The 140,288-nt window shown below is 49.5% G+C and overlaps 3 protein-coding genes, 2 long non-coding RNA genes, 2 other non-coding genes and 1 pseudogene across 12 annotated transcripts in view; 4 read left to right on the forward strand and 4 right to left on the reverse strand.

Annotated features, from left to right (window-relative positions):
• Positions 1–2,393: 2,393 nt before the first annotated feature.
• PARP16 (poly(ADP-ribose) polymerase family member 16) lies at positions 2,394–22,536 on the reverse strand. Of its 5 annotated transcripts, none has more exons than XM_073877204.1 (7): positions 21,613–22,531; positions 11,738–11,875; positions 9,311–9,517; positions 6,470–6,641; positions 4,922–5,063; positions 3,731–3,809; positions 2,394–2,550 (listed from the first exon to the last, which is right to left on the reverse strand). In XM_073877204.1, exons 1-7 carry the CDS (start codon positions 21,784–21,786, stop codon positions 2,530–2,532), a joined length of 933 nt encoding a protein of 310 aa, XP_073733305.1. In that variant the 5' UTR covers positions 21,787–22,531; the 3' UTR covers positions 2,394–2,529. The 5 variants fall into 5 exon arrangements, with proteins under 5 accessions (XP_073733305.1, XP_073733304.1, XP_073733307.1 ...); XM_073877203.1 differs by having other exon boundaries at positions 3,731–3,812; positions 21,613–22,530; XM_073877206.1 differs by having other exon boundaries at positions 2,394–3,812; positions 21,613–21,917; positions 22,392–22,421.
• Positions 22,537–33,217: 10,681 nt separating this feature from the next.
• Positions 33,218–33,336, forward strand: LOC112833494 (U5 spliceosomal RNA). The gene has a single exon (XR_003210646.1). It is a non-coding gene; the product is annotated as a U5 spliceosomal RNA (small nuclear RNA).
• A 7,530-nt stretch (positions 33,337–40,866) lies between these two features.
• LOC112833493 (U5 spliceosomal RNA) lies at positions 40,867–40,982 on the forward strand. The gene has a single exon (XR_003210645.1). It is a non-coding gene; the product is annotated as a U5 spliceosomal RNA (small nuclear RNA).
• LOC141370014 (uncharacterized) lies at positions 40,868–70,084 on the forward strand. Its single transcript, XR_012373672.1, has 4 exons — positions 40,868–41,019; positions 51,201–51,319; positions 69,312–69,675; positions 69,790–70,084. It is a non-coding gene; the product is annotated as an uncharacterized lncRNA (long non-coding RNA).
• On the reverse strand, positions 56,614–57,160 carry LOC112833441 (methionine-R-sulfoxide reductase B2, mitochondrial pseudogene; annotated as a pseudogene).
• Positions 70,085–72,689: 2,605 nt separating the features above from the next.
• LOC141370013 (uncharacterized) lies at positions 72,690–80,493 on the forward strand. Of its 2 annotated transcripts, XR_012373671.1 has the most exons (5): positions 72,690–72,748; positions 76,195–76,297; positions 78,733–78,809; positions 79,188–79,231; positions 80,359–80,493. It is a non-coding gene; the product is annotated as an uncharacterized lncRNA (long non-coding RNA). The 2 variants fall into 2 exon arrangements; XR_012373670.1 differs by lacking the exon at positions 72,690–72,748 and having other exon boundaries at positions 75,928–76,297.
• On the reverse strand, positions 78,178–118,486 carry IGDCC3 (immunoglobulin superfamily DCC subclass member 3). Its single transcript, XM_025884232.2, has 14 exons — positions 118,411–118,486; positions 115,607–115,912; positions 86,356–86,500; positions 85,918–86,048; positions 85,344–85,481; positions 83,895–84,053; positions 82,572–82,737; positions 82,037–82,284; positions 81,691–81,855; positions 81,229–81,420; positions 80,989–81,093; positions 80,339–80,477; positions 79,966–80,185; positions 78,178–79,694 (listed from the first exon to the last, which is right to left on the reverse strand). Exons 2-14 carry the CDS (start codon positions 115,878–115,880, stop codon positions 79,464–79,466), a joined length of 2,313 nt encoding a protein of 770 aa, XP_025740017.2. The 5' UTR covers positions 115,881–115,912; positions 118,411–118,486; the 3' UTR covers positions 78,178–79,463.
• Positions 118,487–121,191: 2,705 nt separating this feature from the next.
• IGDCC4 (immunoglobulin superfamily DCC subclass member 4) overlaps positions 121,192–140,288 on the reverse strand; it is a 38,218-nt gene continuing 19,121 nt past the window's right edge. The window contains exons 6-20 of the mRNA XM_025883824.2: positions 137,995–138,150; positions 136,782–137,195; positions 136,091–136,255; positions 135,412–135,549; positions 134,360–134,530; positions 133,116–133,352; positions 132,862–132,963; positions 130,734–130,917; positions 129,862–129,989; positions 127,977–128,147; positions 127,585–127,722; positions 126,752–126,857; positions 125,812–126,040; positions 124,882–125,043; positions 121,192–124,146 (exon numbers count right to left, since the gene is read on the reverse strand). Coding sequence (XP_025739609.1) covers positions 123,736–124,146; positions 124,882–125,043; positions 125,812–126,040; positions 126,752–126,857; positions 127,585–127,722; positions 127,977–128,147; positions 129,862–129,989; positions 130,734–130,917; positions 132,862–132,963; positions 133,116–133,352; positions 134,360–134,530; positions 135,412–135,549; positions 136,091–136,255; positions 136,782–137,195; positions 137,995–138,150 — 2,912 coding nt within the window. The 3' untranslated portion in view covers positions 121,192–123,735. The remainder of the gene's footprint in view (positions 124,147–124,881; positions 125,044–125,811; positions 126,041–126,751; positions 126,858–127,584; positions 127,723–127,976; positions 128,148–129,861; positions 129,990–130,733; positions 130,918–132,861; positions 132,964–133,115; positions 133,353–134,359; positions 134,531–135,411; positions 135,550–136,090; positions 136,256–136,781; positions 137,196–137,994; positions 138,151–140,288) is intronic.

Below are 140,288 nucleotides of genomic sequence, written 5' to 3' on the forward strand. Positions count from 1 at the left end.
GTGGGAGTTCTACTTGCCATCCCCTCCCCAAACTGTCCCCACTGACAGTGGCATTAGTGACAGAGGGTTGATGGGGTTGCTTTCACAAGACCAAGGCAGCTGGGTCTCCCATGTGAGGTGGCTCCAACTGAACCGCCATCTGGTCTTCTCTGCCATCAGCCACCTGCTGAAGCTCTTGGTCCTGAAGGGGTTTGTCAACAAGGAGACTGCTTCTTCCCGCTTCATGAAAAAGTGTCTGCAGTGTGAGCCCCCCTGAGCTCCCAAACCCCAGCACCCAAACTTGCCCTTCCCTGGAGCTGGCTGGCCTCTGGGGTCCGCATTAGATGTCAAGTTGGAGCTAAACAGAACTCTTGAGTCTTTGTCTCCTTCCTACCTCTCCATTCCCAGCTACCCAGGGATCTCACACTATCCCCCCTTACCCTGGTCCAGGGTTGACTCATCCATTAGGCATAGTAGGCACAGGGCCTAGAGTCCACATTATAAAAATGTTTTAATTTCCTTTAAAATCAGAAGGAAAAAACAAGCTTGTAAGGGGAAGCAAACATTTTAGTATTTAGTAGTAACATATTCATCTTTATACCAACACAATCATAAAACATAATTTTTAAAAAATATTTTATTTATTTGAAAGGCAGAGAGAGCACAAGCAGCGGGGAGCAGCAGAGGGAGAGGGACAAGCAGACTGCCCGCTGAGTGCAATCCCAGGACGCTGGGATCATGACCTGAGCCAAAGTCAGAGGCTTAACCGACTGAGCCACCCAGGTGCCCCATAAAATATAATTTTAGATCTTTTTTATTGAGGAAGGAGTCCAGGAAGACAAAAGGGCCCGTGAAGTGATAATGTAGTTCTGCCTTCATCTCCCTTTCTGTTCATTTCAACCCTCGAGACTCCAGGGATTTCCTTCTGCCATATCAAAATGTACATGTCCAATGGCCCCCACCAGCCTAGGAGGTCCTGGAGGATAGGACCATTCTTCATCCATCCTCATCCATCCTCATGCCCCCCCCCATATGCTCAAAGCCTGCCCCATGCTCACATCAGGTATTGCATTGACTCTGGGGGAGGCAGGGGGAGGGCAGAAACCTCAGGAAAAAAGAAAGGCTAGGTTTTAAAGAAATAGTGCCTGAGAATTGCTGGAAACTGCACATTTCACATCTATGCAGTAGGACTTTGTCCACATCCCCTGTGCTGAACTCTACTGAAACTGTTCCCACCAAATTTGCCAATGATCTCCAACTTGGTAAATCCAATGGACACTCCTCAGGCATAATCTTGACTGCTCCGCAGTGTCTGACACTGCTCAAGACTTCCCTTTTGGCTTCCATGACACTTTGCTGTCTTGGTTTCCTCCTATTTCCCTGGACATTGCTGCTAGGTCTCCTTTGCATGCTCATTCCCTCTGCTGGGCCTTAAAAACTAATAATAGCAGCTGAAACACACCAGCTATTTGCTCTGTGCTGAGCCCTACTGTGTCAGTTCTGTTAATCCTCAAAACCATGCTAAATCTATTCTGCAACCACTAGCCAGAGTGATCTTCCTGGAAACCAAACCTGATCCTACCATTTCCTTGCTTAAAACCTAATGGCTCTCCCTGACCCTCAGCTCTGATGGTCTTGCGTGACCTGGCCCCTGCGTACCTCTCCAGCCCCATTGCTCACCACAGCCCCTTCCTGTGTGGCCCTCCTGCTTTTAACTTCTCCAGCGAGAACTCTAGGTCTTTACATGTACTATTCCCAATGCCTGAAACACTGTTCCCCCACCTCTTAGCCTAACACCAATGGCTCTGTCGGGTTTCAGTTGAACATCACCTTTGCCGGGAGCCCAGGGGGGGCCGTCGAGGATGATGGTTATGAGGATCACACTGAAACCTGTCCAGCGCAGCTCCCAGCTCTGTGCCACTTCCTATGACCATGTAGGAAGGGCAAGCTAGGACACTCTTCAGGACTTCAATTTCTCATCTGTTCTCAGGATTAAAGAAATCAGTATCTGTAGATGCTCTGCAATGCCACATGTGTCATCTCCGTACTTCCTGACCCCAGATGAAGTTGAGGCTCCCTGCCAAGTATTTCCCAAAACTTCTTTATAGTATAACCCAACCTCCTTCCTGGGAATGCCTGTCCATATCCGCACCTGGCCAGACCTCAGCTCCAGGAGGGCAGGGCATTTTGACCTTGATCTCGTTCCTATTTCTTGTGCCTGGCACACAGTAGGTGCTCATATTTGTTCAATCAATGACTAGAAATCTAATACCTACTAGATATCCCGGTGATACATGCTGTCAGCAAACTGCTACCTTGAACAGGGAAGGGAAGAGAGGATAAGATTTTTAGCAACAGGGCCCACACGGCAGCCTCTCGCTGAGGCTGAAAGCAGTCACAAAAAGACAACTTGGTAATTAGGAAAATACCTTTATTATTTTTGAAATGTTGTCATATTCAATGTAAAAACCATGATAGTGGCTTTTTCGCACCTTCACAGATTATAGAAAACTGACTTTCCACCTTCTTCACACAAATGTACCCCCCAAATCAGACAGGGCTCCATGATGGCTGAAACAGGGCAGGAAGGAAGGGCAGAGAATCAGTGAGGACAACTGCAGCTCCCCTGGGAAGCCAGAGGCCTTCTCTGCACTTTCAAAGCCCAACTTGAGTCCCAAAGACCTGCGACCCCTGCAAGGGAGGCTCAGTCCATGCACATTTGTGGCAGCCCACAGGAGGCCTGTGGCGTGGCACTTGTGGCTCAAAGGCCACAATCAAGGCAGCTTCGTGAGAATGAGAACAGGACGTAGGCCTGCGGCGCAAATCCCTTTCTCTAAAACATGGCCAGGAAAGAGACTACAGGCACTGGCCAAAGAGTGCTCTAGGTTTAGAAATCTCCCCTTTTACTCAGCTCCCAGACATGAATTTGTCAAATAGCTATTAAAAAAAAAAAAAACAACACCAGAAAACAAACGTGTTTCCATTTCAGCTGTAATCAGCAGTTGGTAATTTTTAGAAAAAGATGACATGAGTTGCTCATTGTCAAGTCTGTCTTTTTTATCAGGCCTCTAGCTCCTTCCTTTCTCATCCATGGTTGGGGCAGGGGGGCAACAGCTGTAGCAGAAGGCTGTTTGTGGATTTGGGAAAACTGCAAAAATGTTTTGCACTCACGTACAAAGGCTGACGGAATTCAGAAACGATCCCACCGATTTTTATGAGAAACAGGACTGTTCCTCTTGGGTGTCTCAAGTCAAAACAAGGCAACCGCCTAGTGATTTATAGTCCCCACTACACGTATTCCACCTTCCAGAAGGCATTAGAGAAAGGGCCAACGTCTGCCAGGAGCGATTGTAAACATACCACTGACAGCTTGGACACTTTGTTTTTAAATGCAGCAGGACTTTTTCCTTTGGCCCTGGCAGAAGAGCCAACTCCCTAGGATTGTTTAGGAAGGAGCAGACAGGAGGACTCCCCTGAAACCTCAGAGTGAGGGGACTTGTGGTCCCCACTGACCAGAGTGTGGCCGGGAGCATCATCAAAGGCAATCAATACGTTTATGGCATATGAAAATTGTCCTGTGGTCCCCAGCTGGTCCCCAGACTCCACCTGGTTGGACAGGGGGCATGGGGGGTACAGAACAGGTTGTATTGTAAGGCACGTGGTCAAGGAGGCCCCCACACCAGGCCCAGAGGGATTATCTCTTTGCACGATTCCAAACGTGTTGGAAAGCTGAGGAATTGATGGCACTCACAATAAGCAGCAACAGCAGATACAGGGATAGCACGACCGTAAACCAATGGCTGGAAAACCAGGACAGCTGGCTGGAAGGCCTGCTTAAGGGGGGGAAAAAAGGGATGTTGGCGAGAAGAGAAAACCATTTTTTTTTCTAAGCGTATGCAACAACTTCTGGCTCAAAGATGAAATGATGAATTTCATCCTCTGGGTGAGCCATGAAATGAAGCTTCGTGCGTGCTCCTTTGCTCAAAAAATCTGGGGCTATTTGCCCTGGCACTGACATGTCTTTCACCAGAACATTTTCTAAATATACAAAGACAGCTATGCAATGAGCTCATCCTGATTTTCTCTCCTATGGCTCCTCTTGTACCTTTTATGACCCGTCTCTCCTTCGGCAAGACTTTGGTATCTAGAAGAATGACCTTGCTCGGGGTGTCTGCCCAGATGGCGGCAGGTGGCAGGTTATTTAGCAAAAGTCTTTTCACCGTGAGACACGTACAGATATCAGTCGGAGCTGGGGAAATCCTCTTTGGCCCACTGGGTGATGATCTAAAGCGTCCAAGTGTGCACTACAGAGACACTCCAGGGAGAAGTGGGAAAGGAATGGAAATTGCAAGTAGAAAAAGCCAGAGGGTTTCAAACCAAAGGATAATGTTCCTCAGACTCAGGAACCCTATACAAATTTCCCCACAGTTGGGCCGGGGGAGGGGAGGATTTTACCGGTTTATGAAATCTTGAAGTGTGGAGACCACTGGAGTGGGGTGTACTAAAAGTGACCCCCTTTCCTATCTGACCTCCTCCTCTGCTGCTCGTCCCCATCAGAAGCTCTGCCACAGACCCAACCATGCGACAGGATCTCAAAGTGACCCTTGACCCTGGAGAACCCCACACATCCCCCCACTACTACACTGCTGAGCTGGGAGGAGGCATCCGCCATGGCTCTGAGGGGCTGACGGTCTCATCTGCTGCGGAGTTACAAGTCTCTCTCTTCCTCACTAGGAACATACAGTCCCTCTTAGGGCCGGGACCACATCTCCTCAGACCCTTCTTCCTCACCCCTCGCCATGCGTAGCGGAGTGTTTTATACACTTCACACACAGCTCAAGTCTGAGGCTGGGGGCAAGGGAAGCTGATAACGGAGAACCCGATATCGGAATGCAGCTTTGAGGTGCTGTCCTGGGCCTCTGGCGGGGACCGCCCTCCTTACCTGCTGGGCTGCTTCTGCGAGTACACCAGCAGGTACTTCACACGCAGGAGCTGGTTATTGGTGACCACAAAGTACTTCGGGGGCACGTCTCCCCCTTCACTGTGTTTGATTCTCGCTCTCCTGCGATCTATCTCCTTGGAATCTGAATAAGGAGAATTAAGTACAGCTTTACTGGGGGGACAGTCAGTAATAAGAGGAGCAAATTATGAGTAGAAACAGGTCGAGCCTCCTGGTTGTGAGGGTGGAGAAGGCCCAGCAGGCTGAGGAATGGTCTGTGTGTACGAAGCAGTGCTAAAAAAGTAGGCGAATCTGACAAACCAGAGAAAGAAACAAAACAAAACAAAAACACAGGAAAATAGTAGGGGATACAAGGGGGAAAAAAACTGAGTTGGGAAAGCAGAGGGAAGAAGCAGATGGATGGCCATAACAACAACAAAAAAATGATCTGGGCTTAGGTACAGGACTTGACCTCAAATGAGTCTCTTAACAGGCATTTTAAATTAACCATCCAGATTTTTGAACTTCTTAGAATTCTTATGGTCCACCCTTTGTACCGAGACTTGTTTAAAAAACAAAACAAAAAACCCAAAACTTTTTAAAAATAACGTGATGAAGCTTTACAAAACCAACCAAACAAACAAACAAAGCCACGTGACAGTAGACACTGCAAGGTTTTGTTCTGATGTTTAAGGTCTGAGTTCGCAAACTTCCTAAGAATTACAAATGCACATATTCGCGCTGCTGAGTTTGGAAGGGTGGTGTCAGACCTGGGCCGTTCCTCGGGATTCCGGTTGTTTTACATTAGAGGCCAGGAACAGACAGTTTTCCCAATTCTCCTTTTCTCCGTGGAACCAACAAGTCGGTTCTGGAGGCTAGAATAACAGTTCTGTGACTCTTCTGCCTCTGAGGGCCAAACATCAGGGCGCACAAGGCAGAGACTCCAGGGAATGTATCAGAGTGGACTGAGGGGGTTGGCTAGTCATCCGCTCCCCGGAGAGCCCGGGATTTACTCCCCATGGCTTCAGTTGTCTCCCACGTCCTCTGGGCACCCACCCGCGCACACACCAGAGTAGCCTGGAGGGACAGGGTCTGGATCCACGTCTTTAGCTTCAGTTTAGCAAATACCTACTGAATGGCAAGTATGTTCCAGGCTCTCTGCAGATACCAGGTGCTCAAGGGTGACTGAAACCCAGTTTCTGCCTTCCAGGAGCCCACATTCTGGCCTCACATGCTCACTTTTGTCTATGGAAGCTCACCTCCTCCCCAGAGCTTTCCCTGAGCGCTTGGACCCACTCTGATTGAATGCACCTTCCTCTCAGCTGCCGCTGCGGAGCTCATCAGCCCCTCCCCTGGCACTCTCTGTCCACCACCTCATAGTAAGTTTATCTTTTCCACCATGTGTCCCTAAGGAGACTGCTCACTCCTTGAAGGCAAGCTCCTGTCCCAGGTTGCTTTGGACCCAGCCCATTCCTTGGCAGATGGGCCAACAGCAAGAGCCTGTACGTTTAAGAGGCCTGCAGCCCGGGTCCAGGCCAAGCGCTTACTCACCCTTCTTCCTCGTTTGGCACTTGACATCTGGATGATCAATGACTTCACACACAGCGACGCAGCTGAGGCTGGGGCCGAGGAGGCTGCGCTGCCATCCGAGGCCATGGGGGCTATAAAGGAGGGCCAGGCTCAGGTCACTGGTGAGGTAGGTGCCTTCCCCAAACAAGGACGTCTGGAACGGCAGAGGTTAACAAAGAAACAGGGCCGAGTGAATGTGAAGTTGGCACAGCAAGAAGACACAGGTCTTTCTTCAACAGAACTGTAAACACAAAATTCTCAAGCCTCTTTTTCCCCCCGGGAAAAGGCAGATAATGTCAGCTCCTTCTAACACATCATCACAGAGTTATAATTGAACACATTCCTATCTGACGACAGTTGAACTGATTGTGGATGTGCCCGCCTAGCCTGGCAAGTTAGTGATCAAGGTTGAGTGAGAAATACATAGGTGTAGGAGTCCCAACAGATCTGAGTTTGAATCCCGACTGTACCTCCAACAAGCTGGCAAGTTATAGAAACTCTCCGGGTCTCAGTTTCTACACCTACAAAACAGTGATGAGAGTACCTCCTTCACAACATCATAGGTGAGGGTTCAATGAGATAATGTACATAAAGCATTGAGCTGGACACCTGGCACATGAGAGGAGTGGCATGTACATCACAATATATTAGTAATTCCTGTTACACGAATGCATTTAGCATGGTTATACGGACTGCCCTGCAGAAGCAAAATCATGCACTTATGCACAGGGAGGGGGGTCACACTTGAGGGTGGAAGGGACCTAAGTCGTCATGTGGAAAAGAAATGAATCTCAGACCAGGAAGTGTAACCAAATAAGGCAGGCCTGTATTAGGGGCAGGGTAAGTATTACGCTTTGTGTGGGTGTCAACCAAGAAAATGTCCAAAATCTAGGAGGCAGGTCCCTAGTGGTAGGGTCTAACTGATGTCCTCCATGAGGAAGCATGTCAGGTGAGACAGAATGAGCTCAGGTGATACACCTGCAGGCTGAGGCTTCAGCAGGCATAGCAAACACATCTTTTGCCCATGGTAGACCATGGCAAAGGGTCAATAATCAACCATGATGGCCAACATAAAAATATCAATTTTGGCACTCAGTCAGACTGACTCAGAATCCTTCTCATTTCAGGTAGTGGCTACCAATGGATGGAATTTGAAATTCAAGTCGAAATTCAATTGCTATCTTTGGGGCTGCAGTATCTGTATCTGTTGAGTGAACTCAAACTACTCACTGAACACCCTAAGCTTGGGAACTGAGAGATGTACTATTCAGTGGCACGAGGCTTCCACAATTCTAAGCTGGTTCGGTGAAGCTTAGGGGGAATGAAACAAGCCTTTGCTTTACCTTTGGGAAGCCCCTTGCCAAGTTAGGCAGTGTCCCCATGTCTCAGAAGCTGACACAGACATTCTCCAAGGACACTGGATGTCATCTGATCTGACTCCACATCCATTCTAAGCTCTGGCTGCCATATATACACAGACTACACCCCCTCGACTCAAGAACCTCAAGCAAGACTGCTCATAAGACTGTGAGCAGAGGCACGAGAGAGTGGGAAAGGTGGGGTATCTGTACTATGAAAATAATCTCACAGCTTCATCTGGCAAGTAAGCTCCCTTGAGCAAGCCCCTCACTGAAAACCCAGACAGAAGTGGCTAACAGAGCATCAGCTTTATGAAAGGACTCTGACAAGATGCCTCTAAGCAGCAACTCCCTGGACAGTGACATGAAGGTTTGCTGTACAAGCCTCTAATCTGCAGGTGGCTTCTCCAGGCAGGCTCTGCCGTGAAGCAGAGGCCCCCTGGATTCCAGTAGCCTGGCCATAATAAGCAGCTAAGAGCCAGTATAAACAAGCCCATCATCCTACGCAAAACCCAACTGCACTAATCAGCTACAGCGGTGTTGGAAAAGTCTCTCCAGCCCTGGGGCTGCATCGGCCACAGCTGAGCCCATGGCTCACAGAACCAGCCCCTCCAACGAGACAGATGCTGGCATGACTGGGGGGAAGGCCGCAGCCCTCCGACTACCCCAGAGTTCCTCTCCATCCACCTATGAAAGCAGCCACTGCTTTCTTGGGAGTCTAGTACGGGAAGAGCCCTTTGCATATATGAACTGTCTGAATCCTCTCAGCACACCCGAAGGTGGGTAATGACATCCTATTTTACAGATGGGGACACTGAGGCTCAGAGAGGTTAAGGAAATCTGCCCAGGACACAGAGCTGCTAAGGTGGTCTTTCCTGGCTCCTAGGAGGCTCTCCTCCCAGGCAAGTGCTTCTCAAACTTCAGCGTGCATACGAGTCACCCGGTGAGCCTGTTTACGTGATCCTGATCAGGTAGTCTGGGTGTGCCTGAGATTCCATCTGCCGACAAGCTCTCAAGTGAAGTGGATGCTGCTGGGCCAGGGACCATGCTGAGTCACGAGGATTGGCTACACACTGGAATCACCTGGCTTTTAAAGCATACTGGTATCTGGGCCCCACACCCAGAGATCCTGATTTAATTGGTTTGGGATGCAGCCAAGCATTGGGATTTTTAAAAGCTCCCCAAGTGATTCCAAATGGGCAGCGGCTGGGAACCGTCTTTAAATCAATACTTCTCAAACTGTAATCAGTACAGGAATCACCCAGAGAGCTTGTTAAAATGCAGGTTCTAATTCAGAAGGTCTAGGGTGGGCTCAAGATTCTGCATTTTCACAGGCTCCCAGGTGCTGCTACTGGTCTGCAGACCACACTCAGGAGTCGCAAGGCCTTAGTGAACCTCTCCCCCCAGCCCCCACCAGCAAATGCCCCAGGGTTCTGACCCCCACGTCAGCAGGCTTAGGCCCCACCTTGTTCAGGTGGCAATGCAGCCCATTGTGGATGATGGAATGGAAGTTCTCGAGGCGGCTCCCATGGAAGGCGTAGATTAGGTCTCGTTCTCCTTTGGTCTCATAAAATTTGGCGTTCGCTGGGTTGGAGTATTCAATTTCAAACAGGAAGTCCGGCACGGGGACAGGCGTGTGAGGGGCACCAGTCAGCTTTTGGATCTTTTCGAACTTGAAAACACGTAGGAAGTCGCAATTTTATTTGGGAAGCTGGTAAGATGTGCTGCCAAAATGGCCTTCTAAAGCTTTGGGCTCCTATGGGCTCCGTTCATGAGAACAACTAGTTTCATGAGAATACAGACAACAATTTATAAATAAGCTCAGAGCTTATAGCTCAAGACTGCTTCCCTCTAATACTGTTTTTCCCTACACCAGGCTGTGAAGCATGAACTGCTCCTTCTAACTAAAGACTACCTCTAATTTTCATAACAACATCACATCCATTCCCTGCGTTCCATCTTTACAATAATCTCAGGAGGTAGAAAGGTGTGATCGAGTGCAAAAATGGCCCAAAACTTTTGCTCCCATTCTTGTCCATTTGCCCCTCTGTAAATGACTCTGCAGGCAGAATTCCGAACTCCATCAAGAGGTGGCATCTACTTCTCTGCCCCTTGAATCTGGGCTTGGCCATGTGACTTGCTCTGACTCTGGCAAATATATAGCAAGCAGAAACTTGGAAAGGGCCTCCTGCTGCGAACCCTTCACTACCATGGGAACAAGCCCTGCTAGCCTTCAGTAGGATGAGGGCCTCACAGCGGAGGCCCCCACCACAGCAGCCATCCCAGCTGAAGACCCAGACGTGTGAGGCTACCCTAGATCATCCAGCCCCATCCAGAACAACAACCCAACTAACCCACTGAATCATGAGAAACAATCAATGTTGTTTTAAGCCCTAGGTTTGGGGGATGGTTTGTTATGCAACAAAACCTAATTGGTAGGGAAGAGTAAGCTCTTCCTGAAGGGCACTAATCCTTCTCAGGGCAGAGACCACATCATTTGGGTGATTTCTCAACAGTAAGCCAAAGACCAAAGCCAGTCTATTTTCTCTGGGTTGTGATTAAATGAGAAAAATAAGGACAATGTAACAGATAGGTTTATGTTGCTGTCAGGTTGCCGTGATCCTTTCTTTGTCCTTTTTTGGAGGCCATCCTCCTTTTTTTGTGGCCATCCTGTTTTCTGTATTAAAATATCCTTTTATAAAGTGATGACACATGGCAACCTAATGTCCTTACTTGGGCACAATAAAAAGCTGATAATCCTCACTCCATATGGTGCCAACACTCCACATTTGAACGAAATTTAACTGACCCATAGTTAAAAGTCAAGGAGCCACTGCCTTATCTACTTTACCTAGAGTACCCAACATCTAGTAGATGCTTGATACCCATATGAGGAATGAATAAATCTTAATTTAGTTGGTGACAGAGGTGAAACCCAGAGATCCTCTGAGTGAGCAACCCAGCCTGGACGTGAATATGAATCCCCTGACTCCCACTCCAGGGCTCTCTGTGTTACTGACCCTTTACAACACAGGTGGACGCCCCTGGACACTAGAATCTGAAACACCCAATTCTATGCCACTTGAGGAGGACTTTTGTCTTTAGCAGGAGCTTGTCAGATTAAATGCTCTTAAATTGAAATTGATGAACAATACCAATAAACCCCTGCTGCTTCTCCGAGGAAAGAGCACCGGATCAGGGATCTGCCATCCCATGCTCCGAGGGAGATCCTGGCCAGGCAAGGGAAACCAGATTACGGAATGTCTGGTCTGTGCCAGAAACTATACTGGGGGTGTCACACATTCTACCATAGCTCCCCTCCGAGGTAACTATTAATATTCTCAATGTACAAATGGGGAAAAGGAGACTCAATATTGGATGGAAGTGGGATTTGACCCCAGAGCCTGAAGTGTTCCATTAACCAAGTTCTACCTCTCTGTTTCCTGACAACCGGATGAGGCCAGTGTTCCTTAAGGTGTGGTCAAGGGCCCACCCTTGTTGGGTTTACCTGGGGTGCTTATGATACCCAACATTTCCTGAGCCCTTAGCATGTACCCTAAGGCATTCTTCCGGCAGGGAAGATTCACTCCGTTCTCACAGCAAGTTCCCTGACGGAGGTATACCATTGCTATCCCCATTTTACAGATGAGGAGACTGAGATACTGAGAGGCATCTGGTGGCCTGCTCCAGGTTCACCATAACGGGGAGAACACAGCTTTGCACTGCCGGCATGCGAGTTCCTGAGCCCACTCCTGACACAGAATCAGCACCTCTCGGGACAAGGTCCAGGAATCTGCATTTTCAGCAAGCTTCCCAGGCCATTCTGGTGCACGAAGAGGTTCCAGAGCCCTTCAGCCCTAGGGATCTGCTGTCCTATAGACCAAAGTCTCACCTCTGACTTCCCTGCACTGTGGATCGTCAGGACCTTTGAGGATAAAATCCAGCTCACCAGGTCCCTGGCCCGTATGTCTTTGTCTCCAGAGGACTGGAGAAGGTCTTTCAGGTTGGGTAACTTGCTGGCATCTGCAAGCTGAAGTGAGGAGAAACCTCCATTAGCAAGGATCCTGAACAGAATGATAACCGGGGGCCCTCTGGTGGTGAAGCAAGCAAATTGCATGTCTTTCGTGTTTGAAGGAATTTAAGAGGGAAAGAAAGGTACAGCTCTGGGATCCCCCTCCCAAATACCAAACTCCAAAAGCTCTGAACCCTGAAACGTTGTTTCATAACCCATTTGGTACAAAACCTGACCTGAGCCGCTGTGAGGTTAGTTTAATCTTTACCTATCCCACTTCCTGTTAACCGCTGATGTGATAACATTTTGCTGCAGGAATATTAATGTCTGATTATGGGATACTGCCGCCTCACTGGAGATGTGGCAGAGGGAGAAGCAGGTTTCCCCCGAGCAGGGAGCCCGATGTGGGGCTTGATCCCAGGACCCTGGGATCATGACCTGAGCCGAAGGCAGACGCTTAACAACTGAGCCACGCAGGCACCCCTGATAAGGGACAGAGGACCCCTATTTACAGATAGCTACAAGGTATCTATAGCTTTTGCTCGGAAATTACAACTCACTAGAAGGCAAGTCTCTCCGGCATGGCATTTAAAACACTGCAGCCGGGTGCTGTGTGAACACAGCCTGGGTTGGACCACCTCCAAGCTTTGCTCATTCAGTCCCTTGGGGTGCCCCTTCCCCCACCTCTACTAACCCAGGCACCCCTCTCTCCTCTAAACCCCTAAAACTCTCAGTCCCAACACTCTGTCCCCAGTAGAGCCACGACTCCTGGAGGCCAAGGACCATCTTGGGTTTTTCTAACTCTCTTTCCTGGATGTAGAGGAAAGAGCAGACAGATGTGGGTTTGAATCCCTGCTCCTTAGCAAAGAACTGGGCCTGGCTGCACCTTAGTCTCCTCTGGCACAGAATCCCCACCGAGTCCATTTCCGGTCGCCAAGAAGATGAAAGACGGTCACAGATCTATCCATGCAAATTTCTTTTCTTTTCCATTTCTCTAGAAAGTTGGCTGTTGCTGACCTTGGGGGTTTTATTTCCTAATTTGGTAGCTGAAAATCAGCAACATTTCAGGACTACTTTATTCCTATCTGTTTCCAAAGATTCAATCACTAGCCTCGGACTTTTTTTTTTTTTTAAGATTTTATTTATTTATTTGACAGAGAGATAGAGAGCACAAGTAGGCAGAGGGAGAGGGAGAAGCAGGCTGAGCAGGGAGCCCGATGCGGGACTCGATCCCAGGACTCTGGGATCACGACTCCAGCCGAAGGCAGACGCTTAACTGAGCCACCCAGGCGCCCACTAGCCTTGGACTTCTAACAGAACTCTCTCTACATGCCTTGTGGAGCATCGGTGAGGATCCAGTTAAAAACCATGAATGGGGCACGTGGGTGGCTCAGTCGGTTCAGCGTCCAACTCTTGATTTCGCTCAGGTCGTGATCTCAGGGTCCTAGGATCCAGCTCCACGCTCAGTGGGGAGTCTGCTTGGGGATTCTCTCCCTCTCCCCACACTCATGCGCTTTCTAAAATAAATCTTTAAAAATACATACATACATACATACATACCATGGATGTGTAGATGTGTAAATGCTCCCAGGACTCTGGGATCATGACCTGAGCCAAAGGCAGATGCTTAACTAACTGAGCCACCCAGGCGCCCTCATTTCACTTTCAAGCTACTCTGAAAAATAAATCTGCTCCAACAAGTTAACAGGATTCTTCCTCTTGAGTAAAACCTGTCTGCATTTGAGCAGGGCCTTTTGGGAACCAGGCATACAAGCAGGGCTGCCAGATAAACAACAGTCTGCCCAGTTAAATTTGAATTTCAGATAAACAACAAAATCCATTTTTTTTTTAGTATAAGTATAACCCATACAATATTTGGGGCATACTTGCACTTTCAAAATTATCTGTTGCTTATCTGAACTTCACATTTAACTAGGTGGCTTCTACTTAGTTTGTTAAAGCTAACAACGCTTCCTTTAACAAGGCCCTTGGACATGTGGTCTGGCCCCACCTCTCTGCCTAACAGCCCCTCTTACCAGAAACTTCCCACCTGCGGCGCCCATGCTATTCCTCAACTGCCCTGTGTCTTTCCTTTATGCTTCTGCAGCTGCCCAGCACATTTCAAGGGGTCTTCAAGGCCAGCCTAAGGTCACCTGCCCTGTCCCTGACCACCCATGATCTCTTTACTCCCCCAGCTCTGTGCAGAACCCCATGTTGGTACTTGGCTCTCTGGGGCCACCTCAAATCTGGTTGGGACAAGCACCACCTGAGGGCCAACCACATCTCACGTATCCTGGAGACCCAGCAACTGGCCTAGAACCTGACACAAGGTTGAGAACAAAACAGTAACAGCTACTATTTATTGAGGCCTTATCATATACCAGGTGCTGGGCTAAATGCTGTGCATGCGTCATCTCATTTTATCCTCCACACAGCCTGTGTTAAAGGGGGAGGGGACAGGTCTCACGGAAGTACAGCACCTCGCCCAGGGTCGCACTGCTATTCGTTCAGTGGCAAGGCAGAGACGTGAAGCCAGGCGCGCCTGACTCCAGAGTCCGTACTCTAGGATCCTCTCCTACCAAATCAAGGAAGAAATGTATTTATTTTTTTTTAAAGATTTTATTTATTTATTGACAGAGAGAGAGAGACAGCTAGAGAGGGAACACAAGCGGGGTAGCGGGAGAGGGAGAAGCAGGCTCCTGGCTGAGCAGGGAGCCCGATACGGGGCTCGATCCCAGGACCCTGGGATCATGACCTGAGCCGAAGGCAGATGTTTAACGACTGAGCCACCCAGGTGCCCCTATTTGTTTATTTTAAAGGTTTTAAGTAATCTCTACACCCAATGTGGGGCTCAAACCCACAAACCCAAGATTAAGAGTTGCATGCTCCACGGACTGAGCCAGCTAGGCGCCCATTCAATGGAGAAATTTATAATGGACATTATACATTTTAGCCCAAAGGAGCAATTCTGACAGAACTTTAAGAGGCTGCTTGGGAAACTTACCAGGTATGTTTCTGGAGATTCCCCTCCTCCTCCCCGCCAAATAATACAACTAAGACAATTACTGGCTGAACCTAAGCCCTGTCAAAGGTCCAGAGAAAGACGTATGTCACTTGTAGTACGGAGCGAGGTCAGGAGGCAGAAAACCCTCCATGCAGACAAGAGTTAGAAAACCGCAGTTCAAGAAAGTGGAAGGCATTTACCAAAAACTTGACTGAGGAGAACAAGAGCTCAGGAGGAAGGAAGGTATTTCTGGAGGTTTGTGGAGAAGGTGGAGGGAAGGGTTTATGGAGTGGGTAGGACGGCAGTGGTGGGGAGGATTCTGGGAGGCAGAGCAGAAGGCAATCCCAGTGGCACAGGCAAAAGGTGGTCCCAAGCTCAAATGCCCTCAGAGCCAGAGAGTCATGAAAATGAGCGTGGGAGGCATCTAGGAGAGAGTGGTGAGGACTGCGTTGAACTAGACACCCCTGGCCCAACAAAGGGCCCAGCCACCAACCCCCGGCTCCAGCTGGTTTCTGCCCAAGGGTGCCAGGTTCTAGCCAGGCTATGGAGGCTCAGATGTTTTTCTTTTCAAAAGAAATCAGCAACCCGCTACCCCCCTTTTTTTTTTAAATTTCCCAGTTTCTAGAAGGCAAGGGGGCACAAATAAAGCCCATCATCCCACAGACCCCCCACTTCCACAGCCTCTGCTCTAGAAATAAAGAAGTATTCAGTTGGAGAAGGGGTCAGGGAGCCTAGGCAGGGCATGACCAGGGGGCAGGGCTGGTCTCTCAGAAAAGAGGTAATTTGAGTGACTGAGAGGACAAGGGGAAGGAACCAGGAGGGGATGAACAGAGGAAAGAGAAGACCAATGACTGAGCAACTCGTGTCCTTGCTTTGAGTTAGGAAATGACAGGACAGCCCAGTGGACGCTCTGCAAACACCCAGATCCCAATCTCCTCATGAGGAGGCCCAGGAATCTGTGTTTACAGACGTTCCCACAGGTGCTTTTTATCACCAGGAAAAGGTGGGGAGGCTCAGGTTTAGATATTAATTAATGTTGCTCAGTCGTTAAGCGTCTGCCTTCGGCTCAGGTCATGATCCCGGGGTCCTGGGATCGAGCCCCGCATCGGGCTCCCTGCTCGGCGGGAGGCCTGCTTCTCCCTCTCCCTCTGCCCCTGCTTGTGTTCCCTCTCTGGCTGTGACTGTCAAATAAATAAATAAAATCTTAAAAAAATAAAGTAAAAGGGCAGGCCGCAGGAAAGAAAGAACACCTGAAAAAAAAAATCCTTGCCTAGGAAGATGCCAGAGGTCGCAATTACTAGTTGTGGGGGGAGGTGCTAGAAGGGAATGAACCAAGGTCACCGGCCTCAGGAACCAAACTGATAAAGTGACACCTGGAACAGCTGAGTGCGTGTGGGGTTGGGGGCAGATATACCTTGCTTTGTACAAACCTAAGGTCTGAACATCCAGATTCATTAAAACAGACTGGGGGTCAGAGTCTACTTTATAAGAGAACTCTTCACAAAAGCAGTCATTGTGGGGTCCATTTAAAGGAATGGTTCTCTGGCTACATGCCACCATTATCTGGGAGCTGGAGGGTGGTCTCCCGCCAGCACATAGACTGGCTAGCTGATGGCGACAGAGATGCTAAGAGAACCCCTATCACGGAGTTAAGAAGATTAAATGAGTTCCATGTAGAAACAGTTCAGAAGAGTGCCAGGCAGGTAGTAAGGGCTATTAGTATTATATAAGCATTAGGTACTGTATTACTATTAATCAAACACCGCCTCTCTCCTGCTCACCAATTTGATAAGGAAAAGCCTGCATTTCTGGGATGGCTGGGAAGGAAGGAGGTAGTCTGTACTGGAAGGATGATCCCACCGCTGGGTTCTCCATATCATCGTCCTACAGGCTGAAACATCTTTCTAGCCACATACCCACCAACAGTCATGCCACATACCTACGTCTGATCCAAATCTTTTTATATCTGTATAAGCCTTGCTTAGAAAGGTTGGTTACCCTTTGAGCCAGCAATTTCACCCTTTGGAATTTATCTCAAGAAAATAACTAGAGATATAAATAATGATTACTGTACAAGGCAGTTTATCATAGCAGTATTTATAAGAGTAAAAATTTTTAAACTGTAAACGATCCCAGAAGGAGGACTCCTAACTGCTGGGGGTAGTAGAGACAGAGAATAAGGTGGTGAGATGAGGTTCTACTTATGTCCTAAAGGATTAAGGAGAGTTTGTCTGGACAAAGAGGGGGATGGAATGGAGAGGACAGGCATTCCCTGGGGTCAGGACAGAGAGAAGCTTATTTATGTTTTAACCCAGACATTGGGGAGTCAGCTTGGCTAGAGAGCACAAGCCACAGACCAGAACCAGAAGAGTCGATTAGTGCAGTTCAGCCCCCCAAATAGTAGATGGGAATGGGGTAGGCTAGATACAGTGCTTCTCAGACTTTACAATGCACACATATGCCCAAGAATCTTATTAAAATGCAGGTATTGGGACGCCTGAGTGGCTCAGTCGTTAAGCGTCTGCCTTCGGCTCAGGTCATGATCCCAGGGTCCTGGGATCGGGCCCCGCATCGGGCTCCCTGCTCGGCGGGAAGCCTGCTTCTCCCTCTCCCACTCCCTCTGCTTGTGTTCCCTCTTTCACTGTGTCTCTCTCTGTGAAATAAATAAATAAAATCTTTAAAAAATAAGATAAAATAAAATAAAATAAAATGCAGGTATTGATTGGGCAGGTCTGGGGTGGGGCCCAACATTCTGCATTTCTAACTAGCTCCCAAGTGATGCTGATGCTGCTGGTCTTCAACCACACTTTGGATGGCAAGGGGCTGGAATTAATACAAAGGAGCCATTCCCCCTGACCTCCTATTCCCAGAAAGGGTCTCCCAGCTAATGGTAAACCAGAGCATGATGTTTTCCAGGGAAAAAACAAAACAAAAAACTTAACAGCTGTGACACCAGTGACAAGATTCTGTGTAAAGCGACTCGGAAATAGGAACTGTGCCCAGGATAGCTCAACCTGAGGTTCAGTGGTCAAGGGTCAGGGCTACTGGACATCCCGAGAATCTTAGAGATTCTCTGACCTAATAGGAGCTTCGCCAACCCTCTTCCCAAGGAACAAGGTTAGAAACCCTCAGTCAGAGGCAATCAGCACATGCCTAATTTGATTCCTCAAACATGTGATAAGCACCTCTCAGGCCAGACCCTGGGAATACAAAGAACTCTCAGTGCAAAATTGAAGAGCTGACTCAGAATGGAAATGTCCTCCAAACCAGGGGACTGAGACACGATTTGGGGCTTTGGGGGCTGTGACAAAATAAGGCGAGAGCCATGCCTAAAGCCAAGAGCTTGGTTCAATAGGGGATGTTCTCAGGAAAGCCACAGTCAATAAAGTAATTCAGCCAGAGCTGTAAGTTTTGGAAAGGGCAACACAGGTGTTATAGGGGTGTGTGATGACAGTGGAGAGAAAATGAATTAAAAATGGCTGAAAACGATACAGTGTTTCACATTATTTCCAAGTGCTTTTATTTAACAATGAGAGACTTTTTAACAGCTCCATACCTTCCTTCTTCAGTAACCACAAAATAATCCAGAAGGCCAAGTCTGGACCTGATTCCCTTTTCTCGAAAAGCTAACTTTTGAGGGTCCTCTGGCTGGCTCAGTACAGCACAGGACTCTTGATCTCAGGGTCATGAGTTCAAGCCCCACGTTGGGGGTAGAGTTTACTTAATAATAATAAAAAGCTAAGCTTTGAGTCAGATACAGGTCCAGATACCAAGTTCTCTTCATCTTTTCTCTAGTTCATGTAACGTGTGGCAAAAACCTAAAGTATATTTATTTAAGAATATGTGGTGCAGGAGGGTGGGGGGATGGGTTAGCCTGGTGATGGGTATTAAAGAGGGCACATTCTGCATGGCGTACTGGGTGTTATGCACAAACAATGAATCATGGAACACTACATCAAAAACTAATGATGCAATGTATGGTGATTAACATAACAATAAAAAATTTAAAGAAAAAAAAGAATATGTGGTGCATGCCCCCAGCAGACATTGTGCCAGGCCCTGCTTGGTGAGCGGCCTTCTCCAGGGAAACTGCTTGTTAAAACCATGCCTACACACAGCCAAGAAGCTGTTCAGCCTGGGCTAGCTTCCCTTACAATGGTGCCCAATAAGGAATATGGTGCCAGAACAGGATGGGAAGAACCTGTCCATGTTTCTCCAGTGGCCCCTGGGAGAAAGGGTGCCCTGGCTAGAACTGGCACAATAAGCCCCATGCCTGGACAGTCTGTCCCTATAAAGGAGTGGCTATTTGGGGTTACCTGAATCGCCAATGCTCTCCTAAGAGGTTATAGGTGTGAGAGGAAGGAAGAAAGTGCCTTCAGCTGAGAGCACTCATACCTATGGGGGGATGTGGAATAGGGGGGCACTTTTACTTTATCGGTACCATTTGTATTTTTTATCACAAAAATATATCCAACCATTGTTTGCATAATTAAAAATAAATTTTTAAAAAGGATGAACACATCAAAACAATTCCAAAGCTCCCTTTGCTTTTATCCCATATTCGTCAAACCTGATTGTTTGCCAAGAAGACCTTCCAGCAGGAAAAGAACACATTGAGCATTCTAGTCCATTTGGATGTTTCTTGGTAAAAATTAATAAGGTGCATTGTGGGGCACCATCTCTGGTGAGTTTGGTCCTGCTGACCCTAATCTCTCCTCCTCTGTCTACCCCTCCTGAAACAGATCCCTCTCTCACCCTGCCACCCCAGGGGTCTTTCAGAAATGCATCCTGGGGGCGGCTGGGTGGCTCAGTCAGCTAAGCATCTGCCTTCAAGTCAGGTCATGATCTCGGGGTCCTAAAATAGAGCCCTGCATCGGGCTCCCTGCTCAGCAGAGAGTCTGCTTCTCCCTCTCCCTCTGCCCACCCCCCACTTGTGCGCTTTCTCTCTCTCTAATAAATAAAGTCTTTTTTTAAAAATGCATTCTGGATCTCCCCAGTGCCCTCCTCTGCCCAAGGGTAAAATCAACACATCTTGGCAAAACATGCCCAGCTCTGTGTGCTCTGGTCCACCTCATCTCTTCCTGTTTCCCTTGATAGCCACACTAAAGCACAGACTTGTCTTTCTTGATGAGCTCCTGGCTTTCTGCCCATCCTGCTACTCCTCCTGGAATACCCCTTTCCTGCTCTCTGCTCCTCAAAAATCCTCCATGTCCCTAGGGACTCAGCATGGCATCAGCCACGGCCCCTGACCCCAGTCCACTGCCAAGGACTGGGATTCTGGCTCTGGGTTTCCATGTTGTATATACAGGCTTACCCCATAATACAGCTGAACACACTGTTAATCTCTCCTTGGGTCTTTAATTCTGTACCCTTAGCACCTGGCCCACAGCAGACACTCCATAATCTTCTGACAAAACTGAAGGATGTTTCCTCCCCAAGGCTCTGATATCACAAACTCACAAAACTGAATATCTGAATTTTCAGAACCATGGGGGAAGTCAGTTGGCTCATCTTTCTCCAACCCCTGCTCCCTGCACCCTGAAATGCCTATGCCCTGTGGTCAAGGGCTGAGGTACCCTCAACACATCCCTGGCCTGGGCTGCAATGGACCAGGTAAGGGTCAGGAGGCTGGGCCTTTGTCCCTAGACCTCTTGAGAATGATAGCAAAGAGGGAATCCAACCCTGACCACCTCATCAGAGAGAACTCTAAACATCTGTTGATTCTAAACATCTCCCTTAATCTGTTAACATGATTCATAACATTCATTGATTTTTTTTTAATGTTTAACTAATTTTGATTCCTGGGATAAATCCACCCTGTTAATGGGGAATTATTCTTTTTATACATTGCTAGATTCAGGATCCTAATATTTTATGGAGGATTTCTACATTTATACTCATGAGTGACACTGGCCTATAATTTTCTTTTCTTATGTTATCCTTATCAGATTTAGATCAAGCTTACATTAGCCTCTTGTTCAATACTCTGAAAGAATTTTACACAAAGTAAAACTGGAAGCACGTATTCCCCTGGTATGTTTGGTAGAATTCGCCAAGGAAACCAGGTAGGTCTGGAGTTTTCTTTGAGGGAAAATCTTTGACTACTCATTCAATGCCTTTAATGATTACAGGGTATTTTGATTTTCTATTTCTTATAGAATCAATTTTGGTAAATTATATTTGTCTAGGTAATTCCAAATATTTGAATTACAAAGACACCTGATATCTGGAATGCTGACCCTGAGGTGAACTCTAAGAAATTAAGTGCCTTGTGAATCATGGGAGAAGTTAACAGCTGACAGGCGGACTGTATGTTACAATTTATACAAGTACTGCCCATATATCATTTGAAGATCAAGGTCTGGGTGGCTTTGGTGATTTTTGGTGTCTGATTACTTGCAAAGGGATGAATAACTTCTTATTTAGCAGAAGCATCTGATTCAGATCAACCCCTACCCCTACTGCTTGCTGGCCATGCTAAGAAATTCTGTGGAGGCCTACGCACCTATCGAATTCTCACTTCATTCCTGGGAGTCACTTGTCACTAACATGAGGAAGCAGAGGCCAAAAGCCTTGGGAGTGTCGATCTTAGGGTGCGGGTGAGTGTTGTGAGTTCGTGGAAACCTTCCCTAAGGCCAGGCTGGGAATGTTAAGTCTGGGGGCTGGCGTGTCTTACCACTACGGGTCCACCAGCCACGCGGCCTGGGACGCGGAGGACAGCGTAGGAAGGGGTGGAGGCAAGCACACTCACCAGGGCCTCAAAGTCCTTGCAGTCGTGGCGGGCATAGGACGCGGGGAAGGGCCGCAGCACCGAGTCGCGCTTGTAGCTGTGTAGCGCCGAGGCGAAGAGGCTGCACCGGAGGTCGGCGGCCAGCACGTCGCGGCCCGCCGCCTCCCTGACGGCCGCCCAGCCGGCGGGCTGCATCCCGGGTGGCTGCGGCGCGTTGCTGGGGGAGACGCGCCCGGCAGGGGCTAGGGCCGAGCCTGCGGTCAGCACGGAGCTGGGCCCAGGGACAATGGGCCAAAGGGACCCGGGTTCCCAGGCCCGGGGTGGAGCTAGGCAGAGGGATGAGATGACAGGGGTGAGAACGTGCTGACAGGCGTCTTCGGCTGGGGGCCGGGCCTGGGCGCTCGCTGTCCGGGAAGACCGGCCGGTTGTGAAGAGGGGACCCGGCCGGGACCTCGGGTCAGCGTGGGAGGTTGGGCCTGGGGATAATGGGGCCCGGAGGGGGGGGTGTTCCAGGCCTCGGGGAGGGGCTATGACATGGGATGAGACGACAACGGCGGGAACGTGCTGATACGTGTCCTCTGCAGGCGCCTGGGGCGGGGTGGGGGGGGCACTGCCAGGGGGAGGCCGGGGAAGAGCCCCCTCTCCGCGCCGGGCGAAGCTGCTGCGCCGCGCGTGCCTTCCTCTTCCGCCTACCGCCCCGCACCGCCGAAGCCCCGGCGCTCGCCCGGCTGCCCCTGGCGCCGCCTGCGTTCCTTGCCCGCCGGATGGACTCCCGCGCCCGGCTGCGAGCCCGGGCCTACCTCCCCTGGCGGCCGCGCTCCCCACGCTGCTCCGCGCTCCTCGCGGCCCAGCCGAGGGCCCGCCCCTTCCCGCGCCCGCCCCCTCCCTGGCGCCGGGTGTGTCCGCCCTGCGGGACCCGACGGGATCGGGACGCGAGGCGTGCGGCCCGGTGGAGTCGCTCACGCCGCTGCGTGCCGTGGTCGCAGAAGCCAGGGCTGGGAACGGACTCAGGCGCCCTTTGACCCACCCTTGGAGTTGCCTTTGTCCCCAGCTCCGCGGGCTGAGCCTGCTTGTCTCGCCTGGGAAATTGCGATGACCTACCGCCTCCCTCCTGAACGTTTCCCTCAAAACGGACTGCGCAGAAGGAGCCGTTGAACACCCAGGGAAACTGCTTCTCAGCGTGCTGCACTGCTTGCCCAACGTCCCACAGCCAGATGGGGTGAACCTGGAATTCACATCCAGATCTAAAAACCAAAAGACCTGTCCTCTGTTTCTTAGCCTTCAGAATTCACTGCATCGCTTCAGTCTCTGGCCTCTCAGACAAGGTGTCAGCAAGATCCTTCTTTGGGTTCCTCTCAGAAAGAGAGCCTGGAGAGACAAATAATGGGGGAGGCCAGAGGGGAGGTTGACCTAACCCTGCAGAAGGTAAGGAACTAGACTCCCATACCCTCTCCCAATTCACAACCCCATTAGAGGAGACCCCAGTTTGGCCTCATGGTCACCTGGAAATCGAAACACAGGTAATTGCTAATTCCTAGACCAAGAAGCCCCTCAAAATCCTGGCCCCCACTCCCACACCCCAGCATCTTCTGACAGAGGAACTTCCCCTCCGGATTCCCCGTCCAGGCTGAGCTGGGCTCTGGCTTCAGAGAAGAGGTGGTCCATGACTTTGGACTGTACGTATGACTTTGGGAGGAAGAGCAGTAATACTGGACCCCTCCCCACCGCCCCGACACCACAGGGCTTCCTAGATCAGGCAATGAAAGCGGACTGCTCCCAGGAGTCCACATCAAACCCCTGGTTGCTATGAGGCCCAGACTGGTGCAGACGCACGAACAAGTGTCTTGGAGTCTCACGTTCTCAGACAAGACCCCTGGTGCCCCCAGGACCTCGTGGGACCCAGGAACTAACATGGCTGCTGAAGTTCAGGCCCAGAAAGGCAGAGCCGGCAATAGTGGGACAGGAGACCTGGCAACCTTCCTTTATTCCGCTTCTTCACTGTGGCCTCTTAGACAAGGCCAACTCCTTGGCCTCAAGGATTGTTGGATGAAAACATGGAATTTGCTTTTCTGAGTATGTTTTCTCACGCATGAAATGAGAATCATAGTGAAACACCCACATCCCAACGGGGTGTGGGACCCACTCTGGGGATGCAATGCTCAGGGTCTGGGCACTCTACAAAGCAAGCTGAGTTATCACTGTGTTTATTTTCTTTCTTTCTTTAAGTTTATTTATTTTTTAGTAATCTCTACCCCAACGTGGGCCTCAAACTCACGACCCTGAGATCAACTGAGCCAGACAGGAGCCCCTGTTTATTTACTTCTTATATTTTTTAAAAACAGCTTTATTCACCTGAAACGAATATAACACTGTATATTAACTAACTGGAATTAAAATAAAAACTTAAAAAAAAACAGCTTTATTGAAGTATATAATCCACAGCCCATACAATTCACCCATTTAAAGTGTAAAATTTAATAGTTTTTAGTATCTTCACGGATACATGCAACCATCACTGCAGTCAATTTGAAACATTTTCATCACATTGAAAACAAACCCTATGCAGTTAGTACTTGCAGTACATGAGCATGGGATGTTTTTCCATTTATTCAGATCTTTAAAACTTTTTTCAGCAGTGTTCTGTAGTTTTCTGATTATAAGTCTTGTGCTTCTTTAATTAAATTTATTCCTAAATATTTCATTCTTTCTCATGGTATTGTGAGTGGAATAATTTCTTAATTTCATTTTAGAGTGTTCATTACCAGTGTAGAGAAATATAATTGCTTTTTATATATCAATCCTATATCCTCCAAATTTACTGAACTTGTTTACCAGTTCTAATAGTTATTTTGTAGATTTTTAGGTTGTCTATATATAAGATCCTGTCATCTGTGAATATAGTTTTGCTTCTTTCTTTCCAGTTCAGATACTTTTTATTTATTTATCTTGCCTAAATGCCCTGACTAGAACCTCCAGTACAATGTTGAATGGAAGTGACAGCATATATTTTGTCTTGTTTCTGATCTACCAGGAAAGCATGAATACTTTTTTTGAGCATGATGTTAGCTGTGGGTTTTTCACATATGCCCTTTGCCAGGTTGAGGAAGTTCCCTTCTATTCCTAGTTTGCTGAGTGTTTTTCTCATGCAAGAGTGTTGCACTTTGTCAAGTACTTTTTCTGCATCTATTAGGATGATCGTGTGGGTTTGTTTTCTTTTATATAAGTGTATTACATTGATTTTCAGATGGTTAAACCAACCTTGCATTTTGGGGGATAAATCCCGCATACTTAGGTGCATGATTCTTTTTATATGTTGCTGGGTTTAGGTTTGCTAGCATTTTGTTGAGGACTTTTGCATCCATATTCATAAAAATATTGCTCTGTAGTTTTCTTGTGATGTTTCTGTATGGTTTTGAAATCACAGTAATACTGGCCTCATAGAATGAGTTGAGAAGTGTTCACTCCTATTTTTTGAACGGATTTGTGAAAAATTGGTATTAATTCTTGTTTAAATGTTTGGTAGAATTCGGCAGTAAAGCCAGGCGAGTCTGGGCTTTTTGTTGTGGGTAGTTTTTGGTTTTGGTTTGGTTTTTTTACTAATTCAATCTCTTCACTTGTAATAGGTCTACTCAGATGTCTATTCTTCTTGAGTCAGTTTTGATAGCATGAGTCTTTAAGAATTTGACTATTTCACCTGTTATCTAATTTATTGAAATACAATTGTTCATAGTATTCTTCCATAATTCTTTTCACTTCCAAAAGGTAGGTAGTAATGTCCCTTACTTCATTTCTGATTTTAGATTTTTTTTAAGGTTTTTTTAAAGTAATCTCTATACCCAATGTGGGGCTCAAAGTCATGACCCCAAGATCAAGAGTCATATACTCTACCAACTAAGCCAGCCAGGCACCCCTGATTTTAAATGGGTTTCTTGTTTTGTTTTGTTTTGTTTTAATTTTAGAGAGAGAGAGCATGAGTGGGGGGAGGAACAAAGGAAGAGGGAGAATCCCAAGCAGACTCTGAGCTGAGCGCTGGAGCCGGATGTGGAGCCCGATCCCCTGAGATCATGACCTGAGCTGAACTCAAGAGTCAGATGCTTAACCAACTGAGCCACCCAAGCACCCCTTAAATGTTTGAGGTTTTTTTTTTAAGATGTTATTTTTAAGTAATCTCTATACCCAACATGGGGCTCAAATTTGCAACCCTGGGATCAAGAGTCACACGCTCTCTCAACTGAGGCAGCCAGGTGCCCCTGATTTTAAACATTTGAGTCTTCTTTTTTCTCAGTCAGTCTAGCTAAAGGTTTGTCACTTTTGTTGGTGTTATCCATGAACCAGCTTTTGGTTTCATTGTTTGCTCTATTATTTAATAGTCTTTATTTCATTAAGTTCTGCTCCAATCTTTTTATTTCCTTCTCTCTGCTTGTTCAGATTCTTTTTTGAGTGTGTTAAGGTGAAAATTTATTACTTTGAGACCTATTCATTTATTGTTTTGAGACCTTTTTTCTTAATGTAAGCATTTATATCTATAAATTTTCCTCTAAGTACTGCTTTAGGAAATTTGTAAGTTACACATTTACAAAATTTCCTCTAAGCACATGGGATGTACAGCTGCATCCCATGAGCTTTGATATGTTGTATCTTCATTTTCATTCATCTCAAAGTGTTTTCTAATTTCTCTTTTGATCTCTTTCTTGACACATTAGTTATGTAGGAGTGTGTCATTTAATTTCTGCCTGTTTGTGAGTTTCTCAAATTTCTTCCTGTTACTGATTTCTAGGTTCATTTCATTGTGGTCAGAGAACACTGTTGTATTCTATCCTTTTAAATTTATTGAGCTTTGTCTTCGGGCCCACCATACTCCTATCCTAAAGAATGTTCCATGAGCACTTGAGAAAAATGTATATTCTACCGTTGTTGGATCAAATGTTCTATATAGATGTCTATTAGGTCTAGTTGGCTTACAATGTTTTCTTTTCATTCTTTTTATTTTTTTAAGATTTTATTTATTTTATTTGACAGAGAGACAGTGAGAGAGGGAACACAAGCAGGGGGAGTGGGAGAGGAAGAAGCAGGTTCCCTGCTGAGTAGGGAGCCTGACTCGGGGCTCAATCCCAGGACCCTGGGATCATGACCTGAGCCAAAGGCAGACACTTAACAACTGAGCCACCCAGGCGCCCCTACAATGTTTTCAAATCTTACATTTCCTTATTGATTGTCTAGTTGTTCTAATTTTGAAAGTGGAATATTGAAGTCTCTATTATTGTTGAATTGTCCATTTTTGTTAGTTTTTGCTTCATGTATTTTGATGCTCTATTAGGTGCTTATTTGTTTATAATTGTTATATCTTCCTGATGGATTGGCCTTTTTTAAATTATAAAATGTCCCTATCTCTAGTAACATTTTTTTTTGTTTTAAAGTCTATTTTGTCTGAAATTAGGATAATCATTCCAGCTTTCTTTTGTTTGCTGTATGTGTGGTATATCTTTTTCCAGCTTTTCTTTTCTTTTCTTTTTTAAGATTTTATTTATTTGAAAGAGAGAGAGAGAGCACAAGCAGAGTGAGTGGCAGGCAGAGGGAGAGGGAGAAGCAGGCTTCCTGCTAGCAGGGAGCCTGATGTGGGGCTCAATCCCAGGACACTGGGATCCTGACCTGAGCAGAAGGTAGAAGCTTAATGAACTGAGCCATCCAGGCACCCTCCAGGTTTTATTTTCAATCTATTTGTATCTTTGAATCTAGCATGTCTCCAGTAGACAGAATATAGATGGATCTTGTTTGTTTGTTTGTTTGTTTGTTTTAAATCAAGTCTGACAATCTCTTCCTTTTGGTTGAATTGTTTAATCCATTCACATTTAATGTTATCATTGATATATTTGAACATATATTTAACTTTTTGTTTTCTATGTGTCTCATAACTTTTATGTTCCTCTATTCTTACTTTTACTGGTTTCTTTTTGCATTAAATGAATATTTTCTAATTTAGCATTTTAAGTCCTCAAACGATTTTTTAAGTAATTTCTCTAATGATTTCTCTAGGGCTTACCATACATACCTTAACTTATCAGAATCAACTTCAGATTTTTACTAACTTAATTCCTGTAATATATAAAAATGTTGCTCCTATATAGCTCTCTTTCCTTACCCCCCTTTTGTAGTCTTATTGTTAGATCATACCTATAAATGTTACAAGCCAAACAAAACATTGTTATCGTCATTACTTTATATAATTTTATGTCTTTTTTTTAATTAAAGATTTTATTTGACAGAGAGAGAGAGATAGCAAGAGCAGGAACACAAGCAGGGGGAGTGGGAGAGGGAGAAGCAGGCTTCCTGCGGAGCAGGGAGCCCGATGTGGGACTCGATCCCAGGACCCTGGGATCATGACCTGAGCCGAAGGCAGGTGCTTAACGACTGAGCCACCCAGGTGCCCAATTTTATGTCTTTTTAAAGAAGGTGAGAGAAGAAATGAGAACAAGTATATATTTATCACTTTTGTTATAATATTCTTCTTATCATTTCTGGTTGTCTTTATTTATTCTTCTGGATTTCAGTTACCATCCGGAGACATTTCTTTAGCTCAATACAGCTTTGCTTCCACACAAACTCTATGTGCTCTTACTGGCAAATATATTACATTTCTATGTGATAGATCCAACAATACATTATATACATGTTGTTTTATATAATTGCTTTTTATTTTTTTAAGATTTATTTATTTGAGAGAGAGAGAGAGAGAGCATGAGCAGGAGGAGGGGTAGAGGGAGAGGGACAAGCAGACTCCCTGCTGAGTGGGGAGCCAGAGGCAGGGCTCAATCCCAGGACCAAGAGATCATGACCTGAGCCCAAGTCAGATGCTTAACGACTGAGTCACCCAGGCGCCCCTCCTTCATTTTTAAAATACAGTTTTGTTGGATACAGGAATCTAGTTGGCAGTTTTTTTCTTTGAGCACTTTTTCTAGAAAAGATTTATTTATTTGAGAGAGAGAGAGAGAGCATGAGCAGGAGGGGCAGAGGGAGAGGGAGCGAGAATCCCAAGGAGACTCCATGCTTAGCATGGAGCTGGGACTCGGGGCTCGATCTTACAACCCTGAGATTACGACCTGAGCCAAAACCAAGAGTTGTATGCTTAACCGACTGCACCACCCAGGTGCCCCTTCTTTGAGCACTTTGAACATGTTATCTTAGGGCCTTCTGCCTGCCATTGTTGCTGTTAACTTCATTTGGGTTCTGTTGTAAGTGATGATTTATTTTTCTCTTGTTGCTTTCGAGATTCACTCCTTGGGGCGCTCGGCTGGCTCAGCTGGTAGAGTTTGTGATCTCAGGATTGTGAACTCAAGCCTCATGTTGGGCATGGAGACTATTTAAAATAAAAATTAAAAAATATATATATATTCCCTCCTTGTCTTTGGCTTTTGGCATTTTTACTCTGATATGTCTGTTAGTGGATCTCTTTGAATGTATTCTCTATGGAATTCACTGGGCTTCCTGGATATGAAAATGACTGCTTTTCTATAATTTGGTAAGTTTTCAGCTATCATTTCTTCAAATATTTTTTTCTGCTCCTTTCTCTCTTCTCTCCTTCTGGTACTCCCATTACACATATGTTGGTGTGTTTAATGGTGTGCCACATTTCTCTGAGGCTCTTAATTTTTATTCATTGTTTTCCTCTCTCTTCTTTGGATTACATAATCTCTATTGATCTATCTTCAAGTTTGCTAGTTCTTTCTTCTGCTAGTTAACATCTACTATGAATCCCTGTGGTGAATTTTTTCATTTTAATTACTGTACTTTTCAACTCCAGCATTTCCATTTGTTTATTTTTAGATAATTTTTATCCCTTTATTAATATTCTCTATTTGATGTAACATTGTCCTCATACCTTATTTTACTTCCTTAAACATATTTGTAATAGCTACTTTCAAGTCTTTTTCTGTTAAACTCAATATCTTGTTGCTTTCACAGGCAGTTTTTGTTGACTGTTTTTTCCCCAACATATAGGTCATACTTTATCTGTTTCTTTGCATCTCTCATAATTTTTTGCTGCAATGGCAAATCCAGGCTATCACCTGTGCCTCTGACCAGCCAACTATAAATTGGAGGTTCTCAGGACCCCCCCTCCTCAGACTTGATTAATTTGCTAGAATGACTCACAGAAGTCAGGAAAACAGTTTACTTACTAGATTACTGTTATAAAAAGATATAACTCAAGAACAGCCATGTGGAAGAGATACATAGCCCAAAGTATGTGGGAAGGGATGCTTTGCATACTCTCTGTGGGTACACTGCTCTCCCTTGCATCTCCCTTGTATCCACCAATCCTGAAGCTCTCTGAACCTCATCCTTCTTGGGTTTTTATGGAGGCTTCATCACTTGGGTACAATTAATTAAATCATTGGCCATTGATTCAACCTCCAGGCTCCTCTCCTCTCTGGAGGTGATTAATATCATATCAGTAGTGATAAATCATAAATCATGTACTCTTGAAATGAGGTGATGAAAATGGCAATATATCTATGTAGTTTTCCTCTCAAAAACACATTACCCCTTGGGGCGCCTGGGTGTCTCAGTTGTTAAGCGTCTGCCTTCAGCTCAGGTCATGATCCCAGCGTCCAGGGATCGAGCCCCACATCCGACTCCCTGCTCAGCGGGAAGCCTGCTTCTCCCTCTCCCACTCCCCCTGCTTATGTTCCCTCTCTTGCTGTGTCTCTCTCTGTCAAATAAATAAATAAAATCCTCTTTAAAAAACCACATTACTCCAGTCTAATCATGAGAAAAACATCAGACAAGTCCCAGTAAAGGGAAATTCTACAAAATATCTTACCAGTATGCCTCAAAACTATCAAGGTCATCAAAACAAGGAAAGTCTAAGAAACTTACAGCCCAGAGAGGACTCTAAAGAGACATGAGAACTAAATATAATACAGTATCCTGGAGAGGATGCTTGAACAGAAAAAAGATATTAGATAAAAACTAAACAAATCTGAATAAACTATTGATTCATTAATTATAACAAGTGTATCATACTAGTAATAATATGTTAGTGATGGGGCAAATCTGTGTGCAATATATAGAAATCTCTGCACTATTTTCAGATCTTTTCTGTAAATTTAAAACTTTTCTAAACAATAAAGTGTATTTAAAAATACATGATTGCTGGGGCGCCTGGGTGGCTCAGTTGGTTAAGCGGCTGCCTTCGGCTCAGGTCATGATTCTGGAGTCCCGGGATCGAGTCCCACATTGGGCTCCCTGCTCGGCGGGGAGTCTGCTTCTCCCTCTGACCCTCTTCCCTCTCGTGCTCTCTATCTCTCATTCTCTCTCTCTCAAATAAATAAATAAAATCTTAAAAAAAAAAATACATGATTGCTGAATAGAGTTCAGGCTATGAGGCTATGACCACAGGGATGATTTATCATAGAAAATCTGTGAATGTAATTTTCCACATTAATAGATTAAAAGAGAAAACTTACGAGTATCTCAATACCATCCTGTACTACAAGAAAAAAAATCACAGCAAACCCGGAATAGAATGGAACTAGCTTAACTAGAAGAGTTTCTAGGGGAGCCTGGGTGGTTCAGGGGGTTAGGCATCTGCCCTCAGCTCGGGTCATGATCCCAGGGTCCTGGGATGGAGTCCTGCATCAGGCTCCCCACTCAGTGGGGAGTCTGTTTCTCCCTGTATGCCTCCCCCTGCTCATGATCTCTCTCTCTCTCTCTCAAATAAATAACTCTTAAAAAAAAAAAAAAAAAAGGAAGAGTTTCTACCAGAATCCTTTTGAGGCCCAGTACAAAATGAAGATTCACGACCTTTGTTCAAAATTACTAAGAATTTATTTTATTTTATTTTTTAAAGATTTTATTTATTTATTTGACAGAGAGGGAGAGAGACAGCTAGAGAGGGAACACAAGCAGGCAGAGTGGGAGAGGGAGAAGCAGGCTCCTGGCTGAGCAGGGAGCCCGATGCGGGGCTTGATCCCAGGACCCTGGGATCATGACCTGAGCTGAAGGCAGATGCTTAACGACTGAGCCACCCGGGCACCCCAAAATTACTAAGAATTTTTTTTTTTTAAAGATTTTATTTTTATTTACTTGACAGAGAGAGAGAGAATGGGAGAAAGCACGAGAGGGAAGAGGGTCAGAGGGAGAAGCAGACTCCCCGCTGAGCAGGGAGCCCGATGCGGGACTCGATCCCGGGACTCCAGGATCATGACCCGAGCCGAAGGCAGTCGCCCAACCAACTGAGCCACCCAGGCGCCCAAAATTACTAAGAATTTAATGAAAGCGACTGCAGACCTGGGGTCTTATGAGCACAGGGTACCTGCATAGACCCTGCCCATGAAGCCCCACCTATCTACAGCAAAGTTCACACTTAATGGTGGTCCAATGAAAGCTATGACCAGAATAAGAAAAAGATACCCACTATCATTGCTTCAGTCCAATGTCTCTATTAGATTTCCCAACCAGTTAAATCAATCAAGAAAAATAACAAAAAGTATAGATTTATAAGGGAAAACAAAATTGTCACTTTCAGATGATATGCTTGTCTACATACAACATCCAATAGAATCTACAATCATTAGAACCAGAGTTTAAGATTGCTGAATGCAAGAGTGAGAAATAAAAGTCAATCGCATTACTATACACCAATAATAAGCAATTATGAATTGCAATTTTTAAAAATCTGTATTAGTCAAGTACCTGGCTGGCTCGTTGGTGGAGCAAGCAATTCTTTTTTTTTGTTTGTTTGTTTGTTTTTTAAGACTTTATTTATTTATTTGAGAGAGAGAGAGAGAAACAGCATGAGAGGGGAGAGGGTCAGAGGGAGAAGCAGGCTCCCCGCTGAGCCGGGAACCTGATGTGGGACTGGATCCCAGGAGTCCGGGATCATGACCTGAGACGAAGGCAGTGGCTTAACCAACTGAGCCACCCAGGCGCCCGGAGCAAGCAGTTCTTGATCTCAGGGTTTTAAGTTCAGGTCCCACCTTGGGTATAGAGATTACTCATGAATAAAATCTTTAGGGACACCTGGGTGGCTCAGGTGATTAAGTGTCAGACTCTTGATTTTGGCTCAGGTCATAATCTCAGGGTGGTGGGACTGAGCCCTACCACGGCACCAGGCTCAGCATGGGTGTCTGCTAGTCCCTCTTCCTCTGCTCCCCGGCCCCCTGGAATAAATAAATAAAACACTATACCTTGGCTAATTGAATATAAATAAAAATAAATAAATAAACTCTTTTTAAAAATAAAACAAATCATACTCAAAATCCCAATGTAGGAACAGACAAAATCAGAATGACTTTAGTTGACCAGGACAAAATTTAGATGTCAGGGAGCTGACTCTTCGCTTTGGCCCTTAAAGGTGCCCCAGAGCAATGTTTTGAATACTAAGACTTCCGGAGTCAGTAGAGGGAATTAGCCTCATTTGCATACCCATAATACACTGCGAACAGTATAACTGTTTTCAAGTAAAAAAAAATTTTCTTATTTGTCTTAGAATTCTAAGTGTGAGGATGTTATTTTCAGAATTCCTGGGGTAAGTTTCTGCAGGCACTAACTCCTGTGACAAATAGCCACCCTCAACGTTTTAGGAGTTACATTTTGCTGAAAAAATGAGTTAGGACCTTTGCTTTTCATACTCTGGTTTCTCTTCATATCGTATAAATCTTTCGCCTTTTACTAAAGATTTCCGTGGAGAGAAACAATTTTGAGTCTTAATTCAATTTTTTGTAGGCCTTGTTTTTTCAATGGGCGTATCTGTAAAGTTTAAAAAAAGATTTAAGTTTTATTGTGCGATTATCAACCAGTTATAACAAAGTTCTTTAATTTGGTGCTTAAAGTCGTGTCTTTTTTTGTGCGGGCTTTATGCTGTATGTTTTCACCTTTGTTTTGTTTTTATTTCCCTGCTTAGCATGGTTTTGTTTGTTTGAGTTTCATGGTACTTTGCGAGAAGTTAGTAACTTTTCTGCACTTAGGAGGTTTTGAATTCACAGTGTACGTACCACACGCCTTGTGGGTTGTGAGTAATTTTCTCAGTACAGTATCTTCTCTAGCCCACGGAGTGAGACACTAAAGCTGACTTTCGGTGGTAATCCAACCCCAACTAATAAAGTATATAGAGAAACCTAAAGATTTATTACGAGGAACTGGCTCACGAAACGAAGGAGGCGGAGAGATCTTAGGATTTGCTATCTTCAAGTTGGAGGCCTAGGAAAGCTGGTGGTGTAGTTCCAGTTCAAACTGGAAAAACTGAAAAGGAAAGGAGACAGTGCTGTAAGTCTGGGTCCAAGAACCAGGAGTGCCAAAGACCAAGAACAGTAGAAAATATGTCTCCCAGCTCAAGCACAGAGAGCAAATTTGCTCTTCCTCTGCCTTTTTGTTTTCTGTTTGGACTCTCTGTGCATTGGATGATGCCCGCTGCGATGATGAGGGTGATCTTTACTCACTCTGCTAATTCAAATGCTAATCTCTTCCAGACACACCCAAAAATAATGTTTACCAACTATCTGGGTATCCCTTAGCCCATCAAGCTGAAATACAAAATGAACCATCACAGGGATTCCTGGGTGGCTCAGTCAGTTAAGCCTCTCTGCCTTTAGCTCAGGTCATGATCCCAGGGTCCTGGGATTGAGTCCCATATGGGGCTCCTTGCTCAGTGGGGACCCTGCTTCACCCTCTCCCTCTGCCTGCTGCTCCCCCTGCTTGTGTTCTCACTCTCTCTCACACAAATAAATAAAAATCTTAAAAAAAGAAAAGCAAAACAAAGCAAAACAAAAATCACAGCCACCTTCACCTCTGAGTTACATCCTCATAACCACTCCCACGTTGGAAGCCACTCTGTGCTCTCTTGACCATCCATGGACCCAGAGCACCTGGACTGCTTTTCTCCTGACCTCGTAGGCTCGGCTTGCTTGTCTCTCCTTGGGCAATAACTCCTGCCCGCTGTCTCCTTCCTGGGATACTTCCCTCCAAAGGCTGACAGCCAGGACAAAACATTCATTTAAACCCAGAGGAAATGGATACTCAGAATGGTGGAGATCACAAAATCAGAGGGGTGAATCTGGGACTACCATCCATCCTGCCTTTCAGCCCCAAGAATTCTTCACATTGCTTTAAGATTTTGCTCTCAGATGCCTCCAGATTTGCCTTTGGGGTAGGTACTCTGTACTGGAGTATGGAGCAGGAGGTGATGGTGGGGGCTATGGATGTGGGAGGCTTTGACCTAACTACAGAAGAAAAAGGACTGGATCACCATCTCCTCTCAACAGTTCAGTCCATTGATCAAGTGGAAAACCTAAGCCTAGAACTTGCTGGATCCCTAGCTCTGCACTGTCCAATATGGAAGCCAGTGGCCATGTTGGCGATTTATATTTAATTAACTAAATAAAATTTAAAATTCAGTTCCTCAGACTTACTAGTCACATTTCAAGTGCTCAACAGTCACGTGGGAGTAGTGGCTGCCATTTTGGACAGCACAGAACGTAATCATTTCTATCACTGCTACCCTAGGTCAAGAAGCTCCCAACATCTACACCCCAAGGCAGGAGTCACTAAACCACCTCACTTCCACAGGGCAGCTGGGCTGGGCTGGGGCTTAAAAGAGAGGTGGCCAGGGTGACTGACTTTAGGAGATCTACGGTAGACCCCTTTCCTGCCTCCTTTTCACTTAATTGCCCTTCTCGCACCTCACAAAGTAAACCTTTTCCGGTCATCCACCCTAACTTTACCAAGGCGCAATGCTGGAGGATGTAAAAACTTTCAGGGCTCCCAATAAATGTCAATTTGAAATATTTACATCAATTTGGAGGAAGGAAATGAATCTGGACAACAAATTCTTTTGTATATTTTTAAAAATTCCTTTTTTTAAAAGATTTTATTTATTTATTTGACAGAGTGACACAGCAAGAGAGGGAACACAAGCAGGGGGAGTGAGAGAGAGAGAAGCAGGCTTCCCGCTGAGAAGGGAGCCCAATGCGGGGCTTGATCCCAGGACTCTGGGATCATGACCTGAGCTAAAGGCAGACACTTAATGACGGAGCCACCCAGGCGCCCCATATATATTTTAAAAATTCTTTTGCAAATTAATAGATTTCCAAATCTTTCCTTTCAACAAAATTTAAGGACTTCATTTGTCACTAATAGTTCATTATGTGATAGTGAGTGACACCGTTGAAACTCCTTCCATCCACTGACTTATGGGAACAAGATTTCTTAGGTTACAGCTATAAAAAAGAAAAAGAAAAAAAAAGCATTGGAGAGAAACCCTGTCTTTTCTGGCCATAAGTAACATGCATCCATTTAATTAAGAAATGTATTTCCAATAAGATGACACCTTTATGTTTAATAATTATCAAAATTTGTAGTATGTTTATGTTGTATGGATCAAGTATGTAGTACTAATAATTGCAATAATAAATTAATACCGAAGGAAAACATTAATGCATAGAATTTTAAGTCCAATGTGGAAAATGTTTTATTTTATTTTTTTCAAAGATTTTATTTATTTATTTGACAGAGAGAGTCACAGCAAGAGGGAACACAAGCAGGGGGAATGGGAGAGGGAGAAGCAGGCTTCCCGCCCAGCAGGGAGCCCGATGCAGGGCTCCGTCCCAGGACCCTGGGATCATGACCTGAGCTGAAGGCAGATGCTTAACGACTGAGCCACCCGGGCACCCCAACGTGGAAAATGTTTTAAAATTCAACTAATATACTTATTTTGTCATAGTGAAATATGACTGAGTTATCAATAAAACACTTTCTGGTATAAAAATATTTGTATTAAATTCTTGGTGAAATGGAAGTAGAAAAAAGTTTGAGAAGAGAAAGGAATTAGGTAAGCAAACAATTTTTCAAGTTTTTTTAATTAAAAATATTTAATTTTTTAAAATAGGGGACCCCTGGGTGGCACAGTTGGTTGGGCGACCGACTCTTGGTTTCAGCTCCAGTCAAGATCTTGGGGCTGTGGGATCGAGCCATGTTGGGCTCCACACTCAGTGTGGAATCTGCTTGAGATTCTCTTTCCCTCTTCCTCTGCCCCTCCCGCTCATATGCGCTCTCTCTCTCTCAAATGTAAAAATAAATCTTAAAAAAAAAATTATGATGGTACTTATCAAATCTCTTGGGCATTTATCTTCCATTGACTACATTTTAAAGTGATATAACAGCTTAGAGTATCAGTATTTACAATGCACAAAATATCTATTTAAATGTATGATATTGTAAGTTATCTTATGGAAACTATACGTATGATCTTTAAAGTGTGCACAAGGAATATGTATTTTCAAACTTCTTTTAGGAGCTATAAGAGCAAAACGTTGGACTCCCTGACCTTTTTTTTTTTAAGATTTTATTTATTTATTTGAGAGAGAGAGAATGAGAGAGAGAGAGCACGAGAGGGAAGAGGGTCAGAGGGAGAAGCAGACTCCCCGCTGAGCAGGGAGCCCGATGCGGGACTCGATCCTGGGACTCCAGGATCATGACCTGGGACTCCCTGACCTTTAACAGGTGGGCCTCCCGGCAGGAACTGAACACTAAAGAGAAGCAGCGCCCCTATGTGGCCAGTAGAGAGGCTGCAGCAAAAATGAGCAAGGAGTCCTAGAAAGAAGGTAAATCTGGGGACAAGAGCTGAGACCTAGAAGTTTAATCCAACTTCCACAGGAGAGTCTCTCTCCACTGCACAATCTGTAAGTGTTAGGTGTTGCTCCTATGCTCGGACCTGCCACTTGCAGCTGTGGCGCCTGGGATCTGACCACAACAAATAGGAACCAGAGAACAATCTACAAGAATACGCAAGGATGATTTAACAATCTCTTGATGCAGATCTCCCCTGGAAGAGATTGGAGCAAAACCATTTAACAATAATCCCATGAATGCAGAAAAAGTAATAAATTCAAAATCTCTTTCATTATACATACATACATATATTTAATCCGAACATACTAGAAATAGAAGGGAATCTGCCCAATCTAATGAAGAATACCAACCAAAATGCCACATGTAAACAAAGTGTTGTAAATTTTCCCTTTAGAGTCAGAAAGAAGGCAAGAATCAAAATTTCAAGCAAAAATTCCAATTAAAGCTTTTTAGGATCTTTATTTTTTTTGTTTCTCAGGTTATATCTTGTATTAAATATCAGTATGAATTGTTGCCAGGAATGGAAGTGCCAGCCACATCATAAACAATGAAATTGAAACTCCTTTTGCAATCAGACATGGGTTCATGCTTTGGATTCAGAAGCCCTGGGTGCTGCATGAGTTAACTTTCCTTGTGGTTCTCTAACCAGTGAAAGCTGCGCAGGACCCTTCCATAATGAAGCAGAGAAAAGTCCAGAAGGTGAATGTCCTCTAAAGCTTAGGAGCAAGGAAACATTCTTCAAAGCCTTCAGAATTGCTCCTTTCCTGTTCCATTAGTGCCTGAATCCCTGGACAACGCCTGTGAGCATAACTCTTACCATAGAGTGGGAACTTTGCATGTTCGTGGATCTCTAACTTCCCATTACATTGTGAAATATAAAAAGCATGCAAAAAGTATCAAAATGGGGGCACCTGGGTGGCTCAGTCCTTAAGTGTCTGCCTTCAGCTCAGGTCATGATCCCAGCATCCTGGGATGGAGCCTGAGTCAGGCTCCCTGCTCAGCGGGAAGCCTGCTTCTCCCTCTCCCACTCCCCCTGCTTGTGTTCCCTCTCTTGCTCTCTTTCTCTCTGTCAAAAAAAAAAAAAAAAAAATTAAAAAAAGCATCAAAACAAATGTGTGCGTGGATGAACCCAGCAGACATTATTCGTAAAGTGAAAGCAGCCGGTCACAAGGGGCCATAGATAGTCTGTTTCCATTTATATGAAATATCCAGAACAGGCACTTTAGAGATAGAAAGTAGATTAGTGGTTGCCAGAAGCTGGGGAACAGGGAGTGTTTGTGTATGTGTGTGGGGGGAGAAATAACTGCTAATGGGTAGAGTTTCTCTTTGAGGTGACAAATTGTTCTAAAATTAGATTGTGGTGATGATTGCACAACTCCAAATATACTAAAAACCATTGAATTATACACTTTAAATGGATGAATTGCATGGCAAGTGAATCATATCCAGTAAAGCTGTTTTTAAAATGTAGGACTTTTTATTTTATTTTTTTTATTATTGTCTTAAGATTGTATTTATTTGACAGAGAGAAAGAGGGAGAGCACAAGCGGGGAGGAGAGGCAGAGGAAGAGGGAGAAGCAGGCTCCCCGCCCAGCCGGGAGTCTGATGCCGGGCTTGATCCCAGGAACCAGAGATCATGACCCAAGCTGAAGGCAGACGCTTAACCGACTGAGCCACCAGGCGCCCCTGTAATAGACTTTTTTAAAAAAAGATTTTATTTATTTATTTGAGAGAGAGAATGAGAGAGAGAGAGAGAGCATGGGGGGGGAGGGTCAGAGGGAGAGGCAGACTCCCCGCTGAGCGGGGAGTCTGATGCAGGACTCGATCCCGGGACTCCAGGATCATGACCCGAGCCGAAGGCAGTCGCTTAACCAACTGAGCCACCCAGGGGCCCCTGTAATAGACTTTTTAAAAAAATTAAAATGTAAAATTTAAAATACATGTTACGTATGATTGACTAGTTATGAGCAAAGGAATCAGCAAAGTCGGGAGAAAAGTGCCAATTTAAAGAAGGTGTCAGGGGCGCCTGGGCGGCTCAGTCGTTAAGCACCTGCCTTCGGCTCAGGTCATGATCTCAGGGTCCTGAGATCGAGCCCCACATCGGGCTCCCTGCTCCGCGGGGAGCCTGCTTCTCCCTCTCCCACTCCCCTTGCTTGTGTTCCCTCTCTCGCTGTGTCTCTCTCTGTCAAATAAATAAATAAAATCTTAAAAAAAAAAGAAGGTGTCAAAGTTGGGAAGGATAAAATTTATAAATATAATCAGCTAGAAAAAACAAAAAGAGCTGCAATTTCCTTTCTCAAGGTTGTTCAGTTACCACAATAGTTAGGGAATCCTTGCAGGTGGGTCAGATCTAGTAACAGCACCACAGAGGAAAGAACAGCACATTTTATTTTATTTTTTTCTTGGGGGGGGTTCTTTTTAAAAAATTTTAAATTCAATTAATTAACATAGAGTGTCTTATTAGATTCAGAGGTAGAGTTCAGTGATTCATCATGTATGTAACACCCAGTGCTCATTCCATCCAGTGCCCTCCTTAATGCCCATCACCCAGCTACCCCATCACCCCACCCTCCCCTCCAGCAACCCTCAGTTTATTTCCTATGATTAAGAGTCTCTTATGGTTTGTCTCCCTCTCTGATTTCGTTTTGTTTTATTTTTCTTAGGTTCGTTTCCTTTACTAACCAGAATCAAAAAGCACATCAAAGAACAATATATACAGAACAGCACATTTTAAAAGCATACTAGAAGGGTGGGGTGCCTGGCGGGTTCAGTCCAAAAAGCACCTGACTCTTGATCTTGGGATCATGAGTTCAAGCCCTACAATGGGTATAGAGATTACTTTAAAAAATAAATAAATAAACTTAAAAAAAAAAAAAGTAAAAGCATAGGATAAAGAGACACGGGATCTGAAACTGGAATACAAGATTTCATCTCTCAGAGCAGCAGGTGGGGCAGGAAACCTGAGGCCAAACATGCAGGCTCCAATTTTAAACAGGACCCTGACAGGAATTTTTCTCAAACGGCAGACAAAGATGCAGAATGGTGAAGAGTGTATAATCTGCAGGTGCACTGTTAAAATGGGACAAACAAACAAAACACCCGTGTGCCTACCTCGCAGCTTACGAAAAAATACAACCCTGTGTGCTCTTCCCAACCTTACCCCTCCCCACTGAAGGGAGGAACCACTGTCCTGATTTTTATATCAAACACTTATTTGTCAATTTTCTCTTATTCGAATTAATGGCAGTCTTTACTCGACAGAAACCAAACTCAGGTGTACAAATATATAAAACATAAAACCCGAGTCTCTTATCAATAGGGCGTTTAGATACCAGTCAGCCAACCCTCTGCTTCGCCCCGTAACGGTGACGCCGAGGTACAGCGAGAATACTAACCTATTTCCCTAACCGAAAGAGCCGTGACTTGCTTATTTGCATACCCACAGTGCACTGCACACGGTACAAGTTTAATACAAGTCTAAAACAATAAAACTTAAAAATTCTTCCACGTATACATCTTACAGTTAGCTCTCTACTTACAAAGTAACCTAAAAATTTTTTATTCAGGCACTGAGTCTTGCGATTAATTAGACACCAACAGTGTACTAGGAGGTTATTTTAACCGAGACGTGAGTTAACAGTCTCTAATCATATGCTCTGGTTTCTCTTCAGATCGCATAAATCTTTCGCCTTTTACTAAAGATTTCCGTGGAGAGGAACAATTCTGAGTCTTAAACCAATTTTTTGAGGCCTTGTTTTAACAGGGCTTATTTGTGTCTCACAAAAAAAAGAAAGTTTTTTTGCGGTGGAGTATTATTTTTCCAGCGTTTAGGGACTTTTGTAGGACGTTTGAGAGCGCTTTGTATGTGGATGGTTTGTCTTTGGTAGAACTCCATTTAAGAGTTGCTTTTTTTTTTTCGTTCTTGATTGTCAATGAAAACGTGCTGTTGATTACAAGAATTCCTTATTTTTGTCATCTACTTTTTTAATTATGTGGGGGCTTTTATTCGCGTGTTTTGGGGTTGTTGGCTTGAAACTCAGGAGTTCGATCGTTTGGTTACGTGTGCTGGCCGTCTCTTTTTACTTATGGCTCATTTGTCAGAGTGAAGCTTTCTTTTGTCTTTTTCTTTTCTTTCACCTATGTTCATCTTTTTTTTTTTAACTTCCACGTACGAGAGAAGTCATGGAGTATTTGATTTATTTTGCTTAGCATTGATACTGTCTGTCTAGTTGTATCCACATGTTTACAAATGGCAGGATTTCGTTCTGGGTTTAAAATTTTACAAGCCAGGGGTGCCTGGGTGGCTCAGTTGGTTAAGCGACTGCCTTCGGCTCAGGTCATGATCCTGAAGTCCCGGAATCGAGTCCCACATCGGGCTTCCTGTTCAGCAGGGAGTGTGCCTCTCCCTCTGATTCTCTTCCTTCTCGTGCTTTCTCTCATTTCCTCTCTCTCAAATAAAATCTTTAAAAAAAAAAATTAAAAATAAAAAAATAAAATTTTACAAGCCAGTTAAATAAGGAAGGCTCTCTTGCTCTCTAGTCAAGTAGACGCAGGGGGATTTGAAGTTTTTTTTTTTTTATAAAGCTCGTTGAATAATTAAGAAAAGCGTATGAGGTTGATTTAATCTAGTCCAAGATTTTGTTTCAACGTGAAACCAATATAGAAAATTAAAAGTGCTCGCCTTATCTTTTTTGGTGCTAAATCTTCTAAATCCAGTGTGTATCTTGCACTTGATATATTTCAGCTGGGCCTTGCTGCTCTTCAGACGCTCAACCAGCACGTGAAACTAATGACAGTATCGGGCAGCACGGGTCTTGTATTAATTACATTCCCTGAACAGACCAGTTTAAGATCCTTTCTCTCTTCATAGAGATTTGGTTTCTTTCCCTATATTTTGGTTATTAGAACAATGTTACACACAATGTGTGTGCAAGACTTTCTTTAAAGCGTGGAATGGAACCACTGGGTCAGGGCAGGTAAGTGTAATAATTTGTCCCAGGAGTGAATGTACCCATTTCCATCAGTGGCATTTGTGTATTCCCATAGCTTCTCGTCCTTACTGGCCGTTGGTTCACTGACTTTACTTTTTGCCCATCTGGTAGTCATGAAATGGTATCTGACAGTAGTTTTAATGTATATTTCTCTAATTACTTCTGAGGTTGAATATCTTTTTAAAGATTTTTTTTGGCCATCATGGTTTACCTTCATTGAAATGCCTGTACGTGTCTTTTGCCCATTTTTTTTTCTTATATTGTGAATCTTTGTCTTAGTTATTTTGGGAGGTTTTTTAGCAAAACCTCTAGACTCTAGAGACTTATTTTTTTTTAAGATTTATTTATTTTAGAGAGGGAGCACGCGCATGAGCGTGAGAAGCAGAGGGAGAGGGAGAGAGAATCCTCAAGCTGATTCCACGCTGAGTGCAGAGCCTGACGCAGGGCTTGGTCCCACAACCCTGAGATCACGACCTGAGCCGAAACCAAGAGTCTGACACTTCACCGACTGAACCACCCAGGCGCCCCTATAGAGAATTTAAATAGTAATTCTTTGTTGGTTATATGATGCAGGTAACTTCTTTCTGTTTATAGCTTCCCTTTCCATTCTTTTTACAGTGTGTCTTGGTGAACTGGTCTTAATTTTAATGTCAGATCAATTTTTTTCTTCATTCTGATTTGTGCTTTTGTGTGTGTTTTGTTTATTAAATCACTACCTCAGGTTATTAAGGAAATTCTTTTGAAGTTATGTCTTTCATATTTAAGTTCTTGATTCTTGAACTGAATTTTTTCTTTTTTTTTTTTTTTTTTTAAAGTTTTTTTTTTTTTATTGGACAGAGAGAGACAGCGAGAGCAGGAACACAAGCAGGGGGAGTGGGAGAGGGAGAAGCAGGCTTCCCGCTGAGCAGGGAGCCTGATGTGGGACTCGATCCCAGGACCCTGGGATCATGACCTGAGCTGAAGGCAGACGCTTAACGACTGAGCCACCCAGGCGCCCTGAATTTTTTCTTTTGAACTGAATTTTTGTGCATAGTGTGAGGTGTGGATCAATTTTTATCCACCCCCCCGACACCGACAATTGTCCCTCACTTTTTTTCTTTAAATTTTTTATTGTTAATTGCCATACATTACATCATTAGTTTTTGATGTAATGATTCATTGTTTGTGCATAACACCTAGTGCTCCACGCAGAACGTGCCCTCTTTAATACTCATCACCAGGCTAACCCATCCCGCTACCCCCCTCCCCTCTAGAACCCTCAGTTTGTTTTTCAGAGTCCATTGTCTCTCATGGTTCGTCTCCTCCTCTGATTTACTCCCCTTCATTCTTCCCCTCCTATTACCTTCTTCTTTTTTTTTCTTAACATATATTGCATTATTTGTTTCAGAGGTACAGATCTGTGATTCAACAGTCTTTCACAATTCACAGCGCTCACCATAGCACATAACCCTCCCCAATGTCTATCACCCAGCCACCCCATCTCTCCCACTGCCCCCACTCCAGCAACCCTCAGTTTGTTTCCCGAGATTAAGAATTCCTCATATCAGTGAGGTCATATGATACATGTCTTTCTCTGATTGACTTATTTCGCTCAGCATAACACCCTCCAGTTCCATCCACGTCGTTGCAAATGGCAAGATCTCATTCCTTTTGATGGCTGCATAATATTCCATTGTGTATATATACCACATCGTCTTTATCCATTCATCTGTCGATGGACATCTTGGCTCTTTCCACAGTTTGGCTATTGTGGACATTGCTGCTATAAACATTGGGGTGCACGTACCCCTTCGGATCCCTACATTTGTATCTTTGCCTCACTTTTTTTTTTTTAAGATTTTATTTATTTATTTGACAGGGACACAGCGAGAAAGGGAACACAAGCAGGGGGAGTGAGAGAGGGAGAAGCGGGCTTCCCGCCGAGCAGGGAGCCCGAAGCAGGGCTGAATCCCAGGACACTGGGATCATGACCTGAGCTGAAGGCAGATGCTTAATGACTGAGCCACTCATGCGCCCCTCTCTATTTTTTTCTCAAACCAGTCTATTGAAGTATGATTGAATACGAAAATCTGTACTATTTAATGTATACAACTTGATGAGTTTGGAGGTAAGTATACACATCCTTGAAACCATCACCACAGTCAGTGCCATAAACGTTGTGGGTGCTCTATTCTGTTCCTTGCAATACCTAATACATCCTAATTGCTGTGGGTTTATAATACGATAAAACTCGAAATCATATAGGCTTAGTTCTTCTAGTTGGTTTTCTATTCAGGGGTAATTTGGCTATCCTTTGGTCTTTAAAAATGCTTAAAATTGCCTTGTCAATTTCCTTGAAAATCCCTGTTGGATCTGTATTAAACCTGTAAATTAATTAGGGAGAATTGAATCTTCAACTTGTTAATGGACAGAATTTGTCTCTCCACATGTTTTAAGTCTTCTTTATTATTTCAGTAAAATGCTGAAAATGTCTACTAAAGAGGGGCGCCTGGGTGCCTCAGTCGGTTGAGCATCTGCCTTTGGCTCAGGTCATGATCTCAGGGTCCGGTGATGGAGCCCCACGTTGGGCTCCCTGCTCAGTGGGGCGTCTGCTGCTTCCTCTCCCTCTGCCTGCCTCTCTCCCTGCTTGTGCTCGCTCTTTGTCAAATAAATAAATAAAATCTTTTAAAAAAAGGATGTCTACTAAAGATCTTACACCCTTTGTTAATTTTTATTTATTCTATTTTTTAATTTTTTAATATTTATTTATTTGACAGAGACAGTGAGGGAACACAAGCAAGGGGAGTGGGAGAGGGAGAAGCAGGCTTCCCTCAGAGCAGGGAGCCCGATGCGGGGCGCGATCTCAGGACCCTAGGATCATGACCTGAGCTGAAGGCAGACGCTTAACGACTGAGCCACCCAGGCACCCCCTTTGTTAATTTTTAAAGTTACATTTCCTAACTGTACATTGATTGCTCTTGTAGATAAATGTAGTTGACTCTTGGGGTGCCTGGCTGGCACAGTCGGTAGAGCATGTGATCTCAGGGTCCTGAATTAAAGCCCCACATTGGGGGTAGAGACTACTTAAAAAAAAATGTAGTTGACTCTTGTATAGGATCTTATATCTGGCAGTCTTACTTGACTCATTAACTCGAATAAGTTTTGTGTAGATTATTTTGAATTTTCTATTTACAAAATCATTATCTGGGATCTTTTTACTATTTAGATTTATTTTTTTTTTCTTACTGAGCAGTCAGCATATACAATGTTTATTATATAATAAGTAGAAACGAGTTAAGTGGACCATTTTTTCTGATGCCTGATTTTAAAAGAATGCTTTCAAATGATTCTCCACTGAGTTTGATGTGTCTTGTAGGTATTATATACCTTTTATGGGGTAAAGGATGTTTATTTATATTTTCAGTTGACTAAGAACTTTTACTCAATCTATTAAGATATGATCATATGATTTTTCTTTTTTATTTATTTATTTGAGAGCAAGTGAGCACGAGCAGGGGGAGGAGCAGTAGGAGAAGCAGACTCCCCGCTGAGCCGGGAGCCGGACTCAGGGCTTGATCTGGGACCCTGGGATCTGACCAGAGCCCAAGGCAGATGCTTAACTGCTTAACCCACTGAGCCACCCAGGTCCCACCATTTTTTTTTAATTTATTGATTTTTCTTTTAAATTGTTAATGTGGTGGATGGCATTGAGAGATTTCCAAATGTTGAGCGAGTCTCACATTTCTAGAATAAATTTGTTTTAGACAAAATACCATAAACTGGGTGGCTCAACCAACAGAAATTTCTTTCTCAGAGTTCTAGAGGCTGAAAGTCTGAGATGAGGGTGCCAAATGACTGCTGCTCTCCCTGCCCCTCCCCCAGGTTGCAGACAGCTGGCTTTTTGTATCTTCTTCACATGGTTAGAGAAAGAGCTAGTTCCCTGGCCTCTTATAGGGGCGTTAATCCCATTTATGAGTGCCCCACCCCCATGACCAAATTACCTCCCAGAAGCCCCACCTCCTCATATCATCACACTGGGATTAGGGTTTCAACAAAGGAGTTTTAGGGGGGCACACACACACACTCAAGCCACTGAAAAACCTAACTTGATCACATTGTATTTTTAAACATTCTTGGACTCGGTTTGTTGACGTTGTTATTAGACTTTTATATTTAATTTCTCTAGTGGGATTGGCCAGTAAAAATATTACTTTATTATTCTCTCCTTGTCTTGTTTTATTATCTAGGATATAGAAACTCCTCACATGAGCTGGAAAGTATTTTCTCCCCCCGCCCTCTTTTTTTTTTTTTTAAACCTCTAAGAGATTTTGTATCAGGCTGGAATGATCTAGATGTTACTTGAATGTTTGCTAGCAAAGCCATCAAGTTCTGATGTTTTGCTAGTGATTCTTTTGTTATGTGACATTCAGGTTTTCTATTTCTTCACGAGTCAATTTTAAGTTATGTGTATGTGTATATATATTATATATGTGTATACATATACACACATACAAGTTATATACCTATATCTAAGTTATATATCTAAGTTTTTTTTTAAGATTTTATTTATTTATTTGACAGACAGCGAGAGCAGGAGCACAAGCAGGGGTAGTGGGAGAGGGAGAAGCAGGCTTCCCGCGGAGCAGGGAGCCCGATGCGGGGCTCCATCCTAGGACCCTGAGATCATGACCTGAGCCGAAGGCAGACGCTTAACGACTGAGTCACCCAGGCACCCCAAGCATCTGACTCTTGATTTTGGCTCAGGCCATGATCTCGGAGTCATGAGATCGAGCCCTGTGTTGGGCTCTGTGCTCAGCGTGGAGTCTGCTTGAGATTCTCTCTCCTTCTCCCTCTGCCCTTTCCCCTTCTCTCTCTCTCCCTATCTCAAGTAAAATATTAAAATAATAAAAAAATAAAAATTCATTTGGAAAAGAAAATGGTCTGTCACAGTGATACTTTACTACACCTAGTTTCTCATGTTCCACTGGATGTTATTCTTATTTTGCCTTTCCTGCCGGACTAGAAACTTCTGATAGCCTCAGTCTCCTCTTTTCTTGTATGCCCTGGCCTGGACCATGGAATAGTACTTCCAGGAAATGTGGAAGGAAGCAGCAGGAGGAAGACAATCTCCCATTAGGTGGTCTCAAGAGGAGCCAGTCCTCTCTGTGAGAAAACAGACCTTTCTCCCTGCCTGTCTCACAGGGTGTGGTGAGAAGCAGATGAGAGGATGGATACAAAAGGAAAGTGTTTAAAAGTGATATGCAGGGGCGCCTGAGTGGCTCAGTCAGTTAAGCATCTGCCTTCGGCTCAGGTCATAATCCCAGAGTCCTGGGATTGAGCCCCACGTCTGGCTCCCTGCTCAGCGGGGAGTCTGCTTCTCCCTCTCCCTCTGTCTGCCGCTCTGCCTACTTGTGCGTGCTCTCTCTCTCTCTGTCAAATAAATAAAATCTTTAAAAAAATAATAAGGGGGCGCCTGGGTGGCTCAGTTGGTTGAGCGACTGCCTTCGGCTCAGGTCATGATCCTGGAGTCCCTGGATCGAGTCCTGCATCGGGCTCCCTGCTCTGCGGGGAGTCTGCTTCTCCCTCTGACCCTCTTCCCTCTCGTGCTCTCTCTATCTCATTCTCTCTCTCTCAAATAAATAAATAAAATCTTTAAAAAATAATAATAAAAGTGATATGCAAAATAAAGCGTTGCTCTAATCTTCCAAAACTGGACAGTAACACAGAGGCTCCCTGCAGAGCTCCTCCCTGTGTCTTCAGGACAGATAGGACCTTCTCCAGAAAGGCAGAGGCAGATAAGACAAGAAAACACACACACACACACACACACACACACACACACACACACACACACACACACACACACACATGCCGCCGCCGCCCCCAGCATCTGCTCCACATGGAAGAAGTCCCATCGTCAGCCAGGACTGTGGATGCTGCTCTGGCACACCATGTTACTGTGCAAACAGCACCTCAAGGATGCCAAGGACGGGGCCCTCCGGTTAGTGATGATGCCTCATTTTGGGTCTTCAGAGGGTGCAGGGATCCCTCCCTTGTGCTCAGTCTAACACAGAGCTGAGAAAGCCAGCCCAGGCACTCACTTCTGTTTCCTCAGTGTCTAAATCGGCGCTGTTGGGGGGCAAGTCCCCTCACAGCCCAGGACCGTTGCCCCCAGCCCTCCCTGGGATCCTAGCCCAGGGATCACTGGCTGCCTCTTCTTTTTGAGGCCCCCTACAGGATCCCTTTCCCATCCAGCCTTTCTAAGGGCAGCCCAGGAGGGTCTCCAGAACACAAAGGAATTCAAATGACACTCCCCTTTCCAGGACATTGGGATTATTGTCTAGGGGAGCCCCTTCCCTGTCAATAGAGTAGCCTCTTCATTTTCTCAAGGGTATTTTACCTGCTGCAGGGACGCAGGGGACTTTCTCTGATCCTTTCTCTCTCTCTTTTTTTTTTTTTTTTAAAGATTTTATTTATTTATTTGACACACAGAGAGAGCGAGAGAGAGAGAGAGAGAGGGAGAGAGCACGAGCAGGGGGAGTGGGAGAGGGAGAAGCAGGCTTCCCGCGGAGCAGGGAGCCCGATGTGGGGCTCGATCCCAGGACCCTGGGACCATGGCCTGAGCCGAAGGCAGCGGTTTAACCAACTGAGCCACCCAGGCGCCCCCCTTTCTCTCTCTCTTTTAATAGATATATTCAGCCATGTATTAGGAAATATTGATTCGGGGCATTTAAATTCCATTTAGTTGGGGCACCTGGTTGGCTCAGTTGGTTGAACATCTGACTCTTGGTTTTGGCTCAGGTCATGCTCTCAGGGTCCTGGGATCGAGCGCCACGTCGTCAGGCTCCATGCTCAGTGGAGGAGTCTGCCTGAGATTCTGTCCCTCTCTCTCTGCCCCTCCCCCTGCTCGTTTACTCCCTCTCACTCTAAAATAATATTTAAAAAAAAAAGTCCAGTTAACATACAGTGTAATATTAGTTTCAGCTGTACAAATAGTGATTCAACACTTCCATATATCCCCCGTGCTCATCACAACTGTACTCCTTAGTCTCCATCACCTACTTAACCCAGTCCCCCACCCTCCCTCACCTCCCCTGGGAACCATCAATTGTGTATAGTTAAGAGTTTGTTTCTTGGCTTGCCTTTCTCTCACTCTCTTTTCATTTTTCTTTGCTCATTTGTTTCTTAAATTCCACATATGAGTGAAATCATATGGTATTTGTCTTTTTCTGACTTATTTCACTTACATAATACTTTCTAGCTCCTTCCATGTCATTGCAAATGGCAAGATTTCATTCTTTTTTATGGCTGAGTAATATTCGTGTGTGTGTGTGTGTGTGTGTGTCTACACACCACATCTTTATCCATTCATCAGTCCACGGACACTTGGGCTATTTCCGTAATTTGGCTTTTGTAAATAATGCTGCCATAAACATGGGGGTGTATGTATCCCTTTGAATTAGTATTTTTGTGTTCTTTGGGTAAATACCTAGTATTGCGATTTCTGGATCATAGGGTAGTTCTTTTTTTAACTTTTTGAGTAACCTCCATACTGTTTTCCACAGTGGCTGCACCAGTTTGCATTCCCACCAACAGTGTAAGAGGGTTCCCCTTTCTCCACATCCTCTCCAGCACCTGTTGTTTTTTGTGTTGTTGATTTTAGCCATTCTGACAGGTGTGAGGTGATCTCTCATTGTAGTTTTGATTTGCATTTCCCTGATGACGACTGATGTTGAGCATTTTTTCATGTGTCTGTTGGCCATCTGGATATCTTCTTTGGAGAAATGTATGTTCATTTCTTCTGCCCATTTTTAAATTGGATTATTTGTTTTTTGGGTGTTGAGGTTTTTTTTTTTTTTAAGATTTTGTTTATTTGAGAGAGAGAGTGAGAGCACATTAGCAGGGGTAGGGGCAGAGGGAGAAGCAGACTCAACTGCTGAGCAGGAAGCCCCACGCAGGGCTCGATCCCAAGACCCTGGGATCATGACCTGAGCCGAAGGCAGACGCTTAACTGACTGAGCCATCCAGGCGCCCTGGGTGTTGAGTTTTATAGGTCCTTTATATATTTTGGATACTAACCCTTTATCAGATATGTCATTTGCAAATATCGTCTCCCATTCAGTAGGTTGCCTTTCAGTTTTGTTGAGTGTTTCCTTTGCTGTGCAGAAGCTTTTTATTTTGATGTAGTCCTGATAGATTATTTTTGCTTTTGTTTCCCTTGCCTCAGGAGACATAGCTAGAAAAAAGTTGCTGCAGCTGATGTCAGAGAAATTACTGCATGTGCTTTCTTCAAGAACTTTTATGGTTTCAAGTCTCACATTTAGGTCTTTAATCCATGTTGAGTCTATTTTGTGTATGGTGAAAGAGAGTAGTCCAGTTTCATTCTTCTGCATGTGGCTGTCCAGTTTTCCCAGCACCATTTGTTGAAGAGACTTTTTCCCTTTGGATATTCTTTCGTACTTTGTCTCAGCTTAATTGACCATATAACTGTGGGTTCATTTCTGGGTTCTATTCTGTTCTATAGATCTTTCTATTTTTGTGCCAGTACCATACTGTTTTGATCACTACAGCTTTGTAATATAACTTGAAGTCTGGAATTGTGATGCCTCCAGCTTTGCTTTTTTTTTTTTCTTTTCAAGTTTGCTTTGGCTATTGAGGGTTTTTTGTGGTTCCAAACAAATTTAGTTTGTTTGTTCTAGTTTTGTGAAAAATGCTGTTGGTATTTTGAAAGGGATTGCATTAAATGTACAGATTGCTTTGGGTAGTGTAGACATTTTAATATTTCTTCTTCCAATCCATGAGCATGGAATGTCTTTCCATTTCTTTGGCTCGTCTTCAATTTCTTTCTTCGGTGTTTTACAGTTTTCAGAGTACAGGTTTTTCACCTCTTTGGTTAGGTTTATTCCTAGGGTTTTTTAATTTTTTTAAAGATTTATTTATTTATTAGAGAGAGAGAGAGAACAAGCTCTCAGGCCTTGGCAGTAGGATGAGTAATTCTTTCCCCTTGTTCTTCAGCACATTCAGATGGTCTCTGGCTTCCACATACTTGGTCTGTACCCCTTGACCTGGGCAATGGACACAAACAAGAACTCCACTTCCTGGTTCAGCTCGTTCTTGAGCATCTCTAAGCTGTGGTAAGTTCAGTCAGTGATGTTAACTGACTGCTCCATGTTGGGGGGAAGGAGGACTAACTTACTGTTTTTGGTGCAATTGTAAATGGGATTGATTCCTTAATTTCTCTTTCTGCTGCTTTGTTATTAGTGTATAGAAATGCAAGAGAAGGGTTCCTGGGTGCTGCAGTCGGTTGGGCATCTGACTCTTGGTTTCAGCTCAGGTCTGATCTCAGGGTCATGAGATCAAGCCCAACGTTGGGTTCTGCATTCAGCGTGGAGTCTGCTCAAGTTTCTCTCTCACTCTTCCTTTCCCCTCCCCACTGTGTACTCTGTCTCTCTCTGAAATAAATAAGTAAATCTTAAAAAGAGAGAAGTGCAGCTGATTTCTGTACATTGATTTTGTATTCTGCGACTTTACTGAATTTGTTTATCAGTTCTAGCAGGTTTTTTGTGGACTCCTTTGGGTTTTCTATATAGAGTATCATGTCATCTGCAAATAGTGAAAATTTTACTTCTTCCTGCTGATTTAGATACCTATTATTCCTTTTTGTTGCCTGATTGCGGTGGCTAGGACTTCCAGTACTATGTTGACTAAAAGTGGTGAGAGTGGACATTCCTGTCTCGTTCCATAGAGGAAAAGCTCTGTTTTTCCCCATTTAGAATGATGTTAACTGTGGGTTTTTCATATATAGCCTTTATTATGTTGACGCATGTTCACTCTAAACCTACTTTGTTGAGGGTTTTTACCATGAATGGATGTTGTACTTTTCAGACATTTTTCTGCGTCTATTGAAATGATCATATAGTTCTTTTTTTTTAAAGATATATTTATTTATTTTAGAGAAAGAGAGCGTGTGTGCATGAGTAGGGGAAGGGGCAGAGGGAGAGAAGCAGATGCCTCCCTGAGTGCAGAGTCCAATACAGGACTCAATCTCACAACCCCGAGATCATGACCTAAGCTAAAATCAAGAGTCGGACACTTAACCAGCTGAGCCACCCATGTGCCATGAAATGATCATCAGTTTTATCCTTCCTCTTATTGATGTGATGTATTATGTTGATTGATTTGCGAATATTGAACCACCCTTGCAATCCAAGAATAAATTGCACTTGATCATGGTGAATGATTTTTTTAATGTATTGTTGGATTCAGTTTGCTCGTATTTTGTTGAGAATTTTCGCATCTATGTTCATCAGAGATACCTTTATCTGATTTTGGTATCAGGGTCATGCTGGCCTCATAGAATGAATTTGGAAGTTTTCCTTCCTTTTCTATATTTGGAGTAGTTTGAGAATAGGTATTCTTTATTTTTTAAAAATATTTTATTTATTTGCCAGAGAGAGAGGGAGAACACAAGTAGGGGGAGCTGCAGGCAGAGGGAGAAGCAGGGTCCCCGCTGAGCAGGGAGTCTGATGAAGGACTCGATCCCCCAACCCTGGGATCGTGACCTGAGCCGAAGGCAGATGCTTAATAACTGAGCCACTCAGGTGTCCCTGATTCTTCTTTAAATGTTTGGTAGAATTTGCCTGTGAAGCCATCTAGTCCTGGACTTTTTTTTTTTTTTTAATGTAATCTCTTGACCCCAAGATCAAGAGGCACACTCTTCCAACTGAGCCAGTCAGATGCCCCAAATTTGTTCTTCCTAATTTTATTTTATTATTTATTTATTAAAGATTTTTATTTTTAAGTAATCTCTACACCCAATGTAGGGTTCAAACTTACAACCCCAAGATCAAGAGCTGCCTGCTGGGGTGCCTGGGTGCCTGGGTCGGTTAAGTGTCTGCCTTTGGCTCAGAGCATGATCCCAGGGTTCTGGGATCAGGTCCCACATTAAGCTCCCTGCTGAGCAGGGAATCTGCTCCTCCCCACCCACCCCTCCCCCTGCTCATGATTTCTCCCTCTCTCCCTCTCTCTCTCTCAAATAAATAAAACCTTAAAAAAAAAAAAAAAACCTACATGCTCTGCGGACTGAGCCAGCCAGGTGTCCCATGGTCCTGGACTTTTGTTTGTTGGAAGTTTTTTGATTCACTTTCTTTGCTGGTTATCGGTCTGTTCAAATTTTCTATTTCAGTTTTGGTAATTTATATGTTTTTAGGAATTTATCCATTTCTTCTGTGTTGTCCAATTTGTTGGCATATAATTTTTCATAATAATCTCTTATAATTGTATCTCTGTGGTATTGGTTGTTATTTCTCCTCTCCCATTTGTGATTTTACTTATTTGGGTCCTTTTTCTTTTTGATAGGTCTGGCTTAATGTTTATCAATTATTAATTTTTTCAAAGAACAAGCTCCTTGTTTAATTGATCTTTTCTATTGTTTTTTCTTTTTATGTATGTATATAATCTCTGTGCCCAATATGGGTCTCAAGCTCATGACCTCAAGATCAAGAGTTGCCTGCTCTACCAACTGAGCCAACCAGGCTCCCCTGTTCTAGTGCTTTTTTAGTTTCTAACTCATTTATTTCTGCTCTAATCTTATTATTTCCTTCCTTCCTTCTGGCTTTAGGCTTTGTTTATTGTTCTTTTCCTAGCTCTTTTAAGGTGTAAGGTTGGGTTGTTTATGTGAGATTTCTCTTGCTTCTTGAGGTAGGCCTGTGTTACTATATACTTCCTTCTTAGAACCACTTTTGTGGGGTGGCTGGGTGGCTCAGTCAGTTAAGAATCTGACTCTTGATTTTGGCTCAGGCCATGATCTCAAGCTTGTGAGATCAAGCCCCACGTTGGGCTCTGCACTGAATGCAGAGCCTGCAGGGATTCTCTCCATCTTCCTCCGCCTCCCCAACCCTCCTCCACTTGCTCACGTGCTCTCTCTCTCTCTCTCTCTCTCTCTCTCTCAAAAAAAAAAAAAAATCACTTTTGCTGCATCCCAAGGTTTTGTGTTTTCATTTTCATTTGTTTCCATGTATTTTTTTAAATTTCTTCTTTTATTTCCTGATTGACCCATTCATTGTTTAGTAGCATGTTACTTAACCTCTATGTATTTGTGGTCTTTCCAGATTTTTTCTTGTGGGTGACTTCTGTCACAGCATTGTGGTCAGAAAAGGTGCATGGTTTGACTTCGGTTTTCTTGAATTTATTGAGGCCTGTTTTGTGGCCTAATATATGATCTATTCTGGAGACTGTTCTATGTGCATTGAAAAGAATGTGTATTCTGCTCTTTTAGGATGGAATGTTCTGAATATATCTGTTAAATCCATCTGGTCTAGTGTGTCATTCAAAGCCATTGTTTCCTTGTTGATTTTCTATTTAGATGATCTGCCCATTAAGTGGGGTGTTTAAGTTCCCTACTATTATTGTATTATTATTGATTAGTTCCTTTATGTTTGCTATTGTTTTATGTATTTGGGTGCTCCCATGTTGGGTACATAAATATTTATAATTGTTAGATCTTCTTGTTGGATTGTCCCCTTTATTATTTTTTTAAAAGATTTTATTTATTTATTTGTCAGAGAGAGAGTGTGAGTGAACACACAAGCAGGGGGAGCAGCAGAGGGAGAGGGAGAAACAGGCCCTCCACTGAGCAGGGAGCCAGATGTGGGACTCGATCCCAGGACCCTGAGATCATGACCTGAGCTGAATGCAGACGCTTAACTGACTGAGCCACCCAGGCGCCCCATCCCCTTTATTATTATGTAGTGTCCTTCTTTGTCTCTTTTTACAGTCTTTGTTTGAAAGTCTATTTTGTCCAATACAAGTATTGCTACTCCAGCTTTCTTTGAACATCTATTTGCATGGTAGATGTTTCTCCATCCCTTCACTTTGAACTTGCAGGTGTCTTTAGGTCTAAAATGAGTCTCTTGTAGGCTGCATATAGATGGGTCTTGCTTTTTTTTTTTTTTATCCATTCTGACACTCTGTTTCTTTTGATTAAAGCATTTAGTCCATTTACATTCAAGTAACTACTGATTTTAAAAAGGTAATTATTGATAGATATGTATTTATTGCCATTTTATTACTTGTTTTGTGATTGTTTCTGGAGATTTTCTCTGATCCTTTTATATCTTTCTTTCATGGTTTGCTGGTTTTCTTTAGTGATACATTTGGATTTCTTTCTCTTTATTCTTTGCATATTTATTTGTAGTTTTTGATTTGTGGTTACCATTAGGTTTGTATACAACAGCTAATGTGTATAGCAGTCTGTATGAAGTTGATGGTCGTTTAAGCTTGAACCCATTCTTTACTCCTGTCCTCCCCACGTTTTAGGTATACGTTGTCGTATTTTACCTCCTTTTTAAAGTGAGTTCCTTGACTGATTTTTTTTATAGAAATACTCATTTTTACTGCTTTTGTGTTTCCTACCTTCCTACTTTCACTTTTGCTCTTTCTTTTCCACTCACAGAGTCCCGTTTAGTATTTCTTGCGGGGCTGTTTTCATGGTCATGAACTCCTTTAATTTTTTATCTGTGAAACTCTTTATTTCTCCTATTTTGATTGTTAACCTTGCGGGATAGAGTATTCTTGGCTGTGGATTTTTCCCACTTATGCCATTCTCTTCTGGCTTGAAGAGTTTCTGCTGAAAAATCTACCTTATGGGTTTTCCCTTTTAAGTAACTGTCTTCTTTTGTCTTGCTGCTTTTAAGATTTTTTTCCTTATCACTATATTTTGCCAGTTTAATGATAATATGTCTTGGTGTGGGTCTGCTTTTGTTGATTTTTTTTTTACTCAATATTTTATATGAACATGTTAAAACTTAACTTTGTAGCCACTTTTACTCATTATTACTGAAAGCTAACTCCCATTGGAACTTATTTGCCGGTAGAAGGGACGAAACCAGAATGTTCAAGACATTCTAAAATTTTGAAAAAGAATCATGCATCCCATTGATCACCATGTGTGCCTCCCAAATGCTGATCTTCCATAATCCCAGTCCTTGGTACTTCTTTCAATGCTGGGATTGTTGATTACTCTGATCCCATATTTCCTTCCTCTTTTCTCTTGATCCCTCACCTATGTATGTCCACAAAGGACTTAACACCATGGAAAGTTCAGGGTAGTTTTGTAGGAATTTTTGGTTTGTAGTCCATTCGTTTCTTAATGTCCCCAAAGAGCCATGCCCTCTGGTCCCAGGCAAAGCCTACAGAAGTCAATTGGATGGAAATGGCTGCCCCTCTGTCATTCTGTGAAATTCCACCATCCAAGCTGGAGTTGGGGTTGGGTTGATTCCAGGTAAGTCAGTTACAGAAGTTGGGACTTGCTTGGTGCCAGCAGCAAACTTTGCTTAGTTTGGTAGTAAATAAAACAAGTCATTCACATAAACTGAAAATTGAGGGTGTAAATGAAGCAGTGGTGATAGAAAGGGATTCTAAGAGACAGTCAGTGTTTCCTTGGTTTGAACTTCAGGGCCACACTGTTGATGCAAAACCTGTGACCACTAGGCCCGAGTCCATCAGGAAACACGTAGCCAAGATGGGCTTCACACTGCTTGCAGACAACCTCGGTGCTAGTTAATCCTAATGAGATGTCCACATGTCTCCGGATGCCCATGTCCCTTTCATCAGAGCCAGACGCCCCATGTGCCTCCGAAAACTCAGGCCACCCGGTGCCAGAGCAGTACTTTTTTTCGGAACTGAAGAGTGGGCTGTCACAGCACACACAGTGATACATTCCTGATTCCTTGTTATTCAGATAGACCCCACTGAAAGGCGCTTCGGTTCCTTTTTCTCTCGTAACATAGAACTGCTCTGGAGTCAGCTTCTTTTGCCATTCACTCTTGGTGAGAGATGGCCCATGCTTTGGGAGAGACCCTGCATCCTCGGGACCGGCCCCAGCGCCGCCTCTGCCCGCTGGGCCCCCCACTGCCCGCAGGGGCGCCCCTTGAAAGGGCAAACTCCAGAGCACACGGAGCAGGCGTGCCATGACGCCGAACATGGGGACCCCGCAGACTGCTTCTGTTGATTTTGATGGGAGTTCTTTGCCTCCTGGATCTGGGTATCTGTTTCCTTCCCCAGATCAGGGAATTTTTCAGCTGTTTCTTCAAATAAATTTTCTGCCTCCTTTTCTCTGTCTTCTTCTTCTGGAACTCCTATAATACGAATGTTACTACATTTGATGGAGTCAATCTTCATGTCCCATAATTCTCTCTTTTGTTCAGCTTCATTATTTTCCATTATTTTGTTCTCTTTGTCACTAATTCATTCCTCTGCTTCTTCCTGCTGCTCTTCATTGCATCAAGCCTATTTCCAACTTCATTTATTGCATTATTCATCTCTTACTGATTCTTTTTTACCTCTTTTATCTCTGTAGTAAGGATTTCATTGATGCCTTCTGTTGTTTTCTCAAGCCCAGTGAGTATCCTTATGATTTTGCTCTAAATTCTTCATCAGGCATGTTACTTATATCTGTTTTGCTTAGATCTCTGGTCTTGGCCTTATCTTGTTCTTTCACTTGGGATAAATTCCTCCACCTTGGCGTTTTGTTCTAAGTCTCTGCCTTCTTCTCTGTGTTAGAAAAGCCAGTTATGTCTCTTGCTCCTGAAAGTAATGGCTTTATGAAGAAGAGGTCATGTAGTGTCCAGGGCCTAGTACTTCAGGGAGTGTCTCTGGTGTGTGCTGCATGCGATCTGCTGTTGTGTTTTGGCTGCTCTGTCCTTCAGGCCAGTCATCTGCCCAGCTCTACTTGCCTGCAGTGGGCAGTGTTTGGTCCCTGGCCTGAATGTGGTGGCTTTTAACTAGGTGTGCTCTGGCCTGCTTGTGAAATGAGACCTGTCACCACGTCCACCAGAACTTAGGCCCTGCAGAATTCTTGTTGGGAGTTGTGGTGTGGGCAGGGGTTTGTGCAGGTCTTCTGGGGAAGAGGCCCAATGTGCTGCGACTGAGGCAAGCCTGACTGAAAAGGACAGTCCTGCCAGAGCACAAGAGGGGTGGGACCTGGTGTAAGCAAGTTAGGCAGCCAGTGTCTATGCAGCTTCCCTCAGGTGGCTCTGTGTTCATGCTGAGGGCCAGGGGAGGGAAATGGCACCAGCCAGGTCCTTTGTTCCCGGTCTCTCTCTCTCAACATTGCCTATTAGGGGCATGCTCCTAGAAGAGCAAGTAATCTCCCCACTGTGTGTCCCTAGGCTTGATTTCCCCATTGGTCAGGGGAGGGTCTGAGTGAGCTTCCACACTGTATGCCCCTAGGTTGTTTACCTGCCTTCTCTCCAGGAGCAGCCTGGATGCCTCCACACTGGAGCCCAGTCCAGCCTGCCAATACTTTAAAAAACTTCAGGATTGGGGCACCTGTGTGGCTCAGTTGCTTAAGCATCTGCCTTTGGCTCAGGTCATGATCCCAGTGTCCTGGCCCCACATCAGGCTCCCTACTCAGTGGAGGGTCTGCTTCTCCTCCTCTCTCTCCCTCTCTGCCTGTCGCCTCCCTCCCACCGCCCCTGCTTCTGCTTGCTCCCTTTCTCTGTCAAATAAATAAATAAAATCTTTAAAAACAAAAGCAAAACAAAAAACAAAAAAACTTCAGAATTTGAGCCCTGTTGTGGCAAGAAGTCACAAATTTCTTTTTTTTTTTTTTTAAGATTTTATTTATTTATTTGACAGAGAGAGACACAGCGAGAGAGGAAACACAAGCAGGGCGAGTGCGAGAGGGAGAAGCAGGCTCCCCACGGAGCAGGGAGCCCAATGCCGGGCTCGATCCCAGGACCCTGAGATCATGACCTGAGCCGAAGGCAGATGCTTAACGACTGAGCCACCCAGGCACCCCAAGAAGTCACAAATTTCAACCCTTCTTGTTGTCCAAGCCAATGACCATAGAAAAACATTCTCCTTGTGTATTCCCGTGTGCTCTTCTCTCTCTCTCCCTTCTCTACAACCATGGCTCCCTCCCCCCTGCAGCACCATGTGTCTGCACTTCCTACCTTCTTCAATGTGGCCTCTTCTCTCCATTTAGTTGTGGGGTTTGTTCTGGCAGTCTTCAGATTGATTTCTGGGGTATTTAGGATGATTTGATAGTTACTTAGTTGTGTTCATTGGATGCTGTGAGCCTAGGGTCCCCCTACTCTGCTGCCATCATCCCCCTTATGTGATCCTTTCTCTTGATGAAGGGACCAAAAAGCACTCATGTTCAGTCTCCCAGGGCTCCTGTCATATTGTCATCCTTTATTCATTCATTCCACTAACATTTTCAAGACTTCCATCAAAAACACAATTTAATATTTTTTCTCATGAACCCCACATATTGAAAGAGTTTTGCCCATTGCACTTATCAAGTAAGAATTTATTCTTTTCCTATTTGTAATTAATCAAAAACATATTTGACCACCAGCTAGAGTTCTGATCAGCATGAGGAGACTAGGGTGCTCTCTAACGCTGGCCCACGTTGGGGAGGGCGATGGGGAAGGGTACAGTCATGGACATGTAACTGGGTGGGGCCCATGGGTGTGAGAGTGCCTGGTTCCGGGGGCCGCAAACAGATCAGGTTTGGCCACTCACCACTGACAAAATACAAAGGCAGAGAGTGGGTGGCAGTGAAACAAGAAAGTAATTTGTTTCAATGAGGCAACACCAGGAAGACTGGGACTAGCATCTCAAAGGCTGTCTCCAAAGCGCTGCAAATACTTGTAGGTTCATACAAGGAGAAGTATATATGGAGAAGGTGAGACAAAGGTCAGTGAGTACGTGCAGGTGGGCAGTAAAGGTCAGCTGGATCATTGTCTTGGGGTCAATCTTGGGCAAGGTCTTGCTGCCTCAGGGCAGTCCCTATTGCTTGAGGGGGTGGTTTCAGTTCCCATCCAGGGATGCTTTGCCCGCGGGGTCTTTTGCCTGAATTGAGAGATTAGCTGCAAAGAACTTCATCAGTTAGAAAGGACCCACTGAGGTCAGAATGGAGCAGTTGAAATCCTCTGTCAGACGTGTTGAAGCAGCTCCCACCTCTGAGACTACCTTCTCCTCGCTGTGTCCTCAGCCCCAGCCTGGGAACCACGGGCTTCTAATTTGCACCCCATGGGACAGAAGTCTGGGCAATCGGGCTGTAGCAAGAGTGTGAAACTGGGTGGGGAGATGTGTGTTCTCTTCCCAGACCTGTGACCTCCCTAGTCCTGAGTACCCTCCCCAGGGCTTGATTTCCCCATCTGTCAGGGGAGGGCCCTAGTGAGATAACCTCCAGATTTCCCTCCAGGCTCTGACCTTTTAGATGTTAAACCCTGGACTCAGGAGAGTAGAGGTGAGAGTGTGACAGAAACCAGGAGCACAATTGGTAATCAGAACTGCTCCCACTGGTCCGGCTGGGCTTGTCTGAGAGACACTGCTCCCTGTGGGGATGAAAGACAACGCCAGGCCAGAGCAGGGCTGTTTGGTCACACCAAGACGGCCAGGGTGGACATGCTGGAGCACCCCATACACATGCGCACTCATACACACGCGTGTGAACAACATGCACGCGTAAACGTGCATGTGCCCATTCATCTACATGTGCATGTGTATGCACACACACACAAACACACTCATCCCAAGTGCTATATGCTACGCAGCACCAAGTTTGCAGACCTGCCTGCTTCTCTGCCCTGGATCACCAGCTACCGTTTCTTGGCATCTGTCTGGAAGGCTGAGTATGGGGCTTCCTGCTGGCCCAGATATTTCAGCGTCTCTGAGTGGGCTGAGTCCACTGGTCTGCAGCCTGCTTTTCAAGAGCAGACATCAGGCGAGGGATGCAGGCTTTCCTCTGTAACTGTGCTGCTTGGGGTCTCCACTGCTGCTTCCCATTTGGTAATAGCTCATGAATCTTAGTTCTTCTCCTGTATCTGCCACAGGATGACAGAGGCGGGCAAAAAGGGGGCTCGCGTTGCCGATGGGTAGGAGAAGGGGAGTGACGGGGTGGGGGGGCGGTGGATAGACAGCCAGCTGAGGAGAGGAGCTGACTCCATATTGGCCCACCAGGGGGAGACCTTGGAACATTCACATCTGTATCCCTTCATTTACCCTGCACCTCCTGGGCTCAAGAGGGTTTCTGGAAAGGATGAATAGATGCCTAACTAGATGAGGGAGATAAGGACCTGAAGAGACAAAGGAAGGAGGAAGGCAGGTGGGGGAGGGGAGGAGATGAATAAACCTAAACTAGTGGGGACAGGCTTAGGGGGAGCTTTTCTTTTTACATGCTAATTAAAAAGATTGACACTGTGGGGCCTGGTAAGAACACTACATTGCAGACATGGCATTTCTTTTCCTTCCTATTTCCTCTCGAGATGAACTCTGTCCCTGTTATGCTGTGACCCTGGGCAATCTCTCTCTGAGCCTAAGTTTTCCCATCACTAAACTGGGCCTTCCTTTCCCTCAGTGTCATCAAGAGAGTCAAGTGAAATAATGGAATGAGAATACTGCTTTGGGAAACAAACATATGTGCCTAATCGCAGGGATGACATGCACACACTAAAGCTGAGAGACGGTGTGGTACAGTAGTTATGACTCAGGCTCCCAAGTCAGATTGCCTGAGTTCCCATCCCAACTTTTCCCCTTACCAGCTGTGGGACCTCAAGCAACTTCCTTAACTTCTCTGTGCTGCAGTCACTTCATCTGTGAAGCAAGCATGATGATAACAGTATCTGCCTCATAGGTTTAGTGTTAATGTGTGTTGACAGAGGTGCTTGGTCGCTGGTCTATGGCACATAGGGAGACTATTACAATATGCAGTACTACAGTCAAGCCACTAGTGCACTCTGCTGATCTGAGTCAGAACAAAAGAAAAACAAGGGAATCTCAGTTAAAAGAGCTGTAGGAGGGCACCTGGGTGGCTCATTTGTTAAGCGGGTCATGATCCCAGGGTCCTGGGATGGAGCCCCGCATTGGGCTCCCTGCTCCGAGGGAAGCCTGCTTCTCCCTCTCCCACTCCCTCTGCTTGTGTTCCCTCTCTCGCTGTCTCTCTCTCTGTCAAAGAAATAAAATCTTAAAAATAAATAAATAAATCTTAAAAAAAAAAGCTGTAGGAATCTGAAGAGAGACAGTGTTTTATCTCTAATTTAAAATTTTCCCCAGTGCTACGGATTTGTGGACATATGTTTTAGTTTCACTATGTGACCATTTCATTGTGGTGTCATGACTTGTTGCTTTGTGACTTAAGTTTTTTAAACATTTCATTACTGTTCTTGAATAGATAATACATCCACAGGGCACAAAATTTGCAAGGTTGCTGTGACATGTCCTGGCTGAGGCACAGGGCTCATGCATGCATCCGGTGCCCACTTTGGGCAGAAAGAAAGGATGGGGACTTGAGTGGGACCTTGGCCCAGAGGCAGCAGGTTCACTCCCAGCCCTGGCTCCAGGGGCACTGGCCAGTCTGGCTGAGGAGGACTGCAGGGTCAGAGAGGCAGATGGATAGGGACCAGGGGACAAGGAGAAACAAGGACACAGGGAAACGAGAAAGAAGCCAGGTTAGTGTTTAAAAAGAAGACAACAGACCCAGAATGGAGTTGTTTATGCTAAGCCCCAAGTCACCAAACTGAGACTTAATTTACAGTTTTGGCTCTCCTAGAAATGGAATCTTAAATCAGCCAATCAGGAATTACCTGATCAGGGCGCCTGGGTGGCTCAGTTGGTTAAGCGACTGCCTTCGGCTCAGGTCATGATCCTGGAGTCCCGGGATCGAGTCCCGCATCCGGCTCCCTGCTCGGCGGGGAGTCTGCTTCTCCCTCTGACCCTCCCCCCTTTCATGTTCTTTCTCTCTCATTCTCTCTCTCAAATAAATAAATAGAATCTTAAAAAAAAAAAAAAAAAGGAATTACCTGATCAGCACTAGCAGCTAATCTGCCTGATAGATAGACCCCTGTCATCTAAAGGAAAGTGACCTTGCCATATCGAATCTACTTTTTGCTCGTACAACTTCCTTGCTCACCCTCCCTTCTGCCTATAAAAGTGTTTCGTTTTGTACAGCTCCTCAGAGCTCCTTCTGTCTGCTAGGTTGGATGCTGCTCGAATCATTAAAGAAAGCCAATAAGAGGGGCACCTGGCTGGCTCAGTGATTGAGCATGCAACTCTTGATTTTGGGGTCATGAGTTCAAGCCTAGCCTCACATTGGGTGTAGAGATTACTTAAGAAAAATGAAAGAAAGCCAGTAAGAGCTTTAGAATGTTCTCAGTTGGGGGCACCTGGCTGGCTCAGTTGGAAAAGCATGTGACTCTTGATCTCATGGACTTTGATCCCACATTGAGTGTAGAGATTACTGAAAAAAAAAAAAATTGTGCTCAGTTGAATTTTTTTTTTTAACAAGAGGATAATTCCAACCTGAAAACAAGAATATCTAGAGATTAAATCATTTCTGAATCAGCTAAAATCAGTGGATGGGGCTTGTTGGGATTGAATTAGGTGTTTACCAATGGGAAAAGCTCCTAGGATCTCTTTTCTTTTTAAATTGAGGTAAAATTGGTAAATAACATTGTATGTTTCAGGTATACAACATTATAATTCAACATTTGTATGTGCTACAAAGTAATCACCACTAAAGTCTACTTACCATTATCAGCGTAAAACTGAGTCCCTTTATCCAGTTGTGCTTGCCTCCCCACTCCCTCTCCCTTCTGGTAAACCTCTATCTCTTCTCTGTATCCATGAGCTTGTTGTTGTTTTTTGTTTTTTTAGATTCCATATATAAATGAATTCTTACAGTATTTGTTTTCCTCCATCTGACTTCTTTGCTTAGCATAATACCTTCGAGGTCCATCCATGTTGTCACAAATGGCAAGATTGCATTCTTTTTTTATCACTGAGTAATATCCCATTGTATGTATGTATATATGTATGTAAATACCACATCTTCTTTATCTGTTCATCCATAGATGGACATTTAGGTTGTTTCCATGTCTTGGATATTATAAATAATGATGCAGTAGATGGGGTGCCTGGGTGGCTCAGTTGTTAAGTGTCTGCCTTCAGCTCAGGTCATGATCTCAGGGTCCTGGGATGGAGCCCCACATCCAGCTCCCTGCTCCGCGGGAAGCCCGCTTCTCCCTCTCCCACTCCCCCTGCTTGTGTTCCCTCTCTCGCTGTGTCTCTCTCTGTCAAATAAATAAATAAAATCTTTAAGAAAAAAATAATGCAGTAGACATGGAGGTTAGGTATCTTTTTGAGTTAGTATTTTCATTTTCTATGGATAAATACCCAGAAATGGAAAAGCTGGATCATATGGTAGTTCTATTCTTTTTTTTTTTTTTTTTTTTTTTAAGGAATCTCCATACTGTCTTCCACAGTGGCTGCCCCAGTTCACGTTCCCACCACCAGTGCATGAGGGTTCAGCTTTCTCTATATCTTCTCCAACACTTGTTGTTTCTTGTCTTTTTGGTAATAGCCATTCTAACCAGTGTGAGGTGATATCTCATTATGGTTTGAATGACATTTCTCTAATAATTAGTGACGTTCAGCATCTTTCTGTGTGCCTGTTGGCCATGTGTGTCTTCTTTGGAAAAATGTCTATTCAGATCCTCTGCCCATTTTTTAATTGGGTTGTTTGGTGTTTTGTTGTTGAGTTGTATGAGTTCTTTAAATATTTTAGATCTTAATCCCTTGTCAGATATGTGATTTGAAAAAAATCTTGTCCCATTCATTAGGTTGTCTTTTCATTGTGATGATGGTTTCTTTCACTTTGTGGAAGCTTTTTAGTCTGATTTAGTCCCATTCGTTTATTTCTGCTTTTGTTTCCGTTGCTTTTGAAGTCAGATCCACAAAAATGTCACTAAGACCAGTGTTGAGGAGCTTACCACCTATCTTTTCTTCCAGGAATTGTATGGTTTCGAGTCTTCCATTCAGATCTTTAATCCATCTTTTTAAAAAATCTTTAATCCATTTTGAGTTAATTTTTGTGTATGTTTTAAAATAGTGGACTATTTTCACTCTTTTGCATGTGACCATCCAGGTTTCCCAACACCATTTATTAAGGAGACTGTCCTTTCTCTATTGTATGTTTTTGGCTCCTTTGTCATAAATTAATTGGCCATATGTGTGTGGGTTTAATTCTGGGTTCTCGATGGTATTTCATTGATCCATGCATCTATTTTTATGTCAAACCAGACTGTTTTCATTACTGTAGCTTTATAGTATAGTTTGAAATCAGGGAGCATGATTTTCTAACCTCCAGCTTTGTTCTTCTTTCTCAAGATTGCTTTGGCTACTCAGGATCTTTTGTGGTTCCAAAAAAATTTTAGAATTATTTTTTTTTAAGATTTTATTTATTTATTTGACAGAGAGAGACACATTGAGAGAGGGAACACAAGCAGGGGGAGTGGGAGAGGGAGAAGCAGGCTTCCCACTGAGCAGGGAGCCTGATGCAGGGCTCGATCCCAGGACCCTGGGATCATGACCGAGCCAATGGCAGACACTTAACGACTGAGCCACAGAGGTGCCCCAAATTTTAGAATTATTTTAGTTCTGAAAAACTCCTTTGGAATTTTGATAGGGATTGCATTGCATCTATAGGCTGCTTTGGGACATTTTAACAATATTAATTCTTTGGATCCATGAGCACAGAATATTTTTCCATTTATTTGTATCTTCTTCAATTTCTTTCATCAGTGTCTTTTAGCTTTCAGAACACATATCTTTTCATCTCCTTGGTTAAGTTTATTCCTAGGTATTTAAGTCTTTTTGATGTAATTGTAAATGGGATTGTTTTCTTAGTTTCTCTTTCTAATAGTTCATAATTAGTGTATAGAAAGATTTTAGATTTCTGTATTTTGATTTTGTATCCTGCAACTTTACTGAATTCATTTATTAGTTTGAACAGTTTTTAGTGGAGTCTTTGGAGTTTTCTCTATATTATGTCATCTGCAGACAGTGACAGTTTTACGTCTTCCTTTCTAATTTGGATACCTTTTATTTCTTTTTCTTGTCAAATTGCTGTGGTTAGCACTTCTGATACTATGTTGAATAAAAGTGGCAAGAGTGGGCATCCTTCTCTTGTTCCTGATCTTTGAGGAAAAGATTTCAGCTTTTCATCATTGAGTATGATGTTAACTGTGGGTTTGTCATGTATGCCCCTTACTATGTTTAGGCACATTCCCTCTATACCCACTTTGTTGAGAGTTTTTATCATAAGGGGATGTTGAATTTCGTCAAATGCTTTGTCTGCATCTGTTGAGATGATCCTCTGATTTTTATCCTTCCTTTTGTCAATGTGGTGTATTACCTTGATTGATTTACAGATGTTAAGCCACCCTTGCACCAGGGTCCACAGAGCAGCCTTGGGAGAGAAGGAAGCTGCCCATGGAAGAAAAGCAGTCCTAGTCCTATCACAGACCACTGGCGGGGAGTAAGGATGCACAGGGTCTTCGTGGTGATCACGAGGCGGGCTCCATTAGGTCCACAATGCATGTGCCCCAGACCCAGCAGATCCCCTCATTTCTACTCTACAGAAACACATGCTGATGAGCACAGGGAGACAGTGGCAGGTTCGGTGCAGCACTGGAAATTGGAAACATTATTTAGCATATCTATATATGGAAGTCTGTATGCCATAGAAAAAGGCCCGGAAGGAGGGCACTGGGCTTGGGACAGTTGAGAGGGGACTTAGGCAACATTTTTTTTGTGCTTTAAACAGGAGAATGCTTCTGGGTATTGCTTGTTTGAACTAAATTAATATGTTTTTCTTATACTTGAAAAGAACCAAATTGATCCCAAAAGAGGAGGGATTTGGGCAAAAAGGAGAGAAAGCAGAGAGGTTTGGAGGTGAAGGAGGAGCCATGAGATGACAGGGAGAAAGATGGGCAGAGAGGCTCTTTTGGACTCTGGTGAATGACACGCAATCTAATTCGTCCTCCAGCTCCTCTTCCAGGCTCTTCAGCAAGGACTCAAACAGCTTTTTGATTCATTATTGGATAGCTGGGCTTTTCTTTCAAATGTAAAACTGAGATCACCCACAAGGCAGACTGGCATTATTCATGGAGAACCTTCTATGGTGGAGCCTGGGCGTATAGGGGGCAGTAAGAGCTCCACAGTGACCTTTACTACCTTGAGATAAATCACTCAAGGAGCCAGAAACAAAGGGTTGTGGAAGCAGAGAGGAGGGAGCATTGATTCTTTCAGAATTATGAAGGCCTCATGGAGGTAGAGATGTGGCTGTGGAGCGCTGATGCAAACATAGCAATGTTCCAGTGAGAAGAATTGGGAAAATGCGTCTTAGGCTGTGTTTGGTGGACTTCCTCCCAAGGTTCTAGGTTGTTGTCTGTGGGTGGGAAGAGTCCCAGAGAGCATGCTCATCTGGTGGCCAATGCTAAAGGCACCTCCATGCCAAGAAGCCTCTAGGAGGCTGAGAACAAACATCAGCTGAAAATCCTGGGTCCCTCACCAAAAACAGTTGGCGTCATGGGCTTCCAGATGTGATGCCCTAAAAGGAATACAGCATATGAATTGTTTGTAGCAAAAATTATTGTCTGATTCTCTAGTCAGGAGGAAACATGAGACAAATCCACCTTGGGGGTCACTTGCGGGACAACTGACTTTGTCCCTTCAGAAATGTCCATGTCAGGGCGCCTGGGTGGCTCAGTCGGTTGGGCGTCTGCCTTCAGTTCAGGTCATGATCTTGGGGTCCTGGAATTGAGTCCCACATCAAGCTCTCTGCTCAGCGGGGAGCCTGCTTCTCCCTCTCCATCTGTGCTCTCTCTCTCAAATAAATATATAAAAATCTTTTTAAAAAAAATGTCAGTGTCAGGAAAAACAGAGAAGGCTGGGTCTGTTCTGGAACTGCAGAGAGTAAAGAGACATGACAGCCCAGAGAGGGGCGTGAGTCTTGGTTGGATCCTGGATCTGGGAAACACAGCTAAGGTGGATGTTGTTGGACACCTGGGGACGCTGGATCGTGGACTTTGCATTAGATAATAGCTTTGAATCTTTCTTTTTTTTTCTTTTAATGATGGAAATAAAAAGAACGTTTACATGATGTTTCCGTGGGGTGGGAAGATGCAGGGGAAGAGAATCCATTCTTTTACAAAGAGAATGCAAGTTTGGGTTCCGGTCATGGCCCCGCCACTGCCTACCTGTGACAACAGGAACCCGTCATGCTCGGTGCCAGTCCGAGCCCGTTTCAGCTATGGGCACAGGGACTGGGTGGTGCCCACCTGGTGAGGCTGTTGAAGGCCGACTGCGTGTATTCAGGAGAAGCTGCAGCCAATGGGTTAACCCCCTTCAGTCCCCTGGTCCTTCTGGAAGCATCCACAGAGTCAGGCCCTCTGGGGGGCTCCCTTCGCCCTGTGTGGGGGAGGCAGGCCAGGTTGCTTCCCTCTGCCTCCCACACCCCGGTTCTCAGCCAGCCCGGAATAGGTGCTGTGCTCCCAGCCAGAGTTTTCAACCGCAGGGTGCAGCCTGGAAACATGGTTTAGATCCCCATTGTTGGTTTCCAGCAAATTAAAATTTATCTCTCGGGGAGGAAATGAGGGGGTTGAGGGTTTTTTTTCTTCTCCTTAATGGGTCCTGATGAAGGAAATGAATGCAGAGAGGGAATCAGAAATACGATCCGCTGCTTGCCGGCTTGGAAAAGTCTGGGGGCTCCCTGCGCCCTCACAGGGGGCAGCTGGGCACAGGGTGTTTTATTGTGTAATTAACCTTGACCCCTCTGGGTTCAAAGAGAGAGGTTAGTTGGAAATAAATCAATAGTCTGGTCTGGTCACTTCAAAGGCTTCAGAACCCGCTGGAAAATTCCATATTGTTTCAGTGTGTAAATTGGAATAGGCTGTGCAGTTCTTTTTGAAAGGCTGGGAGGGTTAGGCCTAAAATTGAAATTAATTGTGTATCCACTTCCCTTAATCAAGCAATCAGGAGGCTTTATTGCGTTTCTTGTTGCAGGGGCGGGTGGGAAGGCCCTGCAGAAAACACCGTGTGACCTCTGTGTGGCCACTGGGCAGGGCTCTGGGACAAAAGGCATCTCTCCAAGCTTAGGAAGCACCTCCCCTCCCCAGCAGCGAGCAGCCTTTTATTCGGACATGTCTGAAATTCTCAGAACCAGCATTTATTGAGTACTTACTATGGCCCGGGTGCCAGGGATTTTCCTGGGATTTTTCTCATCTGATCCTTACAACAACCCAGTTGGATTAAGTACCATGATTATCTGCGTTACAGATGGGGCAGTGGAGCTTCGGAGGGCTGAACTAGCCAGTCCAAAGCCACTGTGAGCTTTCCAGAGTCTGTTGCAGTGCTGTGGCTCAAGGAATGAACATCAGAGCCCCGGGAGAGCTGCAGATCACCCAGTCTCCATTCTCCTCCCCGAAGCCTTCAAGAGAAACCAGCCCTGGCCGCCTTTCCCAGAGTCTCTCTTGGCTTCACGTCCCCGTTCACCTTCCCCCTCTCTCTCTTCTTTCTCCACCTGCCCCCCCTTTCCTTCAGCTTTGCTTTCCTGCCCTCTGGCTTGCTTTCCACAAGCATGTGCGTGGTTAGGGCTTCTGCCCGCTCTGGCTGGCTCACAAAGAGGTAAGATACCGTGCTCGTCCTCAGGAAACTCTTCCTAAATTCCCCAAGCAGGACTGACAGGTAGACACCGTGTGCAGATTTGCTGCGGAAGGAAGTAGTTCTGTATGAGAGGGTTAAGCAAGGGGCAGAGGAAGGGCAGCAGCAGAAGTGGTTCTAACCGGAGAGAACCAGGGAGGACATCAGGAGACGGCCGTGAACAAGGACCAGTGGAGTGGGATCATTCCAGGCTGAAGGAGCTTCTTGCAGAAAGGCCTGGAGGCGGCGTTGTGCCTGGCACATGCTGGAGAAGCCAGGAGCCCGGCTTGAAGGATTGGAGTCCACGAAAGGAGCCAAGAATTGGGCTCTGTTCTGAAGAAGAAGAAGAAGAGCAGGCGTGGTCCTGAGTGCTTTACATGACTGACTTGTTTACTGCTCACAACCTTCGAGGCAGGTGCTGTCCTTCTCTGTGGTTTCTAGAGGAGGAAATGGTCCCAGAGGGTCGCCCAGCTGGACAGCAGCTGAGTGGGGATTACAAACCCAAGCCTGTGCTCTGAGCCGCTGGATTACGCTGCCTCCCATGAGGGGGCCCTTGAACGCCAGGCCAAAGGTGTTGTATTGCCCTGGGGGCAATGGGAAGCGATGGCAGGTTCCTGACCTAACCTGCATTTTAGGACGTGCCCAACTTCCTCAACCCTCCTACTCCAGGGTCTGACATCCCTGGGTCTCTCCTCAATATGCAGGAAGAAAATCTTCATCTCGGCCCGTTTAGAGCATTCCCTCTCCTCCCCACCATGAGACTCCCCTGTCCTTTCTCCTCAGCACCCAGACAGCAAGTCAGTAGCCAGTATGGGCTTAGGACAAGGAGGCCAACGTTCCAGCCCCAGCTCCACCACCTCACTTCTCTGGGCCTCAGTTTCTGTTAAGTGAGAGGGTGACAGAGAGTCCAGCCCTGCCCCCCACAAGGCTTTGAGAAGACTCAGATGAGGTAACGGGGAGGCATTCCACAAAAGGCCACCAGAATTAGTAACAGAGGCCTCATCATTATCACTCAGGACTCCACGGAGTCTCTTTCCCTTCCCTGAGGAAGGCCCTGGCCATTTGACCCTCTTGCTGGTTCCCTTTCCACCCGGAAGGCCACACTGAGCTTTCCTCAGACACGTCAACTGTGCAAAAAAGCATGTGCTCTGGAAGTCTCGTAACCATTCATTCATCTCTTTCTTGGACATCTACTAAGTGCCAAGCCCCGTGCAGCAGATGATAGCTTCCTGGCTGCTGCTCAGAGGTCGCAGCCCGCCTTTCCCCTTTGCTCCGCTGTGCCTTCAGCCTCAGAGCCCTTTCCGCCTCCATCATTCCTCTTCGAAGCCTTCCTTAATCCTGGACTCCTAGGAACTGCGTTTTCTTCTGTTTCCACAGCTTGTTGCTGTTACCACTCAAGTGAGCATTTGGATAGATAGCAGTAATTTTATTCACGCCTGTGCAGTCAGTTCACTGAGGGCCTGCTCCGCCTCCCTTGTGTGGGGCTGAGCACATCTGAGCGGCGAGCTTCCATCCGACCGTAGTCCCCATAGCTGTAATCCTCACCAATTCCACATGGTGGCAGCAAAACCCTCCGGTCACAGCCCTCCTCGGGGAGAGCAGAGCCTCCAGGCTGGGCTGCTGCGACCGTCCAGGGACTCCCTCGGGGGCACGGAAGCCAGGCCAGGTGCGGAGGTCCCTTCGAGCTTGCCCTCTCCTTTATCCCACTCTTCACCTTCCACTTGGGGTCACCTTGCCCTGGCCACCCCAATCTCTCTTCCTGTAACAATGGGATCACTTGAACACAAACTGCACACTTCCCTTATTACAAACTCATTGAGTCCTTTCAGCTACTTTTTAAAAAAATTTTTTAAATTTTATGCTTTTTTAAAATTTTTTTTAAGATTTTATTTATTTACTTGACCTAGAGAGAGCACAAGCAGGGCGAGCGGCAGGCAAAGGGAGAAGGAGAAGCAGGCTCCCCGCTGAGCGGGGAGCCCGACGTGGGGCTTGATCCCAGGACCCTGGGACCATGACCTGAGCTGAAGGCAGCCGCCCGACCGACTGAGCCACCCAGGTGCCCGATTTTTTATTATTTTTTAAAAGATTGATTATTTGAGAGAGCGCTCACGCGCCGGGGGAGGAGCAAAGGGAGAGGGAGAGAGAATTTCCAGCAGACTCCCAGCTGAGTGCAGAGTCCCACCTGGGGCTCCAACTCAGGAGCCTGAGATCATGACCTGAGCCAAAACCAAGAGTCAGACGCTCAAGGGACTGAGCCCCCCGGGCGCCCCCACCTACTTTTTTTTTTTTTTTTAATGACAGTTTATAAAAAGGTAATTCATATACCATACAACTCACCCATTAGAAGTGGGCAATTTAGTAGTTCTTAGTATATTCACAGGGTTATGCAACCACCATCACAATCAAATTTAAAACATTCTCATCACCCCAGAAAGAAACCCTGTGCCCGTTAGCACTCGCTCCCCATTTTTCCCTAACCCCCAGCCCTAGGCAACCACTTATCTCTTCTTGGTCTCTATAGTAGATTTGCCTTTTCTGGGCATTTCATACAAATGGAACCATACAATATGTGGTCTTTTGTGACTGGCTTCTTTCACTTAGCATCAAGTTTTCCAGTCCATTTTACTGCTAAATAATATCCTATCGTATGGATATACCACATTTTGTTTATCCATTCATCACCTGGTGGACATTTATTTCCACTTTTTATCTATCACAGATCTTGTAGCTATGAACATCGACGTACAAGTTTTTGTATAAACTTGTGTGTTTTCATTTTTCTTGACTAAACACTGAGAAATGGAACCGCTGGGTCATCTAGTAGCTCTGTGTCCATCCTTTTGAGGAATGGGCACTGCTTTTCACAACAGCCGTGCCATTTTACATTCACATTGGCAGCGTGTAAGGGTTTGGAGTTCGCCACATCCTCGACGGCACTTGATAGTATGTGACTTTTTCTTTTTTTTTAAGATTTTATTTATTTATTTGACAGAGCACAAGCAGTGGCAGGCAGAGGGAGAAGCAGACTCTGCAGAGCAGGGAGCCCGATGTGGGGAGCCACCCAGGTGCCCCAAGTATGTGACTTTTTTATTCCAGCTATCCTAGTGGGAACAGAGTGGTATCGCATTGGGGTTTCGCTTTTTATTTATTTAACGTGCTATTGGCCACTTGCATATCTTCTTTGCAGAAATGTGTATTCAGAGCCTTTGCCTATTTTTTTTAAATATTAAGTAATCTCTACACCCAATGTGGGGCTCAGACTCACGACCCCGAGGTCAAGAACTGATTGCTCTACTAACTAAGCTGGCCAGGTGCCCCACCTTTGCCCATTTTTAAATTGGGTTGCTTGTCTTTTTATCATTATTTTTATTGAGTTATGAATTTTTCATATATTCTAGATACAAGTCCTTTATCAGAGATATGACTTGGAAATATTTTCTCCCATTCTGTGCTTGTCTTGGTACTTTCTTGATGGTGTCATTTGAAGCACAAAGTTTTTACTTTTGATGTGGTTTTTTTTTTTTTTTGGTGGTTTTTGATGGTATTTTTTCTTTTCTTGGATTGTACCTGTGGCATTATGTCAATTTTTGCCTAATCCAAGGTTACAAATCTGTACATCTACGTTTTCTTCTACGTGCCAGCTTTTACATTTAGGTTTTTGCTCCATTTTAATTGTTTTTACATGGTGTGAGGAAGGGGTCCAGATTCATTCTTTTTCATGTGAATATCCTCTTGTCCCAGTGCTTTTTGTTGAGAAGTGTCTTCTTCCCCATGAATGGTTTTGATATCCTTGCCAAAGTTCAATTTATATGTGAGGATTTATTCCTGGGTTGGGTTTTCAGTTCTATCCTGTTGGTCTGTCTGTCTGTCCTTATGTTAGTTACCCCACTCTGTTCATTACTGTAGCTGTGTAGTAAGCTTTGAAATCGGGAAGTGAGTTTTCCAACTCTGTTCTTCTTTGTTCCTTGTATTTCCATATGAATTTTAGGTTTAGCTTATCAGTTTCTGTAAAGAAGCCAGCTGAGTCGACAACCCTTTGAGGTAGGAGCATATTATCCCAATTTTACAGATGAGAAAACTGAGGCCTAAAGAAGTTAAGGCAACTCCTCACAGTCACATGACTAGAAACGGCTGAGCCCAGGGGTCAGACCACACCCGTCAAATGCCACCTGGGCCAGACCACCGCCTCAGCTCCAGGGGATGCCATGCTTCTCACTAGGAGACAGAGCTCGTCATTCTCAACAACAGAGCACGAGCTCTGGGCTAGCTCCCAGGTGGCAAAAGGCTGAGAGTTTCTGGCTGGTGAGCCACCGGCTGGAGTTGGAGAAGCTCCTCCATAAAGTGGCACCCGAGCAGAGCGTGGCAGAGAAACCACTCCCTCTCCTGGGGCTCCAGTTCTTCCTCTCCTAGCCTCAGCCCCAGTAACTGGGGGTTTAGTCACGGGAAAGATGACCCCAAGCTTTCAGGCACAAAACTCCCCTGTCGTTTAACCCAAGGTGGTACCATACCAGCCAGGGATGGGACCAAAGAGTTTACTCTTTGTAGCTTCGTGACAGTGTCCCCAGCATTCCAGTCCGATGTCCTCTTCCTGCGTGCCTGCCTTCAGTTCCTGAGTGGGTCCTGGGGATACAAAGTCTATCGTGGGGAGCCAGATCATGAGGCAAGGAAGTAAATGCAGGGACCTGCACAGCACAGGACATGATAGGCATTCAGGGGAGAAGGAGCCCCAGGCTGTGGGCATTTTGGAGTGATGGCCAGGGCCAGACCCTCCTGCAGTGTGGCAGTGGGCACATGGTGCAGGGTGACCATCTGTGTCCTCGGGAGATGCAAGTCCAGGGTACATCCCTCTTGAGCCCGAGGAGCAAGGTCTTTCGCTCCCTGGTCAATCTGGCTCCCTTGGGCCTTCTCTCCCCCTCTACTCTCCTCCCCCCTTTCCTACCCCAGGTGGCCCCAAGATGGCCGGGGAAGCAACAGAGTTCCCAAATCAGACCCTATAAAGCTGTCTGTGAGAGGGGCATGGGTCTAGATCTCCCCCTCCGTGACCTTGGCCTGGACCATCTCTGGTTGTCCCCACTCCTTCACTTCCGCTTCTGGTCCTGATCCCCCTTTCCCCGTCCTGAGCGAGGTGACTCCCTCCCCGCCACCCTTTTCCCTCTCCCTTCCCTCTAGGCTCTGGAGCACAGTTCGGTTTTGAGGGTCTGACTGGGTTGAGTGGAAGGGGCTTCAGGCAGGGTGTGGCCAGCCCGGTGCTAGCCCTGGCCCTGCCTCTAACTTCCCTGTGCCCTTGAGCGGCTCCCACCCTGCATCTGTCTCACGAGAGAGACCGTGGTCCCTTCCAGTGCTGGTATTCTGCGCTCTACCGACCCAGGCGGGTGGGGCTCTCAGGCGTGCACCGGCCTCCTTGCAGGAGAGGGAGCAGGCTGTGGGTTCACAGGGGCCTCAGGACTGGACACCAGGATCCCTCTTCACTGACGATAGGGATGTGACCCCTAAACAGGGCTTGTGTAGGAGTCGGGAGCACCGTGTCCTCCAGCCCCAGCAGCAGCCCCTTCTGGCTGGGTCCTCTTGCGGGGAGCTTCTTGCTCACCTAGCCCCCAGCTCCCACGTGTTCTCCACCTGCCCCCCGCCCCCGAAGTGGTCCTGTGATAGTTTGAGAACATGTCCATAACGTTGACTCTACTCCCATCAGAAAGTGGAACCTGCTTCCCCTCCCCTGGGATAGGGCTGGCCGTGGTGACTTGCTTCTGATGAACGGAATGTGGCGGAAGTGACACCACATGATGTCCTTGGTTAGATTCGAAGTGGTGATGCAGTTTCCGCCTGGCCGGAAACTAGTCTCTAGTCACCTGTCCTTAGACCCCAGCCACCGTGCTTTGAGGAAGCCCAGGCCACTTGGGGAGGCCACGTGGGGTGTGGGAGCCAACAGCCAGCATCAGCCACCTGACGTGAGAGCCAGCAAGCCCTCAGATGATTCCAGCCCCAGCCTTCAAGCCGCAGCCACCGCTGCCTGGGAAAGCAGACAACTGTCCTGCTGAGCCCCTCCCAGACTGCAAATGTCTGACCGAAATAGATGGTAGATCAAGCCACTAAGTTGTGGGGTGGCCTGTGACCGAGCGTTAGACAGTTGGACCCTGTTGCAAGCCCGGGCAGTGGCTGCTTTCTGCCCCTTGGGGCAGAAAGTGTTGTGTATGGGGGTCGGTGTCTTCCACCTGAGGCCACAGGACTATTGGAGATCGGGAGCCAGATTCCAGCCAGGCACCCCCCCCACCCCGCTTTGACTCCTATTTCTGCTAATCTTCCTAATTGGAACCCTGCTTCCCTTTACCTTAGCTTGGTCCAGCCTTGTTAGAACAGGCCCTGCCTATATTTGCATGTATGCAACTTGCATACATCTACGTGGGTCATACAAGGTGGTTTCTAAATGTTTCTGGATGCCCCCCTGGGGAAGGTACTAGCCTCTTGGACTCTTGGAGGGGACAGGGACACTGGGGTTCACCTGGTCTACTCCCATCCCCTGCAGGATCTATTTGACCAGATGACAAACCCACGACCTTCCCAGGCAGCCCTCGGATGGCTGGTGTTGTTGAAGAAGTCCTGTGTTGCAAAGTTCTGTGTAAAGAGAGGTGAGGTATTCCGTCGATATTTGGGCTTGGATCTTTTATCTGGGAAAATCTGGGCAAGTCAACCACTTCCCCCGGAGACTCAAGACAGGTACTGTGGCGGCCTCAGCCTTCTCTTTCTCGGTTCAGCATCCACACACCATCACTGTTTCTGGCCTGACCTGCAGGCCTCTTCCAGAAGGGCCAGTCCAGGGCTTTCAAATGTTCTTTTAGGAGCAGAACCCCGTTTTCTCTCTCATGACCCTGAAGTCATGACCTGAGCCAAAATCAAGAGTTGGACGCTTAACTGACTGAGGCACCCAGGTGCCCCCAGAACCCTGTTTTCAAATGAAATCTCATGAAGAGCCCAACGTATTAGATAAATTGGAGCCGCTCTTATTGAGTGTGGGCAGGGAGAGTGGAATCCCCCTGCAGAGAGGTTCACCCCCATACCCCTCCCCACAGCTGGAGAAGCCCAGCTTGCAAACCACTGTCCTGGTTTGCTCCTCACAAAATGTGCCTCTGGATATAGAGCCCAGCCCTCTAGACCTGCAGAGCTTCTCAGGGTGAGCCTTGACTCTCCATTTCCGCAGTAGAGGCAACACTGACATTCTAAGCAGTTGTATTGCACCATTGCCTTTTGCTAGGCTTGAGGCCCACTGAGACCTCCAGATCTTTGTCAGCACAACCACCTTTAAGCCAAGTCTCTTGGCCTAGCCTAAGCTTTGGCAGCTCCAGACACCTGGCTTCAGGAGCCTGGACTGAGGAGCGGACAGGGAGTAATGGAGAGGCCTGGCCAGGAGTTATGGCTATACAGCCATAACTGTAACCCTGGAAAGAGTCACTCAGCCAGATCCCATTCCTCAACCGTAGATTGGAGACAAAAATAGTCCTTCCTGGCAAACATGCATGAAAAGTACCCGGCTCAGTATGGGAGTGACTGGGCTCAGTATGGGAGTGACTGGTCTCAGATTCCTCACTGCCAGCTAAGGAGGTATAGAGCAGTGGTCGGAATACAGACCCTGGAACCCGGTGGCCTGGTCTGGACACAAACTCTGGTCCTACCATAACTGGCTGTGTGAGAGTTTCGACATTTCCTTCATTTCTCTTACCCTTTCTCAGTTTCACCATCTGTAAAATGACATGACGATAACTCGACAGTCTACCTCCCAGAAAGGGTGCGGGGACCCAGGGAACCTCCCTCCGTGTGGGGGCCCAGGATACAAGGTGCCTATAAGTGGTACACGGGGGCTGCCGTTATTCTGGACTCTGACCCTGTGAGGGTCAGCCGGGCCCACCAGTGGCCCCCCTAATCCCAGCACTGCCACCCCTGCCCAGGACCTGACACAGCCACCAAAAAACTCAAGGTTCACTTTGGCAACAGGACTTTTATTCAGTCAAAATGAGTACAGTGTGACAAAAGTCAGGTCAAGTCAGGCCAGGTGGCTCCTCACCCGGCTCCTACCCCAGACCACTCTTCCCGTGGGAGAGGGGTTTCCGGGATGAGGGGGCTGCCAAGAGGCCAATGCAGGGACAGAGGGGGCACTGTGTGGGAGTTTTGAGGACCTTTGGCACAGGCCCAGCATTTGGGAGAAGGGGCAGACTGCCCTTTCCCGAGTCCACATGGACACGACTCCAGTCTTCTAGGAAAACACCACAAATTCTATCTTCTTCTTCTAATTAACTAAACTTGGGGGGGGGGTCCTAGGGGGTTGGGGGTCAGGGACTTTATGGTCTAATCTCATACTTAAGGAATACACTTTTTTTTTTCCTTTAAAAAAAAGTTTTCCTTCTATTTAAAAAAAATGAGTTAACCAAAAATAGGTCTTTGTTTTCTTGGTTTTTTTTTTCTTCCTACTTTACGTATTTCAAAAAACACCACAACAGAAAAGAAAAACAAGAAGTCACAAGAACATAAATCTTTAAACACACCTTGTATAAAAATATCTTCCAGCCGCATCTGCTGACAGTGGTCGTCCCACTGTCCAGGGGTTGGGTCAGGCTGGCTGTGTCCCGTGGGCTAGAGGGCTGGGCCATGTCTGCCAGGGAACCTCCCGACCCAACACACGCACACAGCGGTCACACGCACAGTATGTTCCAGGGGCCAGCCCACTCCCGGGTCTCTGGGTCTGGGCAGGATCAGAGGCAGGCTTCAGGGTGACCCTCCCCAACCCCACCCCGGCAAGGCCCGGGCAGGGAGTGGGTTGTCGGGATCCCAGTGAAGGATCAGTTGGCGGAGAGGGTTGAAACTGGAGTGGGCAGACGAGACAGGGTGGAGCAGCGGCAGTGTGCTGGAAGGTGGCTGGTTTGGAGCGATGTGTACTTCAAGGAACACATTTTCCTCTCATTTTTGGCTTTTTTTTTTTTTTCTTCACATTTTCTTTGACTAATTCCATCTTTGTTTCTGTAGGTCCTGAGAGGCCCACCGTTGGTGACTTAGCCTCTGGCCTCCTCTCTAGGGGCGGGATAGAAGGGCTGCGGGCAGGAGGAGGGTCCAGTGATACAACACAGGCCCGGATAGCCAGCGAGCCTTGAGGTAGATGTTTTCTTTCACACCTGGAAATGGAAGTGACCAATGTTTTTTTTTTTTTTACTTTTTTTTTTTATTTTTTTTTTTTTTTTTTTTTAAACTCTGGACAACCATATGGGGAGGGAGAGGGGGTTGCCCCCACAGGGGCTTGAGGTAGGAGTGCATTTGGGGCTCTGTGGGGTGGGGGGGGGCTGAGGCCACAGCCCAACTCCCCCAAGAACATTCATTCCGGCTGAGGTAGGTACTGAGAGCCAAATAGCAAAAATCCATCCTGAGAAAACAAGGTCAGTGGAGGGTGACAGTGTCAGGGGCCCAGCCACAGCAGGGGCGTATTTTTGGAGTCTAATTCACCTTCCTCTCTCTTCTCTTTTTCTTTTTTTAAAGGAAAACATTAGTTCCATTCCAAGTCATGTGGATACCAGACAGAGGTGAGGGGGGGACATTAGTCCAAGGGAGAGGCTCCTGCAGAAACCCCGCCAGGTCCTGGGGAGGGGCGGGGCAGGGGGGTCCCTGCTGAGGCTACTTTAGGTCTTGACCATCTGAGGGTCAGTCAGGACAGAAATGCTGGGAAGCCCCCATCTGAGTCCCACATGACAGGAGAAATCTTGCCTTTGACCTGAGAAGGGGGTGGTGCCCCCTCCAGGACCTGCCAGACACTGGCTACTGTCCCGAGCGAGCTGGCTGGGCAGCTGGTGCAGTGGGAGCCTGGGTAGCCTGTCCTTCGCTGAGGAGGCCGGGGCCTCCGTCCTGGGGTGGCAGGGCGGCTGCAGGGCCTGTGCTGGGGGCCTTGGCTTCTGACATCATCTCTTCCAGAAGGCTGAATCCCTCGAGTGGCAGCATGGAGAACTGGGTCTCCTCACTCAGGGCAGGGTGAGGGTCTCCCAGATCCTGCTGGGGAAAGGGCCGGCGCACCGGCGTCAGCATGAGGGTCAGAGCCCGCGAGCCCCCAGCCAGAGGGTCAGGCCCTGGACCCAATCCCACTCAGGACTCCGGGCCACCCTGCCTGATTCAGGCACTCAGAGAGTGGCGCCGGCTGTAAATTCTGTGCCCGGAGCTTGGAGAAGGCCGAGGACCCAGGCTTGTGAGCAAGGTGAAGGGAGGGCCGGACGGGGAGGTGGTCTGCACCTGAAGCAGGAGGCTCGCTTGAGGTGGGGGCACTCACCATGGGTCTGGGGTCAGGTCTGGGGTCAGGCCGCCCCGCTGCCCCAGCTGGGGGGAACAGCTGTTCCAGTTCTTTCATGTCCACAGGCTTCTTATCTCGGCCCAGCTGGCCCCGCTCTCCCCGGCCCGCCCCATTCAGGGCCAGGATGCTAGGATCCCTTGGGCTCCGGGGGCCCTGAGGAGGGGAGAGCTGGTTTTCTACATCCTTACACAAGAGGACCCTAAGGGTTGAGCCAAGAATTAGGGGGAGGGTTTGGGAGGGGGAGCAAAAACAGAAGGCTGGACACCGTGAGCCCCAACTCTGCTTTTCGCCCCCCGCGGCAATGCCTTCCCTAGGGCCCCCCCCGCCCCCCCGCCCCCTGCCTGGGACCCACCTGCCCCTTTGGCCGAACAGGAGGAAGAGGACGCAGAAGATGATGCAGGTGACCCCGATGTGGATGCCAATGACGAGGCCTGTGGTGGGCATCTGGTTGGTGGGCTCCTCCTTCCGGCAGTCACACGGTGGGCTCAGGGCTAGGGGCAGGGGAGGGTTGGGCCCTGTGGCTCTCCCAGCCCGAAGCTTCTCCAGACACCCAGCCTCTGGGAGCTCCTCCTTCCTCAGCTGAACCCGCCTCCACGTCTACATCCGCTTTGCCTTTGGGACCCCAGCCCAACCTTTTCTGGTTCTCTTTACCCGCTACCGAGTACTAACTTTGTGCCCGATACTGCACATAACACCTCTACATGGACCATTTCATCCTTACCACGGCTTTATAAAGTAGGTGGTATTAAAAATAAATAAATAAATAAGTAGGTGGTATTATCCCTATTTTATAGAGGAGACAACGGGGACTCAGGGTAAGTAACTTGCCCACGGTCACACAGCTAGAAAGTCATACCGCCAAACCTCAAACTCAGATCTAGGCCTAGGTTCTCAAGGGCCCCATGTGCTGTTACACTCGCCCACCTGCCCTGGGTCCCCGCCGCCCCCTCCTCCCTCCGCGAGCACCAGTCTTGAGCCCAGCAACCCCCTCCCCCAACTCACCTGTCCTCTCAGATGCTCCCCTCAAAGACACGAAGCGGACCGTGGCATTGCCCTCCCCGTGCTGGTTGTAGGCGAGCAGCTTCACCTCATACACTGCGCTGGGGTCTGAGGGAAAAGCAGTGCTGTGCTGAGTGACCCCCCCACACCCCAGCTCCCACCGGCAGCTCTGCTGCAGCAGGGGAATAGAGGTGACCCCTGCGCCGCACCCCTGCCCAGCTCCCCACGCGCGGGCTGCCTCACCGAGCTGGCTGAGGTTGTAGGAGGAGACCGTTGCAGGCAGCACGATGGGGCCGGTGAAGGAGGCCCTGCTCCCTGGGCGGTAGAACAACTTGAAGCCGCCCTCGTGCTGGGCCAGCCGGGGCCAGGGCCCCCACCGCAGCTGCAGGGACGAGCTGCCCAGGACCCGCACCGACAGCGGGGGCGGGGCAGGGGCTGCAGGCAGAGGAGGTCCGGGGGTGAGGGGCTGGGCCATCTTCCACCTGGGGCCCCCACGAGCCTGGCTGCTCTCTGGCCTCTGCCCCAGGGCCTCTGCTTGCTCAAACCCACCTTTACGTGAACTGGATGCCCCCTTCTCAAGTAGACCCAGACCCCACTCGGCCTCGGGGCCGGGCGCCCGGTGGGCTAGCATGGTGAACAGGTGCGCGTGCTGTTTTGCTCTAATTCCCGGACTGTCTGGTAGCGCACTCTGTACCCAGGCCTCACCTTCGCCCAGGGTGCTGGCCAGCACAGGGGCAGAGGCTGAGCTGGCCCCCCTCGGCGTGTAGGCCTTGATGTAGAAGCTGTAGGCAGTGGAGGGTTCGAGGTCGCTCACCAGGTGCTGAAAGGTGCTCTTGCTGACTGCCTCCTGGTACTCCAGCTCCGGAGGGTCTAGGGAGGTGAAGGGGAGGGCAGGGCAGCGTAAGGGATTCGAGGGAGTCCCACCAGCGCTGGTGAAATGAGGGCGTGCAGGGGGGGGACAAGGGAGGGAAGGGGTTGGGTTAGGACACTCAGGATTGAAAGGGATGAGAAACAGTGAATAAAAAGAAGGGGCTACGGAGCCCCCACTCACCAGCAGCCTTCCTGATGTGCAGGACATAGCCAATAATCTCCTTGGTGTTGACCAGGGGTTCATTCCAGGACACGCGGACCTCAGTGGATGACACAGAGACTGCCTGCACATTGAGGGGGGGGCCAGGAAGACCCTCAGCCCATAGCACGGTCAGCCTGGCACTGGCCTGGGAGGATCCAGCACTGTTCTCGGCCACGCACTGGTAGATGGCCTCGTCTTCAGGACCGATCCCAGAAATTGTCAGGGTGCTGTAGGGGGAGGGAGAGCCTCAGATCGCCGCCTCCTCCCAGAGTATCCCTGAAATTTGGCCAGATCACCCCGTTTGAGAGATGGAGAAACAGCCCCTCCAGCAGACACGACTTGTCTGAGGTCTCTCCGTAAGTCGGGGGCAGACCTGGAACTCAAACCCAAAGTCTCCGGATCCAATTTAGTGCTCTTTCCTGGCAGGAGGGGCGCAGCCCATTCAGGCCATCCATCCGGGCCCCCTTCCCTGCATCGTCCCCCGTCCCCACCCCAGCACACACCACACACGTGCCTGTTGTTGTTCTTGAGCCTGACGTGGCCTCCTGGCCCCAGCACCTGTCCGTTCTTCAACCATGTGACATGTGGGGGCGGCTCCCCCTGGGCTTGGCAGGTGAACATGGCTGTGGTCCCAGCTGGCCTGGAGATGGACTGGGGGTGCTGGACAAACTCGGCTGGGGCTGGGGTGGGGAGCAGAGAGAAGCCGTGAGGGGTAGGTGGACGGGCACGAGAAAGCTGTGAGTGAAGGGATGGGGGGTATGGGGACAAGGTGGGCTCGGGACGCACACATCCGCCCCTTAGAGAATCCTCCAGGTGGAGCCCACCCTCCACCCTGGCCCAGGCTTCAGGAGATGACAGCAGGCCTCAGCTCACTGGCCCCAGCGAGGCAGACCCAGGAGAGGACTCCATTTTAATGACTATTTAAAAGACTGACATTTGTATCCGAAAGCAATCAAGCTGAGCTCCCTGTTCAGGAAATTGTTAAATAAATAAATGTGCTAATAGGTTTGGCTGCACCTCGAAGGCGGTAATGACGGGGAGATGGATGAGCCCTCAGTACCAGCTCCCCTCGCCCCTACATTCAATTCCCCCCTCCTCCAATCCCAGGCCTCCAGCTTCCATTAACACCCGAGAAATGAAATGCTCCATCACTTTCATTTGGACAGATTAACGGCACATGGAATGCTAAACAAACAGGCATTTAAGTTCCTAATTCCCCTATCTCCCACCCCTTTCCCAGCTCCCTGGGAGGGAACCACCCCAGAAAGCCCCTGAGAATGGGATCCCAGCCCAGTTCCTGGGGACAGTTGAGCCCCAGTGCAGGAGGAGGGACAGAAGGACCTGATCAGCTGCAGAGGCTAACACCCGCGCCCCCCGCCGGACGCACTGGAGACCAGCTGTACATGTGCACGTGTGCGGGGCCGGAGCTGGGGTGTGAGTGAGAAGGAGAAACACCTGAGAGCATGCAGGCAGGTGTGAGCGTGCAGGTGCCACGTGTGTGTGAAGGAACACAGCACGTGGGGAGGAGGGCACGTGTGACGAACAGGGTTGGGGGAGGCAGCGGAGATTATAATAATGGGAATGACTGGGCATGGGCGGAGGGATGGCAAGGGCGCCCCGAGGGGCACGCAGGGGCCGATAACCGAGAATGCATTCTCCTTCTCGGCACATGCCTTCCTGGGGGAGAGCTGGGGGCTGCCTTTTGGCCTGGAGGCCCGGAGAGGGGCAAGGGCCAGGGTTAGGAGTCCAGGGCCCTGAGCTTTGGGTCAGGGCTGGTGATGAAGCCAGGAAGGAATCGGGCAGGAGAAGAGGGCTGCGGGCCTGGGGAGCTCCATACCTTGCACCACCAGCCGGCCCTGCGCTGTTCTCCTCACCCGGGTGCCTGGCCTGTTGGCCGCGCAGACATAGACGCCGGAGTGCTGGACCGTCACGTCTGAGATGATAAGATTTCCAGTGCCCAGCACCTGGATGCCCTCCACCCCAATGGGGCGGCCATCTGAGGAGGTAGGGGAGGGGTAGGAGTATGGAAGAGGGCAAGTGAGGAATGGTCCAGGGGACCCCAATCTTTCACTCTGCACCCTTCCTCCCAAGCATCAGGGCCTTGCGGAAGCAGCAGGACCAGCACTGCAAACTTGCCTATTAGCAGAGACCTGGGCTCTAATTCTAGCATTTTTACCGATTCACTGGCAACCTTCAAGTCCCTTCCGCTCAGGAAAGTAAAGGGTTCGGATTAGATGGGCGTTTCCCAGCCTGGTTTGTCTCTCTTGAAAAAAGTCCATGCTCAAATTTTCATTCCACTTGTGGACTGTCACATTGCCCTTTTAATACAAAGGCTCTGAGAAGTCCCGCAGCAAAGGGACCTGGTTAAACCTGTTTTCCAAAGTTGTTAGACGTTAGACCACCAAGCCATTCTTTCCTCCCTGCAGATCACGCTTTGGGAAATGTTGGACCAGATGGTCCTTGCAGTGCCTATGGGCTCCTCCTAATGGTGAGGCCACTCTTTCCAGCCTCTCCCAGGGACTGGGCCCTCCCCCCACCCCAGGATCAGATTAGCACAGTCAGAATGCAAGGAGACAGCTCCCCATTCAGTCGCTGAAGTGGTGAAATCTACTCCATTATCCTGCCTGCTGCCCCCTCCTTCCCTGATCACTCAGCTGCTACAATGTGGCACAGTCTCCTTGTGAATGCGACCCCACCCCAGCCCCTCCAGACTCTCCTTCCCCTAGTGACCTTTCCGCTCAGACAATGTGGGCCCATCTGCACCCTTTCACTTCTCTTCTTCAGCTGCCTAGGGATTTAGGCTGGGGATTTAGGGGGCCAGGCTAGAGACTGGGGGGCCCACAGATAGGGTGTGACAACTGGCTGAGATTTTGAGGGGTTTGGAGTGGCACTGCCGGGGAGTATAGCCAGGGTGCCGAGGGCAGGGACACGCAGGAGGGAAAAGAACCTGGGGGAAGGAAAGCTGCCGCGGGGGTGGGGAGGGGTGGGGTGGGTGGTTCCTGGAGAGCCTGATGCCAGCAAGGCAGGACTGCCGGGACTGGATGAGGTAACCCAGGGAGCTAAGCCACCCGTGCAGGGGGAGGGAGAATGTAGTGGGCAGACCGACCTCCCCAGTCCTGCCAAGCAGAGGGAAACTTACCCCCTCCATAAGGCCCCAGAGAGCACCGACCCCCATGGAGAACAAACAGGATTCAAAGTCCCCCCCCCCAACAGCTGGGTGATGAGACCGCCCTCCCAGGAGGTGGGACAGGGGTGGGAGAGGCAGGGGCTGTAGGATGAGGCTCACCCAGGCGGCTCCAGGACACAATGGGGCGCGGGTTGCCCGTGGCGACACACTCAAGCACTGCGGTCTGGTGCACCGTCAGGGTGAGGTTCTCAGGCCCCACGAGAATCACTGGCTCCTTGTAGGCCCCAGAGCCCGAGCCTGGGAGGAAGAGGCCATGTTTTTTCACTTGAGCTGTGACCCTTCCCACCTCATCCCACCCACAACCCAGGACATGGGGAGTGGGGAACGAAATTCAGCCCAGAAACCAGGTCCTGTAAGGCAGAGAGGAGCTGCTAGGGGCGCCAGGGCCTTGCACACCTCCATCCCGTAGCTCCCAGCCTTGCGGGGGCCCTCTAGCAATGGGAGAGCCCCAGGGGTAAGCAGAGGATGGGCTTCCCTGGGGAGAGCTGAGCCAAAGAGTGGGCCTCTGAACCCTCACCACAAGGAGCACAGAGCTGTGAGCTTAGAAGGTGCCCTACGTTGTGCACTTGGCTGACAAGTCTCCAGGGCTCAGTTGAACAGGGATTGGTCTGAGGGTGAGGAGAAGTCAGGGGGCTGGTTAGGGGCAGAACCAGTCAGAGCAAAAAACCCTCACCTGACACGGTGAGCCTGGCCCCGTGGCTGACCCGGACACTGGCAATATTCGAGGCCACACAGTGGAAGACACCACTGTCCTCAGCCCGAAGTCCTGTGATCTGCAAGACCCCCTTGGGCAGCAATGTATACCTGTTTTGGGGGGGGAGCAGAGCTGACTGCCAGCACAACCACGGGCACCATCAGCCATAGGGACACTGACGTCACACAGACACAGCCAGGTCCCAAAGTCAGCATCGTCATCACAGACCCACACTAGGACTCTCACAATTACAGCCTTGACAATGATCACACACAGTCCTCACGGATAAATCCACCAGCCTCAGATCTGGGCCCTGCCAGCCACACGGACACTTAATCTCAACACAGCTGCAGAAGCACCACCCTGGAGGCTGCCCACCTCCCCGTCTTCCCTCCAGCTTTCCCACGCGTGGCTCACCGCTCATCGTCCGTGTCAATGGGGACTCTGTTCTTCTCCCACGTGATCAGGGGTTTGGGAAGCCCATGGATTTGGCACTGGAAGCGGGCCACACCGCCCTCCTCTCCCACAGCGGCCTGGGGATGCACGTGGAAGTCCGACATGGCTGGTGAAAAATAGGGATGTGTGTATGGAAGAGGCACACTGCTGAGGTGTGAGGGGGAGGAGGGGTGGGGTGTCACAGTCCCATGTCCTGGAGCCCCGGACCTCACCCGCCCTGGGGGCTGCAAGTTTTCCTGGAGCTGGCAGATGCAGGGCAAAGGCTTGGGGGGGACACACCATCACTGACCCTGCCTCCCACCGTAAGAAGCATCTCCCCCTAAGGGGTGGTATATGGCTGGGACATGCTGAGAAAGGTCTGGACAAAGTCTTGGACAGCAAGCCTCTAACAAGGAGATCTTGGGCTGGTGATCCACAAAGGCCCTACTCCCACCGTTTCTGCTGCTTTCAGATGCAGCTGTATAAACTCCCCCGAAGGCATCGCAGGCCTGAGTAGTACGCCGCCTGGTTTACAGATTAGGAAGCAGAGGTCCCGAGAGGGAAAGCGGTTAGTCTGGTGGCGCCCAGCAGAGACACCAGTCCTTAGACCCTGCTTACCAGCGCCCGGCAGCCTTTTTTATTTTTTGCCTTTCCTCAGTTCCCCCGTCCCCAGTTCTGCAGCGTCTCGATGCACCCCGAGAGGGTGGTATATCCATCCAAGGTGACAAGCCTCTCAGAAGACTGTCAGACCTACAATCTACATTTCAATGTGTCATAAATATTCAGGGACCCCCTCCCCACCTTTTGGGGATCTGAACTGCTTGAACTCTGGTCTGAAGAGGCAGGGCCAGAGGGGCTATAGTGCCCCCCCACACACCCCATTTTAGGCTGGTTAAGTGTCCCTACCCACCCTCATTCCCACCCATCCCCAACACCCCCCACCCCCGTGAGCCCAGGGAAGGTGCCCCTCCCATGCAGGTTCCCAGCTTCAGCACGGGGGGGGGGAGCGGGGGGGCTGCGATTTCATTAAAATCCACTTTGCTTCAAGTGCGGGAAGGCGGCTCACCATCTGTCCAGGCAGGCAGCCCCTCCCCTCGGGCACTCCATCAACTGGGACAGTTGTCCCCTCCCAGAAGGAGCCCTCCCCCCACAGCAGCACGGGCACTGGAGCTCGCCCTTGCTCCTGCCCCTGGCTCCCTGGTGTGGGTGGGCACACCCCATCTCAGGCCCCCTTAGCCCCCTGGCTCGTTCTGGACTCCAGGGCAGCCCCAGAAGGCAGAGCCTTTGTCCCTTCTTCTCAGAGTCTCTGGGGGCTGGCTCTTTTGTGGCGCATTCTCCATCTCATTTGCATGTGGTTCATTAAATATAAACATGCATAAAAATCCCCCGCCCTGCCTCCTCCTCTTTCAGGGCCTCCTGGGAGTGCAGCTGATGGGTGTGAGCAGCTCCTTGCACATGTGTGCGGGGCTGTGTTTTCTGGGAGGATGTGGCTGTCTCCATCTATGTGGTCTGCGTATCTACGGCTGGATGTGAATGGGGGTTTGTAGGTCTCAGCTCCCCCCCGCTAGTCTGATTATCTGTACAGATAATCAGTGGGCCTGGGTGGCCCCACCTAGGTAGAGCCTTTATAAGGCATACCTTGGGGGCCCTCGTGAGCAGGACGTGGGGGCAAGTACCCCAGCTGGTGGCCCCATCAGGCTTGGTGAGAGGATCCCCAGAGAGCACTGTGAGGTCAGCCTGCCCCTGTCTCAGGCCAAAGGCTGTGTTTGGCCAAGGACCTGCAGGTCAGCCCAGGGGCTTGCGAGAGGGGGCCAAGGCCCTGCTGGGTCCCCTCTACCACCTCCGGGCCTCAGCCTCCAGGAGGGCAGGGCTGGATGCGGGCCTAGGGAGTGGAGAGGGCACCCAGGCTCCCGGCTTGGCTGCCGGTACGCCCGGGGCTCTGCCCATTCGGGAGCTGGGGAGCGGCCTGCCCCCTCCCCACTCCAGCCGGAGAAGAGCTCGCAGCTCCCCAGGGACCTGGGGCGGGGCCTGGTGGCTCTGCGGACTACAGATGCCGACTCAGTAAGGAGCGGACTCCTTTTGTGTTTCTAGCCCCAGCCTGGGCTCCCTGGGGGCGCCTGGAGCGAGGGTAGCTGGCCTGAGGAGAGTGCTAGGGGTAGAGCTGCTTCCTCGCAGGGAGTTGGGGATGGAGAAAGCCTGGCCTCTACCGTCTCACCCCCTCCGCCTCCCCCCAAAAGCAAACAAGGACGACAGCACGGGTTGAATGTGTGCCAGAGGGTAGTGATCAAGCAGGCAGTGGTCACAGGTAAGAAGCCGGCCTGCTGTACTTCACACAGTGGACAACAGGATTCCTAAGTGGCCCCTGAGATGCAGCTGAGCCCCTCTGCCCAGGGCTCTCCACACTTCCCTTCCACCAGAGCGGCCCCTCTATCAGCTCTGTGCGACTGCAGTTCTCCCAAACATGGCATTCGAGGGGCAGCTTGGCCTTTAAAAGTACTTGAAAACCACTCCATCTGAAAGCCAACCCCTTCATTTTCTGAAGGGGGCACTGAGGCCCAGGCCCTCTGCAGGGGTCCCTTAGCTCTCCAGCAACTTTGTCACGTTGTCACTCTCCAACGGCAGGTAACCCCAGAGTGGACTGCATGTCAGACCAGCCTCTTCCCACGGGGTTGGGAGTTGGCACCACGTTGCCGGCTGAGGGAAGAGGAGCTTCAGAGAGAGCGCCTCAGCCCCCACCCGTCGGAGCCCAGCCAGCTGCAGGTGTGGCCCAGGGAAGGTGGGTGCAGTAGGAGGGGGTGGTCTTCTTTATCTGAGGCTCCTTCCTGCCTCCCCTTCCTCACACCCCCTACCCAGCGCTTCGGTCGGCCCTAGCTGTTCGTTAGATGTCTGAGGGGGGCTGCCGCGAGGCCTGGCGTAGGCAGCGTCCTCGGACACCAGCCCGCTCATCTGTAAATGAAGGGGAGCAGGTACTCCCCAGGGCCCTTCCAGCTAGGACTCCCACTGCCTCCATAAACAGGCCCTTGTCCACATCCACAGTCTTGCATTCACTCCTCTCGTTCACAAGCAACTTTTTTTTTTTTCTTTAGGAAGTGGGAGAAAGATTCTAGGGGCCACTCAGGGCTCCTCCCATCTCTCTGGGACCGGTTTGGTTCACAAGTTTGTTTTTGCCCTGGCTGGTGCTAGCAGGCCACAGAGTCAGAGGGAAGGCGTCCTTCACCATGTCTCTCCGGGGAGAGGATTTCTGGGCAACCATGGGCATGTGGGCCTGAGGACAGGACCTCTGAGCATGCTGAGCCCCGAACCAGTCATCCTGGAGCCATGGCGCGATCGGTAATGGAACGCCCAGGTTACCGGTGTAGCTGGAGACACCGTCTGTGGCCGCTGTTGGTAGTGTTGGGTCCGTGGCTGGTGTTATGTGAAGGTGGTGCTGTGCCTTGTGGCCGTTGATACTTTTGGTTAGGCAGGGACTGTTTTGGGTCCCTCACTCCAGGCCAGGTGACGGGAGGGGGTAATGGGCAGTGGTTGGGAGCCCTTCCGGTGTGAGGGCTAGAGAGAGTGACAGGGAGGACAAAGGCCTGCTTGGGGGCCACTGCAGAGAAAGCCCTCTGTCCCCCAGCCGTCTGGGAAGGACTCTCCCAGTCCCTCCCTGCCCCACCACGGGTACAGCCAGGCAGTGGAGCAAGATGGGCAGAGAGAGCCCAGCAACCCACGGGGATGGAAGGGAGCAGAAACAGGCAGGAAACAACTCCTGGACACCCCCTATAAATCACCCAAGGGGAGCGGGGGGGTCTCCTGAGAGCCAGATCTAGACCAGCTCACAGAGGGGAGGGAGGACTTGCCTCCTGGTCCAGGACCTCTGGCGAGGTCAGGTCTGGATCTGATTAGACAGGCTCCAGGGGGACGCTGGGGGGCAGGGAAAGGTCGAGGCAGAGTGCTGGGAAGGAAGCTGGCAGCAACCCCCAAGCCCAGCCTCCCGCTCTCTGACTATAATCCGACGTATGATGACAAAAAGATCAGCGGGCATGTTAGGATGGAGAGTTCAAAACACAGCCTTTGCAGAAGCTGGTGGCACTGGGGGTCCGAGACATCAACTGCCCCCCCCCCCCCCCCCCACCCACCCAGGCAGCTGGTACATGAGGAACAACCACAAACGACAGACTCCTCCAAAGGCCACCAAGGCAACCCCCTCCTTGTATCCATTCCCACCAAGGATCAGGGACACCCTGGATGCCTAGCCCTTCCTCAGGCAGCTGAGATGATTGTAGTGTTTTTCTTTACACCGTAGACAAGGCTGAATCTCCTCTGCTTCTACCCACTCCCCCTAACCGTCCCCTCTAGAATCACATTTTCCAATATAGTAGCCTGCTATTAAGCACTTGAAATGTCGCTAGTCCAAACTGAGATGGCTGTAAGTGTAAAATACTCATTGGATTTCAAAGATTGAGTATAAAATAAAAAGACACTAAGCATTAGGGAAAGGCAAGTCAAAACCGTAATGAGATACTGCCTCACACCCATTAGGATAGCTTCAGTCAAAGCAAAAACAGAAACAAAAACAAAAAACAACAGAAGATAACACAAGCATATGGAGAAATTGGAACCCTTGTGTACTGTTGGTAGGAAAGGAAAATGGCGTAGCCGTTACGGAAAACAGTGTATGGCAGTTCTTCAAAAATTAAGTAATAGAATTAGCATATGATCCAGCAATTCCACCTCTCGGTATAGACCCGAAAGAATTAAAAGCAGGGTCTTAAAGAGCTATTTGTATACCTGTGTCCAGAGTGGCATTATTCCTAACAGCTGAAAGGCGGAAGCAGCCCAAGTGTCTGTCCCTCAGTGGGTGAGTGGATTAACCCCATGTGGTACACACATACAAGGGAATATTATTCCGCCTGAAAAAGGAAGGACATCTGACACATGCTACCACGTGGATAAATTTGAGGCCATCATGCTAAGTGAAATAAGCCAGACACAAAAGGACAAACACTGTATGATTCCACTTACATGAGGTACTTAGAATAGTCACACTCATAGAGACTGAAAGTAAAGGGGTGGCTGCCAAGGGCTGGGGGAATAGGGAAATGGAGTTTTACTTCTGGAAGGTGAATTCTGGAGATGGATGGTAGTGATGGTTCACACAATAACATGAAGGTACTTAATGCCACTGAACTGTACACTTAAAAATGGTTAAGACAGTAAATTTCAGGGGCGCCTGGGTGGTTCAGTCAGTTAGGCGTCCGACTCTTGATTTCGGCTCAGGTCGTGATCTCAGGGTGGTGAGACTGAGCCCTGCACTGGGCTCTGCGCTGGGCACGGAGCCTGCTTGAGATTCTCCCACTCCCTCTGCCCCTCCCTGCCTCTGCACACCCGCCCCCCAATGAGTGCACTCTCTAAAACTAAAAAAAAAAATTTTTTTAACTTAATACTTTAAAATTTAGTAAAATTTAAAAGTAAATTTTATGTGTATTTTACAACTTAAAAATTGGAAAAATAATTGTAACTGGTAGTAATAATTAATAATTTAAAATACTGGGGCACCTGGGTGGCTCAGTCATTAAGCATCTGCCTTTGGCTCGGGTCATGATCCCAGGGGCCTGGGATCGAGCCCCACCTCGGGCTCCCTGCTCACTGGGGAGCCTGCTTCTCCCTCTGCCTGCTGCTCCCCCTGCTTGTATACTCACTCTCTTTAAAGATAAAAATCTTTAAAAAATACTTTAAAATACTGATTACAAGTTCAAATACTATTTTATTACTATTTTTTTTTTTACTATTTTACTATTTTAAACTATTAACTATTTTACTATTTACTATTTTAAAGACTTGGTTCACAAAAATGCAAAAAACCTTATTAACAATTTTAAAATGATGATTATATTGGGGCACCTGGCTAGCTCACTTGATACAGCATGTGACTCTTCATCTTGAGGTTGTGAGTTCAAGGCCCATGTTGGGCATATAGATTACTTAAAAAAAATAAAAATAAAAGTAATGATTATATGTTGGAATAGTAGTTTAGATATATTAAGTTAAATAAAATTGATTATTAAAGATAACTTTGGCTGTTTCTTTTTTTTAACAAATGTGACTGACTCCTAGAAAATTTAAAATTAGCTATGTGGCTCATATTATATTTTCATTGGATAGTATTGCTCTAGAAGACAAACAATTTTGTTCTTCACACACAGCCCTTCAAATACTTGAGGTCTGGGTTGTTCCCTGAGAAACATCTTCGGAAGTGAAACACCTTTCACTCCTTCAGCCCCTTGTGATGTGAAATGATGTTCAGATGTCTTGAGCCCAGAGACCCTCCTCTAGCCAGGCTCTAGGTGGGCATGGCCCCCTTAGAGTAGGGCATCTAGAAATGGCCAGAGCCCCTTGGGGCTGGTCTGAGCCTTTTATCACCAGAGGACCTTGAGCAGATTTCAGCCATCAGCTGCAGTGAGTATCCCTGTGCTGTCCAATATGGTAGCCACTAGCCACATGTGGCCATTTAAAATTGCATCAAATTGAAAAATTCAATTCCTCTGACTTACCAGCTACCTTTCAAGCGCTTAAGAGCCACAAGTGGTACAATACGGGACATCACCAATAGAATACTTGCATCATCACAGAAAATTCTACTGGACAGTGCTGGTCTAAATCAAGACAAGGCCTCAGACCCCTAGCTGCCTTCTCTCTTGCCACCCCAGCTGAGAGCCCCCTTCCTCACGATCTTGAGCACTAGCCTAGCATTGCCCCTGCGGGAGCCCTCCGCTCTTGGTCACGTGGACTCAAATGGCTGACAAGGCCCACATTCGATCATACCCTAGGGCTAGCACACTGCGTGACAGAGAAGGCCTCACACAGCAAGAGTTTCAGCTCCTAGTGGGGAAATACTTGCTAAGAGCTTTTAGAGGTAGTAGGACAGTAAATGGTATGGGTTCTGGAGTCAAACAGAACTACATTCAAAACTCAACACCGCCACTCTTAGCTGTGTGACCTTGGGCAAGTTCCTTAATCTCTCAGAGCCTCTCCTCTCTCACGTATAACACAGGGAGGAAAACAGCTCATGTTGCTAAGCTGCCGTACTAGGGGACCCAATGAGATATACCTGTAAAGTGCTTAGCACATAGTAACTCCTTGCTAGTGATTGCTGAGGGAAATTGGTAGAATCTTGAGTTAAAGGGAGCTGAGAAGTTACAGAAGAGGACGGTGGGCTTGCGGGGAGAGGGAGTAAAAGCTGTCTTTTCCAAGGGGGTGGCCGTCTTCCCTCAGAGAGGCTAAGGCCCACAGAATTAGTGGTAGGACCTCAAGCCCTCTAGAGAAGTGAATAAAGACAGAATTTGCTAGGCCTGGATGGTGAGGGGGCACCCGTGCCAGGGGAGGGGGCAGCCAGGTATAAACCAAGCTCAGCTTCTTCTATCTCACTGCTGCCTGGGGCTTCACAGGGGCCCAGGCAAGCTGTCAGCTGGAAGAGGCCACTGGGTAATTGAGGCCTTGATTTCTCTAGTAAAATGTTTATGAAGCCCATAAACTCATGCCTTTATTGGCCAGGCTCATTCCCGGGGATGGATGTGGCTCTCTGAGGTGTAGTTAAAGCACCTGCTGAACTCAGGCACCCGAGGGCTCCTCTGGCCTCCACCCAGACCCACCAGGCAGAGTGACCCCTGGAGGGCAAGGAGGCCAGCCAAATCCCACCTCAAATGCTCTTTAAACTCCTCAAAGTACTTGTAAATGTCCTATCTCTAAACTTACATGGGAAGGAGGGAGGTGGTAGCAGAGAACCTTGAGTCCTGGGGATTTGCCACAACCCCCAAAGGGATCTTGGTCTTGTCCGCGGGGTTATCTGGCCCAGGCTCACCTTCCCCAGCACTCTGTCCCTGTCTCCTTACTAGCTCAGTCCCCACATTGCCCCTGACTTTCACTGTTAGGGAAGAACCACCACGTTGATTAGACATTGCCATTTGGGGTGGGGGAAAGCATGAACTTAGAAGACCTGCATTTACTTCTCTGAGCTTCCAAAGGGAAGTCTGAGAGTTGAATTCAGGTTCTGAATCCAAAGAGTATGTTTTTGGGGCCGGGGGCACTTCTGGGGTTGGGTGTTGGATGGGTGTGGGTGGACAGTGTCTGCTTACAAACAGCCCCAGAGGACTGCAATGTCTCACAGGCCATGCTCGGCTTTACTGATTCCTCTAGGCCTTTGCCTGGTGACCCTGCTCTGAGAAGCCTCTGGATCCCTTTGTCTGCCACCTCGCCTCCTCAAGCCCCTTACCCCCTGCCTCAGCCCCGAACCCCAGCCCCTCCCACTCCAACACCACCAGCTCACTACGCCCCCCCAGCCCCAATTCTAACACAAAAGGCAACTTTGTCTTTCAAGTCAGCAGCCATAAATCCACATCGCTCCCCTCCCTCCTGGCAGCCACCTCTGACAAATGGGGGCCTGGATGGGGAGAGGTAGGGAGCAGTGGGAGGCCAGCCTCAGCTTGGGAAAGTGCCTGCATCCAGCTGTTGGCCCGCTGTAGGGCTGGTGAGAGCATCGAACCTTTACGGGCCTGATCTTTGATTCCGAGGGACTGTAAGGCCCAAGGCACCGATGCAGGGGAGGCAATCTGGGCCTTCTCTGCACCTCTGCGCTGGGCGTTTACAACCCAAGGAGAATAAAATCTCTCAAAGTCCTGCTTGTAATGATTCTGCCCATAATTTGGGGGCTCCAGTTCTTCCTCCAGATCAAGCCATGAGCTCCTCCTCTGCACCCTCGAGTGGGGGAGAGTGTGCTGAGGGACACTCAGCGCAACTGCCTTACGTGGCCTGGGGGATGTGCCACTGGGCAGGGGTGCGGTGGTGGCCCCTTATACCTCCGGGGCTCAGGGAGCTTATGTGACACAGCCGGTGACTGATGTTAAGCACGCATTTGAACTTGGAGCGGTCTAGCTCCATGGCCGGTGCTCTATCCCTGCGTCAAGACTGGGGTGAGACAGGGTGGGCGCACGTATTCCAATGCTGGTCAGACAGGACTGAGGATACCTGCATACACTCTCACAGAGAAACACAGCATCCTAGACCCTGAAGAGCACCATGTGGACTCAAGGTCAGAGACATCCCACAGCATAGCAGGCTGCACCCAGGAAGGCACTCCCCCAGGGCTTGGAGGCAGGTTTCCCCGAGTGTAACTAATGCAGAGAAGCCCCATGATAAGACGGTGTTATCGCCCCACTAACGCTCCCTGAGCCCACACTTTTCCTAAGTTCTATGAACACAAGTGTATCAATAACCTGGATGCTCGGCCCAGGATAGCTCTTCCCTGAGCATTTCCAAATCAGCAATCCAGGACACCCAGCGGCAGGGAATGGAGAGGGTGGGGCCTGCAGGGCTACTCCCGTTGTCCGATGGGCCTTATAAAATAGAGGAGTAATCTATTTTCCTGGTTTGGGGCGGGAGGGCAAAGCACTGCGAAATACCAGTAGCTTCTGTGGGGTGAATGGCAGGGAGGAGGAAGTGCTCGAGGGGTAGTTGTGAGCCAGACTCAGTTCTTTTCGCAACTGGATGTATGATCTTGATAAAACCAAAGCCCCTCGCTGGGCCTGTTTCCTTCTCTGTAAAATGAGGGAGTTGAGGGGCGCCTGGGTGGCTCAGTTGTTCGTTAAGCGTCTGCCTTCGGCTCAGGTCATGATCCCGGGGTCCTGGGATCGAGCCCCGCATCTGGCTCCTTCCGCAGGAAGCCTGCTTCTCCCTCTCCCCCTCCCCCTGCTTGTGTTCCCTCTCTCGCTGTGTCTCTCTCTGTCGAAAAATAAATAAAGAATCTTTAAAATGAGGGAGTTGAGTTGGACAAGTTGTAAAGGCTCCTCCAGTGTCAGCCTTTGAGGTACATTTGCTTCCAAGCACGCCAGCCAGGGGTACAGGGTCAGGGGCTGGGGGCCGACTGGGGAATCCCTCTCTGCCTCAGACTTGAGAATGTCCAGGCCCAGCAGAGCCCCTTTCCACAGACTGCACGTCTCTGCCCGTGTCAGGGTCACCAATCTTCCTTGTGTAAACCTGCCCAGGCCCACAACATCCTTAACTTCCCGTCGTTCTGGTCAAGACACCGGATCTGTCTCACCTCCCGGAAGGGCGGCTGGTTAGGCGGCCCAGGCTGGAGCTATTAAGTAAATTGCTTTCACATGACCATGAGGACAACTCAACAAAAACAGATACTTCCCCCAAATTTCCAGAGTCATATATTAGGATTTGTAGGGACTAATACTTGCAGGGGTCAGGTAATGGACAGGGGACCTGGGATCATGCCTGCTTCTGTCACAGACACCCTATGTGGCCTTTCAGTTCCAACTTTGGTTTCCCCATCTGTAAAATGGAAGTGGGGCAGGATAGACAAGACCATCTCTAAGTTCCATAGCAACATTAAGATTCTAGGATAACACTGGGTAAAGTGGTCCCCTCTGCATCCAAGAAAGGACCCTCGCCTATTCTCAAACCTTGATCCGATGCTGCTTTTCTGCTTCACAGCTCTACAGAATCTCTGGTGGCTCAACACCAAACCACAGTAGATTAAGGCCTGCTGGTGCCCCACCCCAACAATATTCCAGAATAAGCCTTATCTGTTTGGGGGAAGAGGGAGTATATTCCATAAGAGGATTATAGAGTTTCTTGGTTGGTATGGGGCTGCCAACTCTTGGAAATAGACTTATTTGCCCTCTAGTTGTCAGAGGTCTCCCAAAGCCCTGAGAACCATCTTCCATAGAAGGTTTCAAAAGCTTTCCCATAAATTCAAAGGAGTCACCACACCCACCCCTAACCTCTCCCTCTCCCTCTCTTATTGATCATCATGCACTCGCTGCCCAAGCTATAAACAAACCAAAGGGTCACTGCCCCATCCTTCTCCCTGTCCCCCAACTGGTCCCCAAATCCTGGTGTGTTGTCTCGTTTGCATGCCATTGCCTTGACTTAGGCTCTTATTACTTTCCCCTCTCCAGCCTTCCCACTTGCAGTCCTCTCTCTCTCTTCCCCCATCCCAAAGCCGTAAGTATCTTTCTAACCATCCAATATGATCATTAAACACCTTTGGTGGTTCTCCATTGCCTTGAATCAAAGCACTCTCCTTGGGATGGCATTCAAGGTCTTCATTATTAGATCCTGTTTCATCTTCCTAGCCTCAAAAGCCAGCCAATTCTGCCTTCATGTGGTTTGTACTCAGACCATGTGAGACAGGTTTGCCTTTCTGGACATATTATAGATGCTTACACTTCTATTTCTTTACTTCTGCTGTCCCCTGTGCCTGGAACATTTTGCTCCTTTCTCTAGCAGCACCCCATCCTCCACATCTCCCAAGGAGGCAGAATTGTGCCTCTCTCCTTGTCCTTATCTGTATTAGAGTCCATTGTTCACACATAATCTACCTTCTAGCCTGAGTACCTTACTGGCAGGGAACAGTCTACCTTGAGTACCTAGAACAAACACTAGGTAAATAATAATTGCTCATAAATTGTTTCCTGAATGCTGACTTTAAAGGTCATATGGTTTGGGGGGGCCCTTCCCCAACATCCTCTCTTCCATGCAAGTCCCCACCCCACCACAATTCAATGTCTGGGGCAGGTAACTCCTCTACCGGAGTCTCAACTTCTGCAATGAAAATGAAGCAGTTAGATTGGGCCACCGTTCTCACACTTGGTTGTGTAGCAGAATAACTTAGGAGGCCGGCTAACAGTGCAGATTTCTGGACTCCACTGCCAGAGGTTCAGAGCCTTTGGTCAGGCGCGATGCTCAGGAATCTGTATCTCTATTAAAGCTCACCAGGGTGTCTCAAATGCACAGCCCGGATTGGGAATCCCTGGTCTGGCAGGTTCTTGAGAATCTGATCTTCCCTAAGGCTCCAGCATCCCATAAGAGCAGATTCTCAGCACAGCCTGCACCCCCTCCCCCCCCACCCCAAGCTTTGCTCGAGGCGGGCTGGTCCAGGCGGTGTGGACTGCGATGCCACGAGGCGCAGAGTGGGCGGCGGGCGGGCAGACCAGCGTGCGGGGGCCCCGGCACCGTCCCCGGGACGGCGGGCGGGGTCAGCGCCCCGAGCCTGGGGCCCTGAGAGCCGCTCTCTATGCGGCAGGAGTAAGTGGGACCATCTGCTCCTCTCCTCGGAGGTCAGCGCTTTGTGTCAAGCTCCCATCCCCCTCGCTCCTCCCCCGTCCCCCACTCCGTCCCCCCCCCCACCCCGTGCCCTCTGACTCCCGGGACTCGAAAGAAAGAAGCCCTCGAGGTCGTGATGAAAGTGGCAGTGTGATGGGGAGCGACCGCGGCCGCCGAGCTCGGGGCGCGGGCAGCCCCGGCCGGCGGCGGCGGGGAGCGCGGGCGGCGGGCGCAGGCCGGCCCGGGAGGAGCGCGGAGTCCCGCGCGCAGCGGCCCGGGGCCGGGCGGGCGGGCGGCTCCCGAGGGAGGCAGCGCCGGTTCCCACAGCCGGCCGGGCCGCCGGGCCCCTTTGAAGTGGCCGCAGCTGCACACCCCGACCCGCCGCTAATCCCCGCGGGGCGGGCGCCCTCGCCCCCCCGCATAGCGGTAGTGTCCGCGCTGAATGGCGCTGGCTAATTACCTCGCTCGCACCGCCGCGGGTGAATGAGAGAATCCGGCATTGTGCGCGGCGAATGGAGAAAATAAGACAGCCATTGTCCTCACACGCCAAACGAGGGTTTGATGTCGCTGGGGCGAGCGAGGCACCATTTCCCGCCGCTCCCTCCCCCCGGCGGCGCAAATTCCCCAGCTGGGCCCAGCCCCCGCGGCCCGGGGAAACTGAGGAAGCCCTGCGGGCGCAACCGCCCCGGGCTCCCTCCGGCCCCACCACCAGCGCCTCACCTGCCTTCTGTACCCGCAGGTTCTTCGGGCGCCGTCCTCGGCTCCGAAAACCAGGCTGCGCCCTGCGCTCACCAGCCTGATTAGATGTCGTTAGGAACACGTGAGACAATTGGCAAGGGAGCCGCAGTTTCCGCGGGTGGGTGCCCAGCTGTGTGCCACCAACCCACAGGCCTGGGGGAAGTTCGGGGGATGGCTGGGAGAGATGAGTACAGAAGGCCGAGGAGGAAGACCCGGGAATGAAGGGGAAGTGAGATGAGCTGTGGGGAGCCTGGACTGATGGGGGGACTGGCCTCCTCAGGGAGGAAGAGGGAAATGGTTGGAAAAGGGAGGTCTGAATTATAGAGGGTCAGGATGGGGTGCCCCAAGCACTGAGGCCACTGTTCTGATCCAGGGAGAGTGGTGGGCTGATGGGTAAGACTGCAGCTCAGCATCAGAAACCCTACTTGCCCCGGGGAATCTCCCCACACCTTTTAAGCCTAAGGATATAAGATAGCTCAGCTTAGAAATCAGAACGAAAGGAAATCACTGTGCAGATGGACAAGCTGATGAGCACACCCTTTATGCATTCAATAGATTCTGTGGGCTATACCAGGCTACCTTCTCCATCACCACCAAATAAGGTGTTGTGTGTGTGTGTGTGTGTGTGTGTGTGTTTTAAGGGGAAGGAGCAGGAGATTACATCCTTCGACATCAGGAAAGGTCTTATCTTTCTATCCCTGAGCCCTTAGCTCAGAGGCACGTAGGTAGAGGATAGATGCTCTTTGAGATCTGTTGATTTGAGAACTGAGCTACTTTAATATCCTTTTCCTGGAAGCACACACTTCCTAATCCCTTCTGATGGGCTCTTTGACTCTTTCTGCCTAAAGGAAGAATGTTATACGCATGTTCCAATGCCCTATCAGGCTTATCAAATGATAAAAGGGTCTGGTCTGTGGCTCTGATCCACAGTAGACTGTTGGGCTGCACCTGTAGCCCTTAGTTAGCACCACTGATTGGATGCATATCGTAGAGCTCTTTCTGAGGCTGCAATCTTTTCTAATGTTTGAGTGACCACAACTGGATTATAAACCCGTTATAGGCAACCCATAGCCAGACTCTTATAAACAGGACCAACCATCTACCTACCCGTTCACCCATTTATTTGAGAATAAAATTAAAGAATGGAAAACACTTGTTGAGCCAAAATTCTGCCTTGCTCTGACTGCCCAACCATAATTAATGGTAACAAGCACTAGCTGTTAACAGTGATACAGGAAAAGCATGCTTTTAAAGGAGAGGAAATTCTAGGTATAGCTCACTGTTTTTCTGACTCAATCCTGAATCAAGGTTTACTCTAACTGGTTCTACCCTCAGATGTGGTCATAATATTTTTCTTTATAATTCTCCTAAATCTTTATATCTTAGAGTCTCTCTCTTTTTTTTGCCTAAGGCTCGAGAACCTTAAGATTGCTAGGCATCACAGCACCTGCTGCTGGTGAACTACTCCCTGCTTCAGCCAATCTGCCTAGTTAGTTGATCTGCCTAGTTAATTGGTTTAGAGAACAATTAACTGCCTAGTTGATTGGTTTAGAGAACAACAAAACAAAAAGATAAAGCAGAGCTGCTGTGGATGGGGTAAATGTGGGAGGCCTGAAAGCCTCTCCAATCTGGTCTCCCTCTTTCCCCATCTCCAGCCCCTGTGCCCCCTCCACAGACACAGGGACTCTAAGGAATGATGCTTCAAGTTCCCTGATCTAGAGGGAAAAAGGATTTATCCAAGGAAACAAAAGATAGTTAGTAGCAGTTAACTAACTGGAATTAAAAACTTGAAAGAAAAAAAAAGTAGCAGATCAAAGATCATTCTAATGCTATACAGGCCTCCAGCTTCATTTCAAAAGACTGAAATGACCATTCAAACAGAAACTACAAATATAATTATTACTATATGTGTGCCTTTATGGTTTGCCCAGATTTCAGTCAGAGTGCCTGAATGTCTAATCCCCAGATAAATTATACTTTGGAAAACGATCCACTATTCGGAAACCAAGAGGAGCCTCCAGGCCCAAATTAGAGACTCAATACTTTTAACAGAAAAAGTGCTTTTAAAAGACGCCTATTTCTCTTAATATCTCTTCTTTCCCCAAACTGAACACCATAAGCAGGTTTTAAAAATGCTCCGTGGGTGAGAATTCCGACAGAAAGATAATGAGTATAATAATGATAGTGGGCTTTTCCCGCCTTATCCATTTCCCCAGCAACATGTGAATATTCACGGGAGGCTTTGTTATCATGGTTATGACTTTTTAAGATAACAGGAAGGCTGGCACGTACACGCAGGGATAGCGCTTGCAAAAGGGATCACAGGTAGCTGGAGGGCAGAGGGATGCTTGTTAGCATGGAAATGGGCCTGGCCTGGTAGCTCTTTTGGGGGTGAGGCCACTGTTCTGGCATTCTGGGACTTTCTCCAGCTTGCCTGGGAGGATGTCCCACCCCAAGGTGACTGAGTACCGGTAGCCACCTCTCCTGTGGTGGCAAGACCGAGGTCTGAACTTGTCAGGCCAAGCCCTTCCCACTCAGCCCTAAGGAGTAGCACCTGCAGCTCAGCCCAATCCCTCCCCTCCCTGAGGTGGCCATTCTTGGAAGTAGGATGTTTCAAGGAAGGGAACAGAATAGGGAGAGAGGGGAGCCCTTTAAGACCAGAAGAGGCTGGGATGGGAGACACAGGGTACAGTTAGATGCAGGACCACTCTCTGCTCCTGACAGTAGGGACTCAGAAGGTAGCTGATGAGAATGGTGTAGGGAAAACCACACCTGCAGGCCCTTGAGGAATAATTTCTGACTTAACGTTGCCCTTCTCCAACCCAGGCTGTGGAGCCCCAGAGGATAAGTAACCCCCAGCAGGCAAGAGGTATTCCTAGCCTCCCACTTCATGTACCCACAGCTCCCCATTCTTTCACCAACTCCAGGCCAAGCACTGTGCCCAGCACTGAGGATGCACAGAGGAGCTAGCCCCTCGCTTCAAAGAGGGACAAGCTACATACTCATTGTCCCAGAAAGGACCGTGTCCCCGGACTTGCCCCATCCCCAAAAAACAAAGCTGGGCATACAGCCCCATGAATGCTTCTTTAATTGATGTAATAAAAACTATATCGTTTTATTTCAGGAAAGCCTTGATCCCATCAACGTTACACTTACCGGCTTGCTTGCAATGACCTTGATTTTTGTCACAGTTTGATGGGAAAATGACTGATTTGAGAAGCAAAACCAGAAACACAGGAGAGCAGGAATATCAAATAGGCTCAATCGTCAGACTCATTCTAGATGATATTACTGGTGATCTGACATAATGGAATCAAGAATATTCTAATCCAATCTGCAAAGGAGACTAAATTAGGGCTTCTCTGAGGTGCTTGAGGTTTGAAATACAATTTTAAGAGACCTCAAAAAATTAGGGTGAAAGGACATTATTGCAGAAAGAAGGGGACATTCCAGATAAGCCAGGATGTAAGGGGAAAAACAATAACCCAAAAGGGGGGGGGTGAGGAAAAAAAACAAACCAGATGAGATGTGAAGATAGCAGAAAAAGATCCGAGAATTTTGTCACGAACCAAAGACTGGATTTCAATTCCCTAAGATCCTGGCTCTGAGTTAGAGCCCAAATCCCATTTTGCCAATCAGCATGTTGGAAAGCACACCAGACCCCTTCGGTCCCAGCTCTGTACATCCAGGACTTGGGGGCAAGTCCCTCTCTTCAGGGCCTGTTCCCACAGCAGGGATATGAGAAACATGGGCAGGAGGCTGAGGAACAGGGGAAAGTAGGGTGGGGGTCAATGAGCAAAGCCTGGAGAGCTCCTCCATTCCCCATTCCTGTCTGCCCTGGGGTGAGAATACCCCCAAGCACTGTCAGGGTGCCAAGCACCCATCCTGGTGTTCAAGTCTACCCTTCCATAAAGGCTCTGGGACCCTCTCTGCTTCCCTTCTCTCCTAGAGCTGGCCTGCTTAAAGATTTGCCCACAAACTTGGGTCTAGCTCTAGCCCGGGGTCTAGCTCTAGTCCCCGGCCTACACCCCAAGCCAAAGGGGAGGGGTGGGGGGGGACCTCCAGCCCTCAGCTCTCCCGCTCCACCTTCGTGCCCCAGACCAGTTCCAGGCTCCAGGTTGGTAGGGGCGAGTTCCCAAGTTCCCGGGTAAAACGTCCCTTCCCACCCTGGCCAGGGCAGCCCGGGGCGGGGGGGGGGCGTGGGTAGTGGCACCGAGTCCAGGAAGCGAGAACACGCACACACGTCCTCCCTCACACCCACACAGACACGTCGGGCACGGTGCCTCGGCAGCCAGCGACTGCGCGGCGCGGGGTTAATTGAATGCACATTGATTCTGCCGCCCGCCTGGCACGCCAGGCCCGGCCGGGGCGCGAGAGGCTGCAGCGCTCAGTCCCCGGGGTGGGTCGTGCCTCCGCCCGCGGCCGCTCGCGTGACACCTCGCTCGGCCCGGGGCGGGGAGCCGCTCCCTGCGCGCCGCCGGGCTTCGCGGGCGGCCGGGCTCCCGCTGCGCGCGCCTCCGGAAGGCCGCAGGGCCGGCCCGCAGTCCGGGGACTTGAGCGAGCCGCGTGCACCGCCGGCCGGCAGCGCGGGGGAGCAAAGGCGATGAGAACGACCCGGGAGCTTTTCTGCCAAACTTTGATCCTGACATTTAAAAAAGGAGGGGGCCGAGCCCAGCGCGCCAGGAGAGCCGGAGAGAGAGGGAGATGGAGGAGAGAGCTGGAGCGAGCCTGGAGAGGGGCGCGGAGGGGAAGGGTTGGGAGGAGGGACGCTGTGCAAGACAAAATCGAGTTGGTGTCTTCGAACCTTACAAGTGAGAAGGGACTTGAGGAATCTTTTAATCTGGTGCTTTTCACACTACCTCCACCTATGAGGAAACTGAGGCCACGGTGAACTGACGGGTCCAAAGTCACACAGGGGTGAGCTGAACATTTACACTGTAAAAGCTAGAGGTGGGCTCCCAGGAGGGCGCAGAAGTAAGTATGATGGTGTCTGAGTCAATCCAAGACCCTCAGTAGTGGTGTGGTCGCAGGAGGTGTCCTCTCCAAGCCAGTCCAAACCAGGCACCTCCAGTAGGGCCCTGGCTTCTGGTCTCTCCCTCCCTCCCAGCTTCCTGCCCTGCTGACACCAAAGCCCACTAAAGCCCCAATAAAGGGTGCCTCCTTTGGTGGCTAGGGGGTGGACGGTAGGCCCCAACACCCCACAAATGCCTGGATCCTACTCATTCTCTCTCCTTCAAAGACCAGGCAGGGCAGTGCTCCCTCCCATTTCCCACAAAGACAAACTGAGGCCCAGCAACTTTAAGGGGGCGGGCAGAAAGCTTGAACCCAGAGTGGATCCTCAGTGCAAGTCCATCTGCATCTTGCAATGACTACTGCTCCTTGAGAGTGTCAAGAGCAAGTAGAGTTTTATTACAGGTGGGGTCTGGGGATACATTCCAGGTTGTCCTTGATTTCTCCCCACAGAACTGTGCAGAGGCTTTGCACACACAATCCCAGGTGGGAAGGGGCTACGTTGGGAGGGGGGACATGGAGGCATACCCATGGCAGGCAGGGCCACAGGCCAGAGCACATGCCCGAGGAGTTATCAGCCTCCTCAAACCAAGAGCCTTCAGGCTGGGCAGGGGGGGCAGGAACCAGGGCTCACAGCAGAGGTCAGGTTGCCAGGGAGCAACTATGAGGAAGCACTGAGCACCCAGGGCTGCTGCTGGATCCCAAAGGATGGGTTTTGTGCTTCCCAGAAGTACAGGTCCCCTGTTTCTGGCTGCCACCCCAAGACCCAGCGCCCACCCTGATCCAAGGACCCCAGCAAGAACTGGGGCTCCCCTCCCCTTGCCAGTAAGGCCCCCTGCACCCTTCTAGCAGGCACAGCCTGCCCCTCCCTGCTGTGCTGCTCAGGTTACCAAGAAGCCTGCTGCTGTGAAGCCTGCCATCCAACCCATTGTTCAGTGGGGCCTGGAGGGCAGGGGCCCCAACGCAGACCCCTCCTCCAGGTTGGGGTGGGGGCGGATTCTCCCAGCCACCACAGCAGGCAGGGACTGCAGCCTTGGGTTGCGGGAGAGAGGCATCCAACTCCAGGAGGCCTTAGGCCACCTTGCCCAGGCAAGGGGACAGAGCAAGGACAATTAGCAGCCTGGTTCCTGTAGGCTGATTATGGCTCTTCTCTACCCCTCCCCTCCACCCCCTGCAACAGGACCCCTGGGGAGAAGGATCCTTCTCTAGCCACACCAGTTCCTCTCCTGTGATTTGTTCTGAATTTTCAAACAAAGAGTAATTATGACAGATGTGGAGCAATCAGCGTCATTATGCGGAAACAAGAAAGGGAAAGGGAGCTGAGGGGGCCCCACGGGGGAGGGGAGCCTGTCTTTCCTCCTAGGGAAGAAGCAACTCCCACCTCCCCTGCCAGCAGCCCCAGCACCCTCTCAACTTCCTTTCCTGCCGGGAACCTGTATCCTGCGCTCCAGGCCGGCCAAGCCTTCTCTATGCAGAGCCTCCCAGCCTAACTGGCCCTCCACATCGTGGGCCTCCAGCAGTGGCTCTCAGGGTTCAAGGCTCTGCTCCCGACACTCCTCATCTCCACCCTGTACGTGCCAAGGCACCCAGCTATGTTTCTGAGGCATTAATTCTGAATAAGTTCTCACGGGACTCTAGCCCCCTCTGAAGACCCTCAGGCCATTAAACTTTGGGTCAGGCAGACCTGGGTTTAAATCCCAGCTTCCCTACTTATACTGTGTGCCCTTGGGCAAGTTAATTAACCATTCTGGGCTTCTGTTTACTCATCTGTAAAATAGGGCTAGTAATACCTCTTAATGGAAATGTTGTGGGAATTAAGTAAATTAACACATCAAGAGCTTAGGATAGTGCAGCCCCATATTGCTAGGAAGACTTCTACTAGTTAGTTCAGTTCAAGTGCCAGCACATAGGTAGCCCTCAAATCACAAGGCTCAGCATCCAATGGGCTTTGGAAACTTGGAGGCCCTCTGCAATATGCCGTGGATGTCAGGAGCCCACACTCAGCGTTTGCTGGCCAACACTCACGTCCAGGCCCACAACCACAGATGAAGCCTGGGGCAGGGCAGGGCACAAGAAAAACAGAAATATATGTATATGTGTCCCAGCTTCCCCCTTGGTGTGGGGAGCGCATAAAAAGATCCCTCCCTTCTCCAGCCAGAGAGGCCCCAGGCAGGTGAGAGGTGTGACGCGCCCCAGAGGCTCTCTTACCTGCCCAGGCTGGAGAACTAGCCACGTCCTTGGGCAGGTTACCTACTTGGGGACTCAGTTTTCAAGTCTGTAAAATGAGAAGCTTGGACCAGATGAGCTTCAAAGTTCACCCCTCCGCTCTGGACGCCTGTGGTCCCGCTGGAGGTTGGGAAGCCCTTCAAGGTCCCAGGCGGGGATTTGAGGGTTTTTTTTGCTGCAGCCTGCAACTCAGTGAAAGAGGAAGGACTCAGTTTTCTCTCTCTCTCTCTCTCTCTCTCTCTCTCTCTCTCTCTCTCTCTCTCGGTGGTCTGCCCCTCCTCTCCATTTAGGTGGTCTGGTCTCTGTCTGCCCACCCTAAGGCCCTGGAGCCTCTCGCTGGTCCCCCCCTCACATTCCAATGGCCTTGGGGCAGCAGCCAGACCAGAAAGTCCAGTTCCTGCCCATTATCACTGCTTGCATCTGTACTGCAACCCAACACCAGCATTCCAGAGAGCGGCCTGGGGCTGCCCCCACCACCCACCGTGGTCAGTGTCCAGGCTCAGAGACAGGCCCCAAGCAAGGGTCAGTGTTCTCAGATTCCTCCCAGGGAAGGTCTGCCCCCAGGGGGCTCCGGCTTGCCGGGGAGGCCACGGACCATTTCGTGGGGGTCATCTTTGACCCTCACCTCTCTATCTCTTTGCTCCGTGCCCAGGCCTGAGCTCACCTACTTTTGCTCCTCAGAGGGCTCTCTCTCCCCCAGCACAGCAGAAGATGGTGGGCACAGGAGTTGCCACAATTGGAGAAACAGGCAGGAGGAAGGACAGAACAGTAGAGAGAGGAGCTGGAGAAAGGACAGGGCAGGAGAAACAAGGGCTGAGGGCAATAAAGACAAAGATGGTAAGCATGGCCTCATAAGAAGGCAGGGGTGGAGGGCAGTTTGTGGGAGAGTGTCAAAGGAACCAAGATCCAGAGATAAGATAGAGAAAAGTGGGTGGGAGAAGCTGGGATGTGAACCCTTTGTATCAAATTTTTCTCCCCCTGCCTGAATCGGGTGGCTGGCTGGCTGGCTGGCTGGTAGCCCATACTCCCCACTCCCTCCATCTCCCTGGGGTCTGGCCAGGAGCTCCTCCTGCCTGCCCCTCTTCAGGCCTTTGGTCAACCCCTGCCTTTCCACCTTCACTGGTCCCAATAGCACGGGTCCAGGCACCCCTCCTCAGGAAGCCACTGGGACTGTTCCCATCTGTCTTCTGTCCTAACCTTATATTTGAGGGCAGTCACCAGAGTTGGATTAGCATTTCTTGGAGCAGGGTGAAACAAAGTTGGCGGCAGCGGGAGCAAGCTCAGAAATCAAAGAGTGATCTTTTGTTGGGGTATGGAACAGCATAGGCCAGCGGGCTTGGATTACAGTCCGATTGTTGGCACCCGCCTAATAAATAAGAATATGGCGTTGACTCCCAAGGTGCTCTGGCCATGACCACATGGCCATGAGGTAAGCCCCCACCCTCCACCAAGGACCTAGGGCTTGTCTCCCTCTTCTCTTGCTTCAGTGGGCTGGGCATCACTCCTTGTAGGACCTAAACATCCTCTACCACTGCCTCTTGCCCTGTGCCTGTTCTGTCCACTCTAGCCTTGCAGTCTGGCCACAATGGCAAGGGAAGCCCTTGGAGAAGAGATGGGCCCCAATCCTGGGCCCCATACACCTCCTTCAGGCACACACCTGTATGCTTAGGTCCCCACACAGGTCCACGTGGCAGCACACACACACGACCGGTCTCTACATTCCTGGGTGCAACAAGGCTATGGCCAGAGAATCTTAGGGCTCCCTAGGTGATTTACACAAGACAGACATTCTTGGAATCACTTGGTCCAGTTTAAACAAAGACAGCAGTGAGCTGTTTGGTTTTCCATCCTGGGTGCCCTTCTGTTCCATTCTACTTTTTTGAAGCCTGTGTAGAACAGCCTTCAAGCTGCTCTGAAAAGTCTCTCTCTCTCTGACACACACACACACACACACACACACACACACACACACACACACACACACTCAGGCAGGGACTCTGGAGAGGAGAGGGAAAGCCAATACAAGAAAGCCAGGAGTGAAAAAGTCCTTTCTCCCTGGGGGTGGGGCGGGGACAGGGGGTTAAGGGGGGCTGGGGGCCTGTTTCATTTGCAGGCTGCAAATGCCTCTCCTATTCACGGGCCCACATTCCCAGCCAAGGCGCCCGGCCACGGACAATGCCGGGAACAGGAACAGAGGAGATTTGCACATTGTGTTCAAGGGGCCAGCTGGCTGCCTGCGACAGCGGAGCCAAGGTGTGGGAACCAGAAGCATTCGACTTCCACATTCAAGTCCTGCGGGTGGGGGCGAGTGGGGCCCTCCCCCCTCAGCTGGGGCCAGTGTGGCTAGGGACAGGGGCCTCATCCAGCCAGGAAATAAAGTCCAAGGCAGGAGACCCCGAGACCCAGGCCTGAAGGGAACCAAGCACTTTGGTCTCCACTTCCCACCCCATCTGGCGAGAAAGAGTCTCAGTTCCTCCGGAGATAAACACGCAGCGGCAGCCACCCCACGATCGTGCCCTGAGTGTGCTATATTCCCCTGCCGATCCGCCCTGCTCACAAGCTTCTGTTCCTTGGAGCTATGCTATCAATTACAAAGCCAGGAGAGACACAGAGAGAGAGAGAAAGCAAAAGCGAAGCAGCAAGAGAAACAAGAGAGAGGGAGCTTTGCACCCGGAGGGCCACATGTTCATTTAGTTTTTACCAAGCTCCACAGGCAGGGGACGTGGGAAATACAAAAGAGAAGCCCTTTAGGAGCTTAAAATCTAGTTGAGGAGACAGATGGACTATCCAGCCACAAAACAGTTACTTAACAATGTAAGCAGCCATCACTGAGAGGAAGGTTGAGCCTGAATGCCACAGACCGCAAATACTCCCCGCTGTAGGAGGGGGAGAAGAAATTACTGTAAGCTGAGTGGTCTTCGGGGAGGGATCGGCTAAGGGATAACCAGGGGTAAGAAGAGACTGGGAAAAGGCCCAGCAAAGACAAGCATGTCCCAAGGACCGGCTGGCTGGCAAGCAAGCCTTCACACCTTAGAGCAGAGAAGACCCTGAGCCCAAGCACCCAGTTTTACAATGAGGAAGGCAGACCCTAGAGAGGGTGAGTGACTTGCCCAGAGCCACACAGGCCCCCTGGTGTCCGGGCAAGGGCCCTCCCATCATACCTCACAGCTGCTCAGGAATGTCAGAGGAGCGGGGGCGGGGCCGGGGGCGGGGGGTATCGATCCGCACGTAAAAAGGGCCTGACCCTCCCCCATTTGCACCTGACTCTGGCATACGTACAGGTGGGCTGCCAGCAAGGAGAGCCGGCCTCCGCACACTGCCAGTGACATTTCCGCTGCGACACCTGCTTCCTGCTCTACCCGGTAGGCAGATGTGTGTGTCTGAGAGGCAGTGGGGAGGCTTCCTCAGGGCTACTTCAGCTGCGCTGTCCTTCAAGGAGGAGAGAAAAGCTTGGGCTCCATACACCAGGCCTGAGTGTCCAACCTCCAGGTGACATAGGCCTCTGGGGTTCCCAGCCCCTGTGCCAGGAACCACTTCCCTCCACAGCCCACTGCCCTACCCCAAAACACTCTGCGGTCCCCTCAATACACTGAGCCTCCCCCCTCCACAAACTGTTCTCCCCATTAGCTCCAGCCCATGGTTCTCTCGTCACCCCCTCCGACCTGGTTCCACAGATCTGTGCCCAGACCCTGATCCCAGATCCACACAACTATGGATCTTGCTGCTGGGTTCCTGCGTAGCTGGTTAAACCGCTTTCCCTCAGATGGGAATCGGATTTTAGAAGTGGGTACCTGAGGGCCTGAGAGGTAAGTGGAGGCAGCAGGAGACCCCCTCTTGCCACACCAGCCCACAGCCTCTTTCTAGGAGTCTGGACTCACCAGGGGCCTTCCTGGAATCACCACAAGAGGAGCTTAGAACTCCGCATTTCTCAGAATAAGAATGTTAATATTTAAGGAACACTTTCTACAGGCCCTGCACTGTGCTAAGTTCTTTACCCAGACCATCACAGGTAATCCTTACAACGTTCTTTGTGGGTAAGTACTATTTCCCCCATTTTGAAGACTCTGAGAGGTTAAGGGGTGCCCGGCTGGCTCAGTTGGTAGAGCATGCAACTCTGGATCTTGGGGTCATGAGTTTGAGCCCCATGTTGGGTATAGAGATTACTAAAAAATAAGTAAACTTGGGCTGCCTGGGTGGGTCAGTTGGCTAAGCATCTGCCTTGGGCTCAGCTCATGATCTCAGGGTCCTGGGATAGAGCCCCACTTTGGGTTCCCTGTTCAGTGGAGAGCCTGCTTCTCCCTCTCCCTCTGCTCCTCCCCCTGCTTGTACTATCTCTCTCTCTGTCAAATAAAGGAATAAAAAACCTTTAAAAAAAAGGAAATTAAAAAAAAATAAGTGAAGTGTAAACAACTTGCATTGGAATTTAAAAAGATAAAAAATATATTATATATATAAAATGAAGACTCCAAACGGGTAAGCGACTTGCCCAAGTCCATCCAGTGGGGGTATATTTGCTTCTGCAGTCCTCTCTCACAACCACCGCGGGGCCCACCCCATTGGGACAGCCCCAGGCTGGGAGGGAGGCGATCCTGGCTCTTTGAGAACCTGGCCACCATCTAGATAGGCTGAACCTCATCCTAAATTAGTGGTCACTACCTAGCACTGACAATACTGCTTAATGATCATTTTCCAGAGGTCAAGCCCCGTGCCAGGTTTTTACACCCCAATCACCTCATTTCTTCCTCCAACAGCCCTCATAGGCTGATGGAGTTATGACCATTTTTTCAGATGAGGGCACAAAGACTCAAGAGGATTAGTAACTCATCGGTGAGTGGCAGAGCCGGGGTTCAAACCCATGTAGGTTTGGTCCTGCGCCCACATTCTACCAACTTCCTCGTGCTGCCCACAGACCCCCATACCAGCGATCATGGATGGCCTGGGGGTGGGCTCTGCTCTAGCACCTGTGGACCAGCAGCAGCAATCAGCATCGTGAGACATGCAGGACCTCAGGCTTTGGCCTAGACCTACTGATTCAAAACATGAATTTGACCAGTTTCCCCAGGTACCTCATGGGCACAGTAGAATTGGAGAAGTCCGGCTCTAGATCACATAGATCTTTGCTCCGATTCTCCAAGGGGCCTGAGACCAGGAAGTGAAGGGCAGGGACTGAGGGCATCTGCCTGAGGGGACTTAGGGGTGGGTCCCCCAATCATCCCCCCTCCTTGTATCTAGCCCATTTTTTAAAAAAGATTTCATTTTGGGGGCGCCTGAGTGGCTCAGTCGGTTAAATGTCCCTCTCTTGATTTCAGCTCAGGTCATGATCTCAGGGTTGTGAGACTGAGCCCAGTGTGGAGCTCGCTTAGGATTCTCTCTCTCAGGGGCCCTGGGTGGCACAGTCGGTTGAGCATCCGACTCTTGGTTTAGGCTCAGGTGTTGAGATCAAGCCCCACATCAGGCTCAACTCCAAGTCTGCTTGAGTTTCTCTCTCTCAAATAAATAAATAAATCTTAAAAAAAAAAAATCTCTCTCTCCCTCTGCCCCTCCCCCTGCCTCTCCCTCTCTCTAGGAAAAAAAAAAAGATTTTATTTATTTATTTGAAAGAGAGAGAGAGTGAATGAGAGGGAAAGGTAGAGAGAATCTGAAGCAGACTCTGCACTGAGCACAGCCCAACACGGGGCGCAATCCCACAACCCCGAGATTACTATCTGAATTGAAACCAAGAGTGGGACACTTAACTGACTAAGCCACCCAGGTGCCCGAAAAGATTTTATTTTTAAGTAATGTTTACACCTAACATGGGGTTCAAACTCACAACCCTAAGGTCAAGAGTCACATGCTCCACCTACTGAGCCAGCCAGGTGCCCCATAGCCCATCCCTCCTTGGCGTCGTCCAGGTGCACAGACTTCAACAGGGATGCATCAATGCACATGTTCCCACTGGGTCAGGTGATGTACATGCCCTCCCTGGAGCCGTCCAGAGGGTTGGCAGAGGGTCTCACAGGCCAACCCAACTTCAGCCCATACTCTGAGGCTTGGGAGAATCCCTAGGCCCTCCCAGGAAAGAGTTAAAACAGAACAAGTTGCTCTCTGGCTCCAATAATTCCACTCCCTGGTAGATTTCCCTAGTGTACTGCCTAACTGAATCCCAGTGAGGGAGAAAGCTGGGGGCTGGGAACGGAGTCGGGCGGTTTGCTTTTGCTGGCAATGTCAGTAAAATCACCTTTCAATGGAGAATGAAGTATTGGCCCCCATGTGCCTCCTCTGTGCCTCCTAGGCAAATCGTGGGGTGTGTCAGTCCTTACAACCATCCCACAAATGTAGTATATGCACATTTCACAGGTGAGGAAACTGGCCCACAGAGAGGTTAACTTGTCCAGGGTCTGTCTCATTATTAACAAGTGTCTCAGTTTGCAGCCTCCAAACTATAAGCACATGGAACTGCAGAGCAGAGAAACCAGACGTGCTAGAAGCTGAATACTCTTAGGACCCTGAGCCACTCCAACCTAAAAAGGAGATATTGGTGACTGAAGCCCCCAAGGAATCAGCCTGCAGTGTAGCCCAACCTGGCCAGGCCACCTTTCCAATGACAACATCTGAGGCCCCTGGGATGGAAGAGGGGGCACTCCTAGCTGTTGCCTCCAGCCGGAGCTCAGATGCCCCAGCAGGACTGCCCCCACAGACATGGACCCCTATGTGCCCCACTGGTGAATCCGCTGGGTGGACTGTGTGTCTGTGAGCGGTGCTTAGCCTGCCCCCTCCCCATCAGCCCCCAGGGAGCAGGCAGGAGAAGCAGGGGGCTCCAGAGGGCTCCTCATACCTTTCAGCAAGGCACCCCCCCGCCATGTCCCACAACATCTGCAGTGTCTGCAGGCACATGGGCAGGGAGTTATTACCAAAGGAGAAAACTCACGCAGCTAATCAGCTTTGGAAGTTTCTAGGGACATCAGCTTGTGAAGTGAGAAAAGGAGATCCAGCCACCCGGTTGCCTGGTATCCAAGCATTCCCCCATGGGGTCACAAGCCTTGCAGGGGAGAGAGAGGCCCTATCAGACTGCCGGTGCTTAGAGGCAACCCCCCAGCTGTCCTCAGGACCCCAAAGGATTAACCAGGCTGACCTCACCCCCTGGCCCTGCCCCTAGTCAGAGCCCACAGCTCAATTTCTTATACTGTAGGAGTTTAAGGAAACCAAACATCTTGAAGGTATTACCATTTATAGAAAAGCACATTTACAATTAGCTATATATAAACACCTGGGATTTATCTCCCAGAATTCTAGGCTGGCAATGCAGGGGCCAATGCTGACACAAGCCGGGGAGAGTGTGGGGGTCCTCTCCCCAAGAAATCTCCTTTCTCTCCTCGGCAAATCTTCCTGGGGGCCCCACCCTGCGTCCACATCCGGGCTTCTCTTCCTCACACCCCAAGGGCTGGGGTTGAGGGGTCGCTGAGCCAGAAGTGATTTGGTCTCCAGGTCCAGGGCTGCCTCCCAGAGAGCTCCATATGGGGGCCTGAATCAGCCTTCTTTAGAACAAAGGGGTATCTTAAACTCAGTGAGAGGGCTCCTGCCTCAGAACAATTCAGCACTCACCAGCCATTCCGAGCCACTGTGCAAATGCCCTCAGAGCCAGGAAGAAACCCGCAGGCCATCAGCCGGGGAAGCAGCGGCATGCCATAGGGGTTAAGCGTGAGGGGAAGGGTTCCTGCTGCCTAGACTGCAGTCCAGCTCCTCTGCCTACTGCAGTGTCATGGGATCCCTCTAAGTCTTAGTTTTCTCATCTGTCAAAGGGGGGCAAAGACAGCCTATCTGCCTGGGCCACTGTGATGACTGAACGAGATCATTCCTGTAGAACACTTAGGCAGGGGACCCAGCACACAGCAAGGGCTTGGTAAGTGTTAGCTGGAATTATATGGGATGTCTGGGTGGCTCAGTCGGTTAGGCGGCTGCCTTCGGCTCGGGTCATGATGTCAGGGTCCTGGGATCGAGGCCCATGTCAGCTCCCTGCTCAGCTGGGAATCTGCTTTTCCCTCTCCCTCTGCCCAACCCCATCCCCACTTGTGCTCTCTCTCTCTCAAATAAATAAATAAAATCTTTTAAAAAACAGAATTATTACCAACACCTTTAAGGTGTGACCTCTTTAAGCAGCATCTTTAAGGGACGGACACTTCCCCAGAAGTATGAAGTTGTGGGGTAGAGAATACTTACCACTTGCTCAAACTTTTGCCTTCTCTCAAGAGCAGAGGTTCTCAAGCACAACATACACCCTGCCACCCCCCCAAGCCTGCCACCTTCAAAATCCACAGATAATTCTGGTTTATACACCCACGAGTGTGCACAAACTAAAGAACAACAGAATTTTTGCGGGCCAGGGCAGTAGAACACTGCCATCATTTCATCACAACAACTCGCGGTCCATCAGTATAAGCAAAGAACAATTCTAGAACTGAAACACCCCACCTGGCTCTTTCGTTCCCATACAAAACACATCAGATATCAAATCACCACAATGTAACTGTAACTGTAAATACTTATAATTTTATTGTCAATTATACCCCAATAAAACTGAAAATTTTTTTAAGAGGCACATTAGCATGAAGGTGAGTGGGAGCAATGTCATCATGGTGATAACCTTGAAATCATCTACCATATTTTTTGTAAAATGAATTGTTGACAATTGTTGTCAAGCTTCAGAATTGTTGACAAGCTTCAGAATATCATCATCCTACCCAAAAAGATTTGAAAGTCAGCACATAATTTAAAATTGCATGTAGCCAAATTACCCTTCAAAATTCTCTTAAATCACCCATAAAGTATGACAGTTGTTTCTTGAGACACAAGAATCCTACTCAATGGACCGGGATGCTCACAGTATGCAGCCAGGTGGAAGCTAAGACACGCTGACCCAAGAGCTGGATAAAGCTGGCCCTCTTTCTCTCCCTCTTCCCCGCAGTTTTTGGCTATATTTTTCTCGAATCACATTCCAATCAGTTAAATGACTACAGAATATAATTCCACAACCACAAATAACTACTATGTACCTCTCAACCGACCCATGCTGAGAAATTAGTCCTCCAGAAGGCTGCAGAAGAGGGAACTGCTTCCCCTGCCCCCAACCCCTGGGCTGAACCTGGATCCCCAGTCTGGGAAAAAATGCTAAGGGGTGTCCACTTACTTGCAGCCTGGATTCGAGCCTTCCGGCTGACCACCAGCCCAAAGCGGTTCTGAGCCACACACTCATAGTCACCCTCATCCGAGGGGCTGCCTCCCTGATCCAGCTGGAAGTGATGGATCATCAGGGACCCGTTGGCCAGCAAGGTGGAGTGGGTACTCTCCAGCAACTCTACCCCATTTTTTCTCCAGGTGATTCTCACTGGAGGGGTCCCCTCCACCCTGCAGCCCAGCACTATAGGCTGCCCAGGGACTGCGACGTCATCACTTGGCTCCATAGCAAATGCCAGTTCGGCAGAGTGGCCAAGACCTGTATAGGGCAGGGGAGATGGAAGGAAAAGGAGAGGTTAGTGTGGGTTGAACAGGCAAGAAGAACTTCATACACAGGTGTCCCGAGTTCCCTGGCTCTGTGCACCCACCCCATCTTTCTGTAATGTTAATGGAAATCTCTATTATATATAGAACTTTTTTTTAAAGATTTTTTTTATTTATTCATTCGAGACACAGAGATACAGAGAGAGAGAGAGAATGAGAGAGAGCATGAGCAGGGCGAGAGGCAGAGGGAGAGGGAGAAGCAGGCTTCCCGCTGAGCCAGGAGCCCGATGCGGGGCTTGATCCCGGGACCCCAGGATCATGACCTGAGCTGAAGGCAGACGTTCAACCATCTGAGCCACCCAGGCGCCCCATATTATACATAGAACTTTATGCATTACAAAGTGCTATCTTATGCAGTATCTTTCTCAATCAGCAGACCATCTCAGAAAGAGATATTATTTGTACCATTTCCTCTTTTTACAGATAAGGGAACTGAAGCCTGGAGATAATGAAGCAACTTGTCCAGGGTGTCACAATTAATGGTAACAAATCTGAGATCCAAAAGTAACATGGTTAGTTAACACAGTTAGAACACGGCTGCCGCCGCTTCTGTGGTCACTCCGGCTCAACACTGCAGCCTCACAAAGTTCCAGGGTGGGACCTTAGGCAAAGGGTTCAGCCTGTCCTAGCTTCCCATTCCTCCTCTGTTTAAATCAGGAACATCTTGTAACTTGGGTCATAGAGTTGTTGAACAAGATGAACAGACTCAAAGTCACTATGAAAACAAACAAAGATAAAGTGAGATAGTAAGAAATCATTGCTTATTTTTGCTGGCAAAACCATCTGCAACCTGGCCTGATGCCTGGCAGGGAGCAGGATGTGTGGGTCCAGCAGCAGGTACAGGCTAGGCTACGGGCCAGCCCCACTGCCTCTCCCCTAGGTTGCTCTGGGTTTTGGTTTGTGCTGGTTGTTCTGCCTTTGTCATAAGGAGAATTGAGGGGTACCAAGGGTCAACTCAGATTTCCCAAAATTCAGGAAGAGGGAGGTTTCTAGAATCTTTACTCCCTGCGTCCTCACTGCTCCTGTAGAATAAAACAGCTGGAAGAAGAGAAGGGGAACGAAGAGAGAGGGAAGAAGGTGATCCGGGAATCAGGGGAAGCCCGACAGGAAGGACAAGCGCTCCAATCCCAGGCGTGATGCCAAGTCCCCAACTTCTCCAACGAGCAACTTACCAGACCAGTTACAACGTCACTCCGGGAGGAATGAACCCCCCTGGTTTGAAAGGGCAGCCACAGACCCCTCGTCACATTTCCAGGGAACTAGCGATCCTGGAGCTGGCCCCTCCCCCAACGGACCAGCGCCCTCTCTGGTTGGGGGAGATGGAAAGTGGGTGGGGAGAAAGGAGGAGGGGGACTGGGGTTACGGACGATTCCCCCAGCCACAAGGGTATGTAATATTTTAAGACATTTGAGGGTCACAAGCTTTCAAACCCCTATCCCCCCCCCCCATGCCCTGCGTTTCAGCGGCTTCAGGCCCCAACCCAACCCCAACATAGCAGTCGAGGGATAAAGTTTCTCCTAGATGCGGACGCGGTATTCTGCTTCTCCGGAGCTGAGAGGAGAGAGAATACCGCCGAGACGGGTCTGCAGAGAATCTGGGATGGGAGGGGAAGGGCCTAGATTTGCGCCGCTCTCCCGTGAGATGGGCCCATTACAGCCCCCGAGGGAACAGGGTGGTGGTGACGGAGCTCTGGGCAGCAACGCGGGCAGACCCCCGAGCCTGGGGCCAGGGGCGCTCTGCCGGCGCACCCTCCGGGGAAGGGCGGGCACGTGAGCGTCCCCGCCGCTCGCTCCCTCCGGGTCGGCTTCTCCTCCCTTTCCCCAGCTCGCGCGGTCTCTCTCGGGTCTCCCCCTCCCGAGGCTACGCGCGGCCAGCCGGGACTCTGCCTCCTCTTCTTCCTCGGTCTCCGCCGCGCACTCCGAGCGCCAGTCTCAGCTCTAGACCCGGGACGTGCCCTTTCGGACCCGCCTCCGCCCCCCCCCCCCCCCCCCGGTCGGCCGCGCTCGGTCTCGGCCGCCTCGGGCTACTCTGGCCCACCGCCGGGCTCCGTGCACCCCAGCCCGCCCCCTCGGACGGAACTCAGCCTTGAGGTGCCCCCTGGCTCATTTCCCCCTCTCCCCAACTCCCGCCCGCCTCGCTCCTGCTTTGCCGAGCTCCGTGCTCCTCGGGCCGGGCTTGCGTCCTGCCCGAGCCCTGGAGCCTCGGCGCACTGAATCGAAGTCTGTCCTCGGGGGCCGCGTCCTCAGCATCCCCCTGCGGGCCCGGCCGCCGGCCTCGGGGCCCTCTCCCCGGGCTCCGCCCCGTCCCGCTCGGCTCCCCTTCTCGGACAAGTCCCTCCCGCCCCGGGTCCGCCCGCAGGTCCGTCCCCGCGCGCCCACCTCCTCCCGTCTCGCCCTTCCCGGGGCTCGGTCCGCGGCCGCCCGGGGCGCTCACCGTCGCTCGGCGCGGGCAGCAGCAGCGGCAGCAGCAGCGGCAGCAGGAGCCGGCGCGGCGCGGCGCGCGGAGCAGCCATGGGGCTCTCGGTCCGCTCGGCTCGGCGACGCGCGGCTCCGGGGCCTCTGGCGGCTCACAGCGTCCCGCGGGGCCGGCGCCGGGGCCGGGGCCGGGGCTCCGGCCGGGGCCGAGCCCGGGCCGCGGCGGGCTGGGGCCACATGCCTGCCTAGGAGCGCCGGGGGCGCAGGGGGAGCGCCGCTTGCGCCATCTTGCACCCACTCCGGCGATCTGTCAGCCTCGCCCGGGGTGCGCGCTCCGCACTCGCACTGCCCGCGCCTGCCCCGCCCTCCTCCCTCCGCCCGCCGCCCCCCTTCCCTCCCCTCCCGGTCCCCTCCCCCAAGCCCCTCTCCCCGGAGGCCCGGTCTGGGGAACAAAAGAGCCGGCGAGCGCTTTAAGCGGCCGGACATTCCCGGCTGCGCGGCGGACGCGCCCCCTGCGCTTTGAACTGTGGCTGGAGCGGGCCGGCGCCGTCCCGGGCTGCTGCCCCGTACCCCCTGCCCGCAGGCCAGCCCCGGACTTGGGGGGCTGGGGAAGTGGAGACCCAGCAGACTGTCAAGTGGGTCCGGGCTGCGGAGAAACACGCTTTGACCCACTCTTTCTGCTGCACCCTCCTCCACCGTGTCCAAGTGTGTATTTTCCGGATAATCCCCTAAAAGCTTCACAAACTTGTCAAAGATTCGGTTTTCCATGGTTTCTGGTCCTGCCACCCAAAAGCTAGGACGTTTAGCTGCATGACCGGTCTCTCTAGACTATAGAGGTCTGTCATTGAGTGGACCGGAGGTAGAAGGGGTAGAAGGCAGCTTCCCGCCAGGGCCCTGGGGTAGCCGACCCAACAGGCCAATGAGAACGCCAAAGTAGCCTGGGTTCCGACCCCTGTTCTGCCTGCTGTCTAGCCCAGGCAACCCAGGCAGTCATTCTCTGAGCTTATCTGAAAGATAGAAATCATCCTATCTCTCCTGCTCACCGCTAGGGTTATTTAAAGCACAGGGGTCCTAACAAATAACCTGGTAACTGGAAAAGCAAACAAAGTAAAAACTCTCAATAATATTTCTATGTCACAAAGAAGACTCTCAATGTTTCATGTCAGAGAACACATTACCTCTCAGGAGATACATACCCATGCTAACCCTCAGAGATCTTGAATCTTGGCCACTCATTATTAAATGATCTTCTGGTGAATCCAGCGTGAACTAGTCCATCTACTAAGTTCTAAGAGCAGGAGATTTAAAGACGGTAGTCTTTGCCTCACTCAGCCATTTCTTCCTCTGGCATTGGACTGGGATGACAGAGGAATAACTAGGCCCCCCCTTTTGATACCAACTCTGGAATCTTGGAATCAGGAGTGTTAACCATACATAAACCTAACTTTGGTGCAGATGAGTAAAAAAGTGCAGGCCTCCAGAGATCAGATAAGTTTACTAATGTTGGGGTTTGCGCAGCCCAGGGACTCCTTACTCTTCAGTAGCAATCGGAAGATGAGTCTAGGAGGCAGGACTTGAGGCATATGAGTGAGCAATGGGAGGAAGTGGAGAAATTCAAGGGCAGGGGACACACCCAAACCCCAAACCAATTTCATTGTGAGGAAGGGCAGGAATGATGGGCCTTCACTGGCCATAGGAAAGGGAGGGACGGGGGGGGGGGGATGCTGCCTGGGCCCAAAGTCCTGGACTTCCCTCCTGCAGGGCTTGAATTCTCAACAACCCCTTCTTGGCTTGTCCTAGACTCAGAGAGGTCAAATTGGTGTCCTGAGTTGCTGTCATTTTAAATTGATTTTGACAAGTGTTTAATTCTTCTTTATCACAACCCTTGGTCTGAGGGTGATATGCAAATAATGGTTATTCTGCTGCATGCAAAATGTGCAGTATCTCTCCCTATGATCTGTCAATTAACACCGGTATGGCCCATCAGCCACTTTAGGGGTGGTCCCAGGCAGGGCAGCCTCTGGCTCTTGGTTCCCTCAGTGGAAAAGCATGCACCGACCAGACTCTGTAAAGATCTTAGCAGAGCATCTGCCAACCATCATCCTGAGATGCATGAGGGGTGTGGGTGTGGAGTTTTGCGTGTGGCTGTGTGCCCATGTTTGAGTTAACGGATCCAAGGGTGTTTATGAAGATGAGTGTGCGTGCGTGGGTCTCTAAGCTGGTAGGCACAGTGCCCATATGTGCAGCCACGAGCAACTCTGGAGACCAGAGTTACACAAACGAATAGTAGTTATGCCCAAATCTCTAGAGTTGCTCGTTCACTTCTCCTTTGCACCCAAGAAAGTTAAAAAAAAAAAATGTGCCCAGATGGAAAGAGATTCCCCAGGAAGCCTAAAAGAGTGCCATCAAAGAAAGCATCTTTCCTAAGTTTACGTCTTTTTCCTAAGTGCCTGCTGAGGGAGAAGGATGGTCTGGTTCTTTTCCATGACCACCGGCTCTCTACCCTCAAAAACCCAACATTTCCCATCCTGGCAAGAAATACATTCTCCGGCGCCTAGGTGGCTCAGTTGGTTAAGCGACTGCCTTCGGCTCAGGTCATGATCCTGGAGTCCCGGGATCAAGTCCCACATCGGGCTCCCTGCTCAGTGGGGAGTCTGCTTCTCCCTCTGACTCTTCCCCCTCTCATGTGTTCTCTCTCTCTCTCTCTCATTCTCTCTTTCAAATAAATAATCTTAAAAAAAAAAAAAGAAATACATTCTCTAGGACAGAAAGGCTGAGGAAATTCTAGTCATTCCACGTTTTTGGAAAATAGTTTATTAATTCATTATAGGGACAGATACATGATCAATGCCTTGGCTTAACACTAAAGAATATCATATTTGTGAGGAGGAAAAAAATGCTGGGAAAAGAATTAAATAATATAGCATAAACTAAATACAGACAAATAAATGAGCAGGTACCGATTACACTTGTCATGCATCAAGAAAAGGAAGGTTTCTAAATGAGACTCAAAAACGTAAGGCATCGATGGTAGGTGACAAAGGGATTAATACCCTGTAAAAGGCCAATAGACTCTTTTCTAATAAAAATACTGCTACAAAGACACAAACCTAACACTTCCAAATTACCCAGAGCCCAAATCATACAATAATGCTAGTGAGTAATGGCCACTTTCTTATCAACTGTGAGTTATAGGCAGATACCAGATTTATTACTTATTTGCTTTTGAGAAACAATTTTCCACCCAACCTAATGGGTTATAAATTGTCTCATTTGCAGCTATTTAATTTAAACCAGAACCTCAGTGCCTGTTAAACAAGAACATGAAAAATGACTATGTGGTGTAATGCTAAGAGCCTACTGTTAAAACAGCCATTTGATTCAGGGCAGTTTTTTTTTTTCTCCTTTTGGGGGCTGGCGGGGGAATCAAACCAGCAAAATAAAACGAGGCTTTTGACCTTCAGAGCAATGGCAAAACACATACAGTGGCGTCGGCCACGGTGACGCTGGATGCCACAGGAGTACAAGTGACAATTCCATCTTCAACGAGCTACAAACCAGCATGAATAATCTGCAGCGCTATCACAGGCTGGCTGAAGCAGGGGAGGGGAAGGAAATGTAGGTGTGGATGTCAGTTGGGAGTGACACCCGAGTGTAATAAACACAGATGCTGAAAGGGTCTGAGGGAGCTGCAACTCTGCTTGAGAGACATGTCACCATTAAAAAAAAAAAAAAGAAAAGAAAAGAAAAAAAAAAAAGAAAGAAAGAAAGAAAGAAAGAAAAGGAAAAGATAGACTCCTTATTTCTAATTTGGTCCAGAAGCCGGAGTTAACCCTTGATGTGCCAATCAGTTAAAAAGATACATTTAGGGAGAAAAGCCCCCACAACCTATGCTCCGAGGAGAGGCTGGGGTGCAAAATCAAATAAATGACCTTGTCTTCTCTACACAGGAAATAGAAGTCCAGCTTGTCCCTGTGTGACAGGTCAACAGAAAATGACTTTAGGATTGAATTTAAAGAAAAACAACAACAACAAACCAACAAAATGAAATGAGCCAATCACCCTTGTCCTGTGCAAAGGCCTCAGTGTCAGCCCCCAGAGGGTGAAACTCCTCTCACCCCCATCCATCAGCTCGTGTTCCAGGGGTGCAGAGTGGGAGGGAAGCTGCTCGGCTGGGGTGCCCCTAATCCCCACTCTCCTTCTCCCCGTTTGGCTTCAGCTGGTAAGGAAGGTCCCAAACCCCCTCCATCCAGCAACCCTGCCTCCCTGCCCCGTTCCCTGTCTCAGAAGTCCCCCTGTGTGACCTGGATCCTCCAACTCCAAGGAGAGTCCTCCTACCTCAATCCCAGGGAGAAAGATGCAAGGGAAACTGGAAGATCATCTCCAAACCCACACTGGGGGCACTGGGGGCATCTGCCTGAGGAGGGGGCACATGGCGGCACAGGGAGAAGAGAGGCAGGACGATGGCTGGGGAAGGGAATGGTGGACACAGAAGTCACGCTATGGCCTCAAAGCAGACATGAGGTAGTCATGTTGTTAGGGAAGGATGCAGAGATTGAGCCCAGGCAGGTGGTCTGGAAGAGGTTTGGGAGACAGGAGGGACAGACAGGAGACAGAAGAAAGGAAAGCGTATCCGGGAGGAGGCGTGGGGCAGGGGAACTGGGGAGAACTGGGGGCCGGCGCTGCACGAGAGTAGTGAAGGGGAAGGGAGGACAGGGGAGCCAGGGCAAGTGGATTTCCAAAACCAGGCACTTCCCAAATGACAAACGAAATGCAGAGCTGCTCTGAGGGGGGCCAGAGTCACCCTCTCAGTTTGGGCAACAGGGATGCTGGCGACGAGTAGTGACGCAACGAAGGCGCTAGGCGTTCAGAGCCTCCTGCACTCAGCCCAGCCAGAAGGGAAAACGGGCCCGGGCTGTCTTTGTCAGACAGGGCACTGCAGACACTCTCAGAGTGTGTAATAAATGGCTGGGTGATGGGGGTGGGGAAGGCCCACAGGGCTGGGGACTGACCACTCTGGGGCACTGTCCTGACCTGGAGGATCAATTAGGCCACAGGGACCACTACGTGGCCAGAATCTCCCAGCTCACCAGCTAGCACATGCACATGTGCACATCACATATAGCTGTGCCTCACAGGTCCCTCCCACAGGACATGTGCCACAGGGTGGCGGGGGGAGTGGATACTCCATTTCTTCCTCGCCCCGCAGCCACAGCACCCCGGGAGGCTCCAGACAGCGTGACGGTGTTCAGGAACTGCAGGTGCACGGGTGTACATACTTGGCCACACGGGCCATGTCCCATGATCCATACTAGCCTGCCCCAAACTGCACCCTCTAGGGGAGCTAGGCAGAGGAGGGGACTGAGGCTCTGGGCAGGCCTGGGCTGGTTCCTAGAGGGCAGGGGGCCTTTGGCTGGCAGCTATTCCCTGTGGCCTCCTCCAGAGCCTCAGTGGGCTGGAGGTCTGGGTATGGGTAAGAAGCGCTGGCGGCCTCTGGCAGGCAGGTGAGTCTGTCTGGCCCAGGGGTTGCCTGCTCACACCCCCCCAGCTCCCTGTCCAGCCAGTCTACTCCTTGCCCTAGATCCACGACTCCTGAAGTGAGGTCAGGAGCCTCTGGAGGCAGGGGATCCTCAGGTTCCAGGTCTTGGAGGTGAAGGTCAGGGTTCCCTTTGGATGCACTAAAGTCAGAGTGGACAATGACTTCAGCCTCCACCTGATTCCTGCAGGCTGGGGGCGGCTTCTTCCTGCCATTGCCCTGTTCAGAGCAGAGAACGTAAAGACAAGGTGACCATCGCTGAGAGTGATCATCAGAAGAATGACCAACAGGGGTGCCTGGGTGGCTCAGTCCAACTCTTGGTTTTGGCTCAGGTCATGATCTCATGGGTCCTGGGATTGACGTGGCTTTCGGCTCTGTGCTCAGTGGGGAGTCTGCTTAAAGATTCTCTCCCTCTGCCCCCACCCACTCTCTCTCTTTCTCTCTCTAAAATAAATAAACAAATCTTAAAAAAAAAAAAAAAGAATGACCAACATACTTGGGGCAGAGAAGGACTGACCCCCTCCCCCAAGCCCCAGAGCACAACGACTGTCCTACAAGAGATGATGATCAGGCCCATGTGAAGGCAAGGGAGAATGGAATACTACCCATCTGCCCTTGCCCAGAGTTCCAAAAGTACCAAATTAAGTCAGAGCCTCAGCGCATAGGAGGAAGGGCAGAATGCACTCAGCCCAGGCCCACGCTCAGATCCATGGTAATACTGCTGGGGCCCCCTTAGGCATCAGGAGAGGAGCGACTCTTTAACCCAGGTGAGACAGATTGCCGCAAACTGCCTGCGCTCCACGCACCCACCTTTAGAGACTCCAGGGGCCTCCTAACTAGACTTCCATCCCCATGGAAGTTACCATCAGGGGTCACCAGAGAAGTCACCCCTTGCTCTTCACAAGCACAGAGCTCCTTCTCTCCTTTCCTCCCTCTCCCTCCCAGGACACTGACCTTTATGGCGTCGTACACCAGAGCCTGCAGCAACAGTGTCTGCCCCGTTCCAGCAGGGGGCAGCAGAGCCCGGGTCAGAGAAGGCATGGCACCTGCTTGGGGCAGCTCACAGCCTGCCCAGGAAGCTGCCCAGCTTGGCCCACCTGGCTGAGCCCAGGAGATCTGTGAGGGGAGAAAGACATGGGAGCACTGAGGGCTTAGCTGGGAGAGGGGAGCCTAAGAGAGGGAAGTAGATGGAGACTCTTGGCCTCCTGGCCACCTCCCCGCTAAGGCTGTGGGGGGGGGGGAGGGGCCAAGAGTCTGGGGGTGAATGTGAGGATGGAGAAGTCCTCCTGCAGAAAAGCCCAGTACCACAGGCTCTGGCAAAGCCTAGAGGTGTCCAAGCCAGGCAGGGTCTCCTTCACCACAAAGGCAGGGAAAGAGGGAGGAAGCACCCAAGGGTTTGGGCAGGCTCCTCAGAGAAGAGCAGGACGAGCCACCACTGCTGGCATGGAAGGGACCTGCCCTACGTGGGCCCACCTTACCCAGGTCCTGGTCTCACTTGGTCATGGTCAAGCGGACCAGCCTCTTGTCTTCATACTGGGGAGGGCCGGGTCTTAGAGGTTTCTCCAGCTCCCAGGATGAGGAGGGTGTTGTGGCCACACTGAGTCACCAGCAAACAGTCCACTGGGGGCCTTTCCCTCCTTCCGTGAGAACCAGGCTGACCTATTCTGCCAGGGGTGGAGGCCCATCTGCTTCCCTACCCTGCCAACCTTTTCAGGGAGGAAGGAGAGAGAGTGCCTTTTCTTCTGCAGCTGGCCCTGGGAAAGGGAAGGGGAGGGCGGAGGAGTTTCTCCCAGGGGTCACACATTGTGCTCTCGCGCCCCCTGGTGTCCTTTCTGGGAACGAGCTGTAGTGTGGGGCTCTGACCTACCCAGGCTCCAGGCTTACCTTTCTCTTGGAGTGACCCCGGCAGTCAGAAGCACCGCCCCCCATAAGGCTGTGCACTTCAGCCCTGTCCTCGATGTCCGAGGGCGGTGGAGGCCAGTCCTCGGGACGGGGGTGCACAAGGGACTCCAGTTCATGGGCAGCTGGGGGACCAGGGGGGCCAAGGCGGGCTCGAGAGTACAGTGCGGGGTTCCCAGCGTTGGCCGTGGAGGACAGGCCTGGGAGGGCGTCCCTGGAAGGGAAGACGGAGAATAGGCACAGTGTTCAGAAAGTGAGGGGCGGAGGCAGGCCTGGGGTCTAGTCCTGCCTAAGTTCTTGGGCAGGTTCCTGTCCATCTCTGGAATTTGGTTTCCTTGTATGGGTAATGATTAAGAAACTACGTTCAAAACAGCCGTGACAGGGGCGCCTGGGTGGCTCAGTCATTAAACGTCTGCTTTCGGCTCAGGTCATGATCCCGGGGTCCTGGGATCGAGCCCCGCATCGGGCTCCCTGCTCGGCGGGAAGCCTGCTTCTCCCTCTCCCACTCCCCCTGCTTGTGTTCCCTCTCTCGCTGTGTCTCTCTCTGTCAAATAAATAAATAAAATCTTAAAAAAAAACAAACCAGCCATGTCGTTGCAAATGGGACCTTTCCTCCTCCCCTCTCCCCAGCTCCAAGTATCTAGAGATTTGGGGTCCCTCTTTCCAAGATGCTGGTGGCTACAGAGGCAGAAGAGGCAGCTCTGCCTATGCTTGCCCTTGCTGAGGAGGTAGGCTGGGGCTCCCCTAAACCCACTCCCCATTCTCATGAAGACATAACCCCCAGTGCCTTCACCCCAGAGTCTTAGTTCCAGTGGGGCCTCTGGGGGAACCTCGGGCAAGTCGTGGCCACTTTCCCTGCCCTCTCATCTCTGCCGCCCTTCTGGAAACCTCTCCTCTCTGCGGGCAGACTGGCCCCTTCACCCACCTGTGGGGGCTGCGGCGCAGGCCAGCGCACATGCAGGCCAGGAGGCAGAGGAGGCCCAGGCAGACACCCACAATGATGCCTGTGACTGAGTGCACGTCCAAGGAGTCTGGCGGGGGACAGAGAGGGGACAGAACAGGTCAAGGCCAGGACGAGGTCCAGGGTTCCTAGATCAGGATTTCTGTGGCTTCCTCAGGAGACCACTGGTCTCACCCTCTGGACACAAAAATCTGCTGCTGCAAGAAGGGGTCCACCACCACCTCTCTCTCTGACTGTCCTCCCCCCCACTGGACATCTGAAGTTCTGATCGCTCTCTGTCACCCTGGCCTCTCAGTGAAACACACTAGGGTTGGTTCCGTGGGTGTGCAACAAGAGCAGTCGCACGGGGCCCACACTTAGAAGGACGCCATGCTTGGCTGAAGGTTCTGCTATCACCATCTTGCAATTCTAATTTTTTAACAAGGGTCCCACATTTTCATTTCACACTTGGCCCGGCAAATCACATAGCCAGTCCTGCTGCCCTCTCCCACCCCATAAAGCTTGTCACCTCTCCAAGCCGATCCTCCAATCAAAGCAGTCTCCCAAAGAACCAAGCCAGTCTCCCATAAATCTGACCTCTTGACTGAATCACTACTGAACTACATCCATTTCCCCTTCAAATCTGTCCTCTCCCCACCAAACTATGAAGCCAGCTGTCCAAAACAATGAAAGGGTAGTTGTGCCTGGGGGCAGGGCCCTGGAAGAGATGACTTTAGCATTAGAAGTCAACTCCAGGGGCCTCAGAAGACCTCAGGCTGTCCCAGGGTGGACCTACTCCTCCCTCCCTGCCCTCATACCTGAGAGCTTCTCCTGGAGAGTGATCACATCCTGCAGGCCAGAGAAGGGCCCAGGCCCCACCTCTGTGCGTGCCCCCATCTTGAAGAAGTACCTAGTGTCGCTCTCAAGGCCGTGTACCTCAGCACTGAAGATGTTTCCTGGGGGCAAGGGGAAGCAAGGAAAGCAGGATTGGAGGGTTGGGGGGTGGTGCGGGATGCAGGGGTAGCCTGGAAAACGGGACTAAGAAGGTATGCTCTCCTACTCGAGCACTAGCTTCTGCCTGCTTCTCCTAGAAACCGGTGGAACAAGCCTCAGCCACACTCTCACTACTAACCCAGCCACTGGAGTGGTTGGAAAAGGGAGAGAGGGTGGGGAAGCTCTCGATCAGATGCCCTGGGGTGGGAGCCCTCACCCTCCGTGGTGAGCAGGGTCCACTGGTGCTCGGGCTGGGTGTGGTTGTTGCTGTATAGGATCAGATACTCCACGATCTCTCCATTGGGCTCGGTGGGGGGGCACCAGTGCAGCCGAACGGTGGACGGCGTCAGGGGGCTCAGGCGCAGGTCAGATGGGGGCGTCGAGGGCCCTGGGGTGCAGGGGGGGTGGGGAGAGGCACAGTCACTGAGAGCCCCGGCTCCGGGGCAGCTGGGAGACAGGGCATGAGGACAAACCACAAACCACAAAGCAAAATGAGATCTGATCTCTAACCGGTGAGTTTCTGGAAAACATTTGGGGTGGGGGGTTTCACTACCATTCCTCCTCTCCAGAAACTCTTCTTCACTCCTTGGAGCAGATCTCGAATTTCCACACCCAAATACTTCCAAAGGTGGAGGAGACTGTCTGGTATTCCAAAGACCTGGGGGCAGAGCTCAAAATTTCCTAGAAGGCTTAATTTTATTTTGAACTCTCATACTAAGTTTCTCCTCTATTCCACACTAAAGTTTAACCCAAAAATAGTGTTTAAAGTTATTTATCATTGAAAGTTCCTAATTGGACGCCTGGGTGGCTCAGTCGATTGAGGGTCTCCCTTCAGCTCAGGTCATGATTCCGGGGTCCTGGGATCGAGTCTCGCACTGGACTCCTTGCTCAGCGGGGAGCCTGCTTCTCCCTCCGCCTGCTACTCCCCCTGCTTGTGCTCTCTGACAAATAAATAAATAAATAAATAAATAAAATCTTAAAAAAAAAAGTTCCTAACTCCCCTTGCTACCCCCCACCCCCAGATCTTCAAGTAAAATCAGCTGATGCCCTGTATAGCCTTTGCCTATGTCTGCCCCTGACACAGGTTCTGAGGGTCATGGGAATCCCAGTATGAGAAGTACAACCTTTGTGGTTTTGTTTGTGCTTTGTTTTTAGAGAAGAAGGTGATCCTGGGGGTAGGGGTGAATGAGGAAGGGAGGGAAGGAGAAGTCCCTTCTCGTGAGTTGGAAAGGGACAGAGATTTGGGGTTCCAGGGCTTGAAGGCCCAGCGGAGGGTGGGGTGGGGACCCAGAGCTCTAGGGCATGAGACAGCCATAGCATCACAGGCTGCCAGAAGCCTTCTTGCCTCTCATCTTCTCAGTTCTAGTCCACCCGTCTGCAAAAGGAGAAAACATCCCCGTCTGTCACACAGCCAGTGCTGCCAGGAAGCCCACGTCGGAAAGCCTCCTGGGAGAAAACACCGGGGCCCCCTAAACTCCCTCTGCAGGTTAAGACCATCACAACTGAAGTCATAGGTGGGTGGGAGACAACTTGTAAGCAAACGCGTGAGAGCGCACAGCGTTCGCACCCCACCCCACACACATCTTCCTATTTCAGATCCTGAGACAAAGGTCTTCTGTCGATGGGAAGGGGAACAGTTATAGGGCCGGCAGAACCAAAGAGCCTCTGCTCTGAGAACAAAAGTCCATTTGTCTTGGAATGCCATTTCCAGAGGCTCCAGAGTCACAGACGTGCACAGCAAATGGCTCCATCCTTTTATAGACGGGGACACGGAGGCCCAAGGGGGAAGGGACCTGCCCAAGCCTCCCTGTGTGTAAGGGGCAGGATGGGGCCCTCACGTGCCGAATCTAGGACACCTGCCTCCCTGACCTGGCCCCTGGTCACCAGCTCAGTGAGGTCTTGGCCGTCTCATACAAGAAGCCCCTCCTCCAAATCTCATTATGTTTAGGAGTAAGTGGCTAAGACCAGCACAGGACTGGCCGACGTGAATGCAAAGCCAGCGGTAGACAGAAACGGGGTTCCGAGGGACATGTCAAAAAAGAGGGCCGTCGGGGCAAGAAGGAGCAGGGTAAAAGACGATGGGTGGCAAGGGGGCCACTCACGGTCAGGCAGGGTGGAGCGTTCCACCACGGAACCGAAGGGCCCGTCCATGTCCACGCCGTGGGACTGTACCGCGAACTCGTATTTGGTGAACGGCTTCAGCCCACCAATGAGGATGTCTTCTCCAGAGCTGCCGAGGCGAGAAATGCCGACTAGTGCTCTCAGGGGCACCCTCCTGCCAGGACAGGCCTGTCCAAATCCGCTTCGCCAGCCAGCCCCAGGCCCTACCCTGGGTGGGGACCGGACTCCCTGGCAGGGGGGCCGCGGACACCACCCAGGGGCCCTACAGAGAGGTCTGGATGTACGCTGCTCCCAGGGTAGTCTGTCCAAATCTCCAGACCAGGCCCCCTGCTCCAAGAAACCTTCCTGGGTTCCTCCAAGTCACTGTCCACCCAGGGATCCATCTCTGATGCCTCTTTTCCTTGACTTAATGGTACTTTAGCCGCAGCTGTACATAGCTATTATGTCTTCCCACTTTATTCTATGTCTTATTTGCTTGATTGTGTCTCCAATGATATTTTTATGCGATTTTTCCTCTGCCTAACCAGCAGCATCTCCGGGGCTCTGCCTCCCCATCTGACTGGGGGCCCTCTCAGGACGGCATCAGGACTGTCTCCTCCCCCTCATGTCGGGAGGCCTCTGAGGTTGGAGAAATGGGTCTGTCCTGCATCGCGTTCCCTGAGGTTGAGTGCGAGGCTCTGTTGGGAGGGGATGGGATACGATGGACTCCCCTCTTCCACCTGGCGCCAGCAGACCCTCAGGGTGCCCCAGGGCAACACGCAAGCCAGGAAAGGCTCCTGAATCCCCCGGGTCCCTCCCCTCATCACCATCTGCTGCCTTCCGCCCCCGTGGCAGCATCGGCTGGCTTCCCCACCTGGTGTAATAGGTGACCAGGGAGGCGTTCCTGAGCCCCCAGGGGCTGAAGCGCACAGTGTAGTTGACAATCTTCACTGTGGTGAAGTCTGGCTTTTTCCACCGAAGCCAAATGGAAGTGGAGCTGTTTGATTCTGCATGGACGTGGGCAGGGGGCAAGGGAGGTCCCCTCTGGATGGGCAAGTCTGGAAGGTGAAAACAGAGTGTGGGGAAAGGAGGGAGGACACTCATCCCAAAATGCGGGTAGTGGTTCGCGATTCCAAGGTACTTTTTTTCACCCTCTGTCTTCTGGTCCTGTGAAGTTGGGTAGAATCATTCCCACCTCACAGCTGAGGAAACTGAGGCTCCCAAGAATTTCAGTGATTTCTGCCAAGGCCATACACAGAGCAGACTGTACTACAGAGAGGCAGCAAACTGTGGCAATTAAAAGCACAGATTTTGGAGCCAGGTGGCCCTGGTTCCAATTCTAGCTCTGCTGCGTACTAGTTGTGCAACCTGGGAGAAGCTACTTAACCTCTCTACGCCTCCATTCCCTATTCTGTCAGTGGGGCTGAGAACAGTCCCTCCTTCATGGTGTTGTTATGAGCATTCAATTAATATTTGTTAAGTATACAGAGAAATGCCTGGCATATCACTATGGACTGAATGTTTGTGTCCCCCCCCAAATTCACATGCTGAAATTTGAACACATGGGGGGCCCTCATGAACGGGATTAGTGCCTATCTCTGTCCATCCGGGCCGCTATAGCAGGGTACCACAGACTGGGTGTCTTACAAACAACAGAAATTCATTTCTCACAGTTCTGGAAGCTGGAGTCTGAGACCAGCATGCCAGCATGCTCAAGTTCTGGGAAGAGCCCACGTGTGGGTTATAGGCTGCCAACTTCTCATTATATGATCGTATGGAGGAGAGCAGAGAGAGGAGGTGAGCTCTCCTGTGACTTGTAAAAGGGCACCAATCCTCTTCATAAGGGCCCCGCCCTCCTGATCTCATCTAACCTTATTTACACTTCCTTATACATTGTACTGGAGGGTGGAGTTTCAATGTATGAATTGGGGGGCAGGGGAGGTGCACCAACTGTCAGTCTGTAACTGTGCCCTTATGGGAGAGCCCCCAGAGAGCTCTCCAGCCCCCCTTCTGCCATGTGAGGACCCCATGAAAACATGGCTTATGGTCTATGAACCAGGAGGTGGGCCCTCACCAGACACTCAGTCTGCTGCCGCCTTGATCTTGGACCTCCTCCGGGACCGTGAGACAGCAATGGTTGTTTCAGCCACCCAAACTAGGGTATTTTTGTTAAAGTCGCCCGAGCTAAGACCTATACAGTAAGTGCTATAGGATGATGTGTTTATTACATAAATATAAAATAAGACAAACTCCACGACAGTGGGTACCTTATCTGTATTGTTCATCCCTATAGTTCCAGAACAGGGTAGTAGACAGTAAAAAAGGTTGGCTGAATAAACAAACTGGAATTTGAACCCAGGTTTCTTGGTTCTGGGTTGAGTGCTCCCTTCGATAACACACATGGCTGAAAATCAGCCTGGGAAGTCAGGGGCAAGGGGGTGTCATGATGGGCAAGCAGGGTGGCCCACACAGAGCCACGGGACAGTGTACTACAGTGGACAGACTTTTGTTGGGCAGCCAGGAGTCCCGGTTCTAGTTTAGGCTCTGTGTGACCTTGGGCAAGTCCCTTTACTTCTCTGAGCCTCCGTTTCCTGATGGGCCACATAGGAACGTTCTCCCTGCTCAGCGCGGAGGGACGATCTGATAGACAGTATGTTGTAGGTGAATGTGCTTTTAAAAATGTTTAAAAGGTCAAACAGGGTCAGGAGTCACTGATCAACTATGGGGTTTCTCTCTGTCCAAACCTTCCAGATCAGCACTGCTCATGGGTAATGAAAATCCGGTAGCTGGCCTGAAAGACAGTACACCAACTGAAGTTTCTCTCTGCAACAGAGGCTGTCTGGGGCTAGAAGAGGACCTCTGAGCCTAAGAGAATGGGTCTGGGGGTGGCCGAGGCTACCGGATGGCCTGACCAGCAGGGCTGGCCCAGAGGAAAGGGAAAGGAAGTGGCACACAGACCCCTCGACAGAGCCCTCCTCCCTCTCCTTCCCCAGCCCCCTCACCTGGTGTGGGAGCCTTTTCTGTCTTGCCCTTCCACACTGCTGCATAGCCATCCTCATGTTTGTTGAATGCCACAAGCTTCACCTCGTACAGCCGGCCAGGGGCTGGGGAAGGTCATGGGGGTCACTGGCTAGAGGGACCCCTGAGGTCACTCTTTCATCCCCAGAGAGCATCCCATTCCCAACTCCCGTGCCCAGCTTGCCCAGTTCCCCACCGAGGCTACGCCTGTCTCGCTCCCTCCCACAGCCCTCCTCACCTAGCTGGGTCAACTCATACTGCTTCACTTTCTTCTTGAGCCGGACAGGCCCCACGTCCCAAGCCTGGTCTCTGTGGCCCCCTGGGGGACTCTTGTCATCGGCCTCCTCCTCGGCCCCCACCTCCCGCCAGTACAGTTTGTAGCCAGAGATCTGGGCGGGGTGAGGGGGTGGCTGCCATGACACCACCAGGGACTCCATCCTTGCCCGGACCTTCAACTCTGCAGGGGCAAAAGGGACTGGGGGCAGAGGGGCAGGATGGGAAGGAGTGAGAGAAAGGGGAATGGGGAGAAGGAAGCCAGCGAGGGAGAGGGAGACAAGGCAGGAGGAAGCCAAAAGCAGGAAGCCAACACTGCGTGAGAGCCTTGCTAGCCTCCGCCCAACACACTGGCACGCAGCCAGCACCCCCGGTGCCAGGTCTGGGCTCAGTCTAGAAGGGAACTCACTATTCTACACACCCAGAGTGCTGAGGATGCAGGGATGTCTCCTGGGCACTTGCAAAGGGGTTAGCAAGGAGCCCCTCTGGGGCAGGACTGATAGTACCTGGCACAGCGTCAGGCTCTGTAATTCTTCTGAAGGAAGGAATGCATGGATACTGACAGGCAAGGGGGTCACCGGGGCTGCTGAGGCCGGGAAGGAGGGAAGCAGCCATTGGTGTGGGGAGCCTGCTTGGAGCCCAAGAGTGGGGCCTTACTACGTGTCAGACACTGTTCTAAGCTCCTTGTACATGTATTTTAACTTTATTCTCACAACCCCATAAAATGACAAAAATACCATTGTCTCCATTTTACAAAGAAGAAAAGTGAGAAGTAACTTGTCCAAGATCATACAGATAGTATGCGTGAGAGAGGTTCTGTCTGTACTTAATCATTCTATTGCTGGGCCTCTTGACAAAACCAACAACCCTAATCTGGACTTAGCAACTACTATCTGATAAGTTCTTATTACGTAATAAACACTTGTTTACAATGCATTAGTAATCCTCACGCCGCCTTCGGCAGTAAGCGAAGCCTCAGAGTTGTGAATGGTTTGTTCAAGGTCATGCAGCAGACAGAAGGGACCCTGGAGCCCGGGTTTGTTTGTAAAGGCCAGCCGTTCACCTCTAACACCTGGCCTCCCTTGCCCATCAAGCAGGGGAGCCATGGAGGGTCTCTGATGGAGAGGGTGCTTGGGCCTGCGTTCTAAAGGCACACATACACCCACATGGTCACATACACCATCCTTCCTCTCCCCTCAGACCCCATACCGTGGCTCTGGTTGTGCATACTGGGCGTCCGGTGCTGCATCCACTGGGAGGGGATCCCGTAGCCAGCCCCAGTGCCAGCCGAAATCCGTACTCTATACACCTTGTTGGGCTGAAGCGCACTCAGCGTAAACTGTGTCTCATTTCCAGGCACCTCGGTGGAGAAAACCTGATCTGCTGGGACAGAAAACATGGCTGCAGGGCGGCGACCCGAGGACCATGACCCCTAAACTCCCCTATGCCAGCTATTCCACCGCAGATCCTGGTTCCTCAGCGCCCATGAGAGCCTGAGGCCCTCTCGGCACGGATCCCTCGGTGCCTGGACGGACTCCACGGCTCCGGAGCTGACTCCTGGGCCTCCGGCCTGGGCTGACTCCGGTCATCACCCTCAGCTCAGAGTGGAGAGAACCATGGCACAGACTCCACACTTCCCCATGAGCCGTCAGTGACCACTCCCTTACACACCCACTAGGGTGCAGGTGCAAGGGCTCGTCCCTGAAGGCCATCAGGCACCGCCTGCCTTCTCGAGCCCAAGCCCCCTTCCTCACACTTCCCTCCTTCCTCACTCTCACCCTCGCCCCCGCCCCTTGTCTTCCCCTAACTCTTTATCCCTTTCATATCCTCTCCCCTTGATCACTTACATCTGCCCTAACGCGCCCTCCCCAGTGCTCTGTTTCCCCAAACCCGCAAGCATGCCCTCCACTGCCCTATCCCTCATCTGCTTTTTGAGTTGGAAGGGACCCCAGGGATTACCTGGGCTACCTGCCTCATTTCACAGATGAGGAAGCTGAGGCAGGGACTTAACAGCATTACCCACGACAGCTATACAGGACGTAGGGCTAGAATCCAGGCCTCCCTCTGTCTTAAGCTTTGCCTCTTTGCTTTTCCCTACACCCAGACCACACTCCTCTTGTCCAGGGTCCCATTTCCCTACCCCATGGCTCTGGCTCAGTTCCTCAGACTTCCCCCCACTTCTGCTTGGATCCTCAGCTGCTCTGGCCAGCACTTCATATCAGCAGTTCCCAGCCAGGTCCCCTCACCCTGCCCCCACTCACCTTCCTTTCCCAAACTGTACTCTATCTTGTACTTCACCACCTGCCCATTGCTCAGGCTGGGAGGCAGGGGCAGCCACGCCACCCTGATGTCCAAAGGGTTGGGGCTGGACAGGGAGAGCTGGGGCGCTGCACTGGGGACTGAGACAGAAGAACATCAGGGTGAGCTCTGCTCCACCGACGTGGAAGGTGAGGCCCAGGAGCGGTCAGAGACTTGCCCAGGTCACACAGCAAGTCAGAAGTAGGCCCAGGACCAGGATCTGAGGGAGGAAAGGGAGCCTCTCAGGGGAGCCCCAAACTGGAGATGAGGGGATAGTCTTCCCACCCCAAAGCCAGAAAAAGGTTCGGGGCACAGTCTTCTATATCCAATGGGTTCATGTCACCGGCCCCTGCCTGACTGGATGGTACATGGATATTGAGAAGGGCCATATAACACAGGGAATCAAGACCTGGACTCAAGTCCCAGCTGCACTACTGACCTTGGGCAAGTCACTCATTTTCTGGGCCTCGGTTTCCCAAACTGTAAGCTGGGAAGAACCCTCACCCACCCCCTTACAGGGCACAGAAGATGACATGAGGCAGATAAAAGTGCCTTGGCATACACTAGTAAAAAGAAGCGAGCTACCATCCCCAGGGAATTCTCTGGAACCCAAGGTGCCCATTGCAGGTTTAGAGGCCCTACCATCATCCAATGTGTGGACCAGCGCTGGGGTAGAGGTGCGGCTGGCTCCCAGCTGGGAGTAGGCCACCACGTAGAACTCATAATCAGTGTTGGGTTCCAGGTCCCGAACCTGCAGCTCTGTGGTGTCATTGTTCACTGCAAACTGGTATTCCACATTGTCCATGCCTGGGGCGGTGACACAGAGGACAAAGGGACTGTCACAGAGCCACCCCCAAAGGTCCACCAGCTGGAGGCTATCTAGGGATCTTTCATATTGTCCCAGCCTCTGGAATGGCCTGGGTATAACTAAATCATCAGATCATCTGAGCCGGAGAGTAAGACTTCCCCCGCTTCTAGTTTCACTGTATTAATTCCTTCACCAGTTAGGAAGTTCTTTCTGGTGTCTAACTGAAGTGACTCCTGCTGCAGTTAATCAACCAGCTCCAGGAATGCCTAGGCATTTTCCCTGGGAGGAAAAGCATCCTCTTCCTTATCATAACAGACTGGAGGAGGGGGAAATGGGCCACACACTTTAACCCCTCCAGCACGGCATCAAAGACTATGGCTTAGCCCATGTCCACGCGGGTCTTCTCCCGTGGGCTCCCACCCCATCTCATCCTATCCCAAAGGTACCCACCCACGCAGCAACCCTTCCATCATTTAACCTGTGTCCCCTTAGGGGCGCCCCCGCGCGGGTCCCCAGCGGACGTACCCCGTGCCTTCTGGTAGTGGAGGGAGAAGCCGATGATCTGCTCGCTGTGCAGCTCGGGCCGCTCCCACGCCACGAGCACCGCGGAGCTGCTCAGCGGCGTGGCCGTGACCCGCGTGGGGGCGCTGGGCAGCCCCTCGCGCACCACTACGGCCAGGGGCGCCGCGGCGCACGCGGTGCCCGCGCTGTTCTCGGCCACGCACTGGTAGTAGCCGGCGTCCTGTAGGCCGATCTGCGTGATGACCAGGCTGCCGCCGCCGCCCTGCACCTTGACGCGCCCGTTGGGCCGCAGCGGCGCCCCGTCGTGCAGCCAGCGCAGCGCCGGCCGCGGTTCTCCGGCCGCGCGGCACACGAAGCGCGCCGTGCTCGCCCGCGTCCGCGACAGCGCCTCGGGCGCCTGCGAGATGGCCGGGGCCGCTGGGGGCGGGGAGGGGGACGCTGACGGCGCGCTCCGGTCGCGAGGGGCTCTGCTGCCTCCCCGGATGCTCCGGCCGGCTCCCGCGGGCCCTCCACTCGCTCCCTGAGTCACCCCGCCCCCAAATCCTCGCGGGCGGCGCCGCTCTACCTCCGCTCCTCCCGGGTTCACCCCAGCCCCACGCTGGCCGTTCTCCTCCTCGCCCCGAATTGTCCCCAGGCCCCCTGAGCCTCCCCTAAGTACCGCAGCTCCTCTTGGGCCTCACCCCATTCCCTCGGATACCGTAACCTCCTTCTCCCCTCCTTCCCAGTGTCCCCCACACCTGGGAGACTCACCTCTCTCCACAGTTATCCCAGCCCTGAGCAACCCCGTCCCCCAGTGTTTCCTGTCACTCAGGCCACGCCACTGTCTCCCCTAACCCTCAGTCCTACCCCTCCCCCCATGACCTAGGTCCCACTCAGACCTCCCCTCACCACCCCCAAACACCCAAGCCATGCTCTGATCACCCCTCTCCTTCTCTCCCTGCCTCAACTTACCCCACCCCATCCTCCAGTCTCTTTCCCCCACTCCCCTGCCTCCAGTCCTCTAGCCAGTCCCCTCCAGGACCCACCCTAACGAAGGACTCCTCCCCTGAGCGCCGGCCCCAGGGCTCCAGCCTTTTCAATCTCCAGGATGGCCTGTCGGTCCTTCTGACACACCCACTTGCCCATTCCCCAGTCCCCAACTTCGCTGGCCCTAGCTGACCGCCCCACTCAGGTCCCCACCCTCCCGCCCACTGCCCGGTCCCCCACCCCGCCTCACCCAGCACGCGGAGCTCAGCGGCGGCCGTGGCGAAGTCGCGCGTGCGGGGCTTGTTAGCGCGGCACACGTAGACGCCCGAGTGCCGCGGCTGAGCGCTGCCGATGAGTAGGTTGGTGCGGCCCAGGACGATGACGTCCGTGGAGATGGGTTTCCCATCTGGGGGAGGAGATGAAGATTACTGGAGGAGGGCACCAAGGACTGCCCCTCCATCTACTCCCTGGATTCGGGGTGGGGAGGCCCTCCACACCCGGTTAAGGGAACACAACAATCCCTTGTTTGAATCTCAGTTCCTCCACTTGCTAGAGGCGTGACCCTCTCTGAGCCCTCTCCTGTCTCCGTCTGTAAAATGGGGAAGAGGATTGTCCCTAGCTGGAAGGATGCTGTGAGGGTGGGACACATGAGGTTTGTGAGAAGGCCAGGCACAGTGCAGGTACCTAACAGGTGCTCAGTACACTTGTCAGTTATTACTATTACCATTATTATTAAATTCATTTCTCTCAAGGAGGACACGCTCCTCTTGTATGGTGTTATCCCAATACTGTGATGAAGACATGGATAGAAAGGTCTGACCAGAACCAAAGATTTGAATATATGCAAGACTTTTTATCTTGAATCTGAAATGAGAACCATTTTATTTTTTTAAAGATTTTATTTATTTATTTGAGAGAGACAGAGATAGTGAGAGAGCACAAGCAGTGGGAAGAGGGAGAAGCAGGCTCCCCGCTGAGCAGGGAGCCCCACACCAGCTCAATCCCAAGACCCCAGGATCATGACTGGAGCAGAAGGGAGACGCTGAACCAACTGAGCCACCCAGGCACCCCTGAGAACCATTTTAAAAGCCCCTGCTTTCTGAACATGAACAGAAAATCCAGAGGAGAAATGCAAATGGCCAAGAAACACCAAAAAAAGTGTTCAACTTCACATAATCAGAGAAATGCACACCAAAACACAGATGTTAATTCTCACCTATCAAACTGGGAAAGTTTTTAAAAAGGGTAAGCTGCCAGAGAAAGCTGAGAGGGGCTCCACCTTGACTTTGACCCAGGGATCCCATTTGTGGGTCCCTGTCCTGGGGAGATATTAACAGGGCTGATCACTGCAGTGTTACGTAACAGTGGGCAATGGGAAAGGACTGGCAAATTGCATTATGGTTATATTCAAATGATGGACTATAGTCATTAAAATTACTTTTTGAAAAAGTTTTAGAGATGGGGAAATGGTTATGACATACTGTTTAATTAAAGTAAGACTTGTAACTGTAAATATAGCATGCTCCCAATTTCGGAGGGAAATGTACATGTGCCTAGAAAAAAAAACTGGAAGAAAATACACTTGTATGTTAACTATTTTAATCTCTTTGAGTGGTGGAATGTTTTCTGTTTCTGCTTTTCCCCAGTTTTCCACAATGAACACACACAACCTTTGTAATCAGAAGAAAACAAAACAAATAGCCATGTCCCTTCCCTGACTTCATGAAGTTTCTAGAAAAGGAACAGTGACGGGTGTCAGGAACAAAGTCCTTTTCTAGCCTTTCTCTTCCCAGTCTCTGTCCAGGAGTGCTATTAGCAGACTTTCTGCAAGGGAGTTCCCAGGACCGCCCGTGTCAGGATTCTCTGGGACAACAATTCTTAAATCCTCACTGTGCACTCGAATCACAGAATCTCAGGGGACCTTGTTAAGATGCAGAGGCCTAGGGCAAGCCTCAGATTCTGCATTTCTAACTAGGTGCAGGTGGTGGGTCCAAAGACCACACTTTCAGTAGCAAGGACCTAGGGCAGTTTAAGATTCCTGGGTCACAACTCTCCAGGCATGAAGGGAGGGAGTCTGAAGTTTTAACAAGCTCCCTGGGTCATCGTGATGCAAGGTCAGGATTTGAGAAACATTGATATTAGAACTTCTGGGCAACACCACAGGCCCATCCTGATAATAGTATAAGGGTCCTGCTGGTGCCAGGATCCCCCTAACTAGGCAAGTGTCACAGGTCCACTGAAGTGTGCAGGTCGGGGAGGCCCAAAGACACCAGCACCGTTCTATCTCATCAGCTCAGTGGGAGGTACATAGTTGTTCAGATTATTTTTCTTTAAACTCTGTGTATTCATTACATACTCTTTTGAATGTGAGATAAAAACCTATGAAAAGGAGGCAGTATAGGATAATAGATTGAGTCGGAGAAGAAACGTAAAAAAAGTGGGGTTTAGGACTTACTTCTACCGTCACCTTGGGACAAGTCACTTCTCATTGACAAATGGAAACAAAAATAATCCTTGCTGGGGCACCCGGGTGGCTCAGTCGGT

The sequence above is a fragment of the Callorhinus ursinus genome, unplaced genomic scaffold (assembly GCF_003265705.2).
Source record: "Callorhinus ursinus isolate GAN/ISIS: 27379988/994484 unplaced genomic scaffold, GSC_fseal_2.0 scaffold25, whole genome shotgun sequence".
Taxonomy (NCBI): Eukaryota; Metazoa; Chordata; class Mammalia; order Carnivora; family Otariidae; genus Callorhinus; species Callorhinus ursinus.

Excerpts from the sequence above, each read along its gene's own strand:
- PARP16 (XM_073877206.1), bottom strand. The coding sequence starts at position 21,786 with ATGCAGCCCGCCGGCTGGGCGGCCGTCAGGGAGGCGGCGGGCCGCGAC. Across the intron at positions 6,642-9,310 it reads TGCATTGCCACCTGAACAAG|ACGTCCTTGTTTGGGGAAGG; the intron begins GTGGGGCCTAAG and ends CTGCCGTTCCAG. Across the intron at positions 5,064-6,469 it reads GTGCCAAACGAGGAAGAAGG|ATTCCAAGGAGATAGATCGC; the intron begins GTGAGTAAGCGC and ends CTCCTTATTCAG.
- IGDCC3 (XM_025884232.2), bottom strand. The coding sequence starts at position 115,880 with ATGGAGCCAAGTGATGACGTCGCAGTCCCTGGGCAGCCTATAGTGCTG. Across the intron at positions 81,856-82,036 it reads GCACATCAGGAAGGCTGCTG|ACCCTCCGGAGCTGGAGTAC; the intron begins GTGAGTGGGGGC and ends TCACCTCCCTAG. Across the intron at positions 80,186-80,338 it reads CTGTTCGGCCAAAGGGGCAG|GGTCCTCTTGTGTAAGGATG; the intron begins GTGGGTCCCAGG and ends CTCAACCCTTAG.